This window comes from Hirundo rustica, chromosome 2, assembly GCF_015227805.2.
Source record: "Hirundo rustica isolate bHirRus1 chromosome 2, bHirRus1.pri.v3, whole genome shotgun sequence".
Taxonomy (NCBI): Eukaryota; Metazoa; Chordata; class Aves; order Passeriformes; family Hirundinidae; genus Hirundo; species Hirundo rustica.
This window is the reverse complement of record NC_053451.1, coordinates 54,620,880-54,765,058: the sequence shown is the minus strand read 5'-3', so window position 1 is coordinate 54,765,058 and position 144,179 is coordinate 54,620,880. Positions and strand designations below refer to the sequence as shown.

The window sequence follows — 144,179 nt, the reverse complement described above, 5'->3', positions numbered from 1 at the left end:
GGGCCGAAAGGAAAACAATATGATGAAATTACTTCTGTCTCAGATACCCAGTACAGTTTTTATTAAAGTCAACAGGAATTGCACACATGGTTCCAGAAGCAGGCACAGTCCTTCAACAGAGTGTTAAAGCACAAGCTATGGGAAAAACTGAAAGGTTTGACCTTTGTGATGGCTAAATCATAGAAATCCTTGATGCTTTTTAAAAACAGTAAGACTTGTAAATTTTATGTATGCAAAACCCCAAGTCTGACATCTCAGAAGAACTGAAATTTTGCACCAGTTCCTCTGTAGAGAGGTGCAGAAGAAAACCCACAGGCAGTGCCAGGCAGAGGAAGAAGTTTGGCACTTCCTCCCCTAACAGAGAAGCAGAAGCATCTGTGTAGATGCGAGCAAGCAATAAATAAAGACTGCTGAGATTTTTTTGTGCATCAGACAGGGAAGATTTATGTAATGTGTAGTGATACTAGATTGCTTCATGCACTCTCTTGGTTTCCGCCCCCCCAGTCAGACCAGGTGAAGTATTTAGGGAACTTTTGAATTCAATCACCCATGGACTATGCTGAGTAACTGGTCTGTGTAAGGTAGCAATTAAGTGTCATGACAAACTCCACAGCACTTGGCAAGACTTAGCTGCACAAAGAGATCCTCTCACTTACTGCTGACACGCAGCCCTCTTGCATTGCAGCTGCTTAAGAGTGCAAGCAACATTCCTCCAAAACCACAGATAAGAAACCAAACACCTTCTGTAACACCAGTAGACCTACCCGCCTGTCCAGTAGAGGTGCCAGGATGTCCCCTTACCACAATGCAGCAGGAGAGCTGTGACACCACAGAGTGCTCATAGCCCACCCCCATGGCAAGTAATGCCACCCAGCACTAGCTACCACTAGATGCCGTCACGCAGTGGCTGAAGATGACAACATCATGCATATAGCAATGTATGCAGATGATGGCAGCCCAGCTGGAATGTGGTGACTAATGAAGGCATCAAGGGAGCTTAGGTGCAGGGTCCTGGCTAGATGCCTGTCTGAAGAGCCACCTTTTTGCTCTGTAGGGAAACACTGGACTGGTAGAAGGTCTGAGGAAGACGATGGAGTCAGGTGTTTTCTGTCCCCCCTGCAGCAGAAACAACAACAGCCGAAGCTTTCCACACTGTACCAAGTTACCGCATTCCACGCTCTCTTCCAAGGATTTCCACCTATTTATGCAGTGAAAAACAAACAGAAGTTCTCTGTGCGGCTTAATGATGTCATTGCACAGCTAACTTGGTACAAAATCGTTGCAGACATGAATTTTGCCAACCAAGTTCATAACAGGTTTGTAATTCACACTGTTGAAAGGCAACATCAACTCATAGCAGTCAGCTGAGTGTGTGCCAAATGAAGGTCTCTAGCCATGTGACGAATCAAAAACACCATTAACAAGGGAAACTTCTATTGCTATGGAATTTCTTGCCTCTGGCATGAAGAACTTCTTCTTTTGGAGGGTAGTGCAGTATTAGAGCAAGGATCCAGAGGCACAGTGGCTTCTCCAGGCCGGAAGGTTTTCAAGACTTGACTGTACAAAACTACTTCTCATGTGACTCAGCATCAATGATATTCCTGCTTTAAGTGGGAGGTCAGATTAGAGCCCTTTGCAACCAACATTTCTATGGTCCTGCGAGCTCTTCCTGCAATCTCTCAGTGTACTTCCAATGCAAATAATTTTCTATATTAAAAATGAAAGGAAATGAAGATTTGTACAGGACTAAAATATATTTGATCTTTAAATGATCTTGAAATTAAAACATTGGGCATTTGAGAGGGATGTGTTAATGGACTCATGAAACCATGCATAATTTAGGGGCAGACCCTGAGCTGAACATGACTGTTCCCACACGTGGTGATGCCAGCTCTCTTACTAAAGAAGGGAATGTCAGAGAGGGACAGTTGACCTTTAAGACGCCAGCACAGTTGTGTTAAATTTCCCTTCACAGTGAGAAGACTGTCAAATGTCACCATTCATTGTAGAACTGGTCAAAGCACAGGGCAAAGCTGTTGCTGCATTTTCACACTAGAGCTTTGAAAAAAGTAATTTTTATTTTTTGTCTCTCATTCAGGCCAGCAGCTCCAGCATGAAACTTTCCCCTGCAAAGCAAATTGAGTTGCAGAGACTTTTATTCATCTTCCCCAACTTCACGTGCTTTAATATTTCCATAAAGCAGAGAACATCTGTATAAAGACTCTGTCCTTGACAGAGATAACTGTCAACACCAAGTCACATGTTATTTCACATGAGGACGGGCTCTGTCATCTTAATCCAGTTTCATATACCACAAATGGATTTCTCTGCAGGAGAGGAACAGTTGTTGAGAGTTATGTACTCTTTCATGTTAGAGCTGTCCCTTTTACCTTCCCGTTGAAAAGTATCCTCAGCTAATCCAGGTTATGAATCAAGCTTCATATTAGTCTCACCACGCTGCTCTGCACCAGTATGACTAACGCTTGCCCTTTAAACATCCTGTGGCACTTTCAACAAGCTGGTTTGGAACTGACCAAATTCAGTTGGGGAAAGGCAAGACTGGATAGGATCCAGATCAAAAAGCTCTTGATTTGTTCTGTTCCCTTCTCATTCAGTTCTAGGGTTCCATAGGTCTGGCAGCTCCCAAAAACTGGCAGAGTGGGGATTCCTGCAGTGATGTCAGCAGGGTAGCAGCGGAGAGCCAGAGGCTGCCTACCCTGGAGTCCTACAAGGCAGGGCACAGGGAGCACAGGGGCTGCTGTAGTTGTGAGACTTTCTGTGCTGCACAGACACATATTGGCAGCTCCTACCTGGGCTGAAATGTTACTGTATCAGTGTGCTGCATGGCTTTCAGGAAATACAACACGACCTCTGTTTCCTGAGGGAGACAGGACCTGGGTGCAGATAAATCCTACAGAGATTCTCCAGCCTCTGCCTTTTTATTTCATTAGCAAGTAAACTTTATATATATATATTTTTTTTTTTTTTTCAAAAACCTCTTGCATTATTTTCTTTTCTGAAAAGTAAAGCCCATCTTTGCAGTGCCTTTGGAATGGCCTCAAAGTATGATATGTGGTTGCCTGATGCAGAAATAGATGGAGCTTGTAAAGCATCAAACTACAGTTTTTGAGTTTTAGTTTCTGTGGTTCCCAATCAGACACCTGTGATGTTGATTTAATTGTCAGCATTGTTAACAATTTCACAGCTTAGAGAAGAGGTAAGAATGGGAGCATTGAATTACTATGCTAGTCCTCAAAATGTGTGATGTGCATGTGCATATATACAATTGTGTGAGCAGGGATGGAAAAAAAAAGAAAACTAAATGAACCATCGGCCATCACCACACATATAGTGAGTTCAGGGAGTGATTGGTTTAATTTTTCATAAGGAATTTTCTACAAAAGGGCTTAACACTATGAAAGATTACCTTTAGCTTCTTTACCATTCACAAAATCTGGCATGAAGTAGAGAGTCTCAGCAGAGATTATGAACCAACAACTTCAGAGTGGGTGGTAAAATTAGACAAAATCAATCTTTGCATCCCTCAGAGCAGACGCAGCAGTAGGTGTGGGTGGGGACTAAGGGGCACCACAAGACAACACAAACAGCCTCCCAAAAAACACCTTACAAGGAACAATGATATCATGTGTTGTTGCTAACGCTGACATAATGTTCATGACATTTGCAAAATCATTACATTTCGGGCAAAACCTCCTGAAGTCTAAAAAATAATAGGTGCTGAGAAAAGAGACAAATAATAATTTTAAATTTTCTTCTGCATGGAATGGGCTCAGTTCTAAAGTTCTAAAGTAAAAATTATGGAAACAGCGAGGGCCCATTGAAAATTTCTAAAAAGGATAAACGTCACCTCCAATTATTTTTCCATGTACTAAAATATCTTGATCTTAAAATAACTTGAGAAAGACCCTGAGACCAAAAAAGTAATGCATTTGCTCTCTCCATGTGTCAGTGGTACTTCTCATCCCTCACTTTGTGAACTTAAAATTCAAAGAAAAGTCTATGAGAAAAGACAAATGATGACAAAGACCTCGATACCCTGAAAATCGTCTCTCTGCTTCTCAAGGAATATCACTGAGAAAATGGCAACACTGATGTCAACTCAGGAGAGGGTAATAATTGTATTCTGTATTTTGGTGCTAGCAGATACCACAGTGAAGAAATGTAAGCCCATTGATTTCTGCTGCACTGATAGTGTGAGATATCATCTTATCTTTCATAGGCATTTGTGAAGGTGGTTAACAAACAGTGTATCTTCACAGCATCCTTTCTGTAAGGCAAGTTATTATTCAGTTCCACAAGGCCAAGAGCAAATTATGCTAACATGACTAGATTACAAAGGGCTTTAAATATTTCCTGTGATGTAGCAGCTTGTCTTTATGTATATGTGCCAGCCACACATCTAGTGCTCTGCCTGTGGTAAATGTGAACTTTTTCTTTGGTTAAAGATGCTCTTTCAGATACACTGGACTATGCAAAAAAATTGCATGTAACCTCATACCTATCATACGAATCATGTCTGCCTTGCAATATCTCTATCCAGAGCATTTTATACCTGTGAGCATTTTACACCTGTGAGCATTTTATAGTGTTCAGAACCTTATTAACTGGACCACAGGAGCCATAGAAAATGTCTATTTCTATAACTTTTTAAAAGACAGCTGATAAATCTTAGAATCATGGTTTGTGTTGGAAGGAACTTTAAAGATCACCTCGTTTCAAACCCCCTGTCATGGGCACGGACACCTTCCACTAGATCAGGGAGGTATGCATTAATTGTAGGTATGTGAATTAATTACTATTAAATGTATTAAAGGTGAGTATCAGTGCATGTACTTATCTTTGTAGGGAGAAACTGAGAATCCTTTTTCTCATTGCATGGTGGGTGTGTGCGTGCCTGGTGAAGGAGACACACCCAGCCAGAGAGGGCTACATCTGGCCTTACACAACATTATCAGCCCTTTATTCTAACAGATCTACTGCTCTTCCTAAATCCTCTGGATACCGCCCCTTACCTGGGTGTGCAAGATCTTCATAAAGGTTAATGGTTTTTTCTTTGGCCAGAAAGAGCCCTGGATCCTATTTTTTAAGCTGTGAGCTGAAGTACAGAGAAACTCTGCTAATAGCCAGAAGTCACGGGAGAAATCATAGGGAAGTGGACCCAAACATGACTAAATGAACCCAGTGTCCAGATCACGAGGCACGGCCCTAAAGAGCTTACCCAGCTCATAGCAAAACAAGTGAGGATGACAAATATTTATGTAATGAGTACTTGGAATGCAAATGGTATGCATTGGGTAATGCAGAGCAAAAGTTCCCTGTGGTAGCAGCAGGGTTTGCTTAAGGGTATAGGGATACTAATGTCATACGGTAGCACCTACAATGACTTTATTTCATGTGCCCCCCAGGCACCTCTGACTGTCACTGTAGAGCTAGCAGGTAAAATAAAAGCTCAGTCTCTCCCCGACACTCCATTCAAGGAAATTGTTTGGATTTGGTCATTGGGTTTGCTTGTTTTCAAAAGGATGATGTGACTGTTATTGGAAAGATGAGTCAGTGAAATGAATTTTGCCATTCTGGAGGCGAGAGTTATTGGCTGCTTTTTAAAAAAATGTAACCCCAAGCGGCCCCAGGGCAGCCTCTGAATGAATTTTTGGCTCCACACTCTTAACATTATCCCTGAAAAAGACAAATATCCCAAGTCATTTTTCGTCTATATCTGTGTTTAACAGAGTTTTCTCTTGCCTCAAGTAAGAGGAGTTTGTCTGATCAAAAGTGGGTGAACCATAAATACATGACAATAAACTGCATTATTTCATAGTAAAAGAGTAGATAAGCGGAAACATGGCTGATCACAAAGTAATGCTAATTATGTCTAGTGGTTTTTGCTATTTTCAATCTCTATATTATCAGACATGAGATGACAAAACTTCCTTTCCCTACAAAAAGCCCTCTGGAATCTGAGAGAAGGAAAGAGTTAAATATCAAATTAAAGAAATTACTTCTTAAGTGGGTACAATTTTTAAACTACATGCTTTTAGACTATTAGTAGATTATTTTGCTTGAAACAGAGTTACAACACTGAATGCAATTATGCTAAAATGGAAATGTCTATATTTTGAAAATTTAATAGCAGAGTATCTACAGATATTTTCTAACATTTTCTCTCTTTATAACCTTCAGGGGGTTTTTGCATATAAGCCCCAAAGCCACTGCCTCTGATGCAAAACCTCAGGTGGAATACCATGTGTGGTTTCAGGCTCCTCAGTCCAAGACAGACTCTGGAGCACTGGAATGAGTCCTGCAGGGCACCTGAGGTTGCAGTACTGGTTGTGTTTTGGAGGTGCACAGAGGCCCCTTTTCATTTAAATTATTTTATTATTAATTTAAAATTAATTATTATTAATTTATTATTCATTTAAAATTAAATTATTTTATTATTTCATTTAAATTATTTTATTATTCTATTCTTTTCCCCTTCTTTTTCCTTCTCTGTGTTCAGTACCATTCTGGTAAGCCTACTTCACTTCATCCCATTTTGGCAAATAAGGATGTATAACCCAGGAAGCGATTTGAAACCTGATTTCACCAGGTTTCTAGGTGTGCTTTGAGACAGTGTTTTTGCCCCTTAAAAACTGAAACCTGACCCTCTGCCTCCCTGTTACCAGGCAGAGTAAAAGCCCCTATGGAAATTTGCAAAGGTCAGTGAGATTTACTTGCTGGGGTTGACAATTCAGAGCCACCCTTTGCCCTTCCCATTGCAGAGCTTCAGGCATCGTCACTGTCTTTTCGTCAGTCAGATTGCTCCCTCGAACCCCCTTGGTGTTGTCTGCTCAGTATATTAAAGACACTCTACATCAAAATATGTCAGAATCAAGCTTCCCAGAGCACAGAAATTCTCTCCCTTGACTTTGTTCTCCTTTACTTTTTCACTCCACTTATTAATTTTGCCTTATGCGACTTTCTTTTTCGCTCTTCCATTTTTCTTTCTAACATTTTACCAAATTTACTTACTATTTGATCTCTGAGAACATTTCTTTAATCCTACTTTTCTTCTAACTATTTCTGGCTTAACCTCTTTCTTCACTGCTACAATTACCTCTCTTATTCTTTTTTCTCTTCTTCCTTTCTGAAAATAAAAAAACCCCACTTCTTTGGTCCCTTTTCCTAGCTTCTCCATCCTCTCATATTTTCTCACCTGTCTCTTCTGTCCTCTTTTGTGCTGTAAACCCTTTTTTATTTCACCTGGCTTCTCACCACTCTATACTCCAGGTTGTTTCTTTGCTGTTTTTTCCCAGTTCATTTTCCATGGCAGTCACTCTGTTGTTAAATAAATGTCCTTTTTCCCTGCTGTTGGCATTGGCCATATGACACTGTTCTTTTGCCACCAAAACACTCCCAGATTACGAGTGAAGTTCCTAAAACACTCCAGAAGTTTTTCCCCTTCAGGGAAATCCACTGTGTTGCCACTCCCAACTTTATTTCTCCTCTTCTATCTACACTGATCTTGTAAGATAACCAAATGGTATCTGCATCTGTCTCCTTCATTTAGAAGCTTTTTTCACATGTTCTGAGGGGCCATGTATGAAAAATAATTAATATTAAATAAAGCCTTCCCAAAGACTCCTGAGAAAACCACACAGTAAACCCCTCCCAAAAATATAGTAACAGTATCTTCAGGAGTGTTTTGCCCAGACAGAAGAAACAAACATCCATCTCTGTCTTCCTGCAAGACAAACCAAACATGGCACTTCTGCACACATTGCTTTGAGGGAAGGACTCATTTCATCCTCTCTGTGTAAATCACATCTCAAATGTTTTTTGAAGTCAGTTAAGTATACTTCCAGAAAAGCATCACAGAAAATAAAAGTAAAGAAAAATAATTATTTTAAAACTATGTGTTGCTTCACATCCAAGGTTAATTTTTGGATTTTCTGAAACTACAGACAGATGACAAGAAACACAGAATATTGAGAGAGTGCAATAATTTTGTACAAACCTCTCACACCCACATACTCTCCCTTTTCTGTGTCTGGTTGAGTCACACAAGTCAACTTCAGGGAAAAGAAGCACTTTAAGAAAGCATACCCCATCAGCAACTAATCTCCAGTGGGGGAATATGGGGAAGATGCTTCTTTGATCTCATCTTGGTCGGACAGCCAGAAGAGCACTTACAAGTACAAATGCAAAATTAGGAAAAAAAAGCCTTGGTCAGTAGCTGATTCCTCTTCCTCGATGGTTTTTGTTTTACGATGGCAGTCAGGGTTCAGTGGTGGCAGTAGGTTTAGAAGGTGAGTTGAGTAAAAGTTCAGGGGAGTTCGTAGACCATCTGCTGTGTAATGTTTCATGACAGCTGTCTTATTCTTTCTGGCAAGCTCTGTGAGAAGTGTGAATATTTAAGCTGCTGGATAACTCCATTAAAATTTCTTTTGCTCTCTTCAGGAATAAGACATAATTTTGAACCTGATGAAGCTCTTTCTATTAGCTCCTACCCAAGAGTCTCCTGTGAAAATCTGGGGTATAATATCTGCATAATGGGCGCATAGGAACAAATGATTCTGGAGGAGCACCAAACCAACCCTGAAAACACCAGATCTGGAGTCAGGAACAGGCACATATCTGGATCTAAGGCAAGGATTCTTAACGCCATGCACAGCCCAGACATGTCCTCAGATGTACTCCTTGGCAAGCTCCCTTCCTCTGAGTGGAGAAGTCTGGTAAATCCATTTGTGTGATCTTTGATCTCAAGGAAAATATAAGGATATGTCCAGTAATAGCTAATAATCAGTTATTTAGACCACCATTTAATTCTATTGTGAGAGATCCAGGGGAAACTCTTAGTAAAAGAGGGCTTAAATAATCATTAAAGTCTCTTCAATAACTCTTTTCTTTAACAACCAAAATTAACTTTGTGAGGTAGAAAAGACAGGTTTTCTTTTTCTTTTTCAGAAAATCACAGTTTTCAATTAAGAGAGTAGCACTGTCCTACAGACTTGGACATGAAAACGACAAATTGCTTTCCACATTCATTTCTTAGTAACGTCTTCTGTTCATCTCTGTTTTCCCTGCAATAATGGAGATAATTTAATTCCTTCTGTTCAAGTGGAGTAAACTGAAATTGTGGATCTGAGAATCTTTTCCCTACACATTACGAAGTCCTCACAGAGACTACCAATCAGGAAGGTTAGGACAGGATGGATGTGTATCTTGCTGCATTGCATAGCAATGAGTGAAATACCAAATCCAGTGGATTCAGTATTGCACAGTTTGTGGCACTGAGATATCATCTCCAATTTTCTGTCCTAAACTTGATGAGTCCTCATCAACACCAAGTACTAACTGGCCAGCACACCTCACAGGAAAATTCATAAGGACAAACCCATTATTATGTCACCATTTATGTCTTGCTGATTATCAGTACCAGATTTAGGTGCCTAAATTAGAAAACTATCCTTCCTACCTCCCTTGCCGGTCAGTGCTAAGGGGAGGGTCGCTCCCAAGGACAACTCAGAGTGGGCACTCATACTCAGATGTATTCTCATCCATTACTTGTGTAGGAAGATGAAGCTCTTGTCCAGATGTCCCCTTTCAGGTTTTGTACCTCTCTTGCCCCTGCTCCCAGTCTGTTTTCTGAAGTCCCAGCAACACCAATAACCTGACTATGTGTATGCTCTAATCCACCAGCATTGATAAATTATTTTAAAGAGGAAATACTGTTTTACAGTTCAGATCCAAACTGTTGTCAGTTCTGATGCTACCATTCATCTCTTTAGCAGTTTTCTTGCAGACCAGCAAAACACAAATTCTGAAAAATCCCCAAACCTTTGTGCAGTAAGAATCACTGGAGAGCCTTGACCATGTTCTGTGCTCTCAGCATGGTGCAGCCAAGCTTAGCTTGGACTCATGCATTCCTGATAACTTAGATCCCATTTATACCCAGAATTGATTGCTTCAATTAAGTATTCAAATAGAACAATGAAAAGACAAAATAGAAAAAACAGAGGTTATATTAAAATCATGTAGGACTTAGCTAGTGGACAACTGTATTTGATTACCCAGTTGCTAAATCTTAAAAACACCATTTGCCTGTTAATTGCTATATTTTAGCCAAATAACTCTATCAAGTAAATTTATCACACACAGTCTGGACTATAAGGCCAATAAGGGAGACTATGAGCAGAAGCATTGCTTTAAAATGTACAGAAGAAGCATCAAAATTTTGCCCTTTTTTTTTTTTTTTTTTTTTTTTTTTTCTTTTTTTTTCCCTGCTGGGAGAAATTTTCCTTCATAAAAGCTATGACGAAGGAAAAAAATGTCATTGACACATTTAAAAATTCTTGAGCACAAAATCCACTGTTTCACCTATGATTCTATCAAACAGAAAACAACAAAAATAAAACAACAAAACAACAACAAAAAAATCCCCCCAAATCAAAACAGAAAAAAACCTCCAAACATATTAGAAAAATAGGTAAAACTACATTTGCTCAAAAGCAACTAGAGAGTAATTATTTTGTCTGCAAGACTGAAAATAGTTCTCCATTTAGGAGACAGTTTTCTACAAACCTTGAGCGTTATTTTCCTGATGCTTTCCATAAAGGACACGTGAAGTAAGAATAATAAAATGTTGTGGAATTCAGGCTGGAATTCAAAGCAAAGCAAGCAAAAAAATCAGAATTGTTTTACAAACCTCAGATAATAGAAATCGAAGGAAGTCAATGAAAGCTGAGATGAGGAAACATGTTAAAACACTTTATGTGGATCTTCCAGCAAACACGATGAAGGAAACAAAATTTCAGATGGTGCTTAATTTACTGCAACTGAACGTATCAATATGTTGCATTGTGTTCTATGTTATTTATTTTCGTTACAATGATTTGTTCTGCACCTCCCTTTTCTCCTGAAGAAATGTTGTGTTTCAAGGTTTGTCCCTGCCCCTCTTCCCTGTCAATCCTCCCATATTCCTCCCAGTCCCCTCCTACGGGCCCTGCCTGTCATTTGATTGTTCCTCCCAGCTTCTAGAAAGCTCGGGTAAGGGCATTGAGGGATAGGGCAGGAGCAGAGGAAGTTCTTCCCTTGGTATTCTCACTGGTTTCTTTGAATGCCCCTCCAACCCTGTTCCACTCCCACCTTGTCTTTCATTGGACAATGGTTTGTCCCCTCCCTTAGTCCCTCACCTGCATTTAAGTCCAGGTCTCCTTGCCTGAGATGCTCTGCTGGAGTTGTGTCCATGAGGCTTGGATGTCCTGGGTGGGACCAACTAAAGACCTTGGATTTTGCCCTCCAGCTGAGTCATACTCTTTCCTCCGCCATTGGCATGGTCCCCTCCTGTGATAAGCGGAAAGTCCCCTTAGCCACTCCTCTGGTTCGCAGGATCCGGAGGAGTGTTCCTCGCGTGACTGCAGTGTCGGGCTAGCTCGGGTGGACGGAGACGCTGCTCCGTAACGGACACCGCGTCACCAATACATGAGTGACACAAGAGAAGAGAACATTTTCCTTTTAATTATAGGGTCATCACAAACAACTTTGGATGTCATTAAATCTCTAGAAGAAGATAAACCCTTAGCAAATTTTCATTAAATAGCACTCTGCAAATCGGTATTCTTATTCTTCATATACTCTGTCTGTTCGCAGTTTTGTAAGAATGACTAAACCCAGGGTAAAGGTTTTTACATATGTAAATCTCAAAAATCCAGGAGATCACACAATAGCACTGATATAAGGAAGGAAGAGGCACCCCAGTTACTTCTACAAGCTGCACCAAACTTGTAGGTAGGCACTGCATCTCTGAGAAGCTTTGAGCTATGCCTGGAACCAGGCAGGGATTGACTTGAGAACCAGGAAAATGAGAAACCCACAGGCAGAGAGAGCAACCCTTCCATATCTTTAACATGTCTGCTTTCAGTGCACATGAAATGCACCCAAGAAGTACCCATTCCACTCCATGACTGTGAGAAACTTAGAGTGCCTGGCTGGTGCACAGAACACTTAAAGCATTGCCACAGGAACCCCTATCAAATGGCCATGGAGACATGACCTTCACACGCATCACCTGTTCCTATTCCTTATTCAAAGAGGCTGCACACTGTCTGTCAGATGAAGGAGCTAAATTAGCTTTTATAGACCTTTTGGGGCAGAGAATCTACAAGAAACAGAACATTTTCAGGAAGAGTGGGAAGATAAGTATACATTTTAAATAGTAACAAATGAGGAAATGTGTCTCATATGTCATGCTAACTGTGAACTCAGCCATTGAAGAATTCTAAAAAAAGTCACTTCTCTTCCTAAGAATGAAAATAGTCTCAAAACCACTTTGAAATGACAAATCCAGATATAACAAACACTAAGAAGTGTGGAGTTGGCTTATACACTCAATTGGCTTGATCAGAACTTACCCAGACCTTTTGCACTATAGGAATTAATCCAAGAACTTTAAAAATGGAGTAGAGCTTTTATGTGTCTTCTTACATAATTCTAGTGCAAAATAAAATAATTCTAATACTTTATATTTTTAAAGAGAGAAGTACAGAAAAAAACAAAGCATAGGGAAATATAGAAATGCTATGTACAGATGTATTAAGTCATATCAGAATATTGTCTGAGGGTGACAGAAAGCACTCATAAATAATATGTTTCAGAACTTTCCATGGCAAATTACTTCAATAAATTGCCTTCAAAGTGAAAGTAATATTACAGCTGAACAATGATAGAGTGGAGATGGAAATCATCACCACATAAACAGAAATTGAGCTAAAAGCCAGATTAAATAATTTAGCCCATTAATTCTTATACACACACACACACACACACACACACACACACATATATAGATATATAGATATATAGATATGAGGAATACCTAACAAATGAAACTTCCTAATCTGAAGTAGTCCTAAGTAGAAATCAGAGGTAAAGGAGGAAAACTCCTGCTCCAGGGAGCTGCAAATTAGAAGCATCTCCACTCATAGGTTATTGCTGGAGCATTGAACACTCCCAACAGGGAATGAAAACTGCTGTTACAGTAATGACCTTGCTCAACATTTTTTGGAGAAGTTCTAGTTCACTCTGAAGAGACATTGCTTTGAAACATGTAGAAGCCCAGTGCATACAAACCAGGAAAGCACACTTCTCTGACTATGGTAAGAGGTAACTTTATTCAGCATATTGAGTGATTAATTATTACAAATGCACCTACACATATGAAACTGTGACATAGCCTGATCCTGAAAAAAAAAATCAGTAAGATAGTAACATGGAGATGAGGGAATATTAAGAATGTAAAGAAATCCACACGGTAGTGCCAGGAGAAACTAGCTGAAATGTTCCATCAAAGGGTCCAACGACCAGAGGTGGGCTCCTCAGCACACTGCCAGAAGAGGATCCCAGGGCACTGCTGCATCCGGGTTATACGCTGTGGAGGTCTCATGCTTCATTCATCAAGGCCAGAAGTTCTGTGCAATGTCCTCTTCAACCACTATAAGGCCTCTTGGCACAGCCATGTAAACAAGAACCAGATCCTTTGATTTCAAAATTGGTGGTTTTGGTGTAAGAAAGATCCTCTGTGGGAGGGACCATGTCTGTGATTGCTGTGCTGTAGTAAACACAAGCTATTTTGAGCTGTTGACTACATAAACCCATAGGAATATATCTGGGTTTTTGAAGAAATGTTATTTCTCTGAATAACATAATGGTTTGGCAAAGTTCATTTTAGTTTTCTGTGTGCAAAATTAGTTCTCCTTTGAGAGATTAATTTAAGTAGAAGAGTAAAAAATAATAAATACTGCTGTGATTTAACTGCAGGGTGATAGCTACAACCCTGTAATTAATCTGCCTAATAAAATAAGAGATGTATAGTTTTACCACTCAGAGATATACCGTTATTGGCATACGAAAGCTTCTTTCTACACTCCCCAACTTTCATGTCTCAAGCTTTGGTATACAACCCAAAATATGTGTGCCATTGCTGATATAGTGATGGAGAGCTCACAGAGATCATAGGGATCATCTGGTGTAGAGGATCAAGGAAAAGAGGGTGCTCACCTTGTGAACAAGATTCTTCTTTACAAGTATTTCAGGGAAGGTGCCAAACATAGCTTTCCTATTTACCTCAAAGCAGAACAGAAATCAGTGTCTCTCATATCTTACCACTTAAAAAACTGGCTGAAACAATTTTCAGTTTATTGAGAATATTTTGTGGAAAGTGACAGCAGATTTTCTCATACTCCAAGGATTAATTGCATTTTTCTGCTTTCTGCACTGATAACTGTTCCATGACCCATTACCTTGCTGCTGTCCATTCTGACAATATCCTGTCCACCTTTTAGCTCCTCAAGCTGGGACAAAAAATAAGGTGAATCAGTAATGCCTTTAACAGGCAGTTTGCTCCCTCATGGTAAGTACCAGAGCAAAAATGTAGGAGTATTTCATTGTTCTCACATATACAAATACAGTGGTACTAAACTAGGGAACACTGTTTCAATCTAACTTTTGTCACCCTGGGTGAATGGAATTTACCCCACAGTATTTTAGGGAAAATAAACTATCATAAAACCATCTCTACACACATAATCCTAATTAAACAAGTTAGTAGGTATGTATTCAGATCAGCATGGAAGCTATTTCCTGATATTTCTTATGCTTGTGTATGACAAAATAAAAATATGAGTTTTAGGGCACTAGGGTCTGAGAAGGGTATTTAAATTTAGAAGAGAGACGAATAGCAGTTGCCAAACAAGGGTTCATCTAGAGAAAGATTGTCACTGATGACATTTGGATTGAGATAGAAAGCTAAAAAGTTGTGTAATGGACAATTCTTATTAGTGTGCCTCCAGAGGAAGTGTCTTCCTGACCCTAAATAGGAAGTGTCTGACTTTCATCCTGGAACATTAAGTTTTATAACTTTTTGCATGTAATTTTCTATTTAGGGCAGCAGCAGAAATTCTTATTCAACTCCTGCTAAAACACATGCTTGAGTAATGAGTTCTGAAAGTCTGTGTGCCTTTTGGAGAGATACATTTCATCAGCTTGCAGGGTATTGCCATTTTAACCTCACCAGGAACTTCCTTGAGCTCATTCTTTTGCAGAACCGAAGGAAAATTTTGCTTATACCTACTATATCATCCCTTGTTTGTTCCTGCACAGCATCTAATAGCCTGACCTTTCTGTCTCTGCCTTGCACAGCAGCCTATTTTTGTTCCTTCCTCTAAAGCTTTTCCTGCTGTATTCTTATTTCAGAGAGGATCTGGCTTCAACACAGTGACTCCAGATATACCACTTTCCAACAAGGTTTTCTAAAATGGTACTGGACATAGTCTCACTAGTCCAGTAGTCTCATTAGTATGAGATTCCTTGGCAGACTGTCTACAGACAACAAACATCTGAAAAAGTCAAGAAGTGCTCCAAGAGATGTGTGCAAGACTTTAAGACAGGTTCTCTGCCCAAGAGCCCACAAGTGTAGTTTTGCAGATATTCAGGGATTACTCTCATGGTATGCACAAATCTATTCCAAGAAAGACACTGACAGATTCTTCAAAAATGTAATACTTTAACGTGGTCCACATTAGCCTTTAGTATTTCCCAAATAGTCCCACATCTTTTTGACACCTTGCATCCAATGCCCCGCAGCGTGAAATGCTAAAACACCTAATACTACAGTAAACACAAATTCTTCAGCTACTGCACATCAAAATTCTTTATTGGGAATATGGAAATTCTTCTTCCACTGAAAGCAAATTACTTTAGTAAGACTCACTGCCCTGAGCACAGGACCTAAAATCTCAAACATCCTATGAATTGTATAGGAGGTTGTGAGGCTAGAGGAATCTTACTGTTTCTCATAAAAATCCTTGAAGTAATAAGATGCCATCACTGGAAATATAAATATGCCCTAAACAATTGGAGCAGAATTTTAGATAGACAAAATAATCTTATCCTGTGTGCACAGACAGATCTGTCTAGACTAATTTCCTTATCTTGCAGCCAAAATGTTCCCTCTGTAGCAGTCAGTCACACCTTTCAGTGGGGTCTCTGTCCAGACACACAAATATATCCAGAGGAGGAGCTCTGTAAGAGTCCATGTTCTGTTAGGCAAAAACTGTTGGTACTGTGTCACTAGATAAAGAGAATTCTCTTTCAAGCACCTTGTGTTATAGTGGTTAATGAACAGGCCAATGCAGCAGCAGCAGAAATAAATTAAAGACAATAATCTTAAGTTGAAGAGTTAAACTAGTGAAAATGCCGGAGGAACTGAATCCCTACAGATATACACAGAAGACAACAATAAAAAAATCTATGCATTACATCACTCTATATCTTTCATCGCTAAGTGCCAGTGGAAAGGAAGATTGTAAGAGACTCATGTCTGACACCAGACAATTTGGGCAGAGTTGTTCTCTACACATTTTCACCTAAAATCAGAGGGAAGTCAAAAAACATGGGGCGGGGGGGAAATAAAAAAAAAAAAAAAAGTGGGCTACACCACACTGAAAATAAAATAGACTAGTGTCTAAATCAAAGATTTGAAAAATCATACCAGATTGAAAGGATCTGTGACTGATCTAAGAGTGAAGTCCCAGTATCCTGGATGAAAAAAAGGAGAAGGAGTTAGCCAAAGCTTTGATGACAGGGCACACTGTGACTAGAATCTAAAATGGGGGAAAATCATATAATTTGCATGCCTTTTACCAGGAAACCCAAAATTAACATTTCCCCAGGCATCTCAAATTTTGCATGAAACAAATTGCTCACTCCAGAATAAATGTTACTGTGTAAGAACCCTGCTTGAATGTCCTCAGCAGCATGAAACCCCAAAGCACTACATGAAAAAAGGTCTGAAGCAAACTTTTTCTTTTAAAATGTGACATTCATGCTTCATTTGCTTCCGTTACTAGTATGAAGAACAGACTTACTCCTAAATTTAAGAGTTGATGAAGGACGAAGGAAAGGGGGAAAATTAATTAAGAGACATAATAATAATGATGAAGCTCCTATATTTTTGAAATTCCTTTGTCTATATTTTAAGAAATGGTCAGAATACTGAAGTACTTACAACAGAAAGAAAATATTTGTGAAGAAAATATCTACAAGATGGCTGCTGTTTCTCATGGACTTGATGCCACTTTCTCAGACAGAAGTTTAAAATCACAGCTTTGCCCACAGAGAACTTCACTGTGTCCTGGGTTTCATCTTTCTGAAGGTCTATCTGATCTGCAAACACGGACAGGTATGTTTTGCACAACAGAGGGTGAGACAGTAGTAGAGCTTCCCAGCATAACACAGAGCTTAAGAGCTGTCTACTGAGGCAAGAGGGTTATGCTATGTAGATTGTAATTCTGGACTCTTCTCACTTTCCAGAGCCTTTGGAGTGGTGAACATCTACCCTGGAATAAATGAGGAATGATGCCTACAACATCAAACACAATGAAGAAGAAATATAGTGAGCTCTTTTTTACACCATCAACAAAATTTCAAGCCGTGTCACTCTTGTTTCCAAAGAAAAATCCAAGAATTCTATAGCTGTTATCATTTGGAAATTTAGCATACAAGAAATCTGCTTGAGTTACCATCACTGAATATATCCATTGCTTGGATTTAAAGAACACTGAAGTGAAAAAATATCGAATAGATGCTCAGACTGTTTGTTTATAGTCTTTTTTGTTTATTATTCTTAATACTTTATTAGGAACCTCTTGTCAGCTGTCTATTTGTGAAAACATGCAAAAATAAACAGAAGCTGCATGCTTCTACAGTAGAGACTCAGTGGGGTCTTTTAGCTTGCACAGAAGTGTCTGCAGTAGTCTTCCAAATCAGACACAGACAAGGTTTAACTACCTTGAAGCCTCTGCTTGAAGTGCATGGAAAGATTACAGGCTGCTTGGGAGAAAATTAAAGCAGAGTTAAATAGTTTACAGAGATAAAACAAAATCAGCTGGAACCAAAGAGATGCTTCAAGGTAAATAGAAGGATTTTATTTTGTTAAGCAATTTTTCCTGGCAAGAATCTAAGACCATAGCAGGTACTCATGTTCTCTGCCCGTGCCTCAGATACACTAATGCCCATCACCAACTACACCAACATACAGAGATGGACAAATCCTTGGCTGGGGCCTTTCATTTCAAGGGATAGTTTTTCCTTACAGATGAACACAACATAATTTAATTTCTTGATAACCTACTTTTGTTACAATCGTTTTGCACATTAAAAAATATAAAAGCAGACGTAGAAGAAAAGGCATAGTAGATCAGACCAAAGAGAAGTTCTTTGTAAAAGCCTGGCCTTGCCTCCAGCAATGGCCAAGAGCAATGCAACGGGCAGCTGCACAGAAATATTTACCAATATTTTCCCATCCTTTAGAAATTTGCATCTCAAAGACTCCTAAGCCAGGGGGGGTGTCTCTTTTTTATAGCCCTTCATGGCAAGGTTATTTCCCTTTTTCATCCTGCCGTGCTGCAAACTTTTCTGCAGCCAATGCAGTTGCATTACCCGAGTGACCAGCTAAATATTTCAGTTTGCTGAGAAGTGGTGTGTACATTAACCAGCACCATTCTTCCCAAATGAACGCAGACCACATAAAAGCAGGAGATATTTCTTTTCTGGGGGCTAAAACAATTCCACTTACAACACATGATGATTAAAAAGGAGGAAACTATTCCAATAACAATACGGACAGTTTCTACTGCTTGTAGCACTGAGCTGCCTCAGCTGTTTCCTGTCACAGGAACCAATTGCCAGTTGCTTGACACTGCTAACATCTCTGAGACACCTCATCAACCATGACTTGAGTTTTTCACTGCACAGAACTTCAGAAGACAAGAATGTTCTTTGTACTCATCCTGGTTTGAAGATTTTTCAATGGCTTCATTATTCTAGTGCAGTATACTTGATTTCCACTGTCATGGACTTTTTAGGTGTGAACAGCATTTGTCTAAACACACAGATTATGCTTTTATACCATCTGGATCCTTCATTTGGAAGAAAAATACTTGAAATAAATGTGAGAGGAACCTCCAAGCCACCGTGAAGCAGTTAAATTCTTCTGGAAAACCACAAAGAATGTTGGCGACATGATAAATATTCAGACTTCTTGGGGGAAAACCAACCAAACAAAAAAACCAAACTATGAAAGTCTGAATGAAGAGACTAATTAGTATTCCCTGAGCACATTGAACTCAGGCTGTTATCTTGCCAGACAAGGACTTGCACTGCAAGGTCTTTTATTGAACAGGCTTGAAATACACTCTTATGTGAAGAGGTTGATGAAAACTTTCTTCAAATTCTTTGTTTTCAAGCACAACATGAGTCTGGTATTTCAAAAGGGTAGGGGGAAAAAAAAAAAAAAAAGTCACAGCACAACCCCCAAATCCAGCATTTAGGATGAGATAATGGAAATCTTGTGTTTCTTAGAACTCCTCAATATAGGGGCATAGCTGCTCAAATAGGACAGGTAACTTCCTCTCTACTTTACTAGGTCAAAAAGTCCTAAGCACAATCAGTCCCTCCTAAACTCTGCCAGATACAACTCTTCACCAAAAGAGAGAAATTCACATTTGACTCTGAGTGGTTCATCAGATGAAAGCTACTATTTATTCCAAGAGCAAATCTCCCCCAAAAAAATCTAAACTTGTGTAAGAAATTCCTGAATATTCAAGAAGGAAAAAGGTCCTAAATAAATGTAGTTCAGTAACCTATACACCTAAATTCTGCACCTGAGTTTTCTAAGCCTTTGTGTCCATACAATGGAGCTTTTAATGTCTAAATTTTCACCACAGTTTGAAAAGGAAGGCTACAAAATTATTTCCAACCAACAGCAAGCAGAAGCACAAAGTGGAAGTATGCTTCTGGTAAAAAAAATTGATTACAGCCAGGGCTGGCTGGTTATTCAAGTTTATTTATCATAAACCAACTGTTAACCAGGAGATCACTACAGACAGTTCAGAAATACCTCCATTCATAAAGCCAAAACTAACATCAGTGTTTTCTGAAAGTGTTGAGGACAATAAATATTGCTTTCTTGGCGCCTACAACCACTATTTTAAATATCACTTCAAGGCAAAAACATAATATGAAAACATTGTTTTAATTCATGATGGGAAAATCACAGTTCAATTAAGTGGCTGATTTCAACAAATAAAGATTTGCAAGGTACAAAATGATCTGTTGCAAGAATGCCAAGGTGAACATAACTGTGAGGCATTTTTCACTGTTTGCATTTTAGTTTTTTGACTTGAGTTTGAAAATTAATATAACAAGTAAGTTTGCACCATATATTTTTCCATTTTAATAAAATATGATAAATTAATTTGTGTTTTAAACCATTATTTCATTTTTGTGTGTATGTATTTTGCTTTTCCTGTTGGAAAATGAACATATCAGAAAAACAAATGCCACACAATTAGGTTGCTCGGTCATATGTGCTCCAGTGAATGTTTTGAAGTCTAAATCATGGCACTAAGATCAAAAAATTTTTGACTCATTAATTTTCCTTAAAGAGTTTTGTTTGTTTTAGTGCTTTAACATCTTAAGTGCACGTTTCCATGCCTCTTTTTGTTATTCAACACCAGTTCTAAAATAATCCCATTGAAATCAAGAGAATTTCTTCCAGAAAATGAAATTAATCAGTCAGAGGGAAATGGCAGATTCCAGCTAACCTCTGAATTTAAGAAACTGCAATTTCCCTAAAATTCCTGATTCTGTGTTGGAATTACTCCTGTAATGCAGAGTTGAATGGCTGAATTTTGTTGCCTCTGATGGAATTAGTATTTTTATCCATTTAATCCTCCCTTTTTGGTACCATCATTCTAAACTTTCAGCTGGTTCAATCCCGTCATAGAATTATTTAGTTCCTCATCCATGTCCTAAAAAGTAGGTAAAGAAGACACTGAGCTGTGCATTTGTGTCCATCAGCATTTTGAGAAAAGCATGGTAAAATTTATCATACAATACTTACTGTATAACAAATGTCAAAAGACAGTTGTAGACATGATAAGCACTTAATTATATGCCATAGCTCAATGTGTTTTGAGTTCTACTAATTCACCGAATTGTGTAAAAACACAGCTGATCATATCAATTAAATGTGAGATTCCCTTTTCCCCACAAACACATATTTTAACATTGATGTGAATCATGCCCAGCATTAAACTGCTGTCAGCAAACCTTTATTTTGATAAAGCATTCTGGTATTAAAGTTGGATTTTTTACAGTTCAAAACCTTTCATACAAATCGGAAAGCAGCAAATAGTTCATACTGATTGGCAGCCTCTTTGAATGCAATCTGGACAAATAAAAGAATGTCATGCAGCTCAGGTGAAGATACAGCATGCCCAATGACACAGAGGAATCAGTAACTCAATTTTGTGATAATAAAATTTTCTGCAATTTTTGTTGCCAACACAAAAATTAAACCTCATTCACCTTGCTATTATCTATAGCAAGTTTACTTTAAGGGAGTTATAGTCATACATTAGTTACTTGCATTGGAAAATAAGCACCAGCTGTATTTCTTTAATTGTTGTGTATTATACCGATGTTACTTGTCTGGCAGAAGGCAGCAGTGCTGCTGAACTCATGGCTTTCATAGCCCACATCCAAACTGCTCTCCTCGTGGCCCGTGAGACCAGGATAAATGCTCCCACTAGTGTTTTCAGATGAAGTTTAGATGACAAACCCGTTTGTAAAGACACTGTAAAGTTTGACTGCAGGTCTGCTGATCTACATTTGGCTACCACTGCCCTTACAGGCTCAGGAAGCTGTGACAGCAGCAGAGCTGCAGCTACTGAGAGAAGTCACCATCCTCCCTCCTGGCAGAGGTGCTAAAGGTGATTATAAATTCAGATGAAGTGTGAAAATGGGTCGTTCACCATGGAGGCTTGTGCTGTGTGTGAGAAACTTGCTGAACTCTCCAAATTAAGCCACATTATTTTAACTTTAGAACTGGAGGTTTTCCCCATTTGACTATTGAATGCTTCATAGAACAGTTTGGTTTTGAAGGGATCTTTTAAGTTCTAGTCCACTCCCCTGCAATGAGCAGGGGATCTAGGCCTTGAACTAGACCAGGCTTATTAGAGCTCCATCTGACCTAGACTTAAACGTTTCCAGGGATGGGGCACCTTACAAGGATGAAGAGAACTTGAGGATTGGATCTAATGAGGTAGGTTTTAAAATTATCATGAGTTGCCCAGTTCTGGTCCCAGCACCAGGCTGCTACATGGTTTTGCTGGATAAATACATCTCAGTGCAAACCTGAAATGATGACTGTTGTAACACCAATTCCTTCACAGTTGTCTGGAGACAGTAACTTGGTTTGACTGAAAAAGTGAGAGCCAGAGAAGGAGGGCATTATGATACAGTCATGACTGTATGTTAAGAGGGTACTCTGCAACACATTTTTGTATTTGTTTCCTCACCTCTCCTCTGCTGGATTTAGCTACAATATCAACTTCATAAATGTTCATCATTTGCACTTGGATGTGTATCTGATACATTACTATAAAGAAATTCTGTCTGGAATGAATCCTGGAAAGTTTTACAGTGGTTGAAAGCAAGAGCATTTGCTCAAACGTCTAGAAGTACCGGAGAATCGTATAGGCAACTTTGATTTGTAAATACTTCTAATCTAGTTTAGTTTTTGTTTAGAAAAATCCATTTATTCACAAGCCCCTAAAGAGAGAAAAAGAGGTCCTTATACTGCTTCCCTGATGTCTTCCACCCACTTTTAATATTATTCAGAATGATTTCTAGGTGACTTTAACTGAGTTTCCAGCAGAAAATGGAATTTCATATGCACTTATTTATACGCCTATAAGCTAAAAAAGGAAGGAAGCAGGTGAAGGACTGTGCCATGCAGCGCAAACATACACACCACCAGGACAGCATTCGGATGGGGTGAAGAGCCCTAAACACTCTCATCTAGCCCCTGTCACAGGTCTGTGTCTGCACCCATACACCCCAAAACACCACACAGATTTCTTGATTTTACCTGCAAGGAGGATGCGGGGTAAGCAGCCCAGGGAAGCCAGGAGGAGGAATGGAGCACACTCCCTCCCAGGGGTCTCAGCCGTGTGGCATGTACAATCGGTGCTGCATCATCAGTCCAAACTGTACAGTCTGACACAAAGCCAGGATCTATGGCTGCCTACAGTGGTGCCCATGGCCACAGCTGCCACTGCTGTTCTTGGCCCCACTGCCACCAGTGAGTGGTGCCTGACAAAAGGAAGTGTGCAAACCCTTTTCTGTATTCCACCATGACTGCTGGCCAGTTCTAGAAAGCCGTACTGAAACTGGAATAAGGCAGGAAAATCAGTGATCTTCCAACAGCTGCAGCTGGCAAAAATCTCCAGTTTATGCCCCTGAATGGTACGACCCACTAGTGCTGTGCAGTGGCATTTGTTCAGCCCTGACTCATAGACAGAAGAATGCCATTGAATGAATCACCAGCAGCATTTTCCGCAGTATCTAACGAGGTAGCTCATCCAAATATTGATCAGTCCCAAATCTCCCTAGTTTTTGAGATCTGAGATATCACAGTCTAGTACGCTATTCACCATGAAAATTCTGCATTTGGGAAAGGGGGCCTATAGTGAGAAACCAGGCGATGACCAAACGTTGGTTGGTGCATCCTTTGTTGATAGGAGCGACCTTCTGCCTGCTGTGAAGCTATCAAAGTTATATGAACACTGCTGAAATGCAAGAGAAATAGGAGCTTAGTAAGTTAATAACAGAGAGCTTTAAGGCAAATTAACAAAACCACTTTACAAAACATCTCATTCAGTTTGGTCCACTGCTGCAGAAGGTCATCAAGCCAAACATTGTAGTAAAATAATTTTGACCCATAACAGCTGAAAGGACAAACGTTAAGCAAAGGATAATCACAAATTAGCATTCAGGACATCAGCGGAACATTGCAGGTGCTGAGGGAAGATAGTTCCTCCCTGCACAAGTGCCTGGAAAAGCACATCTCTTCCCTTCCTCTCCAGTGTTGGACACTATGTGCTTGGGCAGCAGGCAGGGGACACCTCAGGTGCCCACAGTCCTGCCCTGCTCAGCCTCACCCTTTGACTTTCACTGTGATAATGGCTGTACAGGAAAGAGGCAATCCTTCCCACCCTTCACTCCACCCAGCAAAAGCCCGGCCTGGGCAAGCCCACCCCCACAGTTTGAGCTGCATGTTACAGGAATTACTGCAGAAACCACATAAAACAATGGAGAAAGGGAGAAAAAGCCTTACAAGAAGTGGTGCAAGTGCATCAGTGAGGTGGTTTAGGTGCCTAGTATCTCCACAAAACCCACCTCTGCCGTCCCAAGTGGCTACCATAACTGATGGAACCTGAAGTCATGGACTACATGAACTCCAAGGACATTTTATGGATGTGTTGCAAGGGTGGTCCATTGACTAATGGAATAACATCTGTGTATTTTATCAAATTATGGGAAGAAGGGCGGTGGTTCGTGAAGTTCTATAGCATAATGTGAGGATGGCCATGGTGTAAATAGTATGGAATAAGGGGTGAAATATATGCTGGTTGTGGCTGGGGTAGAGTTAAATTTCTTCACAGTGGCTGGTATGGGGCTATGTTTTGGGTTTGCGCCGAACACAGGGCTGATAATGCAGGGATATTTCTGTTATTTCTAAGCAGGACTTACACGAGCAAGCCCTGACCCCAGACCCCAGTAGAAGCTAAGGTGAAGGCGCCAGTACTGCCCATCCACACCCCACTGACCCCACTGACCCCACTGACCACCCCCCTGACCCCTGCCCGCCCCCCGCCCGCCACGCCCTCCCCACAGACCCCGCCCCCACAGACCACGCCCACACAGACCACGCCCCTCATCCCACAAGCCACGCCCGTGCAGCCCCGCCCCCCCTCCGGCCCACGCCCCGCCCTCCCGCGCTGGAGGCCTCCGCGCAGGCGCACTGCGCGCCAGAGCCAACTGCCCCCTCGCGGCCCCCCCAGCCCTCCCCAAAGATGGCGGCTGCGCGCCGCCGGGCGAGGCGGAGGGCAGCGCTGAGGCGGCGGGGCGGGGGCGGCGGCGGGAGCGGGGTGCAGTGACAGGTGCGGGGAGGGCGGGAAGAGGCGGCGGAGCGGCGGCGGCCGGAGCGCAGGTACCTCGAGTGGGCGGGCAAAGGGGTGGGGGAAGCGCCGCCCCTGCCCGAGCTGCGCCATCGGGAACTCCCCCTGGCGCTCCCCTGCTCGGCGCCGCTGCCCGCTGGCGGCGGAGCGCGGACCGTTAGCCCGGAGAGCCGCGGGGCCATGGCGGTGAGTAGGCGCTGATGGCGAACCGCCGCCTTCCCCTCCGCGGGGCGGCGAGAGGGGTGCGAGGGGACGGGTGCAGCGCCGCTGCCTGCCCCCGGCGCCTGGGGAGCGGCGCTCCCCGCCGGGGAGGACCGGGAGCCGGCGCCTCCGACGGAGCCCCGCGAAAGAAACTTTGTGTCTCCCTCCCCTCCGTCGCTCGGAGGTGCCTCTGCCGGCCGGGGCGCGGGGATCCGCCCGCTGTCAGCGCCGGGCTGCGGCGCGGCGGCCGCGGGAGGAGGCGGTGGTTGAGCCGGAGAAAGAAGCAGATGCGGAGCGCGACCAGAACAGCTGAGCCGGCTGTGACAGGCGGGGAGGAGAAGGCAGCGGTGGTGTTGGACACCTCTTTCTCGTTGTTGTTGTTGCTGTTGTTGTTGCTCTCCGCCTAAGCCGAAAAGGCTCCCTCGTAACGCCCAGCTAAAGGGATTGAGCTTCTTTATGTAGGTAAAACAGTCTTCCCGAAAACATGGTAATCATCTCGCCGACTCCTAGCAGAGGCATTATTCTTTCAGCCGGATTTACTCCCGATTCCCCCCCCTCCGCCCAACCTAAACAGAAACTTTTCGTTGCTTCTAGGCAACTTAGAAAGTGAAACCAACTAAAAGCAAAAATGAAACTTTTCAGCTGATTTTTATTGTGCGAAGTAAAGAAAATAAGCAGCAGAAACAAGAGAGAATATATTTGGTAGGAGAAAATGTTATAAATGGCACCTCAAGACGTGTTAGTCATTTCTTTAACCCTGTCAAAGGCAATTTGTCAGACACCTGCATGTCAAGTGTTATTCTAGAACATTTCGTGTTATGAAGTAATTTCTGTGAACTGTTCTTTGCTTTAAGAATTTAAGTCTGCATTTCATCAAATACATACCTGATTAGAAATGCCTTAAATTTTCAAGGAAGCTTAAAATCTCTAAATATTTTGCTGCTGAATACTTGGCAGCCTCTGTCTTAGAAGCTGTAGGACCCAGTCCTGCTAAGCTTTCTGCTTAAAAGAGGCTATTTTGTTGTCATGGCAATGGGAAACTTTCTGCTTTATACAGCGTAGAAATTTAACTGATGTGAATCTGCATCTATAGATGTGTTTGCTTTTTTGTGTTTTGAAATACTGTGAGTCACAGCAAATCAGTGGTCCTTAGAATTCAGAGAGGATGATCAGTTACATTTTTTCTGCCTCTTTTTTGTTTTTTAAGGAAATGGTCTCAAATAATTATGAAATTTAATCACATGATGAATGAGGAAGTAGTAAGCTGTCAGGTAGGGAGAAAGCTGTACACATATGTGAAAGTCTGAAGTAGCTGAGTATTTCCAGCATTCAGTATTGGCAAATTGGATAGAGTTCTTGACAGCCTGTGTTTCTACTGAGCATGAGGGAGCAGGAAGGGTGCTGGTCAAGTTTGAAAACACAACATCTAGTCTAGATACGCTCTGTGGACACAAGCCATCTTGACACACGTATATTGAATCTGGGAGTTGTTTGTGCAAACTACACCAGAATGATTTTTCTGGTGACTTTGGGTGAGAAAATGGATGTGCTGCATCAGTTCCACAGGGGCACTGGACACTGATTTTTAGCAGATGAAGGCCTGGTTAAGAGAGACAGAGATCCTTGTCCTCAGAAAGGCCAGGACTCAGTGATCTGTTGCTTAGATCACTTGGTCAGGGAGTGAGCAATCAGCTTTGAGCAGAGTCACAGGCTGACTACTGTAGATGATAATATTAAAACAGAATTAGATGAGTGTCTCAGGTTTGGGGTTTTTTTCGGGGCAAATGGAGCTCTTTTGAGGCTTTTTGATGTATGACAAGCTCTAGGTGTATGAGTTACATGAGGGTCAGGTCATTACACCCAGCACTAAAGTTACCTGATTTCAGTCCATTTAATGGCATTTCTCCCTTTTTCAAGCTGGAGATTCTACTTGTTTGTGAACTTAAAACTCATAAGCTTTAGATTTTTATAGGCAGTGATATAATGGAGATGCAGAAACTTTAATTATGATTTGGACTAATAACTCATTTGCTTTGGGCTGGGACTTCTGTGGATCTTGGGATGCTTTTGTTTGTTAACCTTGCTTTGTGGCCATTTAATTTTACTTGAATTTGGACCTCCATCGGCTAACTCAGTGTTATGCTGATGATCATTTTGGCTGAAGATCTCAAAAAGATCCTTTAGAATTGTTACTGCAGCTTTAACTGCTTAACTGAACATGTTTCTGCAGTGTTCTGTCTTAGGACTTGAGAAAAACTCCTAAAGCCTGACTTTAGGAGAGGTTCGATTTTTCATCCTTGTCAGTACTTTGTCATAGACGGTTTTAACATCTAAATGCTTTTAGATGATGCCACAATTTCCCTTGCTGGCAGGTCACTTCTGCTGTAGTGTGTGCTGTTGTGCATGTGTTGGTCTCTAGGAATACTGAATGCTGGGAAGGTGTTATGTGCTGGTGTTCTGATTGACTGTTGATGTCTCTGTCAGTGGCAAATCCTGTAACCAAGCCGTGTCCCCCTGTTGGGGTTGAACAAACATGCACTCTTGTTCACTCCCAGACAGACAGAAAGATACCAGAGAAGACAGTTTTTGTGAGGATGTAGGCCTACTTCCTAGACTGTGTTGTCTGCATCCATTGACGTTCCTTGTCAGAGCCTGGAACCTCAGGAATTCTTCATCTTCCTGTAGCAACTTTGTATCTTTTTTGACCCCCAGTGTCTAATTGCTGTGGGATTTCTAGTTCAATCTCTGCTAAAATAGTCTACAGATAATGTCATGTTCCATCAGTGCATTTCTGTTATCTAGAATATGAATTGGATTCTCTCTGTTAGAGATGTCAATAACACTTTTTTTATTTTATCATTGATTTCTTTAAGACTGTTGGCTTGGGGAAATTCCCAGGCAATTTGTAGTAAAATTCAACTTCACTGCAATTTAGAGTGTATGAGTTGAATTGAGAGCTGATGTTTTTCCTGTAGGACCAGATTTCAGTAAAAATGGATTTGGCTTGGACTGTCAAGTCTTTAGTTTAACTAAAAGATACTGTCTGTATCTCAGGAAAGCGATAATAGTTTGGAATGAATACACTGCTGCTTTTTCTGTTCAGCAAACATGAACAATGTTTATTTTGCGCATGGGGCCAATGTTTCCTGAGCTAAAGAAATGACTGTGTTTTTTGCTTGTTCTTTGCCATATACAGTAAACTTTGAGCTTCCTTAATGCTGATGTTCACTTGATGTCAATGGAAGAACACTATCAGCCTTTTTCTGAATCTTGTCTATTCATGAAGTTTAATGGTTGTGTTTATGTCCAGTAGTATTTCAGACTGTCATCCTCAGGTCTGTATTTTGTAGGGCTGATGAGGTAGCAGGATATTTAGGAAACGTCTGTAACACTTAATACTATTACATGTTTCTTGTAGGTTGTCATCTTTAATTGTTCCAGTTAATTTACATTTGGGTTCTGATGGAACAAATATTTTTGAAGACATTTTGTTTGCCCCCCAGAAATCTGGTCCTATTCCAGCTGCTGGCACACTCTTGAGCCTGTAACCACTGACAATCTGCAGACTTTTTACTAACCTGTCATAGATGTCTTTAATGAAATGTAAATTAAAATAGCATTTGCTATGCTCTTTTGTCAATAATGAAATAGAATTTTTAGCTGTTCCTTTTGTGGTGGACTCTTCATGACACTTGCTAAGTTATGCACCTTTTTTTGGTTGTATTGATACAGATTTGGTTGTTTGAACAGATTGATAATCTGTTTTGGTTACTACACATGCTGAAGAAACTGTTGGTCTTCACTTTGACGGCACAGTTGTGTAGAGGACTGTGTTACTACTCTTTTTGGATGTGTTGATTTAGGAAGCTTTTGTATTCAGAATTGCAGTACCTCAGGAGCAGAATATCCTTTTATTTTCTAAATACTTTATTAAAACTTTAGCACCATGCTCATTAGTGATGTCTTTGCAGCACATTTCAAACTGAGTTAGAGTAGACATGCTTAGCCCTCTTTGTTCATGGCTCCACGTAGATTTTCACTGTTTATGTCTAGGCAAGCACATATTTTGGCCTCTGTCTCACCAAACCTACCAGTATATCTACCAATTTGCTTAACAGAATTTATATTTTTGTCTCCCTTTAAGTTTTTACTTTTCTAGGATTTGTGGACCTTCTGCTCATGCTGTTCTGCAGTCACTTAGGTTAACATTGGTATCTTCTCTTTTGGTATAGTACCTTGGGCATCAAACACCACCCCAACTGCAGTTTGCAAAAATTAAACAGGAGCACTGAATATGCCTGTGGTGTACCTCCCCCCAAATTTGCTGCCAGAGTTTTTCCAAAGCATTTAGGACAGATGAAAAGATACACTGCAAAATTCTGCATTTATAGACAGCAGAAAATATTGTACCTAATTATATATTTAATTACTTGAGGCATAACAAATTGTCAAAAATTAAATTGCCTACAAGTTTGCAGTCCCCTTAGAGGTAATTTTTATTAGCCATTAATAAGAGGAGCACAGCATTTGTTGAAGACATTTATTACTAAGATGTAATAAATGTCTTCAACAAGGTCCAGAAGGATTTACATTGTGGCAGGTATGGATAGGTAGTAACTTTATTCTGTAACTGGAAGTGAAAAGGAATACGCAGGTCACAAATGTTAACTTTACCTTCTGCATAACAGTTCTTTTTAAATTTGCTTTGGGTTTTTTTGTACCTTGGATGAATTTAAATCTGTGAAGCTCAGTTCTTATTTGCTTTTGATTTTTAATAACTTGAGGTGAAAATAAGCTTAATCAACCTTGAGCTTTACTGTTACTGGCAGTAAAAAACCTCTGTAGTTCACAAGTGTAAGTACTCCCTTGTACATGGGGTTGAGTTTCCCCAGTGTAGAGACCCAATGGCTGTGGTATACAGGATCGTGCAAGCCTGGGCTGCTGCCCAGCTGTTGTTTCATTTCTCCTCACTAGCGTAGCATACTCCATACCAGATCTTACTCCTTTGATTATAAAATAAATCCTTCTTTTCTAACTTCCAGTTTTTAAACTGCAAGGTTTTGGTTTTTATAGTTTGTTGTCCTTTTAACTGGAAGAACTGTTTCTACTAGATACCTGCACAGAAGGGAATTGAAACAACAGAATAGCAAGTAGGAGTAATTTTACTCTGTGACAGAAGAGCACATTTTAGGTAGGGACAGAAAATCAAGTAATAATGATCTACAAAAAGTGTGCATGTTGCTGGAAACTAATCTGTAAGCAGAAATTGAATGGATAAGAAGGTTCAGCACAAACTTTGGTGACTTGCAATATCTTGGCAATGAGAGGGAGCTGTGACTATAACTATGCAGTAATATTTCAAAATATGTATTGATAGACTCTTAGGGGACTTTTTACAGTAATAATAAATGTCATAAAACACAAGAGTTACCGTGCCTCTGCAAATCCTGTAGAGTCTATTAAAAATGTAAATGGGGAGGATGACACTGTAAGACAAGTATTTATCCATTTAATCTAGTATGAAAGTGGATTGAAGATATTGAAATGTGAAGTACTAAGAAGTTAGGACTAAAGCTGTGGAAGTGAGCAGTGACTGTTGGCATTGAGTAATCTTAAATGCAGCTGAAATATATTTTGTTTTAATTTGTTCAGGCTTGCTAATAACTGCCCCCATTTAAGAATATTAGTTTATATGCACATTCTACTCAGTGGCGGCATTTCAATGGTGAGGATAAGTTACCATAAATGAAGTAGTAGATCTTAAAAGAAGCCCAGTGCATTTAAGTATGTACATCATGGCAATACAGCTCGAAACAAATCAGTTTCTGTCTTTGTGACTGGATTGTCGACAAATTGACAGCTATTCAGTGTTGCAACTTCATTTGTAAAAGAGGAAGCTAAGAGCAGCTTTGTCCTCTTGACTTGATTGGGCAATCAAACTAGTTGGTCCCATGGTGTTTTGATTAACTAAAACTTTTCTAGGAGGATGGTGTAGGACTTGGGAGAAGGGATTGCTAATATCACCTGAGGAACCCGCTCTCATTGTGCTGGTCTTCCCCTTCAGTAGCTGCAGACACTCCTCCATTGGAGAACTCTTGAATGAGTAGCACATTCAGACTTCAAGAGTTGTGTTCAGGTTGAGGTGTTGATTGAATGTTCTCTCTTTCTTTTTTTTTTTTTTTTTGGTGGATTGGTTTGTTTGTTGGTTTGGTTTTTTTGTTGTTGTTTTTGGGGTGGCTTTTGTTTGTTTTAGTTTGGATTTGTTTTGGTTTGTTTTGTTTTTCTATGGTGTTCAAGTAACTGCTTCTGCACCATTGTGACTGAGTTTAATATTAGGAAAGTGAAGCACCTAGCTGGGTACCTCTTGACCTTTTTTACTATCATGGTCTGCACCTTCATGAATGTGATGCATTGACGCTGGCAGAAGCAGCTCCTCTTGAAGCACTTCCTCTGTTTATTCCTATATTTAGCATTCACTAAATTTTGCACATTTTTTGTGTAAAGTCAATCAGGAAACTTCTGTGTTAAAACTGACTAATTCTTATGTGATTAATTTTAAACTGCAACTGTCCTACAGAATAATTCACTTTGTTGACCAGTTGCTTGCGGTGCTGCAAGTGGGATCTGCTAGAACGATTTAGCAGAACTGACTTAGAGGAGTTTAAATTCATGATAGTAGAACGCCCTTCAGATGTTTGTTAGGCCTCAAAAGACCTTCTTTTTTGCTGAATTTTCACTCTTGGGAAGTAATTTTCATATGTCTGTCTTGATTTGTCATGTTCTGTTGTTGTCCTGTTCCTTATGGAAGCAGAGATCTACAGCTTTTCCAAAAGAATCAGTGGAGAGAAATTTTAAAGTCTCTTATACTTGTAGCCTCATTGATCCTATGTCACCTTACATTTGGATAGCACAGTTTTCATTTTTCAGAATGAGCAGGAAAAAGCTGTTTCATAAGAGTTCTTTAAAAGCTGCTCATACTGCTTGAGTCATGAACTCTTTGTAGCTCCAACACCAGCAGCTGTCTCTGCAATAAATTTATCTTACTGACCAGTTGCAGGCATTAATAGAAATATATCCATGTTTTTAGTTTGCCTTAAAAGTATCATATGAAAAATTATTTTGGAAATTTCTCATTGCTACTCACAGCCTCTGAGAAAAAGGAGTCAATGACAAATGAGGAAGTAGCTTGATTCTTGGCATTGAATTTGCTTGTTTTCTCAAAAACTAAGCATGATATTAAACAGAAATGAAGGCAAAAGTAAGTTAAGTGGAAAAGGCCAAGTTGGTTTTGAAGCCATGTGATTTTCAGAAAACAAACCGAAGGAAATCCAGTCCTGGCAGAAGCTTAGAAGAATCTAGTTTTGCTGGTATAAAAGTAAAACTATGAGGGTTTAAGGAAATTCTTGAGAGTTACAAGAGTGTAAAACAAAACATAGTTTAGGTCAGTGTAGCATAAATAAAGTGTAATTGTATTGCAGATCTTTTACAAGCAGTGCAAAAAATACACTATGCAGTTCATTCTCCTCATTTATTTTTGGGGGTGATTCCCATGAGTATCTAAATGGAAAATGTTCTCCAAGACAGAGGAGGTCACAGTATTGCATCTTCTGTGTGTCAGTGCATTGGATTAATGTACCTGCTAAAGACTAGGTATAGGTTTGCACCTGGCTGCTGACAGTTTGTTCTTTGATTGTACAATGCACAAATTAGTTCCAAATAAAATTAACAGATTAATTTGATTTGTGTTAGGTTTGCACTTACCCCTTACTAAAAGCTTAGATTTCTTTGAAGATCTAAGAGGGACAGGCAAATAGGTGGGAGGTACTGAATTCTTCATGGACAACAGCTTCAAGTTACATGTACTTCATCCAGATAAGGATTGTGGATATCTTTTTAATACTATAATAATAACATCAACATTTAAAAACAGAATATGATGTTTTCAAGTAGTTTTGATTGCATCGGTTTTGCTGTGTACAGTCAAGCGTTCAGCACTTGTGCTGGGCAAGCTGAGCTAGTAAGTGTCCATGAACATATTGTGCCTTTATGGATGACTGGTTTATAACTGTCTAGTTTTTCCTCTATGTAGTCTTCACCTTCAAAAGTTTAGTTTCCTGCATCAGCTACTATTAAAAACTTAGCCTCTTTGGCTCAGATTCAAAAATTGCTGGCTCATAAATACAGATGCATTAAACTTGAACAGCTGGGGTATTTCCAATTATCTACTATGCATTCTTATAGAGGTTATAGCACCCATGGCATGAATGCATGAACTGCATTTGAAACTGCTCCTAAATCATTGCAGTTTATAGCCTGGAGTATGAAGGTAACCTGAAATAAGTATTAATTTACTATAGCACACTAAACTCCTACAGGTTTAAGCTAAGGTTTGCTGTTATGGGACTTGGCCATTCTTGCTCCGAGTAGATCAGGTGGTGACTGTTGGGCATGTGTCACATCTGGTAACTCTTTGGCTGTTGACATGCAACTTGCATTTGCTCAGCAGTCAGTATTTCCTTCATAAGAGTACTGCATTAATTTTACACCTTTTAGTGTTCACCTTCCAGTGGTAACATAGTATGAACAGAGTTCTGGATTGTGTTTCTCAGACTTTGAGAATTATGTTGGGTGAGTGCCTGTGACAACACTTGAAGTATTTCCATGTTGATGGTAGATGTTGTAGATTCTTTTTTTTTTTTTTTTTTTTTTTTAAATAGGAACTTCCAGTGCTTATTAAAACCTTTAGCATATCTTCCCTCTTAAGTGACTGTCAGACTTCGATTTTGTTGATTTACTTCATGAAAGGATACTATTTTTATCATTTTCCTGTATTGCCTATCTGTGACTTTAGTATTATGATCAGCACTGAAGAGAATAGCCATTTTATTTTCACTGTACTTAAAAGGAGATTGACCAATTAGTGAAAGAGTAATGTTCCCCAGAACACCCTTCTTCTAACAGAAAATAACCCTTCTCTGTTCTGATGGAAAGTATTTTATCAAGTGCCCCAGGAAAACATTTCTAAAACAGGAAAAATACTTTATCAGGAACAAAGTGTATATTTTAAATAAATTGCATATTAGTTGAAATAATTAGTTTAGAACTGTAAAAGAAAAGCTGGTGTGCTGTAATTGCCACATCTGAAACTCTTTGACTGGAAAATGTGGTAAATGTACAGGGAGGGAGGGAAATTAAAATCCTTCTGCTCAGTTCTGATTCTTAAAAACAAATACAAAACTCTTCAGCATGCTTCATAACTTTAATAGCTCAGCTACAACCTTATGGATCTCTGGGTAATTATATTCTAATACATTTCTACACCAGCTGCATCACTCTATCTGAGCTTTTTCCAGTAGTGCATTAAGTGATATTACTAACATCTGTTGTATATTCTTTGTTCTTCCCTCTTCACCCTAGGGCTGCATTGGAATATTCTAGAATTTTTCTCATTTTAGCATATTTGTACATCTTGTATTTGTATTTGTATTTGTTCACTTTTGTCTCGTAAGTTCTGAACTGGATGGCCAATGTGACAGATGGGAAGGAGTTATAATTTTTAGAAGTCTGAAGTTGTGAGGCAGGAGATACATTCTGAGGACTGTAGAAAATAATAAAAAAATTCATCTCACAGTAGACACTGTATTTACTTGTAAATGTCTCAATCACAAGGAAAAAGTTTAAATAGTAGCTTGCATCTTCTTGAAAGGAAGAGTCAGATGTGAGCCTCTAATCTATATAAAATAGGGCTTTTTTGCTTCAACCTTTTGAAAGATGTTTATTTTTCAAGTGCATCTGCTGTCTTCACATTGGAGCATTTAATGCATCAGGATTGGGTGATGGTTTTATGGTCTTCCAGGTTCTATAAGTTCATTCCTGGGTTTTTGGCAAAACTAAATGTTGTCTCCTGTTCAGAAAAGCTTTTGTTTCTTACTGGAAGTTACCTGGACTGGAGGATAGGCCTTGCCTGTGGTTCCTGGGGGAGTGTAGCTGCATGAAGACCCAGGTGAAGAAGGAATGTACACCTGCTCTGCTGTGCTGAAGCCACTAGGAAAACACACCCTATGGCAACCTGAAACTGGCAGCTGTAATATGATACTGCTTGAAGCACAAATGAAACTGCAGTACTGACAAAGAAATCGTGGAAAAGCCCTGGATTTGTTACTCCTTGTGTAAGAGCAACATGCAGTTTGGGAACATTTAGTATTGATTTCATTAAGCATTTTCTAACCCTGCACCCTTCTGCTCTGGGTGCTTTTGTCTCGTCCCTGCTTAAACTTCTGTCCTTGTGTTGTATAGAATTCACGGCGCTTCTGAACAGCTCTATGGGATGATAAAAGATTGTGTCTTTTGTTCACTAGATTTGACAGAATTAGGATGTGAAAGAGTACTAAGTATTGTGATGATATGTAGGTAGGTAGAGAAGCAATACTCTGTAAATCAGAAAAGCTGAGGGAAAAAACAGCAATGAAGTTTTTCCTTAGTAGGCACCCACTCATAAAGCCACACTGTGGAGTGTGGCTTTATGAGTCCTCTAGTTGTGAATAAATCGATTAATTATATTTTGTATCAAACTTGATAGCCAGAGGCAGTGGATCTCTAGGAAAGGAGTGATCCATATGTTTTTCTTGTACACAGCACTGTTACTAGTTATCTCTACATTACATCATAGTAATGCCTACATTCCAGCTGAACTGAAAAGCTTGTTTGTGTCGCATGTTCCTGCGAAAGTGTAACTTTTTAATTCATAACTATCCTCTAATGCAGCCTTCCTGTTTTAGGAGAAAGGCCAGATTATAAAGCAGTTCTGTTATGGACAGAATTATGGGTATATCAGTATGTCTTCCAAAGTTTGAGCCTTAGGTGTCCAAGTTTGAGTTTTGATTAGCATTGTCATTGTTACTTTGAAATTTGAATTGAGAATCTGACAGCTTTTAAGGGCTTAGAAGCAAGCTATGTCCCTCTCTCTGGCTTCTGATCTACTGTAAACCATTCAACTTTGGCATTATGTGTTGTATTTTGTTTGACTAATATTCTGGAATTTATAGGAGGATTCTGCTTGACGGGGTCTTTTGGACAGTGCCTTCTTCAGCCCTTTGGTAGGACCTTGCAATGTCAGGTTTTGACTTTCTTCAGCACTGGTCTCCAGATGTTTGGTCATGCACCCCATATGCAAAGAATGTTTTAAACATGCACCTCCAATAAATGTAATCTTTTTAATTATATGCATATGCTACTCTATTGATATATGTATACTATAAAGTGTATTTAAAAAAAAAGAAAAAAAAAGATAAAGTATAGATGAAAAGATGAAAACCAGCATTTAAAGGATGGGGTTTTTTCCCCTTGACAAAAAATATTTTTTTCTCACATGCCAAGAGTTTGACTTGTGCTGGGGTGTGTTTACCCCTCTTTGGAGACTGCTGATCTACAAGATTAAGAATTTTGCAGCCTCTCGGAGCAAGGTATGCCTGTGCTACACCATTCTCATTATCAAGATACCTTTTTATTATCTTTATGGACAGACAGAATTTCCAGTGGTGCAGTGCATGCCCATCACAGAATCATAAAATGTGCTGAGTTGGAAAGGGCCTGTCGTGATCATAGAGTCCAGCTCCTGGCACTGCCCAGGACACCCCAGGAGGCACACCTTGTGTCTGAGAGCATTGTCCAAACACTTGTGCTTTTTCAACAGGCCTCCAGGAAGAGTTTGATTAAAGGCTGTCAACCAGCATCATTCAGGTAGTGGTATCCAGCTAGCAGGTGACCCCTGGCTACTCTAGTGCTCTTGGTTTCTCCTTGTCTTTCATGGGCCTAAGCCCAGGAAAAGCCTTTGTGGCATCTCTCTTATAGTGGGAGGAGGAGGTGGCTGAGAAGAGAAAACTGAACATGGTATTCCAGATTCCACCTTATTAGCACTGAATGGCAGGGAGTAATCACTTCCCTGAGCCCATTGGCTGTACTTCTCTGCTAACACGGCCTCCTGTGCCTTTGTTGCTACAAGACACGTGCTGCTGACTCATGTTGTTTCACCTTGGTGATCCAGATGATATAATGCTGATGTGTTTTTCAGAGACTATCCTTAAGATCAGCTGCGAGTCTCTTGGAGATGGAAATGCTGATCCTGTGCATATGCAGAGGAACTGCACTGAATGCACTGCCCAATGATCTCAGCCTTACAATCCTCCTTAACCCTTGTTGAACAACTGACAAGAGTAAGAAGCAGCGTTGTATTGTGCTTTACAACTTGAGGGTAATGCCACAGAAACAATAAAGGACCAAATCTGAAGGCATTTAAGGGTTGAGTTAAATTGTCATTACAGTTCAGGAAGGCAAACTTGCATACTGAACTATGGAGTGGAACACAGTTCTTGAGCTTTAACATCATTTAGCCTTTTGCCTTGTTAGTGTAATTCATTCCTTAAAGATTTCCTCAGGCATAGGCCCTGGAATCTAAACAAATCACATCCAGCAAATGTAGATACCCTCACTGTGTTTCAGCTTTGATAGGCTTCAGAAAACTCTTTCAAGGTATTTTCAAATTGATATAATAATAGGGAAAATTAATAGCAGTTCAGGTGGGGGTAGTTGGCAATAGGTAGTTTACAATGTAAGTCTTGTACAAAGCATTAACCTACACAATTTGGTTGTAGTCTCAAGAGACCCTGTACTTGTATTGTAGAACAGATTCAGAGTAGACTGATTTTGCAGTCCTGAATTGACTTTGAATGTCTGCTACTAGTTCAGTATGTGCAGTATCAAAACAAGAAATGAAATAGCTGTTCATGTAGCAGTTACTGCTGTGCATGAAACAGTGTAGATTTCTAAATAACCATGCATTTAATGCTCCACCAGTAGCAAATTACTTCTTGGCTGCTTTTGTGCCTAGCAACTGAGAACTATCTCTCTATTCATCTAATGTGTTCCCTTCCTTGTCTGGTCTCTTTTAATATGTCCACAAGAGTGGTGCATTGAGTAGGCCTTAAATAAATCCTTTGGTTCACCCCACACATTATTTTACCCCTTCTGAAGGCTGCTGCAGCAAAGTTTTCAATGGTGCAGGAAATCTGACAATAGGCTGGTGAATTGTTTGTAGTGGTTTTGCAAGCTGAACCTTACCTGTTGTACAAATGCAAGTTGTTTTTCTTGTGCTCTTTTCAATACCTCATTAAATCCTGAGTATATCCAGAAATTAGATGGAGTTGGAGGACACTTACATCATCCAGAGCGGCTTTATGAGGATTAAGGCTGAAATTACAGTATCCTTTGCTTTTGGTATTTTCAGTATGTAACAATACGTTCAAGAAGTTGTTGCTCATACTTGGAACAGTTAGCACAATTTTAAGTCAGAAAATTGGAGACAAATCCTATGAAGTTATTCCAGTAGAGATGGTAGGTATTTGCAGCCAGAGGCAGGAAAAACATCCTCCCCTCCATGTTGCTAAGGGAGGTGGACCTGTTGTTACAACTGATAAAGCCTTTTGGCAAGCTTGTGTTTTACTGTCCACTTTTATTATTCTGTCCTTGTCAGAATCAACTCTTCACAGGATTGAGTTCATTCTTTTTTGTTTAGAAAGAGCACCTTTACCTTTATGCATTGATACTTTTTGCTCTGCCTGACTTTTTAAGCTATTCATGCCATTTTAGTTGACTGAAATGACTCAGTCTCTTATCACTGTCAAGGCTTGTCATTTCCAGACTTCCTTTTGACTTCCTTTTTTTTATTTATTTTTTTCTGAGAGGCAAGTTAAAAACATGTTCTGTAATGAGAAGCCAGGAACTGATTATCTTCCCTTCCTACTGGAAACTCGCATGGCTCAACAACTCTGTATTTACTGTTAATATTTAAGCACTGTCCATTCTGTTTTAATCCATGTTTTTCTATTGAAATGTTCTTTAATGCCAAGTAAGATTTTAAGGCTATTTTTCCACCTATTAGTACCTTTTTTCAGCAATATCTATCACCAGAAGATTTGTATGAAGTTAATTGGACAAGGTTTTTTCAATCAATCGTAATTGTATTTTAGTTCTTTACAAATAACATCCAGTGTTGGCCTCAAATTATTGTTTGCTAACAGGACTAGATTGTCCCTTTTAGAACACAGTATTTAATGCAAAACTTTTACATTTCTTCCCTGAGAAGACCCCTGAGACTTTCCTAGGACCCAAGTTACTTGCAAGTCTTTTTCAAAAGTCCAGGTAAATGTCTTTAAGAGGTCTTGAATGCAAACTACTAGGATCTGCTGATCTAGAGGCTCTGTCTGCACACACTTGAGGTCCTTGCATTGAATTTGATATAATTTATTTCCAAAATATGTTTATTGAGCACTTCTGCTTGTCATGATTCCAACCTTTTGTCCATTTTAGCCAACTTCTCCTGCCACACATTCTCTCTTTTCAAATTAGTATCTTTCTTTGTCATCATGGCAAAAAAAAAAAGAAACACCTGCAATGGGTGAACAGACCATGTCTTACTGCGTGACCGTATTATATGCACTGACTTGTATGGATTGCTGCCTCCCAACTACTGATGGGCGAGAGGCTTTTGATGAACGTGTAGTATAGACCCACACTGGTGTGAAGTTTAAACCTTTAGTCTTCGAGACTAGTTCAGTGACATTGCAGAGAAATCTAATATTGTATTGTCAAGAAAACTTTTTTTTTTTTCCTAGATTGATTACACAGTCTGCTACACAGGTAGCACTTTTATTATTGTTGTAGAGGGTGTCAGGAATAACATTCTACGTAGTACCTCCTGTCAGGGTTTATCGATGAGCAGTGCACTCTGTCTTCAGAATAAATCAAATGCTTGAATCCAGACATGGCATTTAGCTGTGTACCAGTTAAGGCACAAGAGACTGCGTGCCAAAGGTGGACTACCGACCTAAGCCCTTGGGTGCCTGAGGGAACCTAATTTTCACACAAATCAAATTATTAAACACTTGTGCAAGAGAATGGCAAGTTGCCTGGTGGAAGAGAACCTGGGGGCACTGGTCAGCCGCAGCTGAACATGAGCCAGAGTGGCCAAGAAGCCAATGGCATCCTGGCCTGTATCAGCAGTGGTGTGGCCAGAAGGACCAGGGCAGGGATTATGCCCCTGTACTTGGCACTGGTGAAGCCACACCTCAACCTTTGTCAAGCACTTGGTCCCTCACTACAAGGACTCTGAGGTGCTGGAGCGATACCAGAGAAGAGCAGTGGAGCTGGGAAGGGTCTGGAGCACAAGTCTGGTGAGTGGCAGCTGAGAGTTAGGGGTGTTTAGCCTGGAGAAAAGGAGACTCAGGGGAGACCTCAGCACTCCAGAAATGCCTGAGAGGAGGGTGGAGCCAGGTGGGGGTCAGTCTCTCAAGCAGGAAGTGATAGGACGAGAGGAAATGTCCTCAAGTTGCACAAGGAGAAGTTTAGATTGGATACTAGGAAGAAATTCTTCACCAAAAGGATTGTTAAGCATTGACAAAAGCTGTCCAGGGAAATGATGGAGTCACCATCCCTGGAGGTATTTAGGAGATATGTAGGCATGGTGCTTAGGGACATGATTTAGTGCTGGGTTAATGGTTGGACTTGATAATCTTGAAGATCTTTTTCAACCTAAATGATTCTAGGAACGAATGAACCTGAGACCCAATGTTAGACATGTTCAGAGCTACTCCAGTCTTGGAAGGTCTGAACAGGTTGTAATGATATTTGTATTTGAGTCAGTTTAGGTTATGTTTAATTCTCACCAGTGCTCAATTTGATAGACACGTTTTGATTTATGCCTAATAAATGGTGATCACACTGGGTGCATCATAAGTTATGAATTCAGTCAAAAGTGTGTGATAAAGGCACTTAGTGCTTTCTGTTACAAGAGACAAGTCATTAGCATGGTGGCTTGGAAATAGTGAGCTCCATTTACCTTAAACGTGGGGAAATTCAAGCCATCTTAGGTCAGGAGTGTGTTGCATTATTGCCTGGGGTCTTGGATTACCTTTCTTTCTGTGACACTTTAGATAGTAGCACAAAATATTTGGAGCTGTAAGACCAAGAAATGGCACATCAAGCCTGTTTGCAGCTGTTGTGGGAGGAGGGATACTTTGATTCTAACCTCTGCTTTCAGGCTGTGCATTCATTTTGCATTAAACAGTCATTGGATAATATCTTGGGAAGCTTACCATCACACTTGCTGGTTTGAAAGGTAATCCAAATAACTTTCATCAGCCCTCTGCCCACCTGCAGAAGTGATGAAGACTGACTGTAGCCTGGAGGATTTGTTTGATGCTAAGGAAATCTTTTAAAGTAAGGTAGGAATAAAAAACCCTGTCCTTATTGCTTGAGAGACCAATTAGTCTGACTAAGCAGGTATAAATGACTTGGCATAGGCATTGATGAATTCTTAAGTAATCACAGATAGGTTTGAGTGTTTTAATCTAGAGAGATTTTTCTTTCTCTCCAACTTAAATCTTTGCAGATTATACCATGGAAGGAAATGAATCACCTAAATAATGTTAAAATGCATTTTTATTGAAGTTCCTAGTTTTACAGTAGGACAACCATCACTATTGGGCTAGTTGAGGTGTCCTGTACGTGTGTAGCTGTACAAGAGGCCTGCAGTGCTTTGTTAACGTGTGCGTCCTCCTGTACTGAGAGCACTGTACTACACATTGCAGCCCACAGCAGAGCTACAACATCCACCCTGGAGGGGCAAGCAAGTAAAAACATTGGGTGGGATGAAGTTTTAGCCAATGCCTCTGAGGAGTAAGCTGTACCACTTAACCAAATATCTCTAGAGCCTGATACTGACGTTAGTGTCATTAAGCTGGCTTTATCACTCCTTCCATTTTATCGTTTTGGGGTTTTTTGGGTTTTTTTTTTTTGGTCTTTTTTCTTTATTTGAAGTTAATGCTGTAAGTAGTAAATACCTCTGTTTATGAGCAGATAGTATATCTGAACTAGAAGTTTGGAAGTCTTTGTAGGGTGTTTCAGTAGCCAGATGATATCAAGGCAAAGCTTGTAAAAGGCTGTAACACTACTGGTTGTCAGGCTGTGTAACTCTAAAATTGTATTTACTTTTTTTTTTTCCACCAGACTAACTGTAAGTACTGGCTAGGAGAGGCAGTTCTGCTTTAGAAATACTGTACAAGCTCCTTCTCAGCCTAATCTTGATCTATGTTTGATGTAAAGCACTGTTTTCAGATGCAAAATGTGATTAACTTGTGGGAATTCTGAATGGGCCATTCACCCCTAGTGAATTCTTTCCATCTGTCTTTCTGTTTTGTTAAGAAATATCAGTTTCTCAGTTCTTGTTGATCTAATTCTTTTTTTATTTCAAAAGCTAAGTGTACTAGGTCTAGCTGGGATTGAGTTAAGACCAGTACAGTAAATCAATGTAATTTAGTGACTTTTTTTAAACAAAATTAAATGCAATTTCAGAAGCAGATTCTTAGTCTTGCCATACTTACTCCCAGCATGGAAAAATGTTAATCTTCAGCTTTTTCGGTCTTAATTCTTCCATTCAGTCTTCATATAGCACTAAGATGCAAAATATCAGAAAACACGTTATTTGGATTTGTTAATATAATTGAAAGGAATACTTGGCTGAATCCTGCTTTCTGTAATATTATGTGATATCCCTCAGAGTTAAAGTGTATCACTGCTTTCATGGGCCTCTTGCCTTTGCAGCTTTTTTTCTTGTAATCAGATTTCTTGTAACTTCACAATGTGTGCTAGCGAGGGCTATTTTGTAGTATGGTTATGAGGATTACAATTGTGTGTGTGGGCATTATCTCTTCCCTTCCTCTCCAAGTTCTAGCTGCTGATTAAAGGGCCACTGGTTATCAGTGACACAGCTTTATTTCTGGGTCTAATAAAGTTTAAAATTATGAAGTGTCAGATTGTGCAGAAGATTTTATTATTATTATTATTATTCGTTTATTTGTGCCTCACTAGGACATTTTCTAGTAACAGGTTGTTCCTAAAGTAAGTATTTATCCATTATAATAGGAAAAGTGGGTTGACTATTAAAAAAGAAAAATAGTAAGTGTCCCTGTTCGTATACCTTGTTTTTTTACCAGTTTCACATGAACAAGAACAATATATATGTAGGTTCTAAAGCAACTGATTTTTTCTTTTCTTTTCTTTTCTTTTCTTTTCTTTTCTTTTTTTTTTTTTTTTTTTTTTTTTTTTTTTTTTTTTTTTTTTTTTTTTTTTTCTTTTTTCTTTTTACCTCAGTAGGTGTTTTGTCAGCGGTGCCCGTCAGATGAAACCTTGGTTTGTTACAAAGTTGAAAGATTGAGGTTTCTTAGCTCCAGGGTAGTGATCTGTCTTCTTCTGAGGTACAGCCACTAGAGGGGGTGTAAAGCACCCTCTCTATATAAGGCTTGTACTAAGTCTTGTACTAGCTGACAAAAACACCTCTTCAGGTTTGTGGGATCGCTGGTTGTTGTGGAAACATGCTTTCTTAAGGTGTCTGATTTCACAATCTTCTTTTGTTGTTGTTATTTCTAATGTGAGGTTTTAAGGATAATTTTTCAGAAATATTTGTATCGTTTAACCATCTGAGTAACTTTTCTCTGCAGGTGATCTTGTGAATTAGTGTACCATCAATGATGGCAGAACATCCACCGTTACTGGATACCACTTCAATTATAAGTAGTGAAATCCCTCTTCTGACTTCCCCTATTGTTAGTGGGGATGGAGCACAACAGGTAAGGAAACTTTAGTATACTTCTTTTTTCCTTCCAACACATCACTGACATGTTGACATTGTAAATGATAGTAATTCTTCATCTGAAATATATTTGTGCATCTTTAGGCATACACTTGTGTTAGAGATTGAGTTAAAGGCAGAACAGGGATCAGATTTGTAAGAAGTACGAGGCAGAAAAGCTGTGTTGTGGAAGAACCTCTTCATGGAAGAATGGGACCGAATAGCTGCCAAGTTCTCAAGCCATGACTGTGTCTTAGTTTGGAAGTTATAGATTTATATTACTGCAAGATCTTATTGAAGTGAATAAACCTTTCCCTATGGTAGCTGAGGCACATGTGCTGATAACATGTGCTAATAACCATGATCTCCAGACTGATACTTGCTTACAGCTGGGTAGCTTGAATGATGGGACTTGCTTTTGTATGTTAGTGTCTGCCCAGACAGTTCTTGAATTTGTATTTCTCGATGGCAATGCAACCATCTAGTGCATCAGCTGCTCCACTCAGATTTGTGTCACTTGTTCATGATGTGCTTTGTCCCATCACCCAGATCTTTAAAAAAGTCTGTAGTCCTTGTCTGCCCCACTGTCAGCCACTGCACTAGGTGACCAGTGGATGGCCACTTGCTAGACTTTGCACTGCTGATCACTACATTTCAAGACTGGCACTTGGTCCAGTTTCCAGTCTAACTTGGTGCCTGTGCTCTGTCTGTGCTTCATCAGTTTCTGTGTTATTCAAAAGAGTGTCAAAAGTGTTGCTGAAGTCCTGATAAACATTAGCTATTCTCTCCCCTCATTCACCAAGCTAGTAATACACTGTAGATGGCCATCCAGGTTTGTTTGGCATGATTTACCCATTGTGAATCCATAGTGACTACCCCAAATCACCTTTTTGTCCTTAATGCATTTGGAAACGGCTTCTAGGAACCTTTGTTCATTCACCTTCCCAGAGCTGAAGGTGATCTTGGCAAGCTTCTTGCTCCCTGGATCCTTCTCCTTGCCCTTTTTTGAAGATTGCACTGACACGTGCTTTCATCTAGTCCTTGGGAACTCCCCCTGTTCACCGTGACCTTTCAAACACAGTTGAGACTGAGTTACTTGTTCTGCCCTCCGTAAAAATAAGACTGTCAGTCTGTACAGTCAAGCTTACGCTGCAATCATGCCAGATTTTGAGTCTTATGTGAGTTTAAATGTTCTTTTGGATATACGTTTTCTTTAAAATGTTGTCTCTTTCTCTGCCAAGTAAGATTGAAACTAGAAAACAAGCAAAGTATTTCTTCAATGAAATTAATCTGTGAGGGTTTGTGTTAATCTTCTAATGGTTAAAACAACATACATGCTGTTGTTGTTGTTTTTCATTTAAAACAAATTGCAGCTCATTGCGACTACTGTCTAAAATGGGACTGGTAGTAATCACATGTATTTTAAAAAAGAAAATTTTCATTGGGCATTGGTCATCAATAAGAAAGTCATTTTCTTTTCTTTCCCTATTTCATGATAACTGGCAGTTATACAACACAATGTTGAATGAAAGTTGCAACCTTCATTCTCTGTCCTTCCTTTGTATCTGATACAATATTCATGAAGAGTCACCACAGTGGCAGGAAACTTCAGTGGAACCCTTTTTGCATCTGGTGATTTAAAAGCTATCAGTAGGTAGAAAATACTTTGTATATCTTAAATATGGGAAGTCCAGAATTGCAGGGGCTGTGTTCTCTGGCAAGGTTGCCCAGTTAAGACTTAGGCCACAGAAAGGTCAGGCCGTTGCTTATTTATGACAGTCTTAAAATAATTGATGTGTGTTTTATATGGTACTCATGAAAGGGGTAAATACTGCACTTGAAAGTGTTATGTTTTCAAGTAAAAAAACCCTATAGTATTGAGCCTTTTTTATACTTTAAAAAAGTATTTAAATTTGAATATTAGTTCATTTTATTCCTTTGTTTTCCCTTGAACTTTGAAGCTATAAGAAGGGAGAAGACTTCTACTTTATGATGGAGTTATTAATTTTTCTGTGTCTTTTTACATAGCTACAGTACACACCTTTTTCAGCAATTACTTCCTTGATGTATGAAAAGTACTTGTCCAGTTCCTTTCATAGCAGCATTGATGTTGGATTGCATAAACTATAACTTAACCTTTAGAGCTGACAAAATTTGTGTTACTGCAATCAAAATTCTGAGCTGTTTTGTCCATGTAAAGAAATGGATATTTTCTTCTATATTCATAGTGTGTAAATTGGTCTGTAGCTGAACTAATTAGTTTTAGTCAGTTCTGACTGGAAAGGTATTGAAAACCAGTAGAAAATTTTTTATTTAACTATTTTGCTTCTATGTTGGTATTTTCTATGTTAGACTAGCTAACTGTATACTAAACTTTCAAGATTTTTGTTCATCTGTAAAACATCTGAGGAGTTTTTAAATCAATTTACCCCTTCTTACATTTTACCAGAATTAACTCTTGTAATTATGGTGACTTGGATTGTTTATACTGAATAACTGAGTTACCAGATGGATACAGACCATTCTGTACTTTTCTGGAACAGTTCATATCTTCAAGATAATCTATTTCAAATACTTGAAGTTCTGCTAGCAGTGTAAATGTGAAATAGCAGTACAAATATTTGAACATGTTAAGATGAAAGGTCATATGCTTCAAATAGCGGAAGTGTCTGATCAGGTTAAAGCCGTAACTTTCCACCATGTTTTAAAACAAAACAATCCACAAAGTTAGAGGAATGTGTTAGTGTTCAGTCAGAAAACATGGGGAACTTGAGCTGTGTGGATGTTTGTACGTCACTGGGTGCTGTTGTAGGAGATTGCCTGGTTCTCTGTCCCGCAGAACAAGGGACTGCTGTAGGTTTCATAGGATAAAACCAGTGAAAAGAAAAAGCAAAGACCAAGCCTGCTTGCTCCTCCTCCTCTGTTAAGCACAGAAATACTGCTTGCTTTTACAACTTCCTATCGATGTGTTCAGCATGAGGGGATAATGTACTTCTTATGTCTTGATGGTGAGTAAAGTTGTAGATGGAGAATGGAGCAGATCTATAGGAGTTGATAGACAGCAAGTGAAACTGGGAAAATGTGGTATGAGGACGGAAGTGCTTGAGGGTTTTTCAAATAAGGGTAACCAGTGCAATGATGCTTTAGTGGTTATTGCTGAGGCTGGACAGGAAGGATGTGCTTGATTATGGGAGTCCTGATTTGGAGGAAGGAGAGGAAAAAAAGTGGCAAGAGTTCAAACTGCTTTAACACACTGATCTTAAATTGTTTTGGAAAGTTGCTACAGCACCCAGTGCTATTCCAAAACAAATCAGTAAATTGCTGACACAAGTATGCAGAAGCCCTGGAGTTCTGGACCCCCGCAGTACCTTCCGACTAAAGCTAGCAGTTGCAAAGTGAGGCATTCCTCTATCACCTATGTGTCCTTTATTACCAGAAAATATAGACTACACTCTCAAAGTAGCCCAGTACCTGTTAACCATTTCCTTTTCTCTGGGGAATGGGACATAGTGTTTGACCTTTAATTGACTTTATTTCTTGGCAAGTTACAGGGATAAAGAAACAATTCTGGCTTGGGAGGTTGGTTGCTTATCCTCCAAATTTTATTGAGAAGTTTGGATGTTTTGTGGGTTTTCCAGAAATTCCACTCTGTGTGTTTGTAGTGTGTGTGTGTGTGTGTACTGTGTGTGGGTTTAAGTAGATATTTAACATCAGATCTACAAGTTAGTGTTCCTGAAACAAATTTCTTCTTTAAATATTTAAATCTCTGATATTAAAGTTGTTATTATCATAGGAGGATATCTTCAGTCAGCAGAGCAATAGATGGCTATAAAACAAATTAAATTATCCCCATTTTTGGCTTTCAGATTGTTTACATATGTGGCATTAGAGAAAAAATATAATGGTGAAGATTGTGTTGGAAAATACAAATCTAGACTAGATTGCTAAATGAGTTTCCTAGGTTTTTGTTCTGGCACTTCTGCTTCTGAAAACCATATGGTACATTATTGAGTTCCAGCTTGCTTTGGTTTCGCCTTGCTGCTGAAAATCAAGCCTAGAACTGCAATATGTTTCATGATCTTTTCCTCAAAATGAAAAAAAAAAAAAGTGTTAAAAGTTGTTTAACAACATATAGTGTTATAACTATTCTCACTTTCCATCACTTTCCATATTGTGCTGTTTTCCTTTCTTTTATCTGTGCTTTGATTTCACAGAACACAGAGTATGTGCATGACTGCTTCTGTCCTTTTTACCTTTTTTTTTTTTTTTTTTTTTTACTTCCCCCTTTGGCTCAATTGAATTAGCAGATATGTCTAACTTCTCATTTTGGAGGTTCATTGAAGTTTGTTTTAGTTGACAATTATTCTTCCATTCTTCAGTGACTTCACAGCACTGAAGCGCAGCAGAAGCGTATTCAGTGGAACCATTGGAACTCTCAGGCGTGCAATGCTTCAGTGCCAGCTTATGGAAGCTCATTATCAAGCTCTATTTTTCCCCAGGATTGATTAGTACTTTTGTGTAGCAACCATCACTGCAAAATGCATCATCAAACTTATATGACACATTCCATATACAGAAAAGTCTTTTCCATGGAAGTTTTTAACTGGTTGTTAGCTATGATTAAAAAAAAAAAAAAAAAAAAAAATCACAAAGAAAAGCTAAAAGCATGTGAGTTTTGATGACTCAGGGTTAGTAGATCCTTCCTCTATCTGATGTAATCATGTTTTTTAGTTAGGAAGGGTGAAGTTTTTTCTTAGTTAAGTGTTTGGGGGGTTTTTTTTGCCTTAGATATCGGAATGTTTTTTTCCAATTTATTTGAACTGTATCCTTGTTTGCAGATGCATTGAAAATTTGCTTTAAATTTCCTAGAAGCCATCATCCTCAGCAGAAAGTGAGGATTCAAAATTCTTTGATGTACAGTAATGTATGAATACTATGCTGCTTTTGTTGAGAAGAAGGCAACACCAGATTTATTGCACAAGTTTTACTGCCATTCAGATATGTTTATTTTATTATTTTCTGTTTGAAAATAAGTGTAGAAACAAGAGTGAAGGCTGTGTAGTTCATAGCCTTTTCTGCTTCTGTTTGGTATGAAAATTTGTGGAATGAAGTATCCTCATAAAACTTCTCAGTAATTGCCCTTTCTCTCTAAAATGTCTGTTTTCATGTGCATGATATGAATCCTAGATTAATTTTGGTCTCTGATACAGTAGATTCCTCCCAAGATACTTGAGGCATTCAGCCCCTGTTGAATTAATCTGTTCAGAAACTGACATTTGGGAGAATTGGATGACACATGAAAATTAAACTTCAAGTCAGTTAGTCACTGTAGGTTGCTAATACAGTCAGTGGGGAGAAATAAGCATGTCCAGAAGATGATCCCTTTCATGGTGTATGAAGGTGACTAAAGATCTATACTTTTTTTTTTCTCTCTCTCTCTTTTTTTATGAGGTGGGAAGGTGCAAATTGCCTGGAGCTATAGCATTGAGGTCACTTGGTTTTTCTTGCAGACTGTTGCAAATGGGTTTGGTTGCTGGGTCTGTGTGCTTGTCTATCGAAGGGTATCGTTACACCTGAACAGTGTCTGGGACTCAGGCATGTCCCCATCTCCCCTCTTCTCTGTGCCCTGGGATGCTTAATGCTAAGTAAGCCATGACCTGAGCGCCAAACTCCAAGACCTACACAGTCACCCCAAGTGCTTCCCTATGTTTCCTCAAAAGGCAGCTCTTGTAATCTCTCTGTAAGTTGTCACAAAAACGTAACTACTTGGAAAAGTCATACTTTTACTTACAGAAACTCCACTCTTAAAATATGTGAGAAATACACACTTGGCAAATAAGTTATCTGAGGTACATCCTCTGCTAGCTGAAGCCTGTTTTTTCCCTAGGAAGCATTTCTTTACTGAGATGGCAGTCAAATGCTGGAGCAGACTTTCTAGAGTTCTGGCCAAAGTCCCAAACCTGTCAGTACTTTAGGAGGCATTTGGACAATGTGTTTAACAACAATTTGGTCAGCCCTCAGTCAGTCAGGTGGTTGGACTAGATCATCATAGATCCCTTCCAACTAAAATAGTCTGTCATAATCTATTCCCTAGAGATTGAGGCTTTGCCATAACTGGGTAAAGTCCGTGAGCCCTCTCCATGTTACAGAATTACACACTTTATAGAGCAGCCAGAATGACATTCTCTAGAAACAGATAGACTCAGACTATAGTTTGCACACTACAGCAAAAAATGGCAGTTGCCTTTATTTTTTCTCCCTCTCTCTTTCAAGTAGAGGATAAAATACATGGGGAAGGATTGGGGTTGTCGAAATTTCTTCCACCAAGGTCCTGGTCCATTACTGACTAAATCTTTTCCACCTGATCTAACTGAGATGGATCTTTTAATTTTTCTTCCAGCTCAAGTTTGTATTGTCTCAGTGTTTTGATAGATAGTGATGCCCATATTTACACAAAACTGGGTATATAGGGTATTTTTTCAGGGTAAAAAAAGCTACTTTAGAAGTGATATTGAATTTCTTAACATTTTATTTTTTTTTAATTAGATACTCTTTTTAATAACTAGAAAAGACTGTTCTTCCTTTGGTGCTTCCTTTTATACTGTATTTAGGGTAAAGAGTTAAACACATCCATCAGTCTTAAATATTATGGGTTTTTAACTTGCTGTTGCAGCAAACAAGAATCTGAGCTGTCAGAAGCAATGTTGGGAAATATAAAAATCTCTTCTAGTCCATAATACAATTGGACTGTTGCAGATAGGGAGATTGATTAGGGAAGATGCCTGCTGAGGGGACTAGCCCCTGTGAAGTATTAGCTGAAACCTTGGTTAGCCCCTGCTACCTGTTTGCTGTGCAGTGTGAGCTCTGTTTCTCATCCACTTTTGCTTATAGGGACTTCAACAATCATGAAATGAGAATGATCTGATTGAAGTATTGCAGTTTTTATTTTTAGAGGTTGATGTGTCTTAACCACTGGCCATGACCAGATGCCTCAGAAAGTTCCAGAGTTCAGTGACTGCCCCTAACACTGCTTGCTTGTAATTGCCTGTAAACATGGATTAGCTTAAAACTTTGAAGCCCAAATGTTTGTCTGTTGCATTATCCAGATTCCTTGAAACGCTGCTGTTATCCTTATGTTTATACTTTTGCTGATTTAAAGATATAATACTGGTATTATTTTAAGTAGCAAATTTTCTTTGAACTATCTGCTAACTACAGACTGTGTCAATGCTAATGAGACAGACTGGGTTTGTTGTAAATGAGGCAAATAAAACTTTGCTTAAGCAAGCTGTGAGAACTGAGAATGCAAAAGAGAAGAGACGAAGAAGCAAGTAGATCAAAATTGTAATTATTTCTTAGTACTAAAGAATGAGACAGACACTTGTGGAAAGTACTCTGATTGGCACTGTTTTATGTGGACACTAACTAGTCTTGAACATTTATCATTGACATTTCATGCAGAATTTAACATTTATCTTTTACTGGTTCTTCTCAAAAAACTTTGTATTTTTACAAAGCAAGGCTACAAATCATCTTTGCCTGCCCTTCTGAGTGGTCATCCTTTTCAGCTGATCATCTTCCATGTGAAAAGAAGGGGGAGAAACACCAGTACAGTAAGAATTTTTAAAACTTTTGATAAATTTGTTTTCTAAGAAAAAGAAAAAAATCACCAATTTTTGGATCTTTCCAGCCTGCCTTTCTATAAAAAGCAAAGGAAGTTTATTGAGATCTATAGTTTTTGAATGCCAGTGCAAGTGAACGGTCTCACCCTCTTTCCAATCTCCCTATTTCCAGTTATTTCTAGCTGTTTCTGTCATCTTGGCACAATCAGTGGTGCTGACAGTATGTTGTGGCAATGGTTAAAGATTAAATGTTTACTGATTTTATTATCTGTCAGATGCATTTTAGAAAAACAATGCAGAGTTGCTTGGTCTGTCCTCTGAAAATACAGGCCTTAAAAGCGTGTCACTGAGAAGATAGCTTCTTTCAGTCACTTTTTCCAAACATGCAGCTACTATCTGTGTAAGCTGAAATAGTTTGGATTGTATTTGGGGTTTTTTTTTCAAAATCCCAAGCATGTTGCTATTGCAACATATTATGTAACAATTAATTCTGTATGGATTTCCTCCCTGGTCCTGATACCCAAGATTTGCTAATGCCCTTTACTACCCGTGTATTTACTGATTTCATGAAGAAAGTTTTAAACTCTGTATCTAGAGCAGTTAGATCCTTATAGTCAGTACTAGCAGATGCTAGGGTAGAGAGTTTCGTCGTCATGGGAAACCTGTAAACTGGCATTAGCTCAAATAAATACAGTGGAAAATAGAATATTTAGAACTTAGGTGTTTAGGAGTGTTATATCACGTTACGTGGACAAAGATCAAAGTCTATAGGACACTCCTATAAATAATGGTGAGGAGCCTGTTTTTGTCTGTCATTGATACTAAAACCAGAAGATAATTTAAGGGGGAAAAGGAAATTCTAACATTTCCTTATAGATAACATAGAAATGTTGTGTGCTGAATCTGCCATGAATTGGTGTGGTATAAAGCCTAATCTAAAGTTTTCAAAACTCTTCATTGGTTAGTAGCCAATTTACCTGTGGAGAGAGGAAGCTTTTATTAAGGTTAAAAGAAGATGGGAGACAGATCTTTTGAAAGATGACTTTAAGAAATAAGTACTTGGAAGTAACACTTCACAACCATGAAATTCATAAGCCTTTGACAATTTAAAACAATTTAAGGTACTGTTTTAATTTAGCTTTTATTACTGATATCAGGTGTTCCTATTTAATAACCACATACTCTCTGTAATACCAGTTACATAGATCTTTTGCATTTTTCTGTTTAATATGGTTTTTAAGTGATAGTGGGCTTGATTATGGAAAAGAGTAGTTCATAGCCTCATTAGCCTTGTTATGATATAAGCAGCAGATTTTGAACATACAGTCAATGGAAAAACAACTTGTGCTGTGTTTGTAACTGACATCACCTTAGCTCGACCACAGATGTGATTCCATCTGGCAATTTCTGTGCTACTAATGAATAACAACACTCAAGCCTTGCAGTATTCTTTGATCAGTAGCATGTAGGAACTTACAAATACTGTTGGACTATCCCTACAAATGGGAACTCTGGCACAGGTGAGGTGACAAACCCACAAATCACTGTAAGTTGGTATGGGAGCCACAGCAATGTTAGTATCTTGAGTCTGTGTCTAGTTTTCCTTGCCCACTGGAACCACACTCTGTGGAGCCAACCTAGATGGTAATGATTTTCCTTGTTACAAAAGATGGGTAGAATAACATCTGCTTTGAAAACTAAAAGTAGGTGTTTTTAATAATAAAATGATACTGGAGATTAATAACCAATACTTTTTGCCTAGAAAGCTTTTACTTGGTAAATAATTTCATGCTGATCAAATGTTAGGAATATGACTTGAAGTTAAAAGAAAGTTACTTTTTTATTGTAAGTAGGCTGTAGCTTTGAGTCCTTTTACATAAAAGGACTTGGTACACTTTGTGTCTTTGTACACTTACTTATTACCTCTGAAGACATTAGATGCTAGTAATATTAGAGGTTTTTATACCTTAGACGACAATTAATCTGTAATGTCATGTTTTCTCATTCTGAATACCAAGACAATTTCAAAGCAGTTTTCTGGATCTGGTCTGCCTGCAGGTCAGGACTTAAACTGATGGTGCATAAGTGATGTTTGACGTAATTTCTCACACGAAGAGAGGGATGTGTGTTTTGCCCTGTGTAACTTTCTTTCTTCAGGTCAGGGTGTGCCAGTGGTGCCCTTCTGTTGTTGAGTTTAAAAATCATAGATGTGAGGTTGCCAGAAAACAATACTTGATGTTTTCAGTTTAGCTCTGAAGTGGAGACTAATGGGGGGAAACCATCTTTGTCAGCTATCTGAAATGTCTCTAATATTAATATTTAATAAAAGGTATTTCTATCTATAGTATTATTCAGGGCAGACATACCTAAATTATAAAGCAAAGTTCAGAAATATACTTCTTTCTTTTCATATCCCTTAGTAAATGCATGGTATAAAGTAGCACAGTGTTTGAGAGCGTGCATTAGAATCCAGTTTTTATTCTTTTACAAAGTATTTTTTCCTTCCCTTCTTTCTGGCTTACTTGAGAAATGAAGTCATAAACTGTATTGCAGATTATAAAGTCAGAAGTTGGTTCATTCTGAGTTAGTATATCCTATCTGGGAATCAGGAGGCTAAATTAAAAATGCAGTTATAAAACGGTGTATATTTGGAAGCTTTGTTCTCTTAAACCCGAACCTTCTGTTGACTGACGTTAGATGATCCAGAAGCAGATGCTGCAGCAGCTATTTGTTGATTTAGTTGCTATGGTGACATGATACATTCATGTACAGCAGGAAGCTCACTGTACGTTGGCTAATTTGATAGGAAGGAAGGCTTGAGGTAGGTATTGCTGACTATATTGTTAATTGATCCTACCTTTCACGTCCTGCCTCCACATGCTTCGTGGATGCAGAGCTACAGAGGGAGGTAAAGGGGGATCCTCCTGCGTGGCGTTCAGGTTAAGGTGCCCCGTTCACAGGAGGGGGGGCAGTGTTCAACACATCCCCGAAGATTACCTCAGTATTAAGTGAATGGAACAGATTGGAGCAGCCGGAGTGGTGCCTGTTGAATCTTCCTTCATCCTTTGTCACTGTGGTAGCACCAGTTGAATGAGAGAAATAAAAGGATGCGAGCAACAGTAAGTCAAAGTGCTAAGGTTTTTGAAATGGGTTGTGAGATAAAGCATGTCACTAATTAACATCTTGATTGGAACTGTTAGTGGAGGAAAATGTAATTGTTCTGAATACGTGCCCTAATGACAGAGCATAAATGTGGCTCTGCCTGGAAGTTGTGTTGTATTATATTCACTGTTTTCTAGAAATACACCCTTTTGTAATCTTGTTGCAGACAGACTGTTACAGTGTACATCTTACAAACAGCTTGGCTTTACCACCCTCTTAACAGGTTCAGTGTTTTAAAAATTTTTGGAGTCAGAATGATCAAGAGAATTAGGTATGATGTTTTCCTAAATTTGAAAAATACTCAAAAATGAATCTACCTTTGTCCTTTTAGATAAAAATCTTCTCATGAGTACTGCTGAGCTGATTTCAATTGCAGTATTTTTAGACAAACCACTGCTGTCTTTTTTTTTTTTTTTTCCCCATGTTGGTGTGTATTAGCAGTGCATTTAGAAATACAATTTTGATCAAGTCTTTCCATTATTTGTGATTGCTGACAATCTTTTGCTACTGACTCAGCACCTATAACCATATAATGCTAAATATAGATGTTTTAAGATTAATAATAAACAAAACAAAACAACAACAAAAAAACCAAGCCTGAAACACTCTTCTCTTTCCTAGTAAAACATTTCAGAAAATAGTATTGTTTCTGCTAGCATAGAAATGGATTGTGATTCTATTATCTTTAAATTATGGTTTTAAAGGTCCGAGCAAAAATATTGGAACACTTTGTGCTCCTGCTTTTTAGGAAGTTTGTTTGTAGGAAAAAAACCCAAACTCCCCATAACCCCCAAAACCACTCCCATTCCCCAAAACTACTCCAGAATGAGGGAAAAACAGAACTCTGCTTTTTAGTAAAATTGTTTTGTTCCAGCTTGTAATCTTCCTTGTTGTACAGGAACAGTTCTTACTATATAGTTAGTTACATTTAAGTGTGCTTTAACCACAGTTTGTAATGTAACATACTCTTATTTCTTCATGTTATATATTTAATATTAGCCATGACTAAAATTATTGTACCATGTTCTAGCTTCCCTCCCCTCTCCACTTTCTCCTTCACATCTTACTTCCCCACATTTTTTGGTATTTTGATGTGTATGCCAGGCTAGGAATCGGCTTTGTTGCTAAAAGATTGCTTTGTTTGTTCATTTGTTGTGATATATTTAGTGGTAGATCTATTAGCATTCTAGTTATATATGTTCAGAGGCTCTTAGCTTGGTTGGAAAAATTGTCCTAGTTTTCACTCATTCTGGAAAAATATGTAAATTCGCAAAGCGTAACTAACTTCTTTTAGACGAAGATACAAAGTAACCCTTTCAGTTCCTTTCCACTTCAGAGTGGGGTGGTGGGTGGCATGGGAGAGAGGAGAATTCAAGATACCCTTTACACCGAAATTCAGTCTGGTTCCTTTGGTTTTCCTGCCTTTGTGGCTGTAGACAGAGCTAACCTGTAGAGAGAACAGAGTGCCAGTTCTCATATGGGCTTATCCCACAATTTCACACATGGCACAAATGTTTAATGTATTTTGGTTTCTTCAGTCTCAGTCAAGATTTTAAAAATTAACCTTTTTCTTCTCCCCTTCAGAAGGCTGTTAGTCCTTGGTACTGAAGGATGGGTTTTGAGAGCCAAGATATTCTGGAGACAGCACAAGCTTGATTTATTTTTCTTTATTGCAAATATAAAAATCTTTCCAGCAACTCTAAAATTATAGTTGCAGTTTTTCGGCTAACACTTAGCTGTTTTGGAATAAACCTGAAAGTATTAGGAAAGTTAAATTTTTTAAATTATGTTTTACATTCAGTAGTTAATAACTTCTACAGACAGAGAAGCTTTTAGGTATAAAAGCTAAATTTGGACAACATAGCATATGAAAGCATTTATTTAGACAGCATGGTTTGATACATGCTAGAAAAGATTGAAAATTTGGCTGTAAATACCAAACTTGTGAACAAAGTTTTATTGTATCTGACTTGATTCTCTTGATGTTTGTGCTGACTTAGAAGAATTGCTGAAACTGTATCAGTCAGATACAGTTAGAAATACAGTTATTATTTGAACAGCGGATCTAAAATGTGTAATGTTTAAGATCATTATCATGTGGTAAGAGTAAGTTAAACTCTCTTCCATAAACCTTATTCAAATCTGCAAAACCCTTATTCTGTTCTTCAGAAAGTTCTCCAGAATAGGAAGATCTTCATAACTTTATAGAGCAGTATGAAGGAGAAGGTTAACATATGTCTTGATTCTGGATTTGTTTTGTGTCTGTGTGAAAGGGTATCTAATATACTTCTAAACACAATCATTTGTTGTTTGGGGGGTTGTTTTGTTGTGAGATTTTTAGGAGTTTGATGGTTTGGGGTTTGTTTTTTTACTTTGGACTAAATATAAATTTTTAGAACCTAAACAATAAATTAAGAATATTATTAACATTTTGGATATGTAGGTTTTTTATCAAATCAAATCTCTTTTGCCTTATTGGTCCTCTACATGTATGTAATTGATAGAAATGGGAAAATAATTTTGAGATACTAGTTTTTGACTAGTATGTTGTGTGTTTATTTGGGGAGGGAGTTTTGCTCTTTAGCCTTTTAAATTTTATTTGAGACTTGCTTTTGCATATGTATAATGGTGAGCAAAAGAGAAATGTTTCAAACTTGCTGTGAGATCTTTTGAAGTTAGCTTTTAGAGCTTTTTGATTTATTTCATTATTTATTTAGCCTCTTTCTTTCTTTCTTTCTTGTCGTGGGGCTAGTGAGAGGTTCTTCGTGAGAGGGGGGCTAGTTCGTCTTGGCGCTGCGTCTCGCTCGCGGTAGATCTCTTATCTTCTCTCTTTCTCTCTTTCTCTCTTTCTCTCTTTCTCTCTTTCTCTCTTTCTTTCTCTCTTTCTCTCTTTCTCTCTTTCTCTCTTTCTCTCTTTCTCTCTTTCCTCTCCCTGCCACGGGGACAGAAATTCTTTAGACTTCTAGTTGTATTTACAGTTTCTGCTATGGAAAGATGTTACCTTAAAACAGTGAAGATGTTAGTGCTTAGGGATTAGTCCTAATCTGCTTTTGTTTTCCTGCTCTGCAAGTCTTTCACCTCATCTAGGATCCTGTTCAGGATTAATCCTATTTTGATATTAGTGTTTCACAATGATGTCCATAAGTTTATGTTTCCATTTTTCTTACTAACCACCTGATGGAGACAGTTATTAATTGTGCAAGGCTATTTATAGTTTGTCAATTTTTTTTCCACTGAAAGTATCGGGGAAGCTTTTTCCATCATGTTGCAATGTAAATACACATTCGTGATGGTGCCACAAGTCTAATGCTGCCTTTCTTTTCTGTCAGGTAGCTGAAATTATTTTGAAACCTCTCAGTCTCCTGGTACGTCACTACTTCTGTTAGGAGGATGGACGTTCAAGTAGAGAAGCTTGTAGAAGTGCGTATCTTACAGGATGAAGGGTTGGTTTTAATTGTTATTTCAGTGAAGTTAATGGCTTTTGGCCTTAATTAATGTGCAAACAAACATATCCAAAACAAGATTAGCTAACTCTATATTTTAAATTCCATTCTGCCCTCACTGTGCTCCAATGAAGAAATAAGTTAACTGTGTATTCATCTGGCAGGAGCAAAATCTTAGGTTGCTTATGAAAGCATTCTGTAATACCTAATGACAAAGATTAGCAAGATACAAGTCAGCTTTATTTTGTATTGTTGCTGTTTTGCTTTTCAAAGACAAAAAATACTTTTTTTTTTTGTTTTGCTGTGACCATATTGGCAGAGTGAAATACCTCTAAGGATCTTATTTTGGATTCTGCAGCCTCTGCTTCTCGCTGATAAAAATTACTTCTAGACCTTTCTGAAGATAAGTGTTAACATTTGGCCTTAAGTTTTTCCTTTCTTTTGGAGCAAGTCAAGGCTGAGTCAAGGTGGCTGCAGCTCTGCCTTGCACAGCTTTCCCTTCCACCTTTTGTTACTTGCATTCTTACGGGGGTTTCTTTATGACTCCAGCCATTTTTATCAAATTCATTTCTTTCATGTTAGAAACAAGCTGAGGATTTGAAAAAAAACATTAAACTCCTTTCCTGGTTCAGTCTGCAGAAACTTCCTGTATTTTCTCTTGCAGCTAGTGAAGAGTTTTACTGAATAAAAATAAGATTGAGCATTCTCCTCTTTGAACATCTGTACTTCCATTGATTCCTTAAATGCAAGATCGAAATACTTTCTATCCTGCTCACATTGATGTAGTAATAAATCCTATATGAGATCTTAAGAGATAATAATTTAAAAATAATTATGTCTGTTAATGGTACTATGTGCAAGTCAGTGTTACATATCTCTGTAGGATGTGATTATACTACTTGATCTGCAATAAAATTATATTCAACTTGGAATTCTTTAGGGAGAGAATTACTGTAGAATAGTTTTATATAAGAATTGTTGTATTCTAAAAATGTATTTGCCACATCTGACCAGCTCAATTTGTGATTTAATGTGAAGAATAAATTTTCAAAACCACTCAAGAGTGTCCCTTATTTAATCCTTCAAAAAGGCAAAATATTGTAGTGCTTCTTCAGGATACTGTCAGTAATTGTTTACATATTAGTAATTTAAATGTGCTCCAGATGTTTATGGAGATTGAGGCTGTGTTGTGAAACAAGTCAGTTTTACTAAATCTTTTTTTTGCAAACTGTCTTGTCACAGTGACCTCAGGAACAGTTTTAAGTTCTGTATGGACCTGTGTTATGCTCAGGACGACTGTAGCATATTCATTATTGCAGTTGTCTGTTCCAGCACCTGGGAATATTCCCGAGTACTGCTTACTTTGCTAATGTAGAAGTGGCTTTAGGTACCACTGGTGTGGTCAAAGCAATGTAGCAGTTCTCCCAGGAGAGATCAGAAATATTAAACCTCCTTGGTTTATAGACTGGGTGCGAGGAGATGGGGTTATTAAAAAAATATTGAAGGAGGTGGATGAAATTTATTCAGAACTTTTTTTTCAGCAAATCCCATAGCAGAGAAGCTAAGGAACATGTAATTAGTAGGAGATGGGTTTAAAATGTCTAAAAAGAAAATTTCCGGAGCTTACTGACATAGGAGGTTGTGGAGGCAATTCAAGCTGTAAGTGAACTCAAAAAGTTTAGGCAAACATATGGACAGTAAGAGAGATGGACTGCAGAAAGTGGCCTGGCTCACATACTCTCCTTAAACAGCATCTCAATTGATATGTTAGCCAAAGTGCTTGCTAGATGGGCTGCTGACCCAGGCCATCAGGTCATTTCCTATGTTCTTGCTTGGCTTCAGCTTCTGCCTGAGTTCAAACAGCAATTTCAGGAAATACACACTGAGCTTTCTAATACATGGCATTATTAGTTTTGTTAGAAGGCTTTTTGTTAGGAGGTCTTTGCCAATCCGGGCAATTAAATTAAACTACTACAAAGCTTAGTATGTTGCTCATTTGGTTTGGATTTATCTTCTAAAGCAGCCTATATAGAATGAATTAAGTACCATTGAAAAGTGTGAAATTTCACTTCTAAAGCTGATAGTTTTGACAACTGATGTTTCAGGTATTTCTGACTTAAGCCATTCAGTGGCCACTTTTTTATTTATGCAAGAACTGCATTTAACGTGTGTATCTGCACTCTTGTATTGTCAACTTGTGTGCTAATCTCTGGAAAGAGATTTTGTATTGTTTTTTGTCAGGTCATGTGGATCATCATTAAACAACTGTTTATAGTCACAGTGGAAATTACATAAGACTGGTTGACCTAATACTCCTATTTCTTAATGGTAATGCCTTACATGTTTTGAGACAAAAATACATCGGGTCAGAATTCTGCTAGCATTCAGAAATTACACTTTTAAATTTTACTAGGTTCCATTATAGTTGGTTGTACATTATAGGTATTTGTATGATTCTAGAACTTGTTTCAAGGCTTCAGTATCCTAAGTTCACATTATTTTGTTAAGATTGTGGTGTTCTCAATTAGTGTTATGTTGGTTTAGTAAGAGAAATAGCCCTTGAAAAGTGCCCATCCAGATGTGCCTCTCACTGAGACTGACACATCACAAATGAGGTTTTTTTCTGAGGATCATAGTTGTCTGAGAGAAGCAGGCAAAGGATAGAGTGCATGTTGGCCTTTGGGTAGCAGGACTTTAGGTACTGTGAGTAAAGCAACAGAATTTATCACAAAAAGGTTGGGGCACAGGAAGAAAGGTTGAACCATCAGATTTTTCCAAAGCTTTGCTCTTAGTTCAAGCCAATTTGAGTGTTTAGCCCCAAAGAGGAAAGAGATCAAGATCTAGAATATTCACTGTGAAAGACTCAGGCTCTGGTTTTCAGAAGTACTGATGTCAGGGTGTATGAAGTAACATTTTGGCTGATGAGGTGTGCAAGGCTGCACAGAGGCACCTTGAAGGAGATGAAAGAGCTGTAAATAAGCAACCCATAGATTTTTATTATTATTATTATTGTTATTATTATTATTATTATTTAAGCTAGAGCATGATGCTGTGTAAAGTCCATGTTACATTTTCCTTTAGAGAAATTTTCTTGCATCATGATTATGTGCTGCAGACTTTCATTAGATAAGGAGGGATTCCTGTGAATGACTGTCAGTCTTTTGTACTATCTCATCTGACCAAAAAGGTATCAATCTCTCTCTGTGCATAGCTTTATTTTTTCTTATTTCAAATCATATCTACTGAGGTGCAGAGTGTCTGAAATGCCCTTCTCAAAGCTGTGATCACTCCATGGGGTTTGACTGTGATAAGGTCAGTCCAAAAACCACTTTTGGTCATGCACTGCCCCAACACAAGGACCATTGAAGCCATCAGTTCTTGAAACTTCTGAAATTTCTTCAGCCCTGATTCAGAATCTCTTTTGGCACACTTGGCAGCATACATAGCCTACCTTGTAATAGCTGTAAAATAAAAATGTGAATGCACCACATAAAAGCAAGACTGAAAGTGGGAGTCAGTGAAATACAGTCAGGCATCGAGTAGGCTTATTGTCCATTTACAAAGGACACTCTATTTCCTGTTTCTGGGAACTGAGGTCTCCTTAAACTGCATTAAGTTGGTGAGTCTCCCAACCCTTTGAATTGTTAGTCAGATGTCATCAGAGATGTGAAAATCTGCTGGCATCCTGAGTGTCAGAATGGTGCTGGACTCCATTAGTTGACCTCTTGCTGCTGCTGAACAGTGCTTGTCTCACTCTTCACCGTGGCTACCGTGCTGAGCCTTAGCTTCTCAGAGCAGCTGTGAAGTGAGCAGCAAAGGTGCTCACACAGGAGAAGCTGATTTAACACAAAACCAGGAGACACAAGGCCCACTTGCTGCAGTTGAGCCAGTATGTGTGTTTCCATGCTCAAATCCACCCTGCCAGCTGGGACCTTTACATTTGGATGGCCTGCAGCAAAAGGTCTGGGGGAGGAAAGCCAGCAGGTTCCCAAGAGAACATTATTACCCAGATTACCAACCTCAGGCACTCACACAGAATAAATAGGAACAACTGAGAATACCAGTCAACCCACATTCCCTGTTACTTTAAAAGCAGGAATCATGGGCCAGCCATCACTCTAAAGCTTTTCTGCTTCTCACAGTTCATATGATGGTGACCGAGAATATTGAGCTGAGAATGGTACAGATTGACATGTCAGCTGTGCCAGAATGGCTCCTCCCAGGAGTTTGGGCACCTAAATCAGCCAAAAGAGATGGGCAAATGTAGCTATCCAGCCCACGCATAACAGATGGAGAGACATTCTCATGTACCATGAAGCTTTTAGGTACTTTTATTCCAGTCTAAACTTCGAGCTAAAATTTTCAATTGTAGCAGAGGGAAGAGTATATCAATGAAATATGCCTTCAAAAAGTTATGCCTTCTTGGGGAATCCAAAAAAGAATTTGTAAGAATTCATCTATTCGTATTTCTCTCCTTCATCACATTCTGAAGGTGATGATAGCCAGTTGTTAAAATGCTGCCTTCAAACGCTTCAAAATAAATTCTGGCAATACAATATTTTCCAAAGACCTTTAAGTCTTCTTTGAATTTCATTACTAAAATCATCTTGTTTGGATTATATTATGAATGCTAACTCTTAGTAATTTTACATTGAGCCGCACTTCAGAAGATCTGGAAGATTTATTAGTTTGATAAAATATAAATGTTGATACAGTTCATTGTTTTTTCTCAAACAGCCTAAAGCTTCTAGAAAAAAAAAGTGAAACAAGATAGTATTTTTAAAGTGCTTGCTCAAACCTGAGTTAATCAGTGTTGAAATCACAGAGCCCAAGCTTGCAAATGTGACTACCTATCATATCTCATCAATATGTTATTGTTAGAAGTTAGAACTTGTCATCGTTTCTTTAATGTGAAATTGCTCCACCAGAAAGGGAGGAATTCATATTATTTCTGCCATTTTCTTATCCTTTCTTTTGTCTCTGGTATTCCTAAAATGAGTAACACTCAAATTTCCAGTTCTGGGGGTTTTGGTTGTTTGGTTTTGTTTTTGCAAGCATGAAAGATTTTATTTTCTTTTAGCAATTTAACAAAGCAAATTTTTGGCCATAATGCTGAAGAGTTATGTTTATAAAGATTTTTTTTCCTTCTGATTTGTAGAGGGAGGAAGACATAGGCTCTATTTAGATGCGTGCAAGCAAGACTGAAGAAAGTTCTGTTCAGAAAGGAGAAATTTTATCATTTCCTTTCTGGACAGAAAGAGCACCTGCTCTTCTACTTTTTTAAGTTGTTTGGTTTTTTTCTCCTTTGATCATAATCTTAGCTAGGTTTTTCATGTTTACAAACTTATTTTCCTCACAGAAGGGCAGGTTTCAAATAAAAATACAGAAATCTAAAATGGTAACAGGCTTCTGCAGATTTTCTGTGTTTGTTTTGGCTGCTGAATGCTTTGCTATCATTTCTGCATTGCTTGGGTTTACGAAATTAGGATAACCAGCTTTCCACAAATAAAATTATACATATTGTTTCATGCTGGGCATCTGGTACACTTACTTTGTCATGACTTCTAATATATTTTTATCATTAATGAATGTACAAATATGCTTGGGTCATGTAAAGAGGGACATGATACAGTATTTTCCTTGTGTTGAAAACTTTGTCAAATGGTTGATGTCAAACACTAGGAATTCTAGGCTTCCTTCTGAAAGTTAATTTAATGGTTTGATTAATGTTGAAGTTAATGCAATTTGTTGAAATAATCTAAGCTGTACAAATAGCTTTTTAATTATACCAAGCAGTTGAGAAAATAAAACATGTACAGGTACTGTTTTACTTAGTTGCTATTCTGTCTTTCTTTCTTTGAAAAATGTTTGTTTAAAAATATCTGTGCTTGTTCTTGCTCTTATCTCTTTTTCTGTGGGATGAAGACAGCAAGAAGTGAAGTGAAAAATAGTGTATTTACTAACTAGAAAAAAAATAGGTTTTTTCCCAGTACAACTTTTTTTTTGCGCATACCAGACTGCTGTAACATATTCCTGTGTAATGGTTGTAAACACTCTTTTATTTTTAAGGTTATTCTTGTGCAAGTTAATCCAGGGGAAGCATTTACAATAAGAAGAGAAGATGGACAGTTTCAGTGCATTACAGGTAAAGTTGATAAATTTATTATAATGTTTTCTGAGTCTGAATCAGGATTAATAAAAGGCAATTTGTGGTAAAAATAAAAGAATGATAGAATTTATTTTAAATACAAGTGCTGTTCAAAGACCTAAAAGATTATGTGCTAAGGATCATTGGGATTTAGATTTCACTGCCATAAACCAAGTACTTTTTTTATGTTGTATTAGATGAAATTACATTTCTTGGGGAGGAGAAGGAAGGAACATTTTCAAATTGCAACGCAAACACAGAAAGGCTGTTGTAGCAACTTTTGACTGAAGTAATTTATTTCACAGACCTCAAACTAAAAGCTACAACTGTTAATATGGCTTGAGATTCGGGGTTTTTTTATTCTTTGCTATCATGTGGATGTTGTTTCCATGTCAGTTATCCCACCTAGTTTCTCATTATGTCTAGGGGCTAAATTGCATTATTTCTGAGTTCTAGCAACTGCAGCGTCAAAATACAAATGTTTCATCTAAGCACAGCATCCCCATATGCGATGGTCATTTGGATGTTGTTTTCTATTCCAAATGACCATAGCTCCCAGTTAAGCATATCTAGAAAGTGCTGTGAGAAATGTACAATCAGCTCTTGCTGCTGCATAGAATACCATTTTACTGTGTTGTAAGAGATTATCCATAGATTCAGCTATGGGGTCACATTTTTGCTTGTCCTCATCTGGGCCAGCGAATCCTACCTTTTTTTTTTTTTTTTTTTTTTCCTGGATGTTGGCCCAGCTCCAACAAATACTGTTCTGGGAATTTGAAGCAAGTATTTTCCAGCTCCTTTCCCTCTTCTCTCCAGTCTGATAAGAGCTGAAAGATCTGGTTTCCAGTGTCATAGGCAAGTCCTTTGGCTACAAAACAACTGATTCAAAGGCGGCCTTTGATGGTAATTAAGTTTATATTGACAGTTCTTAAAGTTTACATGTCTGCTAGCAGCATGTTGCAAAACTTTGTGCTGACTGCATTATATTCTTGCATCATTTGAGCCCCAAATGGATCAGTGTTGCAGCTCACCATTCTATACAGCCTGTTTGAAACATGGTATATAATAATTACTTGGCAGTACATGAGGGAAATATAACGATTTTTGTCTTGCAATTCAAGTTAAAGAACAGATAAGATGTATTTTGCTTCTATTGCACAAAATACTGAGGGGAGTGGCATGCATTGCATGTTCAGTTCTAATGTTTGATTTACCAAAAGGCCCTACTGGTGGAGAATGGATTGACACTTTCCTGGCATGATTGTCTTCAAAGCAGGAAGTGTTTAATGAACTGCAAAAATACTAAGATGGTATCTAACCTTCCATGGTACATTATCCTTGCCTGGTGCCTCTTGATTTTGGAGTAGGCAGCTTGATGTTGTGATTTGATTCAGCTGTGGATTTCTTCATCCTTTAAATATGAAAGTGGGCATAAGCAAGTTACTAGATGATTGTTTCTGGGACACACTAAGTGTAAGCTGGGATACAGTCTTTACAGCTTCCCTAAAAAATGGCACTGCAATCGGGAAAAGTACATCCCAAATCAGTACCACAGCTTTTGCAAACCTCCTGTCACATACATATTCTTCCTGTCCTTCCCCCTTCCTGGAGATGAAATTGTAGATTATAGGTGGTAGTAAAATATGGGGCATAAAGACTTTTTCATTTCTGTGAATTCAGTAATCTTCATACAAAACCTGAGTTGCACCTGATCTTTTGAATGTTGTTTTTCTTGTTGTCTATTCTTGCCACTTCTGAGACAGTTCTGTGGTTTTGAGTGCTATGCCAGTGGATCTTTCTGCCTTTTGGATTGTTGGGTCTGTCTGCCTTAAAGAAGAAATTCCCTTAGTAATTGATGTTGTTCCTTTTTCATTATATTGTATTCTAGCTGCTCATGAGGAATGTCTAGTGTTTGGTTTTCTGTGTAGAGATTTGTATAAAATAAACTATTTTAGATGGTGTAAACTACAGAGAGCAATTTGTCATTGGTCGTTTTCGTTCTGCCATTTTCTCAAACATAGAAGTTTCCCTTGACTTGTCTACAAAATGGATTTCCAGTCTGCAAAATGGGTTACAGCTGCAGTAGTCTATTGCATTGTCTTGAAAGTAAGAAAGGAGGCAAGCTCACATCAGTTCCTTGGATTTTTCTTCACTGTATGCACTCAGTTGTTAGGTGAAATCATAATTAAAGATGCAGAAATATATAATGAGAATGGTCTGGATGAACGTACAAAGATGTTTATTTTTAGAAAGGCATGAAGAAGGACAAGATGGCTGAAATCTAGTGGAAATGCGATCAGTGGGAAGTTAATTTAGTTATTATAATGTTTCTTAATAATTTTTTTTTTTAATCTTAGTTTTTCCTGTAAATATTTACCCATTTTTGTGCTCTTCTGTGACTTAAAAATCCCTGCAAAGAACACATATGCAGTTTTTTCAGTGATGTATGATATAAAAAATTGGAATTATGTAAATATAGTACTAAAATGAAAGCGTGGAAGTTAAGGAGTTGTGAGCTGCTTATGTATCCCAGATAGCAGTGCAGATAGCCAGATATATTAGTTTAAATGATTCAATAAGTCACGCTTCCTTGGATAATTCTAAATCTCTCTTGTGCTTTATTGCTGGTCAATTCACCTTGAGACTGTGCTGTCTGCTGAAGTCAATGTGGATTGTTAATAAATCTAACCATAATGTTAATTGTGTTTTCTTGCATCAGACATTTTCCTGTTGGAAACATTGAGATGCTGTGTCAGTCTCTGTGCTGTTCTTGTCATCTATTCTGTTTTTAAAGTGAACTGTCCTTACTTTGGCAGCACTGTACATAGGGTAAAATTTCTCAACCTGAAAATGATGAGAGTTAGTGTCTCTTTAGGAGAAAGGAGAGGTGTGAATAAAGTGGCTATTTAGCACTGTCCTTGAGTCAATGAAGTAATGAAAACTTAAAGCACTAATTAACGGAGAAGCACGCAATGCATTTTCTGTGAACTATGCTTCTGAAGAAAATGCTGCATTTACACATAGGTCTTTGTACTGACTTACCACGTCTGCTCTCACAGGTGATCTGTAAAGCTTTGACTGGTTTGGAACTACATTAAGTGAGAAGCAGCTTCTTAATGTGGTCCTCTTCCATGGCAGTGGAATATTGAGTGAATAACATTGAGTGAAAAGACTCTTAAGAATAATTCCTGGTTTGAAATCTCCTAAGGATGGCAAAACAGCAGTGATGGTTAAGGGACCCTTTATCCTTGGAGAATTCCATTTCTTTATTTTGGTGACCTTTTAATGAATTAAAATAACATGGATTTTATTCTTTATTACTGTAGAATAAGAAGCGTGGTTACTTTATATTTCTGTAGTTAGGAGTCTTGGATCCTAGTTGGGTTTCTGTTGTCTGTATTTTGACTTAAATACAGCTTTGATTGAGCACTGCTGTGTGCCAACGGTCATATTTTTTGGATATTATAAAATACTTTCTTTGCCTGCCTAGTGATTTGTCTGATAGTGACAAGTCATGCTTCCCCTTGATGCAGCTTCAATTTAAGCCATTTGTCAGTCTCTAACTTTTCAAAAATACTGGGCATTTCTTGCTAGAGGGATAGGAACATATCTGTCTGTGTAACCATGTGTTAGACCAAAATGTTTATTTTCAAACGAGGTCTTTTAAATCTGTGAAAATTTTCTCATATACTAGAAATACACAGACTTCTGTGGAAACTTTCCTTAAGCCAAAATTTTCTTCTGTTAATATGAAATAATCAGCCACATTACAGTGTTTCAGAAAACCAGGTTTGAAATGTATGAATGGGTTCTCTTTGTAGAAGTGAATTACTGCAGATCACTCATTCATGAATCCTTCCTATTGCAGAATAAATGAATGAAGATGACTCATCTTGAGGACATTTTGTAACAGTCCCAAGTTACAGCTAAAGGCTATTAAATGTTACTTGACACAATAAGAGAGACCATGTTCTATATGTCTCTGGAAAGGAAAATTGCCATTTTCATAATAGAATAAGAAGACTTATGTAAATTAGAATGAGTCATAAATGCTTCATGCTTTGAAATTAAATGAAGTGTCAGTATTAAGGTTAGGCTCTGGGATAAAAGTTAAGCAAGATTAACCTAATTTTTTCTCTTTGAAACAAGAAATAAAATTCTTCTGAAAAGTGTTTTCAAGGAAGTCAAGAGGAAAAGAAGATTCGTTAATTCTGAAACTACCATAGCGAAGCACAAACTTTAGTTTGTTCTAAGATCAGCTTGAGCTTTGCAAAACCAAACCTGCCCATTACCCAGAATATTTTTGTGCATTAAACTGTTACAGAATCACAGAATGGCTTGGGTTGGAAGAGACCTTCAAAGGTCATCTACTTCTATCCCCTCAGCTGTGAGCATGGGCACCTTCCACTAGACCAGGTTGCTCAGAGCCCCATCCAACCTGACCTTGAACACTGCCAGGGATGGGGCATCCACGACTTCTCTGGGCAACCTGTGACAGTGCCTCACCACCCTAATGAAAGCTTCTTTCTTATTTCCGATCTAAATCTACTCTCTTTCAGTTTAAAATGTTGCCTCTTGGCCTGTAACAATAGGCTCTGGTAAAAAGTCTTTCCCCATCTATTTTATAAACCCCTTTATATAATCAAGGGCTGCAATAAGGTATCCCCAGCACCTTCTCTTCTTCAGACTGAGAACTCCAACTCTCTCAGCCTGTCTTCACAGGAGAAATGCTCCAACCTTTTGACCAGTTTTTTGGCCCTCCTCTGGACCCTCTTCAGGTCCGTGTCTATCTTGTGCTGAGGAACCCAGGACTCCAGGTGGGAGGCAGAGTCACCTCCCTTTCCCTGCTGGACATGCTGCTTTTGATGCAGCCCAAGATACAGTTGGCTGGCTGGGCTGCAAGTACACATTGCCAGCTTGTGTCTAGTTTTTCATCCACCAGTATCCCCAAGTTTTCTGCAGGGCAGCTTTTAATCCATTTTCTAGTCTTTATTGCTGTCAGGCTTGGCACGGGTTTGACTGTTTACAGATACTGTTAGAGCAGCCAAACTGAGCATCTTAAAATCTTAAGTAACTGCTATTTAAGTACATTTGAAGCAAAACCCCCTAGATTTATCTTGTTCAAATATCATCTTGTGCTTTGGTGTTGAGTTTTATTTTGAAACAATTTATTAGTATTGGAAGTGGTTAAAGTTTTATCTTAAATTCTGTACAAGTGGCCAGAGCCCCCTGAGAAGGGACTTTGTTAATTGCTGATGGTCATTGGGAGATGCTTACCTCACAAGACTACCATAGCTTATTAGCAAATCCTAAACCACTGTAGTGAGTGGAGGAAGTGTGTGCTGTCATTCTGTGATGATTTTAGAATGGCACTGTAGTAGTGGTCACATTTATAGACTTAAAGGGTGACATCACCTCTAGAAATACCATATCTTGTTTGTTAAATTACTGGGTATCCACATTAGCACTGGGCAAAGTTTAGGAATAAAAGAATGTTTATTTAAATACACAGCTTTCTAGTAATGGAACAAACTAGCAAAAGCAATAAAACACTATTAACAAGAGTTCTCTCCTACAGCACATTTAGTCTTCTAGGTAGCTTAAAAGCCTGAGTAATGGACCCCTTACAAGTAAACCCAGATATGTGTTACAGAGGTCTAGTGCTTTGGTTTTCCTGCTTCTATTAAGAACAGCTTACTGAAGCCAGCCAGAGAAGCTGTTCTGGGTGCTCTTTTTCTTTCTGTAGGCTGAGAAGAAACGAATTTTTCATCCTTATTTCCATTTACCTGTTTCTCATTTCTAAATACTGAAATGCTGCATGACAACATGTGTAAGTTTATTTGCTTTCCTTTTCATCTTCAATGACTCTGCAGCTTTTCTCCACAGCAGCCTTCTGAAAACACAGAGGTAAGGTTTTATGTATCAGTTTATTAAAAAAAATTCTAAAAAACCCCTCAAAACAACCTTACCCTAAATGGTAAATTATTTCAGTTGTCATTTCTCTTCCTTCTATGTAGAAGACTAAAGATATTATGTAAGGCTGAAACTAGATATGGATACTTAGATTAACATAATTTTCTACATAGTAATTTTAGGCTCTCCACTGAAAATATTTAGAGAGCCTTTAAAATAGGCATTGAGGGAAGCTAAGACAAATCAATTGAAAGTATGGGGTCAGAGCAAGCTACAATGATTTGCAGCTAATTAACATGATTGAGGTTGTCCATGCAGAGGGTCAGAGCTGAGTCTATAGGAGTAGCTTAACTCTAAAGCACCTCTGTTTGGGAATGACCTTCAATATACACAAATTTTTAAAAAATTAAAGTCTGCTTCTGCTTTTTTTATTTCTAGGTATCTGCACTCAAGCTAAAAATAATATTAGTATTGGCCAGCTATGTGGGAGTATGACTGCAGAGGAGACATAATTCCATTTTGTATTGAAACAAGATGATGAGGGGAAGGTGGTCACAAAGCATGGTTGTAGCAGCTTGTTTTGGAGATGTCTCATTCCAAAATAATTTTAAGTAGGAGCTGCTCTTTTTATAGCTTAGATTGATAAATAGGGTACATGAATGCCCTTGCAAATATTGTTGGAGACTTAACCCTTCTACCTTTTACTGGTAGGTTAGCCTAACAATTGGATTGAGATATGGCAAATACCCTTCTGGTAAGATAAAGAAATAACGATGGATTTAAGCCCTCACTGCAGTGCATGTAGAGTGCTCATGTGTTGGCTTTGACACACGGCGCAAGTCCAGTCGGTAAGTCGAATATTATTGGCAGGTAAAACTTGCCTGTAAGGCCTGCTGCTGCAGCTCTTCTAGTGCACTTGCTGAATTAGAGCTGGGTTCAAACACATCTCCTTGATTCTGTAGGCCCGCTTGCCGTAGGGCAGAGGCAGTCTTCAAGAGTCACGACTGTCTTTCAGACTCGTTGTGCTAACTCAATGAAAATTGCAAAGTAGTGCAAACAAGGTCATTCTTCTGACAAGGAAAAAAACACAGCAATCCAGAATTCTGTTCTTTGGATTGGCCTCTCTCTGCTCTGAGAGTGACCACGAGAATTAGCCTCGTAACGGAGCTCCCTCAGCCTTCTCTGGGAACTGCCTGACCTTGTCCTCCATTAATTCTGATGACTGACCAGGTCTTTGTGGTCCCAGTCTCATCGAGCCATTAAAGAAGCAGGCAAGGATGACACAAGAAGTTGTTATTGGAAAAACTTACTTTACCATGCTGCTCTTCTGCCAGAGCAGCTCACATTACTGTTGTGCCTACTTTTAGTGTTATAAATACTGTACTTCTAAAACATTCTATTCCCAGAACAATTTGAATTTTATGAAAGTTTGATTAAAAAGCCAACTAGACTTGTTTTATCCTCTTCTGCAGTAGCAAATTAAAGAAAAAAAGGGAATGCATTAATTCATATATCTCATGATGTTGAGTGTCGTGTGTCTTAGGTAAAACACAGTTTTCTGCCATTGATTTCTGTATAAAATGTGTTAAATAGAGTCAATATCTTTATATGGAAAAAACATGTCTGTGACATTTTTTGCCTTATTTGTCATTATTCTAAGAGATATTTTTTTAACTTTTGTTGTATCTTATTTCATTCATTCTGAGCTGTGAATTCATGAAGTACTATATTCATTGTAAGGTGGTCAGTCAGGTTCTCCTTCTCCTGTTTTTCTGTATATTCAGATCAGTTAATCTTCCCTTGTACCTGCTTTAATCTTCTCCTTTATTCCTTCTTTTCACTACACTGAAATCTTCACGCTGCAAACTCAGCCTGACTGTAGGAAGGTTCTGGAGACATTTGTTTGAAATATCAATGCTTCAGCTGCATAATGAAGTCATCTAATTTTAGGTGTCTAAATGTGGGTTTCTATATGTGGCCTTGGATCTAAGATGCCATTGAAACTAGTGAAGATTTAGTCACTAGGTATAGTACACTCAGTGCTTTTCAGCTGACATCAGTTTGCACTCAATAGCTCTCCAGGCTCCACTGGCTGTACCAGCTAGGTCTCCACTTGCTATAATGGGAGTTTAAAGTCCTAACTCGCACGCAGACATACCATTTTAGATACCTAAATGAGATGTCTCCATTTTGGAACTAAAGCCTGACTATTATAAGCTGAAATAAATAAGGCTACATCCTGGAAGTGCCTCATTTGGGTATGTTGATTCATAATTGTACCCTCAGTGAATGTCTTCGTCCTCAAGCACCTGAACTCTTTGAGCTCATCCATTTCCATGGGCATCTAACATCACATTTTACAAGGATGGTACTGATTCTTGAAGGTTCATGTTGGGATTTAATTTACAGCCCTAAGTTGCAGCTGGAGAATGCCCTTAAAAATGGGTTTCCATTACTCTAGTCAGACATGTCTAGCCCCTAAGGCTGTGAAGTATTAACTCAAAATGTGGAGATTCAGGTGCTATTGTTGCCTCAGTCTGCAATCAGTTGGTTGAGCCTTGTATGAAGCATGTTAGACTTGACGGGTTTGTGTCTGGCAATAGTACAATGTTCCCATAGCTCTGCAGTCAGTTAATCTTACTTCTTCTCTGACTATGCTGTTGATGGGAAAGAAATAGCCCAATATTACGTGCTTTATGGGGGGAAAAGAAGGGGGAAAATTGGTAGGATCTTCTCTTGGTTTCTAGTAAGTAGAAGTAGTTAGTAGTTTTGTCTAAGTAGAAAGTTTGTCTAATGTAAGCAGTTTGAATTAAATTTAAAAAAAAAAAAAAAAAAAAAAGAGCTGTGGACATTTTACTTAGTATTTTCACTTAATGTTACAAGCATTTAGCATAACTTAAACTGATAGCATTTTATCTTAATTAGATGCAATCTGATTGACTGAAATAATAAAGATTTGTGAAATTGCTAACTTTGAGTGGAAGAAGTTCCTTAATTTCATTGTCTGATTATTAAAAAACAAATGGTGCTTTTATTTTGTAGAAACTCAAACAATGTTTTTTTAAATGGACTTTGTACTGGACTTGATGAAAATAGAAAGGCTAGAACTTTGTGCATAAAGGACTTTTTGCTGGATCCTCTTTCACAACTATGTACAGTATGAATACAGGCTGGTGTGTCATCTGTTGGAAAATGCTGTGCATTGTTAGATATCTGAGACCTCAGGAGAATTCTTTATAGTTCCACCCTGTGCAATTCAAGTTGTATTGCTGCATTCTTGAAGTATAGTTGTAGCTGTCAAACTATTCAGACTTCTATCCCAGAATTACTGTTAGTAAGAAATAGCTTTGAATTGATGTTGGCTTACTCTTGTCCCATTTGTAGTCATGGCTGCCTTATGTTGTGCCACTGCCATTGTCAGGCCCTTGGAAGCTGTGAAGGGCTGCAGACACACTGGGAAGGAAAACAGTCTTCATAGTTGTGGAGAAGCTCTTGTAGCCATTGTTTGTACAGAATTCCTCAAAACAAAGCCACTTCCTCCTACATGCCCAGGCTGTCGCAACCATGTCACAACCAAGCTTACAAGCTGACGCTGGTCTGCCTTCTGTGCCTCCATGCTTTCTCTGATGCCAAGAGTACCCCGGAGGTTTGTCTCGCTTTCCTTCATTTTCACCTGTGCAAGGCTAATATGTTGTCTGTTCTTGCAAGAATGTAATATCTAACTAAATGCTGCAACTTTGAATCCAGGGATTTTTAACACTCTATTCATAGTTTTGCCTTTTTTTTTTAGTAATAGATGAATCAGCAGCATGTGGCTTGATAGATGTGGCTGTGCATGTGTTATTAATAGTAAATTAATAGCTGTCTTTTTTTGACTGTCTGAAATGACTAGGATTTTGTGAGCTTGTATGACTTACGTGATCTTGTCACTCTTCAACTTTGTTTTAAATCACGGTAATATAACTTCCCCTTCTTCCTTTTGCAGACATGCAGCAATCTGTTTTATATCTAAAGCAGTTTATTATCCACATGAGGGAAAGGAAGAAGATACAGAAGATAACCAAGGTCATTACATATAGGCTAGCTGTGCACTAATATAAACAGCTCCTGTGTAATGTGAGTTAAAGACTGGTTACGAGTAAGTTCAGCCAATTAAAGCCATTATGAAACAGTGTAATCCTATGGAGTTTCAAAGTTGGAAGGGCCAAGTTCATTGGAAGTGAGCACAGCTATCCACACTGTTCTTGTTTCCTTACGCCAGAGAGAAGCTCTTTCTTACACTGCAAAGGGCTTTCCAGTTATCCTAGAAAACTCAGTTGTCTAGGGTAGATGCTCTAGGACATCATTCAAACAGCTTCAGATTTTTGAAGTGACTGTATAGCATCCAGTAATTTGTAGATGGATCTCAGTTAATGGTACGGGAGCTTCTAGAGAAGCTGACCACACCTTCCTTCCCTTTTGATTAATCAGCTGTTCAGTGAGGATATTGTTTATCTCCTTTGCTTGTTCTTGATTTGTTTTTCCAGTAGTCATTCCTCAAAAGTTTCCTTATCCTTTTGTTTCAGTGTTCTATATATGGGCCATTTTCATAAATACTATGTATGATGTGTTTCCCTTGGACGATCTTTACAGTTCAGATGTTGAATCGATGTGCCTTTCAGGCAACTGAAGAAAGAGCTGCAGTAAGAACTGTAAATGCCAAACCAGAAGTAAATATTATTGCTCATTAATAATTCTTAAAAGGAATTAATGTACACAGAGTGGTCAGCCTTTCTCTTACTCTCTGTTTTTCCAAAAAGTTGTCTTTAAGCTAGTCTCTTTAAAGCTACTGTTTAAGTGAAGTGCTATTGTGTTGCATCCTCAGCAGCTTTAGACTTGGAGAGTTTGTAGTCTGAAAGGCACCACTCTCTGGACAGAGTTAACTCTCTTGGTTTACGCAGCCAAGAGATATCTCAGTAAGGCTCTTAAGCGGCAGGTAGATTTGTAAAATTATATGAGACGTACTTTAAGTTTGCATTTATTCTTTTTGTTATACTTTCTATATACTTTGCATTTCGCTTCGTGTTTTGTGATCAGGCAAAGATTTTGGATCAGATTCTATTAGATGTACCAAAAAAAAAGGTACTTTGACTCTTACCTAGATTTAAAATTCAGTTAAATCTGACATCTCATCTGACTTTTTACTCTTATTTTTCAAGTGATAGCACATACAAATAAAGCACATACAAATGCAGGCAGATCCTTGGGATGCCTAATGCCCAAGGTGAGTTTGAGAATTTGAGAAGCTAAACTGTCTTTTTTCTGAAAGAGAATTCTTTTCTGAATTGGGGTCAAAAGCAGAGTGACTATCTCCCATTAGAGTTTGACACTGCTGGCAGTGCAGTTTTAGGGGGCATCTGGTGGCTAATGCATTGAGTGGAAATATTTAGTAAGTTACAAGGGCAGTCTAAATAACTGAAACCAGTTAAAGTGCTTCCAACATGAATGAGTTTTAAAAATCACCTACTAAGAGAGCTGAAAATAAGAGTGAATAATCAACAAATATTGATCAGAAGTGCAGAGGACTGGCTAGTGTGAGACTAACTTCCATTCACTTCCCTGATTTGTACTACAAATGGATACAAGAGGACTTTCAAGTGTGAGGCTTTTGAGATGGATTATTGATGGTTTGATCACTTTTTCACTTCTGGCCCATGTGTGTTAGAACAGTGCATTTCTACACAACATGTCTAAATCTGACATGATTTCTATGTAGCATTTTCAATAAAATATTTGTAAAAGGGTTTTATGCTTACTATACCCTTCTAATGCTTATGAAAAGGAAAATTGCATGAACAGGAGGAAAATGTATCTTGGAACTACCCTATCTTTTCTTTTAATTGTAACTATACACACATCAAAGTTTCCTTGCATCCTTTTCCATCAAAGATATGACACATAGTAGATTATTAATATGCCCACACAGTTTTCTCTGTTCATCCTCTGTCAGGTCTTTCAAATGCCATACAGAGCACTGATTTCTCCACAATAGCTTTCCAATTGTGCATTATGTTCTTAGAATTTCAGTGTGTTGACAGGTTTTTTTTACTTACTGAGCCTTGTCCTCTCAAATGAAAAACAGATCCATTATTTTTGATGGGAAAGAGTCTAGTCTCATGTTGGTGACTGTAGTTAAACAGAACAGTATTGGGTTTGGAGTTCTTTTCAGAAGCACATAAATATATGTTTCTGGATCATCTTCTTGTATGATGCTACTGTACTGCTGGGTCTGGGGAATTAGTACAGTAAATGTTTCTGTGCAGCTTCAGAGAGCTGGAAAAAAGGTCTGGAGTGCCTGGGAACATTCCACAAGGAAAAAGAGGCTTAATGTTGGGTAAGGTTACATCTATTTAGGATATAGTTTTGGTGGATATGAGGGCCAGTGGGAAGCAGATAGGACTAGAAAATGCAGGTGTAAAGAATTGCAGGCATGCAGTGGAGTCTTGAGGCCACATACCTGCATATTGCCTGTTTCCTTGAAAGCATAGCGCGGAATGTTTTTGATCACTATTTCCAAAGAACTTCAGCAGACTCTATATAACCTTTTTTTAAAAAAAAGTTCTAAATTGTGCATGAAATAGGAAAGGATTGAATGCTAAAGTATGATGCACAGCTAGCCTAGGATGTAAATATATTCCTCCTTAATCACTCAGTAATCAATGCACTTGGGTGTCTTTCAGCTAATGAGACATTCTAGAATTACTTGGTATTTCAGCAAAGCTGATCATCCAGACAACTCTAATGGCCCAGGAAATCCATATTCCAGGAGTGGTAAAAAATCAACAAGAACATGAAGTAGTTGTCCAGAGGAGTGTGATTTGAATGGCACCTCTGAACTGGGTGAAATGCAGTTATATACAATGCAAGGTTGTGCATAAAATTAATAAATTATAGATGAGGATCTCCTCACTTGAAACTTGGTAAGGAAGAGGAGGAAGCAGGCCAGCTATCTATTTAACTCACAAGATAAATATTATCTCCAGTATAATGTATCTGTAAACTTAGTGTGATCATAAAATGCATCAGGACACTTGTTAGTATAGCTTGGGATGATTAGTAGAATTTACAGGATTCTGCTGAGATTTCAACTGTAATTTGATAACTCATGATTACGAAAGATGAAGTGAAGCTGACTCCAGGTGTTGTGAAAAAGGACTGTTAGGATATTGAGGAGAAAATATAAAAAGAAAGTAGAAAGGCTTGGTTTGCTTGGCTAAAAATTACTTTTGGTAGAAAACAACAGGAATTTTTTTAAAAAATAATGAATACCAGAGCTAGTCTAGAGTCCAGATGGCTATCAAATGTCTGTGAAATTGTTGTATATAATTACAAGAAACCTGGCTAAAGAGAAGAGTGGTGCTCTAGAAGAGCAGTCCAGTGGAGAGACATATGGATAAAAGAATGGCTTTGGTATTGGTCTTCATGCCTCTACATAGGATCCATTTATGGTGGATTTTGATGTCTGATAATGGAGGAGAAGAATGAAGTTGCAATTGCAGGTGAATAGACTTGATTTATGAGGTGTTTTTCAGGCCTTGAGCCCTCATGGTTCAACAACAGAAAATTTGCATCTCTTGCATCCAGACAGTAGTGAAGCAATAAAAAGATTTCTGCACAGAGGGCATATTTACTTTACAGCTATTAAGCAATTTTATTGTCTCAGCTGCTCCATGGAGGGATATATTGATCCATACATAATGTATGGTAAGGAACTCCACTGTATGCATGTGTCTTTCTTCTGGTTTGGAATGACAACCGTTATGTCTGAGCCAGATTAGTTGTTTCATTCTCGGCCTCTTGTTTGGCACAGGTAAGTGGAGTCCTTACATAGTTCTTTCTGGCTCCAGGTTCATTTTGGATGCAAAAGCAGTGGGTGTGTTACTTTCCAAAATGTATTTGGTTACAAAGCAAATTGAAGAGAACACTGCAGTGGTATAGGTTTATTTTGGTTTCTGGTCCCAGCCTACTGCTTTTCCAGATACCTTCTTTCTGGTAATGCATGTTTATTAACATTCTGAAAGCTTTTTATCAAGAGAAGCCTTTGTCATAGATGCTCACAGTATTTGAGCTTACATACTTCCTATGTGTGGTAACTTGCTTGAGATTTGTAGAAAATAATGCCTCGTTGAAGTGATCTGTGAAGAGTTCATTGTGGAGAATAAAGGGAGTCTTATAAAACACATAAAACAACAAAAAGACCAAATTTAAAACTTCAAATTCCAGAATTCAAATTCCAAAACAAATTTAAAACATACAGATTTTAAAGTCTTTAGTTATTAGATTGCAGACCCTGAAAACCATTTTCACATCACTTTCAGTGGTAAAATGTGAAATTTGCAGTGCAAATTGGCTGAGAGAGTTAAGGGATTTGTGCAATAGTAGAAGCATTTCACTGCAGAAGAGGCTGCAGATGTTTGCAGCAAGCATGGCACCTCTCTGTCTTGCTAAGTATGACAATTTCAGTGCTTGTTTTATGTGTATCTTGGTTTGGGGTTAATTAATTTGGGATCAAATTTCTGCAAAGCTTTTGGACATGAAAATTCTTGTGTGTGGACCTGAAGTCATTAGCAGAACTAGAAATCTTAATCTAAATGTTTAAGTATTTATCACGTCAGTTGCAGTGATAACAATGTTCAAGATCAGTAGTTTTTCAGTCAAATGTTTATTTCCACTGTCTTCAAAGCATTCCCTGTTGTAGCTGCATTCATAGGCTTGTTATTAGTGAAAAGAGAAAAATGTCTGTGGGAAGAATTGTCATTGCAAGGGGTCATGTTTAAGATGCTTGGATTCCACCTTAGTTGTAACTTAGATTTAGCTGCAGAAGTCTCAGATGCAGCCCAGATCACCCACTAAATAATGATCTAACCCTAGCAAGCATGCTGAATCCATTGCTTCTCATGTTTTGACCGTGGGATTCCCTACATGCCTCTAATGCGACAAAACATGAGGCTGCAGGGGACAGACACCAAAGACAGACAGTATATAAATGATGCCTTGCTGTCTCTCCAAAAAGAAAGGCTGCTTGTCTACTTGGGCTGTATTAAGTTTATTCTGAAATGCAAACAGCATCATCCATAGGAAATTGTTTAAAGCACTTGCCCACAACCGAAAAAACCTAGAGCTCTGCAAGTACCACAGGATCTAAACCTGTAGCTCCCCAGTTCCAGCAGTGTCCCTTAGCCATGAGGCTCTGGGAAAATCTGAATTGGCCTTTTCTTTTTTTGTGTTTTGGAAATGGGCAACTTCACCTCAAAAAAAGATTCTAGAGGGAAAATACATGGGAGAGCAAGCTGCCTTTTTCTCTTGATGCAGTGGGGGTTCCTCTATGATTTAGCTGAAGTCCTGGGTTCTACTTCCTGTTTTCAAGGCTGGCTCTGCATTTTCCACTTAGAAGCTCTTGGATTAAAGGAGTTAAGCATGTTCCATTCGAGTTTCTAGTGGTCCATCTCCAGCAGAAGTGACCCATGCTATTTCTTAGTTTGGTGTTCATAGCATTCTCCTAAATAGGAGCAAGCTGTGGTGAATGTGCAGAAGCAGAGGCTTGTCCTCTGGAGGCAGCCAGTGAATCACGCTGCTGAAGCCAAGCGTTTGCTTTAGATGCTGCGAAGTGTAAGGTGTATGACATCAGATGTTTTCAATTTGGTCTCTCTTTTGTCACATGATTCTATATCATTTGCCTGGGTCTTGTTCCCTACGGTTTTTGGCATGACAGAATGATTTCTCATCACAAATGTCATCTTTCAAATTGTCAGCTTCAGGGATTATCTTCTCCACTCATGATCTGCAACAAAACTGTGTAACTTCAAAATCTATTTCATGGTTAAGAAACCTACATCTGAACATTTGTTTGTGGAACTGCAGTGTTGCCAGAATCTTTGTTGGTAAACTCAAGTGAGTCCACCTCACATGGAGACATAAAAATAATTGTATGCATTGAGTGTGAAGAGAGGTAGGTCTGTAGAATCAAACTCTTTCTATTGCTTAGTATTGTTACAAATAATCTTTTTATCTGATCAGAGCAGCAGACTCACCTAATACGAGAACCGCATCTAAGGGAGTAAAATTGCAGTGAGACAGAGCTGTTGGGTGGGAGGGATTTTAGAAGTCAGCAGTTCACATTCACTTTTTACGTTATACTAGAAAAATATCTAGCTCTGGTATTGCACCCTAGAACTCTAGTGGTGCAGTCAATGTCTTTCTAGATTTACCTGGTTTTCCCTCTTCTGCTAAATCATATAGAATCCTGGATTACGGGATTTCTGGAAAGCTAAAATACCTCACATCCTACTAACTTAGTTTTATATCTTCTGGCTAGCAATGATCATTCCCAAACTGGTCCCTTTAAAGAAAGATATGTTTTGTATTTACTTTACATACTAGGAGGATTTCACCTGTTAATAATAACTTTTGTTCTGCTATAGTTTTTGTGGGTTTTTTTTAAGGGGCAATATTAATCTGTGTTGTATTCATTTATATAATTAGATTGAAACCCAGACAACTCAAATTTTTATTTCTATCCAAGGCAGACACCTCTAAAGACTCTAAGTCTCTGGAATCTACTAATAACAAATACTTCCATTTGAAAACCTTTAAGTGGGCACTGAATTTCTTCTGGCAGCCTTTTCTGATATGACTTTTTGCTGTGTTTTCTGACACTGTATATGATATATTAATCCCAGTTTGCTCAAACAGATTTTTTTTTTTTAATATATCCATGGACTGTTCTCTCTTGTCTATAATTTTTAAATACTGTCCCTTAGAGCCTGGTAAAAAATTGTTCCAGCATTTATATGAATGCTATTGATTTTCTTAATCAATACATTGGATTTGTATAAGTAATATTCTGTAAGTCATATTCAAGCCATTTTTTGTAGATGTGTGTATATATATACACATAGATATATGTGTGTGTGTGTGTGTGTGTGTGTGTGTATGTGTGTGCATAATAATTTGGGAAGGGGTAATGTTAAGAAATTTGCACAAAGGAAAGGAGGCTTCTTTGAATGCCAGCTGAGGCAGCAGAATGTGCCAGATAATTCTGCATTCTAGTTTCAAGCCAGTGTAGCCAGGTAAGTAAAAAAAAACCTCATTAGTGTAATAAGTTGAATATCAAGATGATGAAAAGGCTTTTACAAGTAATTATACTATGTAATACTATTCTTAGCACAATCAGGCAGGCAGGGGGAGGAAGTTGAAGTTGACGCTTGTTCCTTCCAAGATCTGTCTTCTCTGGATCAACACAGTCTTTTGTAGAAAACACTATGTACACACCAAGAACTGCCAACAGTTGAGACACACTTGTGCTTTTCACAAGCAGCTGTCAGTAGCAGTGCTTAACTTTTTAGCTTTCTGGTCTGCAGTCCTATATGGGGGAAAAAAGCCAAACCCATCTGATGAGAAAAACACCAATTCTAGTGGTAACACCTGTTAGATTATTAAATTGTAGATCATTCTGAATGTTGTGAATCAAGCGCAACATGATTAAGCAGCATGCACAAATACTAAATTTTAGTCTGAAAAAATTGCAGATCTGTACTGCTCAACATTAGTGCTAGGAAATTAGGCTCTTCTTGAAGAAAAAGCTAAGCAAATACGCAGTGCATTTAGATAAGAATGAGTGCAGATTATTTTTCCGGCTAAGAATAATAACATTTTTATCAAAGCCTCTCTGTGTGGTTTATCACGTTTGACTCCCTTTGAAATGCAGCAATTTATGGTTCACCCAGTATTTAAATGGGAACTCTGTGAGGGAGTGAACAAATTTTTTGACGTAACTCTTCCACAGTTACTAAATCATTGCCCTAAGCTGGCAAACTAAACAGTAATTTAACAGTCTGGGCTTCACAGTACAAAGTGTATGTTATATTTCCACATTAACATCTTTGAGTCATTGTTACTTTTTTTTTAGTTAAGTAGAATTTGTCACTGTGGCACACTGTTGCTTCAGAAAGTAGGTATAAAAAGTATTACTATTGTAGTATCTCAAACGACTACAATCATTCTTCTGCAAATTCCCAAGTGTAACTTTGTGTTTTGAAGTTTGTGCCATTCAAAGGCATGGACTTGTAGTTTATTTTTAATTACAAAATTGCACCATAGTCATTGTTTAGAAACAGGTGAAATAGAAGTACATTTAAGATTTGAACATAGGAACCATTGTCACCTTTTTCCTTTGAAAGTGTATCAGGCCATTATAAATGAAAACTGATAGCTGCATTAGTGATAAAGTGCTATAGGAACCTATCATCACTGTACTTTGCCTGAGAAGGGATTCTCTTGTGAATATGTATGTGTGGTTTCATGGGAAAGATCAGGATCCCATTAGGATTCATCTTTAGAAATACTCTAGTTAGGCTTCATAGCTTTCTGCTCTTTTATCCATTATTCCAAAGTCTCTGTAAAAGAAACTGATGCTTCCCTCCCTCCCCCCCACTTTTGAAAGGAACTATGATAATGTTTTACCTTCCGTTTTGCCTTTTGTTTGCCAGTCTGCTGTCTACTCATAGGTTTCCTTCTTTTTTTCCTAGTCAGTTAATACATTTCAGTTGATGTTGAGGCTTTGTCAGCTGCTGTTCCCCAGCCTTGATGGCAAAAGTAGACAGATGGATGGGGGAAGGGAAGGGATTGTTTTGTCAGGATGTATTTAGAGCATAAGGGATACATTAAATTGACAGCACTGCCGGCTGAATTCTTTTGATCACCTGTGTCCTTGCGGGGGTCCCAGTTCCTTCTTAGGCTTCTTCTTCAGCTTAGGCCAAACAGTAAGTTCCGTGCTTGCTTTCCTTTTTTCTTATTACTTGCTTTTATTATGTTGCACCTAGTACGTGTAAAGATGTTGAGGTTAACTTAAAGTATTAATTTGGAACTATTTTCCAGGCACGGCTTACAAGACAAACATAGACCATTTGGTGGTGGTTGTTGTTACTGGATTTTTTAATTAGTTGTAGCTGCTGGGAGCCCCAAATAAAACTTTGAAGTCTTAGCCCTCATGTAAAAGACAGAGCGGTGCAACTATGGCATCTGGGACTATTGATTTACTGCAGCCCATCAGTGTTAGAGGGGTGTGCTGCTACGTCAGCTGGCGCTCTATTGTTTCAGCTGCTGTGGCCTTTGTGTTTGATCCTGTCAGTGCTTGCGTCAGTGATGCATATCATCGCCTGTGTGATGTCAAAGTGTGGGTGTTCGGTTATAGAGCCATAGTTAACCTAATGTGCTGCAGTAAATCCTGAATGCTATTTCCTCCTGGGGATAGCAGTGATTCATCACCGTTCACATTAGACTAATGCTAAGTATAGCAGCGTTCATGAGCCGCAGTATCCACATAGATTAGTATCAAAGTCATTGCAGATCTCCAAACGCTGGGCCGGAAAGTGTTTGTTTGCAACCAGATCTGTTTGTGCACCCCCTTTCTCAGGTGTAAACTGATTAGCAGGTCAGCTCAAGGAAAATCCTTTGGAAGGACTGGGCCTGAGTAACTCTTTAGCTCTTAATTATGCTAATTAACGTAAAAGCTTTCAGCTAAATGACTCGGATCACAGCAGGCACTGGCAGTCGGTAGATTACAGTCCAAAGCGGAGCGGGGAGCCCCGCGGGATGGCAGAGGACGTCGCTGTCCGCGGGGGCGCTGCCCCTTGAAGCGGCGGCGCGGGCGGGGCGGGGCGCGGAGAGGCCGCGGGGCGGAGCGGAGCGGAGCGGGCCCGGCCGCGCACCTGAGGGAGCCGCCCCGCCCCGCCCCGCCCCGCTGCCGCGGCGCGCCGGGAGCAGCCGCCGGCCTGGCCCGGCCCGGCCCGGCCCGAAATGAGCGGTAAGGACTCCCACCTGCCCGGTTCGGCCGCCGCGCTGAATCACGACACCTGCGGGCCGGCGGCCTCCGCGGTTTTGCGGCAGTGGAGGATGGGGGAAAGCTGCAATGGCCGGGGGTTAAATAAATAAAATCTGTGGGACAGGAGTCGGAGCGCTGCCAAGCCCCTCTGTCGGCGGTGCGCTCTCGGAAGGGGTTGGCGGTGGACCCGGGGCCGCGGTGGCCCCGGAGCCGTGAGGGGAGCAGGACACCCAGCTCTGGGAGGCCGTAGGAGCCCGGGTGCCGAAGCGCAGGGCCGGGCGCCGAGTGCCCCGGAAGAACATTCCCTGCCCGGCGCTGGGAATCCGGTGTGTGCACCTTTGCCGAGGCTTTTATCAGCCGCTTGTAATGGAGCGGTAGTTTATGGTTGAAATAAAAAGAAATGGCCTATCTGCTAGGCGAGCGGTGGCGGTATCCTCAGGTTTTCAGGTGTTACTATGTTTAGATCCGCTTGTCACGATCCTAGCGATGATGCAGCGCTGGTAATCTTGCTGCATGTTTATGGTGGCTGTAATGAGCATAATGAGGTTTTTATAGTCTGCTCAAATAGACCCGTTGGAGATGTTCGCTAGCTATTGCTAGGGGAAGGAGGCATTCCTCCCGTTAGTGGGATTTTAAGACAATAATAAATTGAGAGTGTGATGAAACATCTGTTTCTTGGGTTCAGTTCCATTAAATCAACCCTTAGTGAGTTTGATGAGACATTTTTCAGTAATAAAGTAACGTAGGTATGTGTTTGTTTCCACTCCCACGATGTTTCTTTTCCACTTACTATGTAAGAGAATTTGTACACCTGAAAATGTATCAAAGATTCTAGACCTCACCAACAATCAAGTCGTCAACATTCATTATACAGTGATCTGGATGAAATCAATTCTATTTTTGTGCAATATGGAAAATTAGATGTTTCCATAACATGATGCAGTTGTTTGCTGATACTTTATAATAACTCTCACCTCGTGATAAAACACACTGGTCTTGTCATGCAGCAGTCCAGCCAATACCTAAATTCCTATTACAGTGTATTATATCACAGGAGAGCTGAGATCTTCACATTAGCAAAGAAAAAAATACATGGTTTTATAGCATATTAGCATTTTATCTTCAGATAAAATTTTGCAGGTTGTAATATGCTTCCTATCAAGAAATCAGTAATCTTGCTGTAAAATGCAATGTTTATTAAAAATACCTGTGAGTCTGCCAACTTTTTGTCCCGTGCTTACCATTTTCTTGGATGTCTATCTAGAAATTTCATTTCACAGCCACTTGGAAATCTAATCAGAAGTAAATTAGGATTTTTGAATATTCAGATATGTTTTCATTAATTCTGGTACTTTAAAGTGCAAAAGATGGGATGCAAATTTTGAAACTGCTGATTTGACTCCCTTCTAATACTGCAATAGTTTTTCAGGTTCATACATTCAGTTTATGCCTTTATGTTTGCGACTGCTAGATTATGGTATACTGAAAATGGCTTTGTGGATCAACCTTTGTACTGGATGGGAGATAACTGCTCTGTGTTTGTTAGAGAGATTAAAGTGTTAAATAAGTAAGCCTTAAAAAGGTTGTTAAACAATGTTCTCTAGATGCTTAAAGCAAAGCAAAACAAAAAAAGCCAAACACAGATAATCACTGGTTCTCAGAGAAAATGCTTGCTAATGTGAGTTTCATCATCCCCCAAGGACATTGTGTTCTGTACTCGTGGTCTTACTTTTCCATTTACTTGAAACTTAAATAGTGTAAAATTGTGAGTTTAATGGAAGTGTCAGTGTTTTGTACTTGTTATTAAAAAAATGCAGGTAAGCAATGCAAGATACAAGTTGTATAAAATCCACCTTCTCATGTAAGAATTTAAACCATTATTTATTTCAATGACAACTTACAATAAATGTGCTTCCATTATTTTTGACCTTTTTGAATTTCTTGTAGTAAAGTAATGCACTGTTTGAAGTTTCTCTTGCTGATTTTTGCGTCACTTTCATTTCTTCATTTCATTTCTTTTTAGCACTTCATACTCAGGAGAAACTTCTGCTGAGACATTTTTGAGTTTCAGATGAGCAAAAACACTGGAAGAACGTTCAGTTCTCAATTTATAACTTGCTGTAGTCTTTATATTCTTCACTGTTGCACAGTTCAGTGAATAATTCATTAAAGACCTTGTTCTTAAAAAGTCTCTTCACTCCTTCCCCCTGTTGTGGGTTAGCATTTGGTTGATAATAAATCTGTGATTCTTTTTAGGTAACATATTTGCAAACTTCTATTTCTTGTTCTAAAGAAGTTCCTATAATATGTGCAATCAAGTTGGACTGCATGCTGCTTTTCTAAGGAGTGCTTTTCATTCCTTTTCCCTTCTCTTGGCTTTCAGACAGAGGTACCTTTATTTTTCTGTTAAGTCCATACGTATCAGAATGCGGTATGCTAATCTTATTTACTGTACTTTGCATTTACTTGGTACTTTCCATTTGCAGATCCTAACAGGGTTTTAAAAAACATTAAGGTGGAGCTACCAATGCCTTTTCAGAAGTATTGCTGAAGCTGCACTAAGTTGGATTGGTACTTTTGATACCTTCAATATGCTGAATTGGAAATTTGTAGAATTATATTGTGTTTCAGTATTTCTTTCATTATTAAACTCTAGTGTTTGTTCCCCTGTGTATTTAAAACACAGTAATGTAGGGATGCCCCTCTTGAGCCTGTATCAGTGTGCTTGCTCTGGTAAGGGCCAATATCAAATACTAAAGGGCATAAGGGTAGGGCACGCACACAGAAGAAACTTCCTTGTTCGTGAAACAAAAGTAGCATTTATATTTTTTACAACTCTTAATGGATTACTTCTCCCAAACTGAACCTAATCTTTAGCTTCTACACTGTTCTCAAAGCAAGGAGTTACACAATTTACCAGTACATTTTATGGGAAATTCCCTCATCTCTTTTAAAACTTACCTGGTGAATTAGTTAACTAACTCCAGTTCTTGCAAATGTGAAACTCTAAATTATCTATCTTTCCATTTTTAGGTATTTTTTAAATAGGTCTTTTACTGTTTCTCTGCTGCCAGCCCTTTGAACCATCTTCTGGTGAAAGAATCTCTTGAATCTTTACTGATAAACAAGTGGAAAGCCGCTGTAAATATTTTTTTTTGTCCTTTTCTAGTCCTGTGTGTTCTTTTTGAAAGGTGGAGTCAAACACATTGCTCAAGGATTTGAGGTACAGCGTGAATTTATACCACAGCGTAATTATGTTTTCTGCTTGTTCCCTGTTCCCTTAGTAATGATTTTTAATGTTCTTTCTGCAAATGCCACTAAACAACACTTGACTGGTATTTCTTTAGTAATCTATGTAGTAGCTGCATTGTATTTCTGTTTACATCTGATTTATGGCTTACAGCTGTAAAGAAACACTTCTGTTTTTATTCAGGTGCATCACTTTGCACTTACCAACATTATTCCTTCTGGTTTTTTGTCATCTGATCAGTGAGTACTGTGAGATCCGTTACAGCACTCTGAGAACATAGCAACAATTTATCACCTTGCGGTTCATTTTCTTTTCTGGAAACTTCATTTAATACACTGAACAGGTTCTTTGGGTGCCCGTGGTACTCTTTTTTTGGTCACTCAAAGAACTTCAAAAGCTGGTCATTTACTTCTCTTAGTTTCCTATTCTCCAATCAGTTATTGATGGAAAGACCTTTTCCCTTTTTAACGAAAAGCAGCAGTACTTCTTTGAGTCTTTTAGAGACATTGTCAAAAGCTTTTTGAAAATCCAAGAATGTGACAGCATCCCTGTGGTCTTTGAAGGTACCTGATTTTCTCGGCAATACTTTATCTACAAATGCCACCTTAACATATTTCCACTGTCATATTTTTCTGTTTCTATGTAAACTCCTTTATGGTTTGCATGGTAGAAGGATCACCATGGTGTCCTGACTCTTCCTGTTAGCTGGAGCAGACTAACTAGTTGTTAATACACTGGCTTTTCCCTGAGACCTTGTGTCTCAATTGCCACCTCCCACTTCTGTGGTGCTGAGACTATAGTTGATAAGACTATAGTGAAAAACAGCCATTTTGTAAGTAATTTTCTTTGTAACTCTTAACTGAATGCTATCTGGTTTCAGCAGTTTGTTTCAAATATTTTTGTTTGTTTCTGTTTTATAGTCTCTTCTATTGTCTTTTCATCTTGGGGCATTTCTTTTGATTTGTCATCTGTTGAGTTTTGACCTGAGCTCTTCTGTGAGCTTATTGACAGAGATGGGAGAAATATTTGCTGGGGATTTTTTTTCAGCTTGTTTCTGGTTTTCTTCAACTGCTTTTTAGATTTCAAAGAGTGCCCTTTGCTATAATTTTATCTGTACAGTTCATTGCCTTTGTTTATCCATGTTATCTTGTATATTTTTCACAGAGGCATTGCGGTTCAGTATGTTCTTTCAGCTTTCTCAAATTATTAAATGTTGCTGTACTGAATATTTCTGTAACCCACTTAGGTCCTGCTCAGGTTCCAATGATGTCCCCAAATGGTTCAGTGCCTACTATTTATGTGCCTCCTGGATATGCCCCACAGGTATGTCACGTGCTTCTTGTTTTATTTTTTTCATGCAAATTTTAGAATTGGAACAATAATTGCTAATTCAGTAATATAATTTGTTAGGTTTCAGTCATTGTGATCAAGCAAAGAGGTAAGAGATGTCTCTCAATATTTCTGAGATGGGAGAATTCTCATGCTGTGTCTGTGCCTGTTCAGTTATACATTAACTATGTACATGACAGTAGCAAGCACGGTTCCTTGCTGAGTTCAGAATCCTAATGTACTAGATGCCTTCTGAATATAAAATGCAATCATGACCCAAATATCTGCTTGTGCAGGACTTCTACTGATCTCTGTGTTAGTGGCAGCAATATATATAGAATATATATAACATAATATAATTTATACAGGTACATAGTTCATGTCTGGGAAGTTCCCTGCAGATAAGGAGAAAAACAGGTCAGTTGAAAAAGTACAGCAAACAACATGGGAAAAATGTCAGCTGTCCACTGGGACTAAGTTATCATATAATAAGTGTTTCCACCACTTATCTTAAAATGAGGCCCTCATTTTTTCACTGCTGTGTGATTCCTAATTTAGATGCCTGTCAATTAAATGTGAGCTAGGTAACCTGGACATCCTTTAAAGTAGATTAAAAGGATGATTTCTCTTGGCTATTTTTGACATGTGAATTATAATGAGATGTGTGGCCTTTTAGATGGTGCCTCTTTCTTTCCCTCAGCTGTAGAGCAAGTCTAGGGCTTAGTAGGTCAGATCTGGAAGTTAGAGTCATTGAGTGCCACTCCCCATGATGTAAGTCTCTCACAAGACATTCTGTTGTTGTGACCAGTCCACCTCTGACTTAGGGTGCATCCAGCGGTGTACACTGAGAAGGGACTACAATGCATAAAATACAACAAAAAAGCCCTCAGTGTCATCAGATATTGTACTAATTATCTGGACAACATTTAAAAAATTGTCCTCTAGCAAAAGAAAAGGCTGTTATGGCAGGCAGACTACTACTCTGACTTTACCTTTCATCTCTTGGAAGCTGACTGATAAGTTGATTCTATGCATCCCTTGTAGCTGAGTTCCCAAGAAGGCAAAAGAAAAATGACTTATAAATAATCATTAGAAGTCCATATATTTTCAGATCATAGTAAAAAGTCCTGATTCCTATTAGAATTAATTTTTAAAGAACTGAAAGAAATTTAGAGCTAAATAAAAATTGGAATTTTACCATATTTCTTATTTGTTTTCAGTTGATGAAGTACATATTTTAAAAGTTGTGTAACATGTGCTAATCTGAAAAATATTTTTTGAATTAGTTTATCCTTCCTTTGAGGACAGTTTGAATCAAAGATGCTGAAGGGCTGGGCCTTGCTGAGGCCCTTTCATTAGCCTTTCACTGGAGATTGTTAGTCCGAGCAGGTGTTGTTTTAGCACAGTGGTCTGACCTTTGAACTGAACGTGCCTCACGTCTCTCCAGCTCAGAGTGCAGGTGAATGCTCGCTCATTTGCTGTTTCCATCTGAGTAGAAGTACCGTAGTCCAGGACAACCTGTCGTTTATAAGCCTTCTGAAGTGTTTATTACTGACAAAACCTACAGACTTTGAGGTTTATGGTGGGAGTTCCTCTTACAAGCCAGAAGATTTGATAGTAGTCTTGCAAAACAGGAAAGTCTAACATTATCAAGCTAAGAGTTTTCCCAGACTTACTGCAGTCCTAGCAAACTTCTATGGCTTCTTCGGGTGTAGTATATTTTTAAAAGTCAGCAGCTATATTTTGAGTTGAGTAGAAAACCAGCTAAATGTCCTAAGCTGTCAGCCTGGAAGAAGTTCAACATAACCATCTTTTGTCTCTCCATTTTCATTTAGTTCTATTCTGCCTCTGCTTGCTTCAGTTCCTGTTTGGCAGTGATACAGTGTACTGTCCTCTGTTAGAAGTTGGGGATAACCACTGAATAAAAGATTTACTTTTCTTATATCACATAACTAAATAGCAATTCATCAGCTGATTTCCTTTTCCCTTCCTCTTCTTTTGAAACTATAGTTGTAAAACTGAAAGAAAGCACATCTTTATTCATCCTCTTTCAAGCCATCTATATTCACTGTCTGCAGAGAGTTTTCCAGTGATGTTTGGTTGGTTCACTCAACCAAACAGGCCTATGCTAGAACCACCTTTTGCTAGCACAATTGGGATAATAGAGAGCTTGTTTACTTTTTAAACTTAAAATTATAGACTTAGCATGATACTCTGACTGCTTTTTGGAGCATTTTTATGTGTGTAGTTGTCTGCTAGAGGCCTACCAGCGAGCAGATGTTAATCTGGAAACACAGTTACAGACTTGTTAAACATAAGGTCCCTGCTGTTATGAATTGTGACTATTTCTAAGTTACTTAGGCTATTAGCAGACCCGATAAAACAAGTTATAAACTAAGCAGCTTGTTTGTTTTTTAATGGAAGCTGCTTCCTACATAATCTGAGTCTACTCATAAAATCATAATAAATTGCAGTATTTGGGGGGTTTGTAACCAAAAGGGACTTAATTAAAACTACATTTCAGTGTTTAGAGAATTTCATTGGACAGCAGAAGTTCTAGTTGTGTTTACTGCTAATGTATTCTGCCTTTAGGATACCACACAGCTATGGTTATAAGTATTGTCTTTAATTACCCTTTCCCAATAAGGAACAATTTCTATGTACTGAAAATAACCCATTTCTTAAAGTCCTATGGTATGCATGTTTTTTAAAACTGTGTTCATTTAAGGAACATTAATTTTCAGCTGTATATTAAGTAAAGTGGGGTCAGCTCCATTGTGTACACACTTCTGTGTCTTCTGAATGTTGTTGCATATGCATATCCTACAGTACCAGAAGGATGCCGCTCTATCTACAGCACTGTTTCTCTCAGCACAGTGGTGAAGTTTTGAAACAATTTCCTGTACCAATCTCACTTACCTTGCATTGGTTCAGCTAGCAGGATAATTTGGGGCTGTACAAATTGGATTGCTGGCAGAGAAAACAAAATCAGAAGCTCTGTTCCAGATGTACCAGATGCACACCAACCCCTAATGGGGACATGGTGAAACCAATGATCCTCCAAACAGCTTTCTGTCATGGACTTGATGGAAGCATTCACTCTAGGGCACAGGGCTAAATCTAGCCAAGCATGATTCCATTAACCTTAAACAGTGGAGCTGAAAGCAGCTTGGCACTAAGTGTTTTGATCTATTGATCTCTTCCTGTTGCACCAGGGTGTTTATTGGTGTGTGTGTACATGTTCCCATCTTATTTCAAATGTCAGTGAAAACTTATGTCAGAGGGTTGCTTTGTCTCTTGTTATTGAATGTAGTCATGATATTCTATTCTTCTCACTCATTTCTGGATAAATGTTTTATCTAAAATCTTACGTTGCAGTTTCTGCTGTGACTTTATTTTACAGCATTTTACTAGGAAATGAAGAACAGTTTATTTGTTGGCATCCCATACACTAAAGTTACTGACACTACGATACGCACAAGTCAAAATATGCCAAGATCATCTCTAGGTGTCACCAACAGTCATGTATTTATGTAAATTTACGAAAATTTAGAGAGGGTCATGATGTGAAGTGCTCTAGGGGCAGATCCTTGTTCCTGGTCTAGTTGATGACCCACCCTTGTTTACTGAAGAGGGTGGGTCATCAGCTAGACCAGGAAATTTTCTGCTTCAGTGCTTTGTACAGTTTGTGCCCTTGTGCCTGCTCTCCAACAGAGCCCCACGTGCTGCACAGGCCGGACATGCTACAAGTACCATGCTCAGCACACCTCAGGTCCGTGCATCTTACTGGTTCTCACCATGGGACTGCATATGCTACTGCCATTGCTTGGAACTTCTGGCAGCATTTCTAAGGGCCACACTCGGGTACCTCACACAAAGGCTGCTGTCACATCTCCCATTTGACAATTTTTCACAAGCTCTTTCACTACAAGTTTGCCAGAGGCTGCCACAAGGGCCCCCGTTTTCTCAGTAGCATGTGGCTCCCTTTAGGGTTCAAGAACTCTTAACAGGTAGAGGGATAGAGGGAGGAAGAGGCAAAAAAAAATTAGAACTACTTGACTTGTGAAGGAGTTTTGAGAGGGCTGACTACCATCCTGGTAGTTTGCTTGCTAACAGCTCGATGCAGTTGATGGTTGCTGCAGGGCCAGTATGGCAGGTGTCTCCTGGGTTAGCGTTGGTGGCCTGAGCTGGGGACAAAGCAAAAACAAGACACTTCTTACCTTTTCTCTCACTATTGACACAGAGTGAGGTCTGTCAGTTCACCAGTTCATTTCTAGGGAGCAATCTAGCTGTTATGCTGTAGAACAAACCCTACAGCAGTGTAGCATACAAGCAGTGTGAATGAGGGTGAAAACAGGACCCTTAGGAGAAGCTTGGCTTGTGCTGTAAATAGACCAGGTTGGTTGTTAGATACCCTTACATTCAGATTTTTTTTAAGTTTTCTTCCCCACCACACTGAGAAATTAATGGCATTGCTGCAGTTAATACACCTAACCTACATAGCCCTGTAATGTCCCTTTTTTAGTCCTTGCTATTTCTTGTTTTTCTTTTGTCAGATTTAAGAGGTTTACTATTCCTGATTTTGTTTGAGGATTTATAGAAACATATTTTTCAGACTGTGGTGTCTCTCACTGTACAGGTTATTGAGGATAACGGTGTTCGAAGGGTTGTGGTGGTTCCCCAGGCTCCAGAATTTCATCCTGGTGGTCACACAGTGATACACAGACCTCCACATCCCCCACTGCCTGGCTTCCTTCCTCTTCCAGCCATGATACCCCCTCCACCCCGTCACATATACTCACCTGTGACCGGAGCCGGTGACATGGCGACGCAGTACATTCCACAGTATCACACTTCACAAGTCTATGGGGATATGGGTAAGTAGCTCCTCAAATATCGCAAGTTTTGTCAAAGGAAATAATGTACTGCTCGTTTCCCTGTTACGAATCTGTTACGTTGTGGTGGGCTTTGTAAAGCAAGACTTACAGCTTGAATGGGAATCATGCACAAAACATTTTATGTGGATACCAGCCTTGATTTGGCTGAAGCTTATTATTCTGGAAGTTAATTTATTTGGTTGCCTCTTCAGTGATCCACTAAACATAGAGATTAGTTCCTACATGTATAAGTTACAGATTTTCCTAGGAAAGCAATGCAGAAAGTGTTTGTAGTGTTTCAGCATTTAAATCCATGCCTGAGCACTGTTCTGAGATCTCATGTCCTGTAAACATCCTGTTTGAAGCATGAAATAGGAATTCTAAGTATTAAGGAGAAAAGTGATCCATTTTTCATAAAACTATCTGCATTTAATTGAATGTCCCTTTGAAGTCCAGTTGGAGTAATGAGGTGCCACTAACCTAAACTTAATAAAGTGGTTGAAGCCATCTTTGGTGGTGCTGCTGACATCTGCCTTTACTATGGTTTGGTGGCAAAGTGTATTTGTGTTCCAACTTGGGGCTAGGTTGTCAGATAAATATTTACATTTCTGGTAGACTTGCTTTTCTTTAGATAAGGCAGGTGCCGACCTTGAAAGACTCAGAGAGCAATTCTACGTTGCTGTTTTTAGAGAAAGCTGGAATCTATGGAGGCTAAACACAACTTCTCAACATTCTGTGATACTACTAAAATAATCTAAAAATGGCCGTCATCTATTTGCTGAACTTAAATAGTCAGTACGAACAAAGTGGTCAGATAAGAATATGCCAGTGTCTTGATCTTCCTGGCGTTCTTAGTGTTTCTGTATTCTTATGTTGTACTTTATTTCTCCTTGCACTGCTTTGATAACAGTACATTACTAGGTGCTCTTTGGGTGCTTATTTGTAGTTTTATTAATTTCCTGATTTCTTGTAGATGGCAGTTGTTTGCTTTTAGTTTGCTAAATTAAGTAATTGGAGTATGATAATTAAACATATAAAAGATAAATTTTGCTTCTTAATGGAATAATATTTTTTAGCTTTCTGCTGCCAGGTTCTATCACTTTAAATACAAATCCAGTGATAAATTTGCAAACCTGCTAATGTAAAAAGAGATAAAGTGGGATTATTTGCTTTATTTTCAATATATGTGTAAAATGCCTTGGGGTTTGGGAAAGTAAAGGATTAATACTGTAATTTGTTATTTATTTGCTACAGATTTCATATTTAATTTTGGGTCTCTGACTTTGGCTGTACCTTTCAAAAGTCAAAACCCACAGTTAGGCTCCTATTTCAGGAATCCAAATTTAAGGAAAAAAACCCAAACCAACAAAAAAGACAAAAAAACCCTGAACAAACAAAAAAAAACCCCACTAACAAAACAGGTGCTCATCGAGCACAGTAGTTCCCTAGCAGGGGCACTGAACTCTCTAATGGTAGTGAAAATCACATTTCTAAATAGACACAGCTTACCTAGAAGTTCTCTGTCAAACTTCTGTGAATTAAGCTGACTTAAAAAAAATGGAAACAGAGAAGTTCCCTATTTTTTTTTTTTTTAATCCTTGCAAGAAAGTTCTTATTTGATCTTATTTTCAGTGTTTCCTATCTTGTAAGGAATAACAAATAATGTGTTCTTCGGACTGACTGATCCAACTTACCTGAAAATGAGCAAATTCTAAGGTGATTTTGAAGGATGTGGTTTTTTTAAAAGCTTTCAACATTTATCATAGAGTTACACTGAGGAAAGACTTGGTATAGGAAGTCTTGAGTCAATTAAGTGTTTCTAAGCATAAAGGTGAAATGAATATAAATGTTAGAACTGGACAAAAGAGCTCACCAGTTTGCAGTTTAATGCTGTCAGTAGTCTGGTACTGACTTTTTTCCAAAGCCAATTCTGACTTAAAGATGAGACTGGTGCTACTGCAGCAATGCCTGGGGTTACTGTGCACTTACAAGGCCTGGCCATACTGCCTTCAGTGTTTGAGTGTCTTTCCATTGCCTCGTAGATCACAGGCTGTATGTTTCTATGCTTTTATGGGAGTTTTCCCTGTTGATTCCTGCTGGAGCATCATTAAAGTATTAGAGCTCTAGCTGCATAGCAAAACTTAATGGATTTTTTTATTCAACATTAGATCAAAACTCCTCTAGTGTAATAAAGTAGCACATTTTTTCTGTACAGACTTTATCCTGTACCTCACAGCTTAAGGAAGATTATAAAAACACTTAATGAGTAATTTTTAAGTGGAGAAAATATGGGGGAGGGAGAGATTACACTCTCTTCCCTAACATATTGTTAGTGTCCATTTAGCCTTTATCTGTTTAGCTGCTGGACACTTCAGATTTTAAATAGGAGTAGAGATACAGTTTTACACACAGGTGCACATTTGACTCACATAACATTTTTAGGTAGATCTTTAAATTACATTCTGTTCTTGATGATTTGTTTTTCCTTCCTTCATTTAGATACTCTGCCTGCTCATGGAAGATCCAACTTTAGAGATGAAAGATCTAGTAAAACATATGAAAGGTTACAAAAAAAGTTAAAAGATCGACATGGAACTCAGAAGGATAAGTTAAACAGTCCTCCATCATCTCCTCAGAAATGTCCTTCCCCTACAAGTGAACCTAATGGACTTACAAAAGGACAAGATGCAGCCGGGATAAGCACAGGTTCTACCAAATGCAAGTCTTTGGGTAAAGGAAAAAGCAATTCTCAGACAGACGCAGAAGTAGAAGGTAGGTGTTATCAAAAATATTACATATACACACATATTAATATGTGATCCAAGTCCAGTGTCTGGCTGAACATAACATTTGTGAATAGTACACCACACTTTGACAGTCTTGAAGTTGAGTAGCAGCCTGTAAATGCCCTGACTTACATTGAGTGGAGTTAAGGGTGATCAACCTGCCCATCACACGGGAATGTGGGCCTAAGAGAACAAAAACTACTGGTATGGAAGTCTCCATGTAAATTTGAGAAAATGAGTCACAACTTCATGACACTGTTTAAAGAAAAATCTCTGCTTTGTTCAGAGTGCTTGCATTTTAAGGATTCACTGAATATTGATGGCCTCTGAATATTGATGTTCTCTACAATATCTACTTGATATTGAGAACATGGAAAGAATCGAGTGTCTGGATCAGAAAACACACATCCAACTTTACTTGATAAAGAATATTTTGTAAAAGAGATACTGCTGTTACATAAAATTGATCTATCTCTACCCACTCACTGTTGAAAGGCCCTTGTGGAAAAAGGCTGGTCCTCACATTAGTCCCTGTGAATTTATGTTTTCTAAGACACTACCATAGGGAGTGTGCTTATTATTAATATCTTCATTTCCCTGGAAAGCTTGTGATCTCATAGATGGACTGAATTCATTCAGTCATACGGTCATTGTCAACTCTGATGATGTGTCACTTATGTGATTTTGAGGTCTCTGCCAGAGTCCTTCAGACTGTGAACATAACATCAAAGACTTGTTATTAGCCAGGAGCAGTGTTTTCAGAATAAGGAACCGTCATTGGTGATTTTTCTCAATTCTCGAAGTTCACTTTGAGATAATAATTTTGTGCTGATGTATCTTAGATTGCTGTAAACCCAAAGAATTGTGAAGAAAGTACATCTAATCAAAACTAGGAAATCTCAGCCTATGAGAACTGTTTAAAAACATCTGTAGATGATATCCTGTGAAAGCCTAGTACCAAAGGTCACATTTGAGATGCAACGTAAAGTCAGAAGTTGGGAACTATTGCTCCAAATATTTGTCACTGTAGTTCCAGAGTGGCAGTTTACTTTCTGTTCATCTTCAGTTTACTCCCTGTTTGTTGGTGTTTATCTCTGAGCTAACTTTAACAAGGCACAAGTGATGAAATCTACTATTGTTTATGCATGTTACAAAAATTATGGTGATCTTTCCTTAGAAGTATTTTATATGAAGAATGGGAAAGTCCACTTTTCAAAATTATTAACATTGGGGAAAATTATGTACTGAGACTTAGACTTGTCAAACAGAAGGTGGTGACTTAGAGTTGTCATACAAGTCAGAAAAGCATTTGATTTTTTTCAACAGCATAAACCATCTTAGAAACAAAGCTGTAAATAGATTTGATCTGCATTTCTTAAAGGATTTTGTCAGGCTTTCTTTTTCTCTATGTTTAGTTTAAGGCAGGTTAATTGAATTAAAAATGCCTGGCCACACCTTCAAAACTGAGTAGCCTGTTCACTTACACTATTGAGATAATAAAATTTAAATATTATGTGAGGAAAGCAGATAAAATGCTTTCTATAAACTATGAGTCCTTTATAAAGCTCAGATATACCTTCAGCTGACACAAAACACCTTAAATTGTTTCCCATGCAATTGAGGAAGGCCAGCAGTGTTACCAGCAGGCTTCCAGCTGATGTGCAATAACATATATAAACTACTGCAACTTGACTGCATCTACATCCAAAGAGAAATCTGTGGGAAATATCCAAGATCTTAAGCTCTCCAGAACAGCAGTTGGTTTAAAGTTATACATTAATAAATTATTACTAGGCTTTCTGTATTCCATAAAGCATAGAAGGGCTTTAGAAATAATTTTGTATTAACAACTTCTTCAGAAGCTTTTTCGGTTTTATGTTGTCCTAGATTAATGCAAGTTAGCAAGATGTTCTACTTTATAAATGCTTTCTTCTGTGTGCAGTTATTGAATTTGAAGAGCTATTTCACTGTAAAGTTACTGCACAATATTCATGGGTACTTCTCTTCTGCTTTGCTTTTGTTTTTTAAGAAAAGGATGAAGAAACAAAAGCACTGGAAGCACTTCTTTCTAACATAGCCAAGCCAGTGGTAAGTAACAAAAGCTTTCCATAAAATAAAAATATATCTGTTGCTGTTTTACATAGTCACACCTCCTTTTCTCTCTCTCAGGTTTAAAGGGTCTTTTATTTCCCGTACTAAAGTAAATTTGCTTAACTTCCAGTCACTATACTGCAAACAACCAAAGCAATTTTTAGTGTATTAACATTTATGAAACAAAAACTGTCTTGATACTTTGCAGAATTCTTTCTGGCTATTCTGTGAATCTCAGTATTAACCGAATTATTTAAAAAACATAGAAGTTGTAACATTGCCAGTAGTGTAATGATGCTGCCTAATGGAATATGATGCTTAACAAAATATTATACTGCAGAATCTGTTCTCAATTTCCTGCAACTTTGTTTAGTCTTAATTGCTCAGGAACCAGTTTTACACACCACATATCTCTAGGCATGAGAGATACCTGGCAAGGTTTTGGAAACATCACCAAAAATGAAGTTTTGTATAACCTTATCTGCAAAGCAGAGAAAAATATATGACCTCTTTCTCTTTTAAGAGTTTTTGGCAGCTTCAGGGAAGAGAGACATAAAATTCAGCAGAGAAGGTGACTATCAGCAGTGGACTTCTGGCCTACCTGCTTGAAAATTTACCTATTTTCAGTTTGTAAAAGTAATACATATTTTTTGCGTAGATACTCTTTAAAGCATTGTTGCCAAATTCGGTAGTTTCTTGTGTTTTAGGGCAGGCCAGTCTTTTTTTCTTTCATTGTCTGGACTTCTCCTGGTCCCAGCCTTTCTGTGAAGATTAGCAAGTCTTTTTCCAAAAATCTTCACCACAGTCCTGAGTCCACCATCTTGCCGGAGTCAAAACAGTCTGTGTTCCCCATTGTAGCGTAGTCCATACAACTGAAACTCCAGGAGGAGCGTGCCGTGGGTTTGTCCAGTCAGTCAGCTACTTCCTTCAATCATCAGCTACATACCTTCTTCCCTTCACTTTCCAGGCAACCTCACCCCAGTTTAGTGCCCTAGTCTTGATTCTTCTTTTGTATGTTTCTTTACAGCCTGGTGAGGAGAGGCCAAGAGCTGGGGCTGTTTAGCCTGGAGAAGTGAAGGCTCAGAGGGGATCTTACCAATGTATATTATCAGTGTATCTTACCAATGTAAGGCAAGTGCCTTACCACTGCAAGGCAAGTGCACAGAGGATGGAGGCAGGCTCTTTTCAGTGTGCCCAGCATCAGAACCAGAGGCAATGGGCCTAAACTGAAACACAGGAGATTCCCTCTGAACATCAGAAAGCACTTTAGTACTGTGAGGACATCAGCTCTGGCACAACTTGGCCAGGGTTTGTGGAGACTGCCTCTTTGGAGATACTGAAAAGCTGTCTGGACATAGTTCCAGGCAGCTGGCTTTACATGGCCCTGCTTAAACAAGGGAGTTGGACCAGATGACCTCCAGGGGTCCCTTCCAACTTCAGCCACTCTGTGATTCTCCAAGCGCTTAGCAGGGATTGTGTAGAGGAAGTCCTGAACACTTGGTGTCCTGCTGTATGCAAGCATCAGGATAGGCTGACATGTCTTCAGTGCCCCCGTGTCATCAGTGGCCATGCAGCATGGAGGTGGGAACTGTCTGAAATCGGGGTGTTAGCAAAGGCTGCATTGCCAAGGGGAGCTCTGAACTCTCTCTGAATAAGACTGTGAGAAGAATGGATCTACAAGCGGGGTCTTGTGCTGTGTTGCTAATGACATAGGGAAAAGTAATACAGTGCCAGAAAGAAAATGATCATGTTTTCTTTCACTTCCTTCTGCCCTCAACACTCAACCATCCGTGCCTTTTAGACAAGAGCCCTGGTTCCTCTCTCTGCCCTGTTCTTGCTTGAACATCATTGCATAGCTGTGTGCAACAAGGCATCTCTGCAGGCCTCAGAAGGCATCACAGGCACAGCAGTAGTCTGCACAGATACAGAGTGTACACAAGGCAAAAATCCAGACTTGCAGCACTTCAAGAGGCTTATGCTTTATGAAGGCAAGGGACTGTCAGGGCTGTGAGGGGGTGGAAGTCTAGCTGATGTTGCAGCTTGGGGAGTGTGGTGTGATGTGGTAGGAGTCTGTTACCCACTTGAGCCTTGAAGGAGCTCAAGCCACCCTCCCACAGTTTCATCAAGGAAATGTTTTCCTCATTTTCCTTCAAATGAACCAGGACATTGTTTTTTCACACCTTCTCTTTGTGGTTCTCATCAGAAATATTCCTGCAGGTTTTTTATTAATGTTTTGGTTGAAGCACTTACTGTGAGGATTGTGGTTTCTGATGGATCATCAGTACTCTGCTCCTTGGGTGAGCCATCCTGGCACAGGCAGTACCTGCTGTGGTGGTGGCCCTACGATCAGATGATCATACAAGAGGCTGTCCAGTACAGTGTCCATTGCACCATATCCTACTGCAGAAAGCCTGGGGAAGTGCTGAAGGCTATGACCTGTCCTGGGCTGTCCCATGTCTCAATGCCCTGGTCCAGGGCATAGATATCTAAATCAGGTGGTGGTCTCCATCATGTTCTTTCATTCACAAATACCTTTCAGTTTTATGCAGTATGGGTTGCATCAATTTTGCTACCTCCAGACTCCTGTTGGATTCTGATTTCCTTGAACTTTTCCCCATATGGATCCTTTCATACATGGCAGCGTTAAGTCAAGTTGGTAACATGGTACTGACACCAGATGACCCTTCTACTAAGGGGTCTTGAGTTATTCAAACCCAGGTGTAAATTGGAGTGGTTCTATGCAGGTTGCACCTTGGTGTTTGAGTGAAGTCTTTACCAGCTGTCATATCTGTTAACCAAATAGCAAAGCAGGTAGAAAAGAAGGCCTAAAAAGGCAAAAGCCAAATGAATAATGATGCAGAAGGCTGAGTATTTAATGAGAGACAATAAGAGCTCAGAATTTGAGGGTTGGTTATATAGCAAGTAAATCCCTTTGGAGAACATCATACTTTCTGGTTCTGTGTATGTTTGCAGACTTCTGGCATGTGATGCATCTCACAGTTAAGTATCTTGGATTACTGTGAATGCAAACCAGATTGCACATGCTAAAACTGCTCTTTTGTTTGACCCACATGGCATGTATAACATATTTAACAAGGAGATTCACTTTGGCAAGCTGGATTGCTAATGAAGACATGCCCACCTCTTGTTTGAACAGTGCTAGACCCTGACTCGAGTATTGTACTCTGCTTTGCAGAAGCACATAGTGCTTAGAGTTGCAACCAGAATCAATTGCAGCTGCGTGCATAAGCATACAAAGTAATAAATAATGCCAAGCTTTTTGAAAAAGCCACTGCCAAGTGTCTCAGAGCACATAACAGTAGTGGATTCTTCTGATCTTAAATCTTGGCTCTTCAAAAATACTTCTTTTTCCTTATGCCACAGATGTTTGTTTGAAAATATCCTAGGTATGAAGGAAATGTAATCTGTCAGGTGGCAGTCTGGCTTTAGCAAAGTGTTGAATGGGGTGTTCTGGGCAAAGCACTAAAGAAAATTAATCAGTAGGAGATAAGGAGAACAGTGAGAATTATCAGATTTTATAGGTGAGGGGAAACTCAAATGCTACGAGTCTTCAAATGCATGAGAAACAACTGCAAAAGGAAGGGAGTATCTAATGTTCAACTCCATGGTGCCTAGGACTAGTAGGCTTAGCTAGTAGTAAGAGGGACACTAGGGAAGAAGATTCAACTGTTAAAGTAGCCAAACCTAAGAACAGATCATCTTAAAACGGATCTCCTAGTCCTGAAGTACAGTAGATTCTTGGAGAACCTGCATTTCTTTCCCTCAGGATCTCCTGCCTCTTGCTGCAACTCAGGAGGGTGGGGTAAAGGTTGTCCAGGAGGGAACCTTTTCAGATGCTTGCCACAACTCCAGAGACTTCCAGAAATGCTAGAATTTTACTGCATAGATAGTGTTAGTCTAGTTTGTGATTGCACCAAGATAGTAGTGGAATTTTTCTTTCCAGATTTTAAATAGAAACGTCAGTGTTTAGTCCTATCAACATTTGATCGCTTTTAGGATATGATGTACAGTCCTGTTAGTGCGTAACGGTTTAGTGACATTATTTCCAAGACACTGAGGCTCACATGGCGTGATTTTTCTTCCTTTCTGTTTGCTATCAATAAGTCATGTCCTCTCTGCTTCTTTCTTGAAGCTGACCTATTCAGTTTTTTAGTTCAGTAGATTATAGCAATTTGAGAGCACCAGTTGTGAAGATAGCTTTTTGATTCTGATACTCTGGTAATAGATTTTCAAAAGCAGTTATTCCCAAAATAGACATACACTATGGTCATATTGTAAAACTAGTCATTTCATATAATGAAATGCGTTTTGAGTTCTCTTATAAATGATTGGAAACAGTAGGTGGGTGCAACATATAAACCACAATAGCAGATGTGCAATACTTACAAACAGCCACAAATTTCTAGGCATTCTTCTATAACAAATCCTAAAAAATTTGTTATCACCTGCGTGCACCTGTGCACTTACCTACAAAAACACGAGCATCCTCAGCCCCTTGTAGCACATATGGGTTTCAGGCAGCGCCCGCTCTTCAGGGAGTGTGGGTGCCTCTAGTCATGCATCTCCTTTGGAAGATGTGGCTGCTTCCATAGCTTTGTGTGTGACTGCATTGTTCCCTGGAGTCTGTTGTTCCCTACAATCTGCTAATCTACAGGCCATTGAGAAAGCTCTCCACCAGGTCACATGCACTCGCCTGAGCTGCAAATCCATGCCTGCTGCATCCCAAAATGCTGTTGCACCAACTGGGGTGCAGCTACTCACAGCGTCCATCAGGCCTGGATGGAGGCAGCGGTAGTTGGAAATTTCTCACATTGTCAGGCTGGGTTTTGATCACTGCTCTGTTCCACTCCAGCATCTCTTGCCTGTCCCCTGTAACAAATTTTCATGCTACCTCTGCACTTTGAAAGCTGATGACTTCTGTGTTTCAGGAGTCCCCTTGTGATTCTCCATTTCCATTTAACCCACCTGAGGGTCACTGCCTTTAGCATGATTCATCTGCTGGGGCCACTTGTTGGATAGCTGGAGGTCACACACACTGGTTATACTCCTATTTCTGTCACACCAACTGTTCTTATGCAATGGGTGGGGTGCTCAAGCAAACACCACCACAGAAATTCTTCAGGGTATTGTCTGTGTGTATGTACATGGACCTTGTGAACATGCCTTCATCTCTCTGTGTTTCATAAGAAACAATAAGGTGTTAAAAAAGTCATAGTACCAGTGGGTTCCTAGAAAAAGGTGCCAGAAGCACGGTTTAATGAAGTGCCTGATGTCCCCGGATGTTCTTCACTGTCCCTGTGCCTGGCCAACGCTCTGGTCCATGTTTCAGCAGCCCACTGGGTGGCGTTCGGTACCGACAGCCGTCTCTGCCCTCATCCCCCTGCCTGGCATTGCAGTTTTCTGACGACATTCCTTGAATTTCCAATCTGATTTGACCTGTAAGAACTAGTTAGTTGCTAGCATATCAATAGAAATACTCTGATTTGCTAATGGTATATGATTTTCCTTTCTCTTCTTTGATCTTTTGTGGAAAAGCAACATTTATACAATAGCATTTCAATGGCAGAGAACTCAAAACTTTGTGTTTCTACAGGTATCAGATATTCAGGCAAGAACAGTATTGCTGATGTGGTCCCCTCCATCCAGTGATACCGGAGAAGACACAGACAAGAATGACATACCAGAGGTTTATACTTATGAAGTGATGATTTCAAGTACTGGAAAAGATGGAAAGTACAAAACTGTGTACATGTAAGTGTTGGCTATTTTTATTTAATCACTGCTGTATTGAAATATGTGGCTTAAAACTTCGTGAAAAACCTGCTTATTGTCCAGAAAGTTAAATAATTAGCAGATTTATGTAACTTCTGTTTTGAAATTAGCTACCTTTTTTCAGTAGGATTAGTTTCATTTTTATTACTGAAGTCTCTGCCATTAACTGGAGTGTAAAGACTTTGTTCTTACATGTTGGAGATACATTTTAATACCACTTTTGCTGTATTTCAACCAGCTGCACTACACACCATGAGCTCTCAAATAGTGATACATACAAATAGTGAGAAAAATAAATTGTATTTATTACTTTTTATGTCAGAACATGCTCTTCCTCCCTTCACTAAAATTGATCTTGGTAAGAGTCTTATGATATGAAAAAAAAAAAAAGCAAATTCACACAGAACACAACTCATAGTAGCAGCAAAGCAAACAAATCTCTTCAATTGTTTCATTCCTAACACAGTGGTTTTCGGTCAGATTTTTTGCAGTTTGGATAAATATGATAGTAAAATATAGAATTGAGGGTGTGGAGTTCTCTAATAGTTATAAACCTTTGTATCTAGCTAGTTTATCTTACCTTCCATGGGTTTCATGTAATTACAAATTGAGTATCCCTATCTGAGAAACTAGAGACAGAGAAATGACCTTTGCTAAAATAAGGTGATGTCAGCAAAAGCAGACTAATAGATGTTATTTTGGTGCCTTTTCTGTTTCCTAGGCTCTAACAAGTAGGTATGTGCAGTCAGGTACAGTTTTAGGTAATTGTTTTTGCAAGACTGGACTGAGCTGCTGTAGGCTCTAGTATTCCGATGTATAATGTTTTTTATATGAGCAATAACATACATGCATATGCATGCAGCTTGTCTTTCTAAGTAAAGATGAAAATAATTGCCACTCTTTAGAAAGCAGCAAAAAAAAAGTGCCCAGAACCACCAGGGAAAAGAACAGGAATCACATAATAAGCCTCTAAAATTCAGAGATAAATGCATTTACATGTTGCTGTATTTAGCAAAAGATGAACTGTTAGCTAATACATTGCATAGTAGATGTGTTGAGTTAGATGATACATGTCTTTTTTTATAAATGTATGGAATTCTGAAACAGTCTTTAAAACAAACTTGTATCTCTTTCCAGTGGAGAAGAAAATAAAGTTACTGTAAATGATCTCAGGCCAGCAACTGATTACCATGCAAAGTGAGTATCTCACTTTCTCTTCATTAAATTCAGTGGGAATGTTTTAAAAGTTTCATTGTGTATTTGCCTAAGTCTTCAGAGATGGTCTTAACCACTTCTCACCCTCTTTTGAGTCACAAATCAACATTTTTGACTTAGCTGACCACTCAGTCCATTTTGGACAACATAAGACAAGATTGGTGCACATTCATCCTACATTCATGCTCTTTATGCCTGCACAGTGACCTTTTTTTGTCCTTGGAGGCAGTCACAGATGCCGCTTTTCAATTTTCTACAAGCAGCAAAATACCTTGTCCTGGAAGATGCTCCCTGCTTGGCCACCTGATGGTCATATTACGCTACTTTGGCTTTGCTCCAGTAGATCAGTGAACCTGACCCCGTGTGTGTGACAAAATGTGCCCCCAGCTCACTGTAATTCTACCCTTCTAGAAGAATTGACTACTTCAGTAGGTCAGGAGAAATAGCATACGATCGGGAAGATGTGTTAGGTGTTGTTCTTCCCTCCTTTTTTAAAACACTGGAGGGTCATCTGGAGCTGAACTTGGCAAGCGATGCAAAGGCTAAGGGCTTCTATAGCTTTGTCAGCCGGAAGCAAAAGGTCAGAGAAAGTGTATCCTCCCAAAGGAACACAACTGGCAAACTGGTAACTATGGATGAGGAAGAGCCTGATGTACTCAACAACCTTTTTGCCTTAGTCTTGACTGGCAACCTCTCTTCTCACACCTTTCCAGTGGATGGATAGCAGGATGGGGACTGAGGGAGGAAAGTCCCTCCCACAGTGAGAGAACAGGTTTGAGACTACCTGAGGAACCTGTACTTAAGTCTACATCTGATGAGATTCATCCCAGAGTCCTGAGGGAATTAGCTAATGTAGTTGCCAAACCACCCCCATCATATTTGAAAAGTCATAGCAACCAGGTGAAGTCCTGTGTGACTGGAAAAAGGAAAACACTGCACCCATTTTTGAAAAGGGTAGGAAGAAAGACTCTGGAAGCTCCCAACCTGTCAGCCTCAGTTCTTTGCCTGGGAGGATCATGGAACAGATCCTTCTAAAAGCTATGCTAAGGCACATGAAGAACAAGGAGGTGATTTGGGACAGCCAGCACAGTTTCACCAAGGACAAGTCCTGCCTGATGAACCAAGTGACCTATGACAAGTGGCTTGTATCAGTGAACAAGGGGACTACACATGTGAGCTGTCTGGACTTCTGTAAGACCGTTGAGATAGTCCCCCATGGTATCCTTCTTGGTGGATGAGGAGTTGGTTGGATGGTCAGATTCACAGAGGAGTGGTCAATGGTCCAGTGTCCAGATGGAGATTAGTGAGAAGTGGTGTCCCACAGTTACTGTATACCAGTCAAATGTTTTCATCAGTGACATAGACAGTGGGATCCAGTGAGCTTCCAGCAGAAAAGACCAAGCAGTTGCAGTGTCAACCACTGAGTGGTGCAGTTGACACACCTGAAGGATGAGATGCCATCTAGAGGGACCTGGACAAGCTTGAGCAGTGAGGCTGTGGGAACCTCAGGAGGTTTAACAAGGCCAAGTGCGAGGTGGTGCCCTTGGGTTGGGGCAGCCCTGGTACCATCACGGACTGCAGGATGAAGGGTTTGAGAGCAGCCCTGCCAAGAAGGATGTGGTGGTCCTGGAGTATGGAGGGCAGGGCATGACCTGACCATGTGCACTTGCAGCCCAAAAAGCCAACTGTGTCCTGGGCAGCATCAAAAGCAACGTGGCCAGTGGGGGAGGGAGGTGGTTCTGCCCTTCTGCTCTGCTCTGGTGAGACCACACCTGGAGTGCTATGTCCAGCTCTGGGATCCCCAGCATGAGAAGGGTAGTGACCTGTTAGAGTAGCTCTAGAGGAGGGCCACAAAAGTTGTTCAGCCTGGAGAAAAGCCAGTACTTAAAGGGGGCCTGTAAGAAAGATCGAGACAGACATTTTAGTAGGGTCTGTTGTGACAGGATAAGAGATAATGGTTTCAGACTAAGAGAGGGTAGATTTAGACTAGCTATATGGAAGAAATTTTTTGCACTGAGGGTGGTGAAACACTGAAACAGCTTGCCCAGAGAGGTGGTGGATGACACATCCCTGGAAACCATTCAGGGAGAGGTTGGGCGGGGCTCTAAGCAGCCTGACCTAGTTGAAGATTTCTGTTTATTGCAGAGGAGTTTGGACAAGTTGACCTTTAAAGGTCTTTTCCAACCCAAACTGCTCTGTGATTCTTTGGTTTAAAAAAAATAGTGTGAATACAGCAGTTTGCAAATAAATAACATCGTGAAGTCAGAAATGAAGGCCTCCTTAAAAGAAGTGCCTTTTCAGGAGGTAATGGCAAGTGTAGAGTACCTTCTTAGACATTACTGAATGTCCTGCCTCTCTTGACTCTGTGGAGAACCCCAAGATCCTTGTGTACTGACCAAGGGAAGCAATTTAGAGGCAGCTGTTAGGAAACAAAGGGAACAGAAGTGTGTCAGAGTATGGGTCCCAGTTAACAATGTTCTGCCTTCTTCCACATTGGGTTTAGGATAGGATTTGCCTTGTACAATAGCCTTTTTGACATTTGCTCAGGTGGGAGAGCTAGGTTCCCAGTCCTTGGTGTGAAGGGGTCTACACCTCCCAGAGCTGTTTTCCAGAGTATTGTCCTGGTTGTCAAACTGAAAGCAAAAGGGAGTTGGTCTGTTCTTATCACAGCCCTCATTTAATTTGAGCCCCTCTATTGCCTGGAGCACAAGGTCAGGAGAAGGATGAATGTAAGTTGGCTCTGAGCTCTTTCATATGAAAGTGTGATTTTGTTCCTATTTATAGTAGCATTTATATATTTTATCCAACAAGGTTGAAGTTGAAAATTCATGGAGTATAAGGGTCAGTGCCAAGATTTTTTTTCTTCTGTCTACGTCCTTTTCTATCAGGCTACATTCATATTTTTTCTTGCTTAATTCTGATTGTTGTAGACAATACATGGGAATCAGTGGCTTGGCCATCCAGGCTCTTCCTAAACAGAATTCTGCCAGTATGAACACAGTACAAAATCAACAAAGACTGGAACAACTCGACCACCAAAATAACTGGCATGCTACATATTTGCAACTGTATGCAAGCACAAACAATTTTGTGTTCGACTTTAGTCACTGGTTTTTTGGAGAGTTTTGGGTTTGGGTTTTGTTTTTTTTTTTCAAAGGAGCAGATGAATCAGAAGAAAGTAGTGTGCCATCGACCCAAAGAGGCAAGGCATAGCTGCACAGCTTAGGGAGCAGGGGGAGGCCAGGTCATTATCATGTAATTCCTTTTGGAGACAAGCCTTTTAAAAAACAAGACATTTCTCCTTGAGGCAGAAGCAACATTCACTCTTTTGAAGTATGTAGAGAGCTAATTCCTAGCCTTTCTAAAGAAAAGGACAAGGTGAACGCACTCAGCAGGACACTTATTTGAGTGCAGAGGATACTCTGAAAATACATCAACAGCTTTGTTGTGCTCATCTGACGAAAGCACTTGCAGAAGAATTATTCATAATATAAGTTTGTATCTCTACAACAGATAATGAGCCTGCAAAATGCTACCATTATTTTCCAACCAAAGTACAGCTAATAACAGACATATTTCAAATATAATTGTGAGACTAAAGCCAACTGATGGTAATGATGTACATCCGAAGTAAAGGACTCTTTTCTTCCTTATTGCTTCTCTTGACTGAGATGTTTCCCCCAGTTATTTATTTATAACAGTGATATTTTAATAACGAAGCAGCAAGGCAGCAACTTAATTCTAAATGCTCAGTTTTCTTTGGAAACTATACAGACTTGGAAGCAAAATGTTATTGACTCTCTCCCACTTTAGAGTCCAAGTAGAATGCAACTGTGTAAAGGGGAGCCCTTCAGAAGCAGAGAGTTTTACCACAGCGAGTTGTGAACCTGATACTCCAAATCTGCCCAGGATAACTAATCGGACCAAAAATTCTCTTACTCTTCAGTGGAAGGTAAGGATTGCTTCACAGCATTTAAAATAAATATTTTAAACTCTTCAGAATTGTTGTGGATTTATCATTAATGTCAGTTCATTGAAACTGAAAATTTTTGTCAAACCTACTTTGTAACACCTACTCCTTTCAGTCACAGTTCCTTGACTGGAAATAGATTTACTGGGTTAAATGTGGGCTTGAGTAAAAAGAGAAGAATTCACAAAAAAGCAAGGAGTCTTTCAAGGTAAAATTACTGAGTTCAATACCCAATGCATTTCAAGGACTAAATTAGAAAAAAACCCATAAACATGAAACAAGCATTCATTGTATGGCAGCTGAACTAGGACTGTCTTGGCAAGTGAAACATTTGTCTAAGGGGGGCATTAATTGTCTTCCACTGTTCTTCTCACGGTTTTAAGTGGTCTTGTATCCAGTTAGAATTCTAATTTTCTTGTTTTCCTGTTACAGGCATCTTGTGATAATGGTTCCAAAATCCACAGTTACCTTTTAGAATGGGATGAAGTAAGCAAGTTATTCTATTGTATTTTTAGTCTTCTATTTCTTTAAGTAGCTGTACGTGACTATGCACGTCAGGTTATGTGAAAATTGAGATTTCTGCTTAGAGGCATGTGACAAATACGTTATTCCTGAAGCAATTATTAAAATACAGTTACTGCTCAGGTTTTTTTCTAGGGGGATGTAAAATAAAAGGATCTTAATTGCATGATTCTGCCACTCTTATTAGTGGCTTTTTCACTTGTTGTCCAATACTGTATTCAAGAGCTGACACCGAAGGGTCATATTCCTGTAACAGTCTTTTTTAACAAGTGGGTGGATCAACTATAGTCCCGCAACAATCTTGCAGTCTCTACCTGGACAGCTATCTGACATGGCAGAGCTGCAGGGTCTTTATGGCTTTTATTCTTTCAGCCCCAAGGAACTGGGAAATGGAAAGGAATGAAAAAAGCTGCTAGTTGAATACAAAGTTTCATATGCTACTGCCTCACCATATGGAGATTCTTGAGTTGTATTTAATTTCAGGAAAGGATTTTACTTCATGTTTGTGTGTACTTTAATTGATGAATGCATATGTAATAAGGTGACTAATATGATTAACTTATTACTTTTTAGGGAAAAGGAAATGGAGAGTTTTGCCAGTGTTATTACGGTCAACAGAAGCAGTACAGGATCACTAAACTATCACCAGCAATGGGGTACACCTTTAGGCTAGCAGCCAAAAATGACATGGGAATGAGGTAAATACTATCACAATCATAAATATGGAATGCATATGCATGCATGTGTGTGCTACTTTAGGAAAAACATATGGTGGCATTTAAAGAAAAAGGTCTTTTGTCCAAATGGTCTGAAATGGAATATAGAATATTTCAGTTGGAAAGTACCTGCAGTGATCATCTAGTCCAACTGCTTAGTTAGCTCACAGTATGTGACTGGATCATTCTTTTTGCAGATAGCCTGTGTGCTGGGATATTGTCCCTTCATCTGAGGTGTCTGTTAGTCTCCTGTTACCCTGGGAAATAGGCAGAATATGACATTAATATATCAATGAATTCTTTGGAAGTTCTAGAGCTTATTATAAATGCTTAGGACATGTGATTCTTGCTTTTAATTACTAGTTTCAGGCGTTATAGAGCACCAAACTTTGTTTTGAATTTTTGAATGAGTGACATGTGACTTCAATGGAGAATATAAGTAAGAACTTGGGAAAAAAAATGTTTTGTGAAGTTAAGCTTGCATTACTGGGTGCATTAGTTCTTGAGCAGGCTTCTTGGTCATCAGGCAGAGCAGATGCACCTGGCTAACACTCACACTACCAGAGCTCATCTCCTCGACAGCAGACTCCTGGTGTCAGCGCTACCTAGTAGTACTTGGACCTTGAGGTTTCCCTCACCATCAGCATAAAATTGCTTTTTGTGTTTGTGTTTTTAATTCAAATATTATGAACATTGTGTTGCAGCACACTAAAGTGGTGGGTTTATAGTATGAAGTAGAGGGGGTGTGTTGCGTGTCCTTTATCTGGCAGAAGGAGGTGCTTGAAGAAACAGTTCCTGCTTGGCCAGTGTTGAAGAACAATGTAAAGAGTAGGGAGCCAGACCCAGGGTCATAATTCCTGCTGGGCAGAAGGAATCTTCTGCAGACCATTTCACTAAGTATGTGAAAAATACAGCTGGCTCAGGAGATCTGAGGCATGTGTTGGGAGGCTTTGGAGAGTACTCTGGGAATGCATTGCATAAAATGCCTGTTCCTATGTCTTTCCTTAAGCACCTGCTTTGTGCTGCTGTCAGAGGACATGGTAGTGGACTAGAATGACTTTTGGTGTGCTCCAATAGTCTTTATTACATTACTGCCTTCTGGATGATGTTCCTGGGATTAATTATTCTCTTGAGTTGCTCCTGGACTTTGTCTTGATGAGATTCAGTTGGAACTGTTAAAAATAAAGACAAGGAGGGAGCTGGCAGTTAAGCAGGGTGCAGTGCCTGAGATCTCTTCCTGTTCCCTTTTTACATCTGAGTGTAAATGTACCCCTCTAGGAATAGCTGCACATATTACAAATTCCTCCAGTGTAAGCTTTGAAGACACTGATCAGTTAAGTACCCTTCTTAAACTAATCACACTGAATAGATTTTTAAATCAATATTTCATAGCCTTGCGAAGATGCGCTTTATTGTCTTTATGGTATTATTTAATTAAGAAGTCTCTTGAAATAATATTTATTAGTGTAGAGTGCCTGTTTATCCCGTATGAAGAATGTTGAGAACATTAGGCATCTGGAGACAGAATTTTGTCTAAGTAATTTTACCAACAAAAACAGATATTTTATCTCTGAGTTCCTAATTTTTAAATTTAATTCTAATCTACATGAAACAGTGGTTAAAGAAAACTGAAAAAATAAAATCTATTTGCAAAAATAATACCGTACTTCTGAGGGAATTGTTTAATAGTCATTCGGATATGGCTATGGCTGGAACTCTTCATTTATTTCAGTGTATTTTGGAGTGGTTCAAGCAAGTTTAGAGATTAAATCTTTTTAAGATGTGGGGTTTTTTACCTTCTCTCTACTTTTAAGGTGACTCCTTCAATAGTTTGTTTTGAAAAGAGCTAGACATACTACTTGTATCTAACCTCTCTACATGTTTTCTTCAGGTTGCCTGTAAAATGCTAATCTTTTTTTAATAAATATATTGTAGGTATCACTTAATCTCCATTCTAGAAATTTTCTTGCTTGTGACTTCTTACAAGAAAAAAATAACTATTCCCACAAATTTGGAAAATTTTACTAAAAAATTAACTAAAATTTACTAAAAAATTGTTAGTAAAATTCTCTTGGTTTTTTTTACTTTTTCCCTTCTTGCTTCACATCTCTTTGACAGTCCTCACAGGCAATATGTCTGGTTTTTGTGCCATCAACACTCTTGATAATGTGTTGCCTGTAAGATTTTTTCCTTTAAGTGCCAAAAATACCTCAATGCAGACTAAAATTTATAACATGTGCATCGCTATAATATAGGTTGAGTAAGAGAGAAAGTGAAATTGAGTTATTTTCTTATTGAGATTCTTCAGGCAAGTCAGGTTCAAAACACCTAAGATATTAACTGGTATCTTCATTTAAGCTATACAGAGGATTTAATTTTCAGGGCTTCCTGATGCTCACTTAGGTAATCCTTAGCTATTAGATTAAAATTACATCTTTGACATTAGTTTCATATGGTTAAAAAAACTAGACTAGCTTTAGGTTTGTGATTCTTCAGATCTGATGTAAAGCAGCAAAGCCAGCTGAGAGCAGGGGGTGCTTTTTAGTCTAGCTGGATGCATGTCAGACTGTCTGTGCAAGCATAGTACCTGTTCACTAACTTTTGCATCCCTCTGTTTCAAAGTTCTTTTTATGTAATTTGTTTGTATTTTCACCACAAAGTGTGTCTAATATAAATCAGATAAGGTTACCAGTTGTGTTAGGAGCTCCACTGGTGTACACTCTACTTCTTTTTCTGCAGTAAGACTTTCATTTTATCCTAACTCCTATAGTAGCTCACCATTGAATGAGACTATTCTATTATTTTTTGAATCTCTACAGAAACCAGTACTTCAAAGTAAGCTCAGAACACATAAGTAAAGTTTGTTTTGAGGTCTTGCCATAAATGTTTTTTATGCCTTCATGTTTTCACTTTGAAAAGGAAGGACACTGTGATATTAATATATTATTGTAAATAAAGCTTTAGTGTTTTAGAATACCAAGTTTTTAGAATACCGAGAATAGCAAAACATGGTAATTATATAATACAAAGGAATCTTTCAATTATGAATGTTAACCTTGTTCAGATATTTTGTTACTGACAGACTCGTGGGCAAGTGAAGTTGTTTGCATGTAACAGCTTGCAATTTCCCATTGTGCATAACTCCAAGAAACTGTCGTAGCTATGTTTAGTAAGAATTTTGGGTTTAGCTATTAATTATTGTGTCTAGTTAGTTTACATATTGTCTGTTTTAAACAGTGATTTTAGTGAAGAAGTCCTGTATCATACCTCAGGCACTGCCCCAACCACACCAGCAAGTCCTTTGCTGATTAATGCTGGAGTTACTTGGTTATCCCTTCAGTGGACAAAACCCTCAGGAACACCATCAGATGAAGGAATCTCATATATATTAGAGATGGAGGATGAGAACTCAGTAAGTTTAGAATACTTATTCTCAATATGTTTGATACATTATTGTATTAGTGTAGCAATGATTATATTTGCTAGAATATTCTACAAGAAATTGTATTTTCTGAAATTTAGCTAAAGACTTGTCATTGCTGTGACCAAGCCAACTAGATTTCTTCTTTTAATTGTGCTTAGTGTTATCAAGCCCCATTTCTGCAAAGGCTTGTAAACGGCTTATAACTTTGTGAACTTGTGTATGCAAGTTATGCCTATGAGAGCTGGATCAAAGCAATTGCATCGTAAAGTGTAGTCCCTCTAGACATCATTTCAGACTAACATTTGTTTTAAAATCAGTACTGTTCTTCCCTTTCAAAATATTAGGTAAAATTTCCAGTGATACTGTATATGTCTTTCTTACTGATCTTTTCCCCTCTCCAGATTGGAAAAAGGGTAATGAATTCACACCTCTAAAAAAAAAAAATTGTGTTTAGACAATGAAGGTGCAGTTATTACTTTGTCAGAGAAGCATAATAATTACAGTTTGAGACAGTAATTTATTTTTATTAAGTGTGTTAGATCCTCTGGTCTGCAAAGATAATGTTTCAAATAATCCTATTTCATTCTGCAGGGATATGGTTTCAAGCCAAAATATGATGGTGATGATCTTACCTACACGGTGAAGAATTTGAGGCGTAGTACAAAATATAAATTTAGGGTAAGATTTTTTTCATATGTTTGGGCACTGGACTAGTTAGAGATTGACTTAGAAGTGGGGAGGGCCATTTTTAAGGAAAACTGAATTTGATACGGTTTCTTACAATTTCAATCTCTTATAACTGTCAGCTGAACACCTGCATTACTGTTTCTGCAGAAGCAATAAGAACCTCTGCACTGGTATAACACAGTTGCAGGTAACTTGAAATTCCGAGTCATAATTACATGTTCTTAACATCCAGGGTTTTTTTATTTGGCTGTTTATTTAGCTATTTTGGGGTTTTTATTTATATTTGTTTCATGTACGTGGATGATATTACTTAGTGTAGCTATGGGTTCTTTGATAGTAAACACAATGAAGGTGTTAGGGTAAGGAGTAGCCTTGATTAAAAAAAAAATTGTTAGTAAGTGATCCATATTACTGTGGTGCTGAGCCTGTTCTAATAAGCTTGAGGGCTGAACTTCTGGTTCAGGAAGAAGTCTGGCCTAACTATGAGCTTTTGTTAAAATGTTAAAAGGTAGAAAGAAGCATACTGGCCAAGGGAAGGTGATCAAATAGCCATCAAGGGCTACAAGAACTTTGCCAGGACAGGCAGAGTTGAACTCAGGATCAACTAGAACTGAAATTGGCCAAAGATAACAAGAATGACATAAAATGCTTCTTCAGCACAGGGAAGACATACAGAGGTCATTCCTAAAGGGGCAAGTTACTAATAATGCCAATAAAGCATCGGTTCTCAATTCAGCGGAGGTTCTTTGCCTCTGCCTTACCAGCATAACTGGACCCCAGATCGCAGGATAAGCTAGCTGTGGTGAGGCTGGGGTTTGGTCTCTTGGAAGGGCTCAGTCCACTTCTGGCTGTTAAGAGAAGTGGCTGACATTGCCACAAGACCCCTATCTATAACATTTGAAAAGTGATGCAGGTCAAGGGACATCCCTGAAGTCCGGAAGAAAACGAATGTAATACCCCCCCATCTACAAGAGGGGCCCAGAAGAGGACCCAGGGAACTACAGGCCCTTTAATCTTACTTCAGTCCCTGGAAAAGAAATGGAAAAGTCTTCCTAGGGAATATTACAAGCCAAAAAAAAGCAGGCAGCTGGGAATAGCCTGCACCAAAAGTAAATGATGGCTAACTAGCCTGATCACATCCTACATCAAGGTAACACTTCCATCTGGTCTAAGAAGATCAGTGGATGTTCTTTATCTGAACTTCAGCAAGCATTGAACAGTTTCCCACAGCCTTCTCCCTGGCCAAATTGGCGAGACACAAAGTGGATAGGTGGTATGTGAGATGAGTAGAAAACTGGCCCACAGGCCCCACTCAGAGGATGGTGATCAATGGTTTCTAGTCAGGCTGGCAGCCTGTCTGAATTAGGAACTCCTGGGGATAGGAGGCCTCATGCTGTTCATTCTCACAACTGATCTTGACGATGTGATTGAAAGCACCCTCACCAGGTTTGCTGGTGACACCACACGGAGTGGTCTGATGAACACATCAGAAAGCAAAACTAATTTACAGAAACACCTGGACAAGCTAGAAGAGTGAGGTAGCAAAACCAGTGTGAAGTTTAACAAAGATGAGTGCAGAGTTCTGCGCCTGGGCTGGAATAATCAAGGAGCCCACTACAGGCTAGGAGCAGCCTTGCTGAAAGGGACCTTCAGGCAAACTGGATCTTGGGCTGACTCAGCAGTGGCATTGCTAGCAGAAATAAGAGATCTTCCCTGTATTCAGCTTGTGCCAGATCACACCTGGAGAACTGTGTCCAGTTCTGATCCACACAATTCACAAAAGACAGGCAGAGTGAGAATTGGTCCAAAGGAAGGTCACAAAAATTACAAAAGGGCTGGAGAACCTGCCCTATAATGAAAGTCGAAAGGAATTACATATTTTCTCATCAGAGAAGGCTCAGAGGGACCTCATCACAGTTTGCCAGTACTTAAATCCTGACTACAGAGAGGAGGGAGGTTCTCCCCTCACAAGGAGCCACCTGGAGATGACAAGGGGCAAGAGTTGCAAGGTGCAGTGGAATGGGTTTCATCTTGGTATAGGAAAGAAATTTTCCACAGTGAGATCAAGTAAACACTGGAACAACCTCCCAGAAATGTGGTGGAGTCCCCATCACTGTATGATTTCAAGATGTGACAGGAGAGGGTGTTAAATAATCTCATCTAGGCTCACTTTGCCCTGAAGGGTTGGACCAGATGATCTTTCGGGTCCCTTCCAGCCTAAGATTTTCTATGTTCTTTGTCACTCTTGAATAGTTGCTTGGGTTTTGGAGCAAAGCTCTATGTCCCACAGTATGAATCACAGAATCATTTAGGTTGGAAAAGACCTATAAGATCAAGTCCAACTCTTAACCTAGCACTAAACCATGTCCCTAAGCAACATATTTGCACATCTTTGAAAAAACTCCAGGGGTGGTGACTCAACCACTTCCCTGGGCAGCCTTGCCAATGCTTGACTGCTCTTTCTGTGAAGGAATTCTTCCTAATGTTCATTTTTAACTTCCCCTGGTGCAACTTGAGGCACAGTCAGAATAAGCTCATCTGTCTGCAAGTGAAAAGTGTTGATAGCTGTTGTCACCATACACCTAAAATACTATTTCTTAAGGAAGAATTGGGAATTGTTGAAGAATAGCTTCTCTTTGCAATATGAATGGCAATAGTTTAAGGGTTGATTGATTTGTTTTAACACTAAAGCATGTAAGTACTCCTTTTCAGATTATATTTTGCACTTCTGAATATGATTTTGTTGGGGTTTTTGCATAACTTAGTATTTAAATAATTTAAAATTTACACTATGTTTCTAGCACTATTACAGCCACACATGAATGAAAAAATAGCTAATTGTCTTGAAACTAGCTTTTGCAGGACATACCATAGTCTTCCTTTGAAAATAATACTACATATTAATCATACTCATTATTAATAAATGTATAGTTACTTAAACATCCTGAGTTTCTCGTTAAAATAAACTCCAGTGTTTATACCCTATTTTTATTAGCAAAACAATAAACAGAAGTCTCTGTTCGCTCATTCATGGAACATAAAGGAGAAACAAATGTTATATTAATCAGGTCTTTAATTTTTATTATACAGGGGAAAGACTTAATTAGTAGTAATATTCCTTAAGGCTTTTGAAAGAAGCTTTATAACCATTTGAAACCTTATTATAATACGTAAATGCTAACTGCCTGTTTAACTTCATTTGTAAGGGCACAAAGACAACGAGATGATTATTAATCTTGTAAACTGTATTGGGAGACTTAATGTCTGAGAGACATGTTAGCTTGCATTTCCTCTTTTCAGTCTGTACTAACATCACTGCTGTCATTTCAATTCTGCTCATTTTTAAAACAGATCTAAAAGCTGAAAAATCCTTTCTTTTTTTTTTCTTTTTTTTTTTTTTCCTTTCTTTTTTCCTATTTTGTTTCGCTTTTTACTAAACTAAAAAATAGAAAGTAAAGGATAGCAAGAATTTGTTTTCCTAGAATCACAGAAAATTCTAGGTTGGAAAGGACTTTTAGTGATCATCTGGGTAAAATTTGTGTATAAAGCCAGGCCTTAGCTTGGGCAGTTCTACCCTGTCCCAGCCCTGTTGAGCTGAGATTTCGGTACGTCCAGCAAGGACAATTCAACTACTTCTTTGGGCTGTCTATTCTAATGATAATTAATTTATTTTCTTATATCCAGCTAGAATTTCCCCTAACACACTTTGTGTCTGCTGGCTCTTGTCCTGTCATTACAGATCCTTTGGAAGGCAATGTCTTCATCTCTTCTGTAACTATCTCTTAAGTATTAGAAGGCAGTGATTAGATGCTTCTTTTTACTCAGGCAAAATAAAACAAAGCATTTTTCCAATGTCAGGTTCTCTAATCCTCTGATCATCATGCTGGCCCTCTTCTGAACTCTTTCCGGTTTCCCGGTGTCTCTTGAACTGGGAGGACCAAAACTGGACACAGTATTCCAAGCATGGCTTTAAAAGTGCTGAGTAAAGTGACATAATTAAATCCTTTGCTCTGCTGGGCAAATTCTTGCTGATGCAGCCCTTTTGCTACTTTTGCTACTTTCTTTTTTCTTTTACTTTCTTTTGCTACTGCCAAGATGCTTTGCTGATTCATTTGACTTGCTCCTACTCGAATCCCAATGTCCTTCTCAGCAGAGCTGAAAAAAGAAAAGCTGGTTAGAGTCAGACCCCAGACTGCACTGGTGCTGGGATTATTCCATCCCAGATGCAAGACTGTATTTTTGTCCAAAGCTCATTTAGTTCTTGTTCATGCAATATTTCAGCCTATCAGAGTCTGTATGATGGCTCTTCCCTCCAGCATATGTCTATCTTCTCCTAGTTTGGTGCTATATGCAAATCTGGGAGCATCACTCACTCGTGTCTTCCAGATCACTCCTAAAGATAATGAATAGAATCTCACCCTGGATTGGCTGCTGAGGAAATCCACTCAGCAGCAGCTGCTACCTTGCCTTCGAACCATTAGCCAACACCCTTTGAGCCTGGCATTATGTTCAGGTTTTCTACATCCATCTTGTGGTCCATCTGTTCTATCTTAACCAGCTTGTCTACATAGATGTTGTGGAGATCAAACTAAAATTAGGGTAGATGATGTCCCCAGCTCTCCCCCATTTGTTGAGCAAGTTGTTTCATCATGGAAGCACTCAGGTTGGTTAAACACAGTTTACCCTTGACAAATATAATTCCTTGTCCTTCACATGACTTTCATGACAACCTTTGCTATAATGATCTTTGGGACTGAAGAGTTTATAAAATCTCTTTGCTGTTGTTAATACAACTTACCCATATAGACACTTTTTTTATCTCTGAATGTATTTCTGTAAAAGAAGGTGGTATACTAGGATGGGAGGGATTTTTTTTAAGGATTTGGTTTTTTCTCGCAATTTGCATGCATTTATATTTTTAGTATAGTGATTGTCTAACTGTGGGACTAAGGAAAATGCAAAATGGATGTATATAATAACTTCAGTTCTTGTGCTAATTTATGTGTCTGTCTATATATACAATATAAATGAATTTGTCCTTACCATAAACAGTGAATAGCATACCACTATCCAATGCATTTATAGCATTTTACATGTATTTGCAGGTCATTGCTTATAACTCAGAAGGGAAAAGCAGTCCAAGTGAGACAGTGGAATACATTACTTGTCCAGACAAACCTGGGGTACCTTCAAAACCCACAGTGAAAGGAAAAATTCATGCACAGAGTTTTAAAATAATCTGGGGTAAGAATGTTTTCCAGCTCTATTTAGAGTATTTCTTTTGTATTTTTAATATATATTATATGCATAATATTTTTATACAGAAGGTCAGGTTTTACTTTAATAACATTTCAGTCAACCAAGCCATTATGATCAATTTACATGGAAAAATACTGACTCAAAATACTTAGTGTGGCAGTACAACTAATTATATAGGAAGAGTAATATGCTAATTGTAATAGGGACTGTTATTGCAGAGCACTACAACACTTTAAAAAATGTGGTTAATTAATGTACTAAGAAATTCTCTTTCTGTGGCACAAAAAGTAGGTGCATGACATTCTGGGTTCTTACTGAAAGAGAAGATTGAAGTTCAGCTTGTATCTTCAAACTATTTGGTTTTGATAGATAAATTTTTATTCACTAAGGATATTGAGAAACTTTTCCTTAAGCTCAGGAATTTTTAGCCTTATGCTGTAAAATAGGAGAAGGTTAAACAGTATTATGCAATGCAATACTTCAGCAGAAAATCAGACAGTAAAAAATTACATTTATTGTCAATTGTTACCTATCTCCATTTAATAGTATGTTTAATTCTTTAGCATCAATAATAAGAAATTTATTTCCAGAGTATAAATAGTATAATAAGTATAATAATAATATAATAAGTACTCAGCAGGTCCAGTCTTGCATTTTCCCCAGGACCTAATACTTGATCTTCTGTGTATGATGCATAATGTATGAAGTTATTAAAAATACCTGATTTGTATATCAAAAGCTACCTAAAATATCATTTTATATATAAAATTTGTAATAGTCTTTATTTGGAACAGTGATACTCTTTCTGTGTGGTAATTCATGTGACAATTTTATTTTTCATTTGGAGTAATTTCCTTCCAACCAAAGAAGTGCTATCTGCCATCTAAGTCTCATTTTATTTAGCTGGTATTTTATGATACATAACCCTTGCCTAAGAGCCAACATAATTTCATCCAGCGCACTCATAATGTGATGTTTAGGCAAGAGTACCCTTCTGTGTTGAAGTATAATGCTGTCTTTATATTTGTTCAAAGTGTTGTTTCACATTATTTCAATTTTTCTGTTTTCTAACTCATCTTTGAGAAACAGTATTAGGATTGTATGTCAAAGAAAGGTCTGTAGATTTGTATCTTGTGCGTGAGTACTTGTACCAGGAAGGATAGTGCACTCAATTTCTAGTGATATATTAGAAATTAAGAGATAAGTTTTCAGTGTAGAGCTCAACTTCTATTCTGTCCCAAAATACTTAGGTTTTTGAAATTGTCCTAAAATAATTTCAAAATATTTCTATATACAGATTTGTATGATAATTTTTCCTGTCTGCAGTCCAAATTACAGGAACATTAGAGTCTGTATTCCTGAATCCACACTCAGGCAGCCTTCCACAGCACTTGAGACTGAAATGTTTGCCGTGGCATTTCCCAGGGGTGATTCCCTTGTCCCTTTTCCTGTGTAGCGGTGTACAGAAGGGCTGCTGTGGCTTTCCCGTAGCAGAACTTGTAGTGATTTGCTGCTGCCCTGGACTAGCACACTCTCCACCTAAAGAAGCACCCATCTCCATCTGTCTGTTGGTTTTGCCCTTGGGAAATCCTCCCCAAAAGCTATAAAGCCATTTAACTAACCTTGCTTAGTTGGAATACTGCTGTTTTTTTATAGATCCACCAAAAGACAATGGGGGAGCAGCAATAAATACATATGTTGTGGAAATGTCTGAAGGCTTAAGTGGTAAGTATTAGGATCTTACATTGGCATTCACTTGTGTGGGGTTTCTTTTCCTGTCTCTGTGTGCATGAACAGAAGAATAAAATGTGTATTATGGCAGGGAAAGTTATTGCCAGGGACTGACATCAAAACGAAAATAGAGGTACATTGATGCTAGTACTCAAGAAGTTCTTTTTCTCTGATTTAGAAAAGAAAGATGCCACAAAATTCTGTGACGCAAGAGATGCTTTTTGTTTAACTTGCTAATTAGGTCTTTTCAGTTTTGGAAATTAAATTACACATTTCAGACGTTTTAGGGCAAGAAGACAGGAACATGTAGCTTTGTTGTCTGCATGGCAGATTAAAGAAAAGTTCATACTCCATTTATCACTGTTAAAAGAGAAAAATGACGCTGCTGGGATAACTTTCTATTTGCTTTTCTGTTCTTTCATACAGAAAGGAAACTGACTGTATTTTTAAATTGGACATAAACCTATCTTGCTAAATCATTTAAAAATCTAGATCTCTTAAGTAGCCTTATCGAGTTCAGAAGCACATCAGGAATAAAAGTTTAAATTTCTCCAGTGCTGTGTCAGATTAAAACAGAGGCACTGGCTCCAGATATGATGGGAGCCCTCTCAGGCTGTCAGTCTGTTGCTTTCCTCTCTCTGCCATGTGTCCACATTGTCACTTTTGGAATGATGCACCCAAGCCTTTCATGCGAATTTAGTGAGCTGTGCCTTTCATTCCCAGCCCTCTAAATTCTGTGGTGTGTTGAGTTGTTGGCGACTTAATTAAAAGTCCCCAGGTTCCCTGCTTAATCTCTTAAAAAGAGACAGAGAATGCTAAAGAGTTTCTGATTTAAGAGTAGCAAATAATGGAATCAGAATTTCATATGTTTCTGGGCCATTCAGGAACACAAGAACAAACTTCATCAATTGTAAACTGTAGTTGCAGCCTGCAAAATAGTAATGTAATTTGAAGTTTGTTTTCTGTGAAAAATTTTACTTTTGTATCTTTTCTGTTTATTTGGTTATAATGTTGAATGTTCTTGCTGACCCAGTGAGTTCTCTTCTAGTTAAGGTAAATACCAAATTAGGAAGCTATTTCACTTCAGCAGATCTACACCTAGGAAACTATCTTTATGAAATTATAGGATCTTCCAGGAAATTCAAAGCAGTCTCAGTTTCTATTTTTTATAATAAACATCAGGCATACACTTACTTTAGTGAAGTTAGGATACCTGCTGTGGCTGATACTGAAGTGTGGCAAATTACACTTTGGTTCATTGCACACTTACTCCTAACCTTTCAGGAAACAAATGGGATACAATATACAGCGGAGCCACTAGGGAACATGTGTGTGACCGACTAAATCCGGGCTCTTCCTATCGGTTACGTGTATATTGCGTTGGGGAAGGAGGACAAAGCACGGTAATATCAGCTAATATTTTTATTAAATAGAATTTCTCTCTGTAAGAAAATCTGGTCCAGTAGATATTTTAGCAAATATTGTGCAGAAGTGCCTAACAAAATAGCCATAATTAGAACCTCAGAGATGTTCCAGTACTGCTGCACAGTGCTTCAAGTTTCTGCTCATTTGCTAAAGAAATATATCTGAATATTCTTTTTTGATGTTATATTTTGTTTGACATGATTGTCTTATTTACAGATACTTTTCCTGTGTGATACATTTATACAGTGTCATTTATTAAGGCCTAACCCAATACAGCAGTTTAAGAAGGGTACTTGAACAGGCTGCCATGGAATTGGTCACAAGACCAAGCATAACAGAGTTCAGAAAGCATTTGGACAATGGTTTCTCACATAGTGTGATTCTAGGAGCTGTCTTTAGGCCAGGAGCTGGACTTCAATGATCCTTGTAGATCCCTTCCAACTCAGAAGTTTCTGTGATTCTATGAACTTAATGTATTTCCTGTAGTCAGTGGAGTACCTTGTCTGAGTAGCCAAGTCACCCCAGCAGGCAGGGGAAGAAGTCTTCACTCTGGCTTTACAGGGTTGTGCTTCCTGTGCCCTCTCAAATAAAATGTTTACATTGCCCTACTTTTGAGTATTCCCAAACAATTTGCTGTGCCATATTATGCTCCTTTTTACACACAAGCTACATACAGGCACATGTGCACTGTCAGTTCTGTGCTGTAGTTCAGCTGCCAGTGCCATAATGTCTTGCTGTACTTGCTCTCCCTTCTCAGTAGCAAGTGTAACAAAGCCAGCCCTGCCTCTCTGCAGACTTCCAGCAGGGCTTTACTGTGAAGCTGCTGTCACATAAATCTTAAAGCCTTAGATTCTTGGTGTTTGCCATTTCTACCCTGCCCTGCGTTACGACGTGAAATATATGTGCTCTTCCTCCACACTGAAGTCTCCCGCAAAGATAACCTTGACTACAGCCACCTTGCCTTAAGCATAAATCTGGACTCCAATGCTGGCGTGGCTGCAGTGCTTTCCAGTCACCAGGCCACAAGCCATTGGAGACTTTTACTCTGCCAACCTGCTTCCCTACAGCCCAACCCCATGATTTTAGAATTAACATTGAGTACCAAAGAGAAAATAACTTCCAGAAAGTCTTGATAGTTTGAAGTCTTGATACTTCCTGAAGGTGTCAGAAATCAACATAGCTGTGAAGAGAGATGTGGTTAACTCTTCTGCAGCTTCTCATGAACATATGTGAAACATTCTGCCTTTTAAGTAGCAGCAGTTGTTCAGTGCATCAATATATTCAATGGAGCTGAAATCAGATCATGCAGTCCACTCTTTCTTGAACATACATAGAAATCAGTTGTGAAATGAGACTCTTGAGATTAATTTATCTGTAAACCTAAAGGCTTTCCAGCTTCCTGTTTGTTTTGTATCACTCTGAAGCAAATAACCCCTCATTGTCTCTGCTCACTTCTGTCTGCATTGTGAACAGTCAATGCCATCTGCTGCATGGATTGTTATGTTCTTAGGCAATTTTTGCCCAAATGTCAAATCAGAGGTGGAAACTTGTTGCACATTAGGTATTGCTAAGCAATGAAAAAGTTGCAATCTCTTTTTTAATCTCTTCTGATTGACACTTCTGCCCACTTCTGCTTTCTGGGAGGTTCTACCACAGAAAGTATAGAACCCAGAGAGTAAGGGTTTAGAACTCATTAAACTGCATTCTGATGCAAAAGAGAATGAGTTTCTGTTGAATAAGTCATATTCCAAGCATCTGTACTAGGTTTGTACTGCTAATTAACCACTGTTTTTAGTTCTACTCCTTGCACGTGTACCAAAATACAAAAGCGAATTTTGTATATTGTGTGATTATTTTGGCATGGTTTATATTATGAGAATTACATGCCAGATCACTTCAGCATCTTCACATATTTGAAGATGTCATTAAAAAGAGGAAGTATCTTCTTTCTGACTCAGGTATTTGCCTTGACTTGTGGCATAACTGATAGTTCCTGTTTTGGCCTGGATAACTTCATTAATCTATCTTTCTGTTTTAGGTATCTGATTCCTTACTGGTGCAGACACCAGCAGTGGTTCCTGGTCCATGCCAGCCTCCAAGGCTACAGGGTAGACCAAGAGCAAGAGAGATTCAGCTGCGTTGGGGTAATTTTGTTGCAAGTGTTAGAAATTGTAAGGGATCCAAATGTGTTATGTGTTAAAACTAAATAAGCTTTTCTTTCTTTCTTATTTCTAGGACCACCTCAGGTAGATGGTGGTTCACCCATTACCTGTTATGGTCTGGAGATGTTTCAGGCAGAAAGCGATGAACACAGAGAGGTTTACCAGGGTTCTGATGTTGAATGCACAGTGGGCAGCCTTCTTCCAGGGAGGATGTACAGCTTCAGACTGAGAGCAGCTAACAAGGCTGGGGTAAGGAGGCAGTCTGAAATGAAATTCATTCGAGAGACTGCAATTACTAATTAAGGATTTTTTATTTCAAAAGAAGCATTTAAGAGTAATTCTAAAATTAGGATTTTCCTAATGTAGAGTCATTTCAGTCACACAGCTTACCGTTGTGTGGGAACAGACAGATGAACATCAGTTTATAATGAAGGGGATTTTTAGATGAAGAGAAAAGAAAATAGCTAATTATGTCTTCTATCTGAACAGCAGCATTAGGAAATCATTAGGAAATGCTAAGGACTTTATTAAAGCACTGTTACAACTTCACTATTCTCATGTGAAGTAAGGTAGCAAATTATTTTCTGTATACAGCTTTGTAAATTGACCTTTATTTTTACAGCTGTTGATGTTCAGAACATAATAATTAGTGTTTCCTGACTCTCCATTTTTATATTTAGTTTAACTTCTGAGTACATATTCTATCAGACTATTTTCCCTCCTTGGAACACTAAATGTGTTTGAATCAATTGTTGCTGTAGAACAAGCTTTATTTAGTTAATGTACCCAAAGTCCTGATTTGTTCAATAATGTACACTTCATTAAAAACTGTCAGGGTGAGTTGACACTGTTTGTGGAGAGGTCTGCAGCTTAAGGCCTTAAAGCACTATCCTAACTTTTATCTCCTCTCCACCCTGCAAAGAATGGTTCATAGCTCAGCAGTTTTTGAATCCTTTATTTCTTTTACATAGGTATAAATACACAGTACCAATTGGTTTAGGTTCCAGTGTAGCCATCATGTAACTTCAAAATAAGGCTTTGGATAGTACTTCCCTGGTTTTCCCAAGAGTTTGAAGTGTCAAATTTATTCACATTGCATTTGCTGGAGTGAAGAAAAACTTATAGCTGTTCTGGAGAATAGTCAGATACTAAAATAAATCCTGAATCCACAGTTCACAGAAACTTATTTTATAAAGAAGTAATACAAAGTTTCAGGTTGCTGTTACATGTCTCTACTATGCTAAACTGTTCTTTAAAAAGTAGTAATTTCATTTTTACAATATAGTTGTATCAACTCCCTTTTTAATAGTTTGGCCCATACTCAGAAAAATGTGAAATAACTACAGCACCTGGACCCCCAGATCAGTGCAAGCCCCCTCAAGTGACATGCAGATCTGCTGCCTGTGCTCAGGTGTCGTGGGAGGTAAGAATGCCATGGTTACACCTGTCTTAACATGATGGTCTTCTGCATTTTTGATTTCAGCTTGAAAAGTCTAGTACTGTATTTTAATCACTTTATTTGTAAGCAAACTTACCTGATTATCCAACAGGTGAAAGCTTAGTCATTCATCATGCCTTAGAAGGCAGCAGTAAGCCGGCAGGATGCAGGTACTGGATCTTACTGTGTTCTTCTGTTTAAAAGTTTTGCCACAGCTGCTGCTCTGCATTTCTGAGTGATGCAGTCTCATCTTAAAATTTTTCTTTAACATAGTTATAGTTCCTCTGAGACAATGTACCCACATAATACAATAGATTGTTGTGTTTCTTGGTTTTATAATATGATTTAATTTTATATAATTACATCAGTAATAATGTAGCAAAAGCCTCACAGACTTCCTATAAACCCATAGTATTTAGATACCTGATTTTAAAAAAGCAATAGATAAAAATGAAGCTTGTAAAAAGAAAGATTCTATCTGGGAATACTCTTTAAACACAGCTTTTTAGTGGCTTAGAGATGGGGTGAAGTATCTGAGTTACAGAACTATACAGAAAAAAAAATTAAACTGTTTTACCTGGAAAGTAGTGTTCATGCTTCCTACTGGAGGAATGTCAGAGGAGCACTCCTTAAACATCTACAAAGCAAAGCCTTTTTAAAAAAATACCATACAACATTCAGGTAGAGTTAATTTGAGTGGTGTTAGATGTCTGTTTTAGAGTCTCACAGTAATTAAGGCACAAGTAGACCTCTAGATGTCATTTAGTTCAACCTTCTATTCAAATAGTTTAAGTTTCTCAGGGCCTTTCCCAGTGAAATTTTATTTATCTCCTAGAATGAAGATGTTTCAGCCTAGTAAAATTGTTTAGGTAAACTCTCATTCTGTAGGATTTTTTTGTTATTGCTTATGCCTAGTCAAAATACCCTTTAATGCAAGTCATGACCCTTGTCTTGGCACTGTGCCATCTTCAAGAAAAATTTTTGTCATAATGTTTGTACCTTCACAGTAAGTAATTTAAGGCAGCAGTAAGATCTTCCCTTAGCTGGATCACCTTGCTATCAAGTAAACTTTACTTTTTTGTTGTGTGTTGCATTCCTGCTTCGTGACCCTTGGCTGGACCTACTCCATTAATTACGTCAATATCTCCTTTTGGGGATCCCAAGATAGGACATGGTACTGGAGATGCAGCCTCATAATTGTTGAGTAGGGGGGAATCATTATTCTTTTACCCTTCTTGCTGTTCATTTACTGATAGAACCTATATGTTGTTCACCTTCATCAGACACACACTGCTGATTCTTATTCAGCTTTCTCACCAGGACACGCAGGGGTTTTTTTGGTAAAGGTTGCTCCTCAGCCTGTACATTTTTGTATCAGTCCAGGACTTTGTGTTTGCAATTGTCTTACTTGAACTTCCTGAAGTTTGTATCAGATTCTTTCTGTTATTTTTATTGTACCTTATTGAAAATCAGCAAAGAAATGGGAGGGAAAGACTCCTCTGGAACAAAACCAAAATATAGATGTGGTGAGCTTGGTTGATTTTTTTTTTTTCCTCTTATGTCAGTATATTTAACTTTTATTTATTGATATCCATTTTAAAGGTACCAGTAAGTAATGGAGCTGATGTCACAGAGTACCGACTGGAGTGGGGCGGTGTGGAAGGATGCATGCAGATCTCCTATTGTGGGCCTGGGCTCAGCTGTGAAGTGAAAGGGCTTTTGCCTGCCACTATATACTATTGCAGGGTTCAGGTAAAAATGTAAAACTATTGTTAGTGAAATCTGGAAACAGGAATTGACTCTGCCATAAAAACATGGTCTGCTTTGGATTTGCAGGCAGTGAATGTTGCAGGTGCAGGCCCTTTCAGTGAAGTCGTGGCATGTATGACTCCAGCCTCTGTACCTGCCGTTGTGACCAGTCTTCGTGGACTAAGTGAAGATGAAGTTGAAAGTCCACACTATTCTCCTTCCACATGCCTTGCTATAAGCTGGGAAGAACCTTGTGACCATGGATCTGAAATCCTTGGCTACAGCATAGACTTTGGAGATAAGCAGCCAATAACTGTTGGGAAGGATCTGACCTATTTTATAGATGGCTTACAGCCAGATACTACCTACAGGTATGTGATGCACAGCTACCTGACAGCCTACCATTTCCTCCACAAGAGCAGGTGCTTTGTTTCCTTGTATTTTTTTATTGTCTTCATTATTACTCTCAGACACACATTAGTGCACAGCCATGGAGCAAAAAGTTGTTTTGTAATGATGATCATCATAAATAGAGGTGCTATTTTTATTTTCTGTCAAAAATTTATGTTCGTTTATTGCAGTATTGTTGTATCTGCCTGGTTAATGTGTCAACTTAACTGCATTCACATAACATATTCAGATTCATAACTGCGTTTGGACTGGTGGCTTCTCTGTTTGAAAAGGTAAATCCATCCAAGGAGGGACTATGTCCAGTCTGATGTAATGACAGCTCATTGCAACTTGCAATGCCTTATCTGCAGAAAAAGTGGAAGTCAGCATGAACAATATCAGTTTGAAAAATCAGCCAGCTATGCATCTCCTTTGAAGAATAGTTGCTGAAATCATCTCTTATGTTCGGTCCAAGGGTTACTGAAAAATATAAATGCAAAAATCAGTAGTTTTGCCTGAAGGCCCTACATTCCTGTTAACAACAACATGTCCTCAGTGTTAAAGAATGTCAGTCCCACTGAAATCAGACTTCTAGCCCGCTCTGATTTCAGTAAAATTAGGATATCATCTGGCTACACAGTTTTCAGAATCCTTAATTACTGTTCTATGGCTTTGTCAGAATACAGTGTTTCTGTGTGCCTTGTAATTATTTAACAATAATGCTGGCAATCTGAAGAGCTGTTGCTCTCTGTGTCAGTAGACTGAAGAGTCGCTTCCATTTTAGAGATAGGTCTGTACTTCTACCCACATAAGTTTTTTAATAGAATACTCTGTCAACTCCTTGTGCAAATAAAAAATTTTATGTATTAACCTTAGTGCTGGGCTGTAATAAATTAGCATAAATATTACTGTAGTGAAGGAGAAATATTTATTCTTTAGCCTGCATACACATTTGTGCCTCCACATTTTGCAGTTGTGTGGTTGACTGTTTCAGAATTTAATTACTGTGATTACTTTTTTCCAGTTACCTAGATACTGTTTTGGACAAGCAAATGTTAAATCTGCAAAATGAAATTAGGCACACTTTGCTCCCTGTGGCTACCTGTGAAATACATAGAGAGCCTCTGTTTCCTGCTTTTTCCTTTTCAGAAACAAATTTCTTGGCTAAGTCTTTTAATTCTTACTCTATGAATCTAATGCCAGCATTGTCTTCCTTGAAGTTTCAAAAAAGAAAAAAAAACAAAACCCTACCTTATCCCTGAGTATCAAGTTCTCCAACCCTACCTTATCCCTGAGTATCAAGTTCTTCAGCTTCCTCAGCTTGGTGTCCTTTGGTGATTTCTGGTTTCCCCTCTCACTTTGCAGGCAGACTCAAGAGGCCTTGTGTTTGCAAGTGCCCAGAGATGTGTTACTGCTGGAAACAGCAAGAGAGGTGGCTGGGCACTTTATTTTCACATGAATACGTTCTGTTCAAAAAAGTCCATAAAAATGTCTGTTAGTTATCCTTGAACTCACCTGATAAAACAGTCACAGATATGGTTTCCCCTCTTTGGGGTGGGTTTTTTTACCTTCCCTCGTCTTTCCAATGTGGCTGTCAAAACTTTTGGTTCAAGGCCTGCACAGTCAGAAAGATGGACCACTGTGGAAGGAACTCACAGAGTTTTTTCTTTTCACTAATGTGAATTTATTTTGAATTTTTTATTTCTAATCAAGTCAGCTCCTTAAAATGTAAGGAAAGTGATGCACCTACATATTCTTGACAGTCTATCAAAGCATAGTATTGATTAAAGTCTTCATTGTAGATAGTACCATTATTCTCTATTAAATGAGAATGATGGCTGTAACCAGTTATTTTTAGAATCTAATTTCAGGTTAATTTCTTCTCTCTTTTTCCAAATGCTAGGGTACGAATTCAAGCCCTAAATAGTCTTGGAGCGGGTCCTTTCAGCCACACCATAAAACTGAAAACAAAGCCTCTCCCCCCGGATCCACCTCGCCTGGAATGTGCTGCATACAGTTCTCAGACTCTCAAGCTGAAGTGGGGAGAGGGAACTGCGAAAGCATTGACTGACTCCATCCAGTACCACCTTCAAATGGAGGATAAGAACGGAAGGTTGGTTTGGGCATTGCTTTAATCTGCCTAGTGTCACCGTGGTCTGATGCTTGGGAGATGGCAGCAAAGGGCAAAATTCCATATGCTTTGGTGAATTTACAGCAGATGTAGGAGGTCATCTCATCTGGCAAGGCAAGAAGGGCTCTAGTGTCCTGTGCTGAGAAGTACAAGATGAAAAACTTCATTTTTTTTTGCTTGCAGTTCAACATGAAGAGTTTAATTCAGTGTTTGTACTAGCACACTTTTCTCTCTCACTTCTGGTTAAATATTTTGTCAAAGTAGCAAGCCCAGTCGGTGTTGTGAATTTTATATACCTAATATCAGAAGGGACAAATGCTTTTACTCTCTGTTGCCTTTTATGCAATTTTTTTAGTTGAAATGAATACAGATTATTATTTTGAGGGATCCCTTGTCTCATGTTAAATAGAATGTCAGCTGAGGTGGTCCAGCAAGAACCCTTGGCTAAATGGTAAGATGAGCAGTACTGCTACAGAGTGTTCCATGTCTGATAAGCAGCTTTAGCTTGACAAAAAGAAGAGATCTGCTATGAGAAATTGCTGTGCTGTAAGGAGGAAAATAAATTAGACCCTTTAACTGGAAAGAAATTCATTACCAAAGATTAGGTCATTTGCATCTACCATCTGTTTAAATTTCAAAAGATAAGAAAAAGCCAAAGTAGATGACAACCCCTGCAGGAGGAGAGAAATTTGTGCTGTCTCCTGGGGACACCAAAACTGAAAATCAAACAAGAGTTGCCATGATCAGTTTGTGCAAGAATGAAGGAGAGTGGCCAGTGTACAAAACTCGCAGAGATACATAAGGTGTGCACTAGAAGTGTGACTATGCCCACCTGTGCAGGTCTGCATGAGCCTATCTCCAGCAATAATGTCCAAGAGCAACTGGAACCATGGCACTTTTTTTAGGTGTGGTAAGGGAGAGTTAAAAAGGGGCAGAAAGCTAAAATCTAGTTACCTAATTTTGAAAAGCTAAATATGTTGGAGGAGTAGTAGATGGCCAAGGGGAAAAAAATGCAGCTCACTGAGAGACAGAACTGCTGTCTTTTCCCATTGTCTCAAACGCAAAATAGTTTCTTAAAATGCTTAGGAACATTTTTGGTACAAGAGAATCTGTAGTGTTCTTTGTGTAAGAGATCTTTATTTCAAAGACATGAGAAATAAAAACTTGTCCCTGGAAAATGAGCTTATTGTTTTATAGCAGCCAGAACACTGTTTAACTCTGAAATAAGTGTTTCTGGGCTTTTCATTAGATTGTGGGAAATTATGGGAACAAATTTCAAGACAATACTTTATCTGCTTCAGAAGTCCTTTTCTGTGTTCAAAATCAGCTACTCGTTCCATTTTCAGGTTTGTATCCTTATACAGAGGACCATGTCATACATACAAAGTTCAAAGACTCAGTGAGTCCACATCATACAAATTTTGTATTCAGGCATGTAATGAAGCTGGTGAAGGTCCCCTTTCTCAAGAATATATTTTCACTACTCCCAAATCTGTTCCAGCTGCCTTGAAAGGTAAAGGTGCTTCTTTTGTCATTTGGGGGGTGGGAGAAGAGCAGGTTGGTTTTGGTATTATGTTGTATTTGGGATATTGAGAATACTAAGCCCTTTTCAAGTGCAGGTAGGGATAGTTGGAGAATGCTCCTTTTATGTAATTGCCTAAAATATTCTCTCCAAAAATTAAATACTTGGGGTTTATACATTCTTTGACATAAAAAGTTTCTACCTAGAATACCCTGCTTACCAGGAGAGTGGCAAGTTAAGGTGGAAGTGCTTTCTAGCATGTTTAGAATAATATTAAGCATTGTTTGGGGTTTTTTTGGTATATGATGCACATTTGCAGTTACTAAATTTTATTTGCTTTCTCTTGGATGATACCTAAACTAGGAGGAGAGGCCTATATGAACTGTTAGCTGTTGCTTCAGGAAACACTGGAGGAAGAATAAATTTGAATCTGAATCTTTTGTTTCTCTGAGACAAAATAGGAGGTAGCATATAGAATCTTAAAGGTCATTACAATGTGACAGTATGTGATGGGGAAAGCAGAGCTAGCTGTTAACTTTTACGCTTTCTTCCTTCAGCACCAAGGATAGAGAGAATAAACGATCACACTTGTGAAATCACATGGGAGGTCCTGCAGCCCATGAAGGGTGATCCAGTTATCTACTGTCTTCAGGTCATGGTGGGAAAAGACTCAGAATTCAAACAGGTATGATGTGTTTAAGTTATTGTAGTTTTCTTTGATTGTTGTTTGTGATAACTAGTTTAGTAAAATTAGTTGAGATTAGATTTAGTGAAACTTATTGTGTTCCAGTATCGTTTTAGTCACCATGTTAACTTTTTGTTGCTAAATAACATAAAGCACTATCTCCTAAACCCATCTCCTTTATCTCATAAGGAGATTCTGTACTAAATTACAGCCTCTGGGTTACAATGATGTTCACTAAGTACAGCTTGACACATCAAGTAGTGAGGAAGTCATCCATTAATGGAACAACTGACAAAAAGAAACCTTTGACCTAATGGTACAGAATTGAGACTGGGGAGAAAAGGGGCAAAGGGTTCTCTTTACACTAAGAGCAGAGAAGCCATTTGAAATGCCAAGGTACAAATTATCCTGCATTCAGTGCTAATTTTGCTTCCCAGTTTGGTTTTTTTTGCTTCACAGTTTATAAACTGCCTGATTTTGCCATGAAATTAGGCTTGAAAACTGTTTCATACTATTAAGCCAAGGAACTTTCCTTCCAGGACAGAAAGAGTTAATTCTAGTATATTATGATTTTATTATAGTTCAGCATTAAATAAGTTTCACCTGTGCTTTGGTAGATGATAGGTCTTAATATTTTCATAACTTTTAGTGTAGCGCTGTTTGTTATGGCCACTTGTTTACTTTTTGAGTAAAATATGAACCATAAACTGAGACACCTTGCCATGTGAATATTCTTTTTCGTAACTTCAACATTGTAGATGCAACATTAGATACATAAAGTGTGGTCTGTGTTACTTTTAGACACACAGTCAAATCACTCTTTGATTATCAGTATCTACTGCCAAATTACCTGGGCAAGAAAATAAAGTTTGCTCTTTGAGTATGATAATAACAAAGTAGACTGAGGTGCGTGATTGCTTTTGCCTCTGCAGAGCAGTCTAGCATAGTCAATTAGAATAAAATGAAAATACTAATTTACAAAAATTAAAATTGGAACAATCAAGAAGTAAACAGTATGAAAACAGCCTTTAAGATACTTAGACATGATGGTGGAAATTTTATTTGACATGTACAAAAAAATAAACTGCCTGAAAGTCTGCTCTAAGCTGTTTCCTGCTATTTTGCGGCCAAAACTTCACTCTCCTCTCCTCCTTCCTGATCTGTCATCCAAATTGCTCATGTCATTGCTCCCTCCATGCTGCAGACAAAATAAGTTAATTTGTGCTGTTTGAGCTGTACACATCAGTCAAAGATCTTAAAGGGGTTAGGAAGCAATGATATAAATACCCCAGGAAACACACTGGAGGGGAGGGCAACTCCTGGCAAGGCACTGGGGACAAGCAACTGAGGATGGTAACCCCTGCCACAGCGGGCATAGCTGGAGCTGGAGTAGGATGTGTGTCAGTGGCCTGTTTGCTCACTCCCAAATCCATGATCCAAGTTAGGCACTTCTGGTGGCCTGCCCTGCCTCCGAGAGGAGAGTCTCTAGGTTGTAGATTCCAGTAAAGCTCAGCTTGTCAGAGAACTAAGAGTAGCCTTAGGCACAGCAAGAACAGCAGAATCAGAAGGGATTTCCTGTTTCTTTACACTTCTAGTTTGCATTTTCAGGACACTGTCCAACAGCATGATAACTGTAGGGAAAGCTCCTGATGATGAGATATTTCTGTATTGTGCTACCAGTTAAATAAAGCAAATCCAGATATTTGGAGGGGGAAGAGTGAAGGGTTTAAAGAGAGAAATCAAATTGCACTGTGCTACCCACCTAATACCTCTGTACTTATTGAAGTACCTATAACTGCATCCTTGTGAGGTTTTGTTGGCTTTCACGGAACCTTTAGATTGTTACAAGCTTAATTAATTTGAGAAACCGAAATTTAGATTTCACTGAATTATGTACTCCATGCTGAAGCATTCTGAACTCATGTTAACCTGCCAACTGAGAGACCTCTGGAGAGCACCCTCATAAGTCATCTCTGTCTTGGGAATATGATGAAATTAAGAATCTCAAAGAGGACTCTGTGGCTTTCCTGATACAGTGTTTATTGGGATAAATCATAATATTTTAAATACAGATAACCACAACAAAGTACATTGGATTGAATTAGACTTAATGAATTGGCTTGATACAGAGTTAACTGCCCAAAATCCCATGATACAATACTGTATATTGCATCCCATTGTGAGTGGTCACTAAAACACCTGAATGCTGAGGCTTGTGATAAGAGTCTATTTGGTGTGTACCCATTATTCCACATGAGCAAGCGTAATTCTTGTGTTTCACCAAAAGAACTGGAGACTTTTTTTGGTATTTAAATTGTGTGTTTGAGCTTTTTCTCCATTTTTCTTTATGTGGGTGAAAACGCAGGTGAGTTGTCATCCTTTTTCGTTTCCTTCCCCATAAACCAAACCACACTAAGATACATGTGTGTATATAATACTTTTTTACTTGATGTATCCCTTTTTTCCCCCCTCGTTTCCAGATTTACAAGGGCCCAGACTGGTCGTTCCGATACACAGGCCTCCAGCTGAACTGTGAATACCGATTCCGCGCATGTGCCATTCGCCAGTGCCAAGAGGCCACGGGTCACCAGGACCTGGTGGGCCCCTACAGCGCCCCAGTGCTATTCATCTCTCAGAGGACTGAACCACCGGCTAGCACCAACAAGGACACTGTGCAAACCACAAGGACACAATGGTCGCAGAGCGACCAAGTGTGTGCTGCTGTCATCCTTGCACTTTTTGCTATCTTTTCCATTCTGATTGCTGTTATCATTCAGTACTTCGTCATAAAGTGAAGAAAAGAGATCTATTTTATAATGCTGCCCATTACATTTTACTTTCTCATTATCTAAAAGTAATTCTGTTCTCTTGCTTTTACAAAACCAGGCATTTAGCACCGGCATTGGGACTGATGCAAACCTTTTCAGCCACTTTAAAATGCTTACTCGTAGGTATAGGCTGACACATGTTATAAAAATGCAAGCCACAGAAATATAATGTTTTCTTTATATGCCTTCATGCAGTACAAACTCGATATGGGGCAGGCACGCAGTGTTTAACGAAAAGGCTTTGACCAGTAAATGCAAGTGTAAAGATGATTTCCTGACCCACACTTCTAAGGGTTGCTAACGTAACAGGGAAGAATGTGTAGATCGCATTTAAAACTTACACTAACAAACTTGTGCTGTACACAATATTAATCTGATGCTGTGAAAGCAATTTAGCGCTGTATTTCTACCTCCTCATTTGTCTTAATTATTTGGGAAGCAGGATTTATGCTGAAAAACAGAAGGGGCTTTTCTCAGGCAGCAAATAATAAACTGGATGGAAGAGTATGCATGAAGGAAGCTTCTTATGTGATAAATGTGGAGTTCTTCACTGCAAGTAGATGTTTTCGAAAGATTACAAGGAGATGGCACAAGTGGTTTATCTTACCCCCAGGATTTGATGTTTACGTACAAAAATGCCTCTTTTACTTCTTCTGAATATAGAAGGGGAGTGTGAGAGTCCTTCTTAGATTTGTTATTTAAATTGAAAAACACATTTCCAAAGTTGACCTTTGATTGGATACAGTTTATAAAGATGTCTGTGCCCTCTGATTTTGGCTAGTCAATAGAATTTTGAGATAAAATTCATTATTGAATTTTTGCTGTTTCCCCAGCATTCACTTGCCATATCCACCAGAATTAAGCACTGCCTTTTTGTTGTTGTTTGTTTCGTTTCTATCTTTCTTTCTCTTTTTTTTCCTTCCTTTTTTTCCTCTCCTTCTTTCTTTGGGGCACCAAATCAGAAGACGAAGTGTAGTAATTTGCACCAGAAAACTTAAAGCTGCTTTTTTCTTGAGATCCTAATGTTTAATGTAATGTCTCTTTGGATACTGTACGTTGATTGCATGTAGTTAATGTTGCATTAGAGCACTTTGCAATTGCATAACTCATCAATGTTTTGTGAGCTTGCATTTGTGAGTTCTTGAATGACCAGATTGAATTTTAACAAGTATCCCATTGAACATCTTGCTAGATGTCAATGATCGCCAGTGACACAAAGCTTGTAGTGAAACTATCTTTAAAAAACAAATCCTTGTCTCATCACACTTATGTTATTTGTTATACACTTTGTAATTAGCTACTTTTAATTTATTTGAGTTACAAGATAGTGGATCATTAATGACTTCTAGTTGTGTTCAGTTTAGCATTTTTAATAGTATTAAACACTTCTGTCAGTCTTAATAATAATAAAAAAAGGAACCTCTGTCTTGTGCTTTGAAGATCTCTGAAGAATTTCTCTTATATTAGAACGGGCATGTATTGTAATTGTTTATACGTCCAATGATCTGTGCTGTAGAATAATGTCGCTGAGTTTCGTTTTTTTTTTTTTAAGAAAAAAAAAAAAGAAATGGCGAAGAACTTGGCCTCCACGTGGCGAGAACGATCTGTCTTTAAAATGTACTGTATGTTTACATTTTATTTCCAGTTTGTCATTTGTACGTATAGGCTGATACCTTCCCGCAGGATACCGCGATAACTGATGTTTTCTAGAACCTTCTTAAAAGTGCCATGTTTGGCAGTGCAAATGAGGTTGCGTGTCACAGCCCAGAGATTTCTTACGGTTGAATGTCTAAAACGGTAAGATTTGTTACTGCGGGTAACCTGCAGTGACTTAAGTTTTTCATAGTAAAATTCAAATGAGCTCCTATTTTTGATAGTCATTTAATAGTGTATTTGCCATTTGAGCCTCAGTGCATATTACTGCATTGAAGACGGTTTTTAATGTAATCTTAATTTTACCTCATATACTGTACATTCCAAAAATAAATAAAAGGAAAAGAGAAACTCTAAAGTTTTTAAAACGCTATAGATACACTACCAAACATATCACTTTACGGTTGTACAACGTCGGGCTCCATGAAGACGAACCTGTATAGTCTGATAGAAAATACATAAAACGATGTAGCAGAGTACCTTTAAGAGTCTGTGGACAATAAAAGTACCTTCTTTTTCGCTGCTGGTGGTCAGTCCTGTGCGCGCACCGCCGTCCCCCCTCTCCCCTCCCTCCATCCCTGCCTGCCTCCCTGCGTGCGGGCCGGGCGGGGCGGGGCGGGGCCGCGGTACCTGCGCGGGCCGTGGGGCCGCGGGCGGGGCGGGGCGGGGCGGGGCCGCGCCGGGGGAAGGAGCGGCGCTGCCCGGGCACGGCGCGTCCCCCGGCGGGATGCGGCGCGGCGGCGGCGGCGGGAACGGCAGCGAGGGCGAGCCCGAGTGGCCGTGGCCGTGGCCGCCCTGCGACGAGCGGCTGTGCCTGGCGCTGCCCATGTGGGTGCTCGTTCCCATCACGGCCGTCTGCCTGGGGCTCTTCGTGGTCGGCGTGGCGGGCAACGTCCTCACGGTGCTGGTCATCCGCAGCTACCGCGACATGAAGACCACCACTAACCTCTACCTGGGCAGCATGGCCGTCTCGGACCTGCTCATCCTCATGGGGCTGCCCTTCGACCTCTACCGCCTCTGGCGCTCCCGGCCCTGGATCTTCGGGCAGCTGCTGTGCCGCCTCTCGCACTACCTCAGCGAGGGCTGCACCTACTGCACCATCCTGCACATCACCGCCCTCACCGTGGAGCGCTACCTCGCCATCTGCTTCCCCCTCAAGGCCAAGGTGGTCGTCACCAAGCGCCGGGTGAAAGCCACCATCGGCGTCCTTTGGGCCTTTGCCCTGCTCTCCGCCAGCCCCTTCTTCTTCCTGGTCGGCGTGGAGCAGCCCGACAACCGCACTGACTTCAGCCGCGAGTGCAAGCCCACCCCGCAGGCGCTGCAGTCCGGCCTGCTGGCCACCATGTTCTGGGTCACCACCTGCTACTTCGTGCTGCCCGTCACCTGCCTCAGCGTCCTCTACGGCTTCATTGGCCGCGAGCTGTGGCGGAGCAACTCCCGCCTGCGGGGCCCCAGCTCGCTCCTCCGGGAGAAGGGGCACCGCCAGACAGTCAGGATCTTGGGTGAGTCCCGCTACCGTCCCCTCGGGCTATGGCTGGGGCAAGGACCGGGCAGGCTGGGGGGCCGCGGCAGGGCTGAAGCACCCGCAGCTCCCGTACAGGATAGGGAATAGCGCAGGGGTACATCCCGGCCACGCTGCCGAGCCCACCGGTGCTCCCGGGAACTGCCACGGCAGGGATTTCACTCCCTCCCAGCTGAGGCTTCACCCGCGTGGCGTTGCCCGTCCAGCAGCACGACTGCCTTCCGTAGAAATACGCGTTGTCTGAATTTTACCGGGCAGAACCAAGTACGAGGTAGCCTGCAACTTCAGAAAAACTGTGGGAACATCAGCAGTCTCTTCCAGTGGGCAGCAACACCTCTGCATAGAAAATTTCTGCTTCTGAAAAGTAAGTTCTTAGTGGTCACTTGTAGCTCTCCAAAGAGTAGATCCACTGGGTGCCCAAGGAGGCTGAAAACCAGCAACTTAGCCCCTACGAGCTGTTTGGAGACAAATCCCATAATACATTCAAAGCAATTCCTATAGATGTAGGATGATGATAATTTTTAGTCCATTTTCTTAGTCATACATTCAGTGACCCAGCATCAAATTCTGGAAAGTTAGAGATCTTAGTCTGCTCTGGGGCTTTAATGTTTGTAAGCAGCGACCAATCTGAAGGGACGGAAAAAAGAAATACAACTACTGACTAATGAACATAAAACAAAATGCCCCAATTATTATCTTTGCCTACCTTTCGTGTAGTTTTTACATGTCACATGGGAGACTTCTTTTACTGAGAGTGTAATCAGCTGGATGGAAATAGCATAGCACAAAGGAAAGAAACTAATAAGCTTGAGAGAATTTTGCCGACTTATTTGAGGAAGGTACTTACACTGAAGTAAGCACGAGGCTTTCCCACAGAAACATCCATATCCACGATCTCAGAACCCACTGGATGGGACCAGTGCCCCCTTATCTCAAAGATCCAGCAGCACTAGATGCGTGGTGTTTTTCAGGTGTAAACTTTCTTTGGCTGCATCCCTTTTATTTAAGCTCTGAAAAGCACGGGGGATGCCCTACAAATGATTGTTTGTTTTACTTATGTGCATTTATAAACAAGAATAATTAAAAGTATGGATACAGTAATACACTTATGTAATTGTTCCTCATCTGCTCCTGCTGTGTTGCCGTTGCAAGAGGGTCTGTATTTGTTCACATTGTGCTAAAATGCAACACAGGACCAGGCGAACAGCTGAAGTGACTCGAGCTAGAGATCCATCTAGAGGCAAATAGTTGTCTCCAGCAGTAATGGTCTGGGAATGCATGAAAAAGCTTTAGTGGAAAAAAGTCAATAGCCCAACTACACTGCAAAGTATGTTAGATACCATCCCATCAGAATAGAGCAAATTCCGTGGGAGCTTGGGTGACTGAGGTGCAGCCCCGGTCTTATTCAGTGATGCAGGTGAGTTAAACAACAACTCTGCATCAAATGGAGCTGCTGTGGAGCTTCCACAAAAACTCCTCATTCTCGCTTTTGTTTTCCTCTCTCATATGTGGTGTTACAGACATAGCTGGGAGAATTTCTGTAGTGCCTGATGTTATTATACAGATGTTGCCTTGTCTGTTGTCTTCACATTTTTCTCAGCAAATGTCATTTCATAGTTCAGCTTAAAATTTTACCAGTTACCTTTTACTTCAAAAAATAACAGTCAGACTTGATGCTATGCCCATGTTCATGGTTTTCCAACAATTTAATGCCATTATTTCTATATATCATTTGTATCAGTTAGAAGAACCTGCAAAATCAGCCACATAAAATTTAGTTTACTGGATGGTTGAAAAGTTAACTCACTCCTTAACTGCCGCATGTGTTGTTTTGTCTTATAGCTGTGGTGGTTCTGGCCTTTGTAATTTGCTGGTTGCCTTTCCACATTGGCAGGATTATATTTATAAACACCCGGGACATGAGGACGATGCTGTTCTCCCAGTACTTTAATATATTCGCCCTGCAGCTTTTCTACCTGAGCGCATCCATCAACCCTGTCCTCTACAACCTCGTTTCGAAGAAGTTCAGGGCAGCAGCCTGCAAGCTGCTGCTGCCGCGCCGAGCTGCAGAAAGGGCTTTCAAGGTAACAAAAGACGCTGGGGGCTACACAGAGACCAGCGCCAGCACAAGGAACGAGTACACCACCAGCTTCTGAGACTGCACCCCGCACTTCTTCCGGCATTCTTGCCTAAGGGAGGGAGCAAAAGGATGGACGTTCGTTAGGGCATGTGGTATTTCATAACTGTCTGTATTTTGGGATACCTCTATTTTGGATAACAGAGCAAGCAGGCACCACTGAAGTAGGGAGAATGATGTGCAACTCGTGAAAGATGAAAAGCCAATGGGAAAAGCTGGAGTAATTTGCCAGTAAAACCACGGGTTTACTTTATTACGTGTTGTTCGTTGCATGCGTTCTGTGCCATTTCTAGTATTTTCTAAAAATCACAGCACCGAGGTCCGCAAAGGAGCACTGCCTGGGAGCTGTAATGGGTAAAACTGCCAGACAGCCTTCACCATTTTAAAACGGTTTTCTTATAAATGAGATTTTACAAAACACAGTCTCGCAAGGAGATGGACACAAAAAGAAATGACCTGCCAACCTGAAGAGCCCTGGAAAAAGAGGTGTATGCTTTTAGTACCTGGTCTTGCAATCATGAAGGGGACTTTCCTGGGCAGTTTCACTAATTTCCCTTAGGAAAGCATCTGTTGCACACAGCAGTCTCTGGGCTTAGCCCTCTTTGCCTGACCCATAGGATCAAATAAGGACTTTTATTTATATGTTAGCAACCAGTCCTGTGTTCTACAACTTGAGATATCCCAGATGACTTCCTTAGGATAGATGAGCAGTGTTTGGTAAATGGTAGCAGCGTCTCCACTGTGTCACATTGTGTATTTATGTGCAAATAGGGCATAAGTTAACCCACCTTGCCACAAACAAGATGCACTGAATGTGCTGGACTATGCCCAGGACTTCATGCTGCATAACACTGCACTGCAAGTCAAAAATCAACTCACTAATTCTACTCCGAAAGATTTTAATTGGAAACTTCAACTGTAAATTTAGGAAGGAGGCTTGTTGTGAGGAAAAGCTAGAAGAAGCTGCAGCAGTGTTTTCTCTGGACGATCACTGCCTCTGTGCATTTTACTTGTTACTTTATTGGCTCTAGTGGTATAAATCTGCACCAAAATCAATGATGTGGGACTGCACTTACAGAGGCATCACTGATGGTATGTCCATGCTTGCCATGGTTCTCTGTTAACTTCTCCTTTCAGGCAGTTGTAGAGATGGATACTGTCCCCTCTGGGCCTCCTCTTCTCCAGGCTAAACACCCCATCTCCCTCAGCCACTACTGAACTGTGCTCCAGACCCTTTCCCAGCTCCGTTGCCCTTTTCTGGACACACTCCAGCACCTCAGTGTTCTTGTAGTGACGGGCCCAGAACAGGACACAGGATTTGAGGTGCAGCTTCTCCAGTGCTGATAGGGACAATCCCTGCCCCGGTCCTGCTGGTCACACTGTACATGATACAGACCAGGATGCCATTGGCCTTCTTGGCCATCTGGGCACAGCTGGCTCATGTTCATCCACTGTCAACCAGCACCCCCAGGTCCTTTGCTGCTGGGCCACTTTGCAGGCGCTCTTCCCTAAGACTGCAGCGCTGCCTGGGGTTGTGGCCAAAGTGCAGACCCAGCACTTGGTATTGCTGAGCCTCATGCAATGTCCTCAGCCCATCAATCCAGCCAGTCCAGATCAATTCAACAGAATTCAATAGCTAGCTCAGAGATCTCAGGGCAGCAGAACTGAACCCAAGTCTTCTCCAAGTTTTAAAACTATGACCAGTTCTCCATTAAAGAGTCTGTAATTCTGAATCACTGAATAAAATCTAAAAAAACTTAAAGACAGAAAAAAACCCTTCTATCTCTCTGCATACACATAAAGTTTTCTTTCTCTGTCAGCTTCATACTGGTGGAGAGCAGTTGTCTGCAAGGCTTGGATTAGGTTGCTTTTGCTGGGGGGTGTCATTAAGGTGTTCAGTTATCATAAAAGAACAGCTGTTATTTTTGGGGAGATTCAGACAAGTTATTATGAACAGTAATCTTTGTAAATGTATGTAGACCAAGGGGAGAAAAAAGCTTTATCACATTGATATGTGGCCGTGGAGCTGCTTCTGCATGCCTGCGGTCTCCTGATAATGGCTTTTCCTTTATCAATTCCTGCTTAATTGCACTGGGAGTGAAATAGTTGCTCATCAGAAATTTCCCCAAAAGCAATTGCATAGGTACCAGAAGCACAAGGTGAGTGGAGGAAGGAGGGAAATGCCCTGGTGAGATGCTGCCCTGCACCTCCTTTTGTAGGGTGCACTCCCTGCCACAGGCAGCCCTGGCACCGCTCTGCTCAGTATGTGCTGGGTGCCCAAGGCGGGTCCCTCTCAGCTGGGACTCCAGCTCGCTGCTCCCGAGCTGCTCCCGGAGTGACTGTGTTTCTGCAGGGAGCTCCAGGCTTGGGCTGCTCCTGCCCAGCCTCAGACACTGCAGCAGCTGGCTTCTGCTCCAGCTGGCAGACTCCATGGAAATGCTCTGGTCTTCTGGGAAAGTCGTTCGTATCCCTGTTAAAAGGTATCCCCCTTGCATGCTTAGTAGAGTAACACAGGCAGCAAAATCCCACCTGTAAGCTTGCAGTGCCTTGTTCTTAATGCTCTCACCCCAGCAGAACAAAGGCTTAGGAAATAGATAAAGTTTGGGGTGTTTACTCAGAATTAACCAGGCCTGGCACTGCTGTCTCTGGCATTCAGTACTGGATTGTGTAAGCAGGGATCTTGTAAATAAAATAGCACTTCCCAGGAACTCTGAGTCCAGGTCCAGGCAGGCTATCTCTGTTTCAGAAGTAGTTTCCACACCACGAGGGC

General features: G+C 39.2%; 2 protein-coding genes across 6 annotated transcripts; both read left to right on the top strand.

Annotated features, from left to right (window-relative positions):
- Window positions 1-25,102: 25,102 nt before the first annotated feature.
- Window positions 25,103-138,269, top strand: FNDC3A (fibronectin type III domain containing 3A). Of its 5 annotated transcripts, none has more exons than XM_040054754.2 (26): window positions 25,103-25,117; window positions 43,838-43,966; window positions 64,265-64,340; window positions 88,614-88,690; window positions 93,336-93,573; window positions 96,073-96,345; window positions 98,389-98,447; window positions 104,065-104,222; window positions 105,381-105,440; window positions 109,272-109,410; window positions 109,861-109,914; window positions 110,524-110,648; window positions 113,904-114,078; window positions 114,682-114,768; window positions 119,883-120,021; window positions 121,693-121,761; window positions 123,052-123,170; window positions 125,231-125,336; window positions 125,428-125,603; window positions 126,664-126,777; window positions 128,395-128,544; window positions 128,629-128,912; window positions 130,835-131,044; window positions 132,409-132,575; window positions 133,142-133,269; window positions 135,750-138,269. In XM_040054754.2, exons 2-26 carry the CDS (start codon window positions 43,865-43,867, stop codon window positions 136,062-136,064), a joined length of 3,600 nt encoding a protein of 1,199 aa, XP_039910688.1. In that variant the 5' UTR covers window positions 25,103-25,117; window positions 43,838-43,864; the 3' UTR covers window positions 136,065-138,269. The 5 variants fall into 5 exon arrangements, with proteins under 5 accessions (XP_039910688.1, XP_039910686.1, XP_058275196.1 ...); XM_040054752.2 differs by lacking the exon at window positions 25,103-25,117 and adding an exon at window positions 25,165-25,271; XM_058419213.1 differs by lacking the exon at window positions 25,103-25,117 and adding an exon at window positions 58,082-58,172 and having other exon boundaries at window positions 43,834-43,966.
- A 208-nt stretch (window positions 138,270-138,477) lies between these two features.
- Window positions 138,478-143,134, top strand: MLNR (motilin receptor). The gene is made up of 2 exons (XM_040055900.1): window positions 138,478-139,252; window positions 141,240-143,134. Exons 1-2 carry the CDS (start codon window positions 138,478-138,480, stop codon window positions 141,494-141,496), a joined length of 1,032 nt encoding a protein of 343 aa, XP_039911834.1. The 3' UTR covers window positions 141,497-143,134.
- The last annotated feature ends 1,045 nt before the right edge of the window (window positions 143,135-144,179 follow it).

Coding starts and splice junctions, on each gene's coding strand:
- MLNR (XM_040055900.1), top strand. CDS start 138,478: ATGCGGCGCGGCGGCGGCGGCGGGAACGGCAGCGAGGGCGAGCCCGAG. Junction 139,253..141,239: donor CCAGACAGTCAGGATCTTGG/GTGAGTCCCGCT, acceptor TTCGCCCTGCAG/CTTTTCTACCTGAGCGCATC.
- FNDC3A (XM_040054754.2), top strand. CDS start 43,865: ATGATGGCAGAACATCCACCGTTACTGGATACCACTTCAATTATAAGT. Junction 131,045..132,408: donor ATGGAGGATAAGAACGGAAG/GTTGGTTTGGGC, acceptor TTCCATTTTCAG/GTTTGTATCCTTATACAGAG. Junction 132,576..133,141: donor TGTTCCAGCTGCCTTGAAAG/GTAAAGGTGCTT, acceptor TTCTTCCTTCAG/CACCAAGGATAGAGAGAATA.